Below are 140,413 nucleotides of genomic sequence, written 5' to 3' on the forward strand. Positions count from 1 at the left end.
CGTACCTTACAGCGTTAGATCTAATTCTAAATCTAATATGTAGTACAGTAGTCGGCGGTTATGCTACATCCGCGCGTCGACTAGACATCCCATGCTTCCCGGAAGTTGGTCGGCCAACCTCGTTGGGTCCTTGCGTAGACCCCCGCCCTTTCGGACCGCGAAGGGGGGTTAATCTATCCTGTCGACGGATCGGTTGAGGGACCCCCTCCTTAAGAGTGAACGTCCGCGTTCACTTCGGAGTTGAGGTCCCTCCCCGTGCGTCTTCGAAGACGCAGCGCATATCGAGACACCAATTCTTCGGGAATGTGGGTGCGCGCTGTCCAAGTAGGTTGGTCGTAGTCCGCCCACTTGATGAGGAACTCCGTTGTTCCGTCTTCCATCTCTCGATGCTTGAGTAACTTCTCAACGGCCTACTGTGTTCCTTCCCGGACCTTGTCGGCAAGGTCACGCGGGGTCGTCGTGCTCACCCGTGGCGCGTCCATCGGCGGGGGCGCGTACACACAACGGTCTGCGGACACCAGCTCGGTGACACCATCACGATCGATTGTGATGGTACGACGATCGTTGGCGAGGACGCGGTACGGCCCCACGGCGGGAGAGGCGAGCTTGTTCGACGTCTTGACCCCATCGGTGGGGTTCAGGTAGACGAAGTTACCTGGCTCGAGACGTGTGATGATCGTTCGAACGCGCTTATCGAAGTCGCGTTTGTAACGTGCTTGCGTGCGTCGCAAGCTCCCGTAGGCCTTCTGGATTGTCGCGTCCAGGGTCTTCAGGAACTCTGCACGTTCCGTTCCCCTATCGGCAGGGGGCGCGTCCCCGCAGGTTCGTTGAAGAGAAAACTCCGGCGGGGGCCTGCTGAGCACGAGCTCATACGGAGTCGTTCGTGTGGTTCGGTGTACGTGGGAATTATATGCGTACGTTAACGGTCCCACGAACACGTCCCAATCGTCTTGATGCTCGTTCACGTAGTTGCGGAGCATCAACGCTATCGTTCGGTTATAGCGTTCCACCTGGCCGTTCGTCTGAGGGTGGTACGCCGACGTATAAAGGTTCGTAATTCCAAGCACTCGGCATGTGCTCTGGAAGAACTTTGCGTTGAACTGCGGTCCGTTATCCGACAGTAGCGAGCGTGGGACGCTGTACTTAAAGACCCACGCTTCGCAAAAAGGCACTGCGACGGTGTAGGCGGTTACCGTTCGCAGTGCGACGACCTGCGTTAACTTTGTAAAGCGGTCGGTGATTACCAGGAGGAATCGTTTCCCTGCCTTGGTCTTTGGGAGCGGCCCCAGTATATCGATCGCGAGGCTCTCCAACGGCCGCGTCACCGGAAACAACCTCAATCGGTTTAGGTGTTTCCGAAGCTTGACGCAGTTCATCGCACAGGTTCGACAACCTCGTACGGTCGACGCGACGTCCGCGGCCAAGTGTGGCCAGTAGTACTCGCGACGGAGCGCGTAGTACATGCGGTTCTGCCCCGGATGCCCGGTGATGGCCGGGTTATAGCAGAGCCGCAGCAACCGGGCGCGTAGAGTCCGAGGGACCACCACCTGTACGATATCAGGGTCGAAGGGGTGTCTCCGTTTGAGCACCCCTTGGTGGTCCTCGAAGAACGCAGAGTCCCGGGACTCTGACTGTCATGCCAATACCGTTTGGCAGAAGTCATCCACGCGTTGTTCTTCGGCTATCTCCTCTATCGTAAGAGGGGCCGGCAGGTCGTCCTGCGGAGGGGCGACCTGGGAACCGGACGTATCGGCTTCGAAGTCTTGGGCGCGATCGAGGTCCACGGCGTCGAACTCCTCGTTCTCAGCCAAGAAAGCGTCGGGTTCTTCAAGAGCAGGGGCTTCGTCGTCGCCCCTCGGCTCGTCGCGCGCTCGGGCGCGCAAATTCCTTTGGGAATTCGTTCAGTTCCTTGTCGTCACGAAGACGTGGTCGGCCTCGTGGTCGCAGCTCGTGGTGCATACGTGGTCCGCGGGCTCATCCGAGACATCACGAACGGTCGTGCCAGTGTAGTAGGTGGGGATGTCGTCGTCCACCTCTACAGCCGGGTGAGGGTCGTCGGCGACTCTCGGTGATAAGAGGCGTGACAGGGCGTCGGGGACCTGGTGCACGCGCCCGGGGCGGTACTGAATGGTGAAATCGTATTCAGCCAGACGTAGCCGCCACCGGGTGAGTCTTCCGGAGCTCTCGGTCAGGGACATGAGCCACCTCAGCGCGTCGTGATCTGTTCGGACGGTGAACTTCGTGCCCTCGACGTACCGGCGTAGTGTGCGGACGGCCCACACTACAGCGAAGCACTCGCGTTCCGTGGCGCTGTAGTTGCGCTCGCTGTCGTCTAACGAATAAGACCAATATCCGACGGGGCGCCAGTCGTTGGCTTCGTCGTGTTATTGCAGCAGCGTACACCCGAGTTGGTACGCGCTTGCATCGGTATCGATCATGTACGGCCGGCCGTACCGCGGAAGGGCAAGGATCGGCGGAGCGATCATCCTTGCCTTGAGGTCCTCGAATGCTTGAAGCTGGGCCTCCGTCAGGTCGTCGAAGTCGGGGTCGGCGTCCTTGCCGGTCATGTCGGTTAGCGGTCGAGCTATCTTGGCAAAACCCTTGACGAAACGGCAGTAGACGTTACACGCCCCGAGGAATGAGCGCACCTGCGTCAGCGTCCTCGGGAACGTGAACGTCTTGAAGGCGTGGGCCGCCGTGTCGGCCACGCTGAGCTTACCTGGGGATATCACGTGCCCCAGGTAATACCCCTTCGGACGGAAGAAGCTACACTTCTTGAGCTTGAAGGATATACAGGCGGTCCTCAACAAGCTCAAGAAAGTGTCGGGGTGTTCGGCGTGCTCCTCGTGCGTTCGGGAAAAAACTATGACGTCGTCGAGGTATACGAGACATATCTGCCATCTTACGCCGGACAAGATGATGTCCAATCCACGTTGGAAGGTGGCTGGTGCCCCTTTGAGTCCGAACGGAATACGCAAATGGCGAAACGTACCCATATGCGTGGTGAATGTGGTCTTATCCCGGTCCTCCGGCGCGACCGGGATTTGCAAGTAGCCTGAATTGCAGTCGAGCGTAGTGAAGACGGCTGCATCCCCTAACGAATCGATGCAGTCCTCCATCCGGGGCAGCGGATACGAATCCGCTGCCGTCTTTGCGTTGAGACGTCGGTAGTCAACGCAAAACCGAAGAGAGCCATCTTTCTTCGGGACGAGCACCACTGGCGGAGCCCACTCGGTGCTCGCGGGTTCGATAACTCCGGCGTTCAACATCTTGTTGACTTCTTTAGCGACCATCTCACGCATGGCGGGCCCCTTTCGGTAGGGCATAGAACGACTCGGTTTCGTCCCGACCTCGAGTGATATGCGGTGCTCCGTTGCCCGTTTCGTACCGAGCGCACCGCTCCACAGACTCGAATGCTTACGGAGCATGTCGAGTACCTGTGCGAGGAGCTTGTCATCGTCGATGTATGACAATGTAGTGCAATGTGCCTGTCGGGCGGGAACCAGGGTCCAACGGTCCGGCAACAACACAACCAACAAACAACAACCGACAAGAGTTGCCGACGGCACAGCCCTACGGAGGGTCGGAGTCTCCCTTTCCTTTTAAGTGGGTTTGCGGCCTACAGTAGCTCAAGTCCCTGATAGGGGGGCAAAAAGGAAGATGCCGGGCCCGGGACAAATGGTGGTAGAGTCTTGTACAGGCAGATGCCCGGCGAGTTCGGGGCGGTGATTAAGAATCCGGGCCCGATGGGTCGTAAAGCCAATGCTCGCTGAACGCCTGGCACACCTTATACCCTTGATAAGGTCTTAGACGCGGGCGTCGCAACGCAGCCCGACGGGAATTAGCAACCACGTAGCAGCGCTACACCTCTGTACTGCCCGATGGCAAAGTACCGACACCGGAACGGTCGCAACCTGTATCCGATGGAACCAACACTGTCCTGTATACACAACAGGACCTTCGAGGGAGACGTCGTTGCAACAGCCTCCGTCGGTGGACGTAAACAAGTAGCAGCGCTACACCCACGTGTCGCCCGATGGCTAAGACACCTACACCGGTCCGGTCGCAACCAAAGCCGATAGCACCAACAACAAACAAAAGAACCAACACAAGAGCCCGATGACTCCAGTCGTCACAATGCGGATCGCAATCAGGCACTGTGGAACCACCACAAGATAACGGAATAGAAATAGAGATAGAAATAGAAAAGGATAGGTGAAATAAAGGAAAAGGAAAGGCAACCCCCGAGCGCAAAGGATAACGTAATCTGTGGTAAAAGGGAGCGTCTTGGGAAAGACGGACTTCGACCAAGGCGATATTCAACTCTGGCAACTCGGGTTACCTTTACTGACTTTGTGGTCAGAGGGCTAAGGTACATATCGCCCCGCCGGAGCCACTACAGTAGCTCTCGGCGCAAGATCCTAGATCTAATCTAATGTTAAATAACTAATATGCAACTAATTAAAATTAATGATTAAAATAATAAAGTGAAATAATTTTCACTTGTCACCGCCCAATTTGTCATACCCCTCAATTCCTTTTCTGTTCACCCCCTCACGGTGCAGCCGATTATTGCACTACCGACAAGTCCATTTCTTTTTCCCAATCCTTCGGCGAATTTTCGGGATCCTTATTTGTGGCTCGCGCAGTGCCCTCCCTCGATGATGGGCACTCCGTCGGCCGATCGTTGGTGCCGGCGTGATTTTCCTCGGCGACCTTATTTTCCGGGGAGCTTTGTCGGCCAGCTCCCCCTCTTCCGGCTTGCACGTCCAAGTCGGTGAGATGCAGCGCGTGTGCGATCTCCGCCCCGACTCGGCGCTCGGGCGTCAGTATCGCCAGCGGATTGCGCTTCGCGTACCCGACGACGGTGCGCTTCCGGAGCCGCCTCTGTTGGCGGGAAAAATTCGCGACGATCACTTCGAAGGTCTGGTTCGGTAAGACCTCGGCTACACCATTCGTCAGCTTCACTCCGTGTCGACGTTCGAGTGACGGCTTTGGTTCCAAGAAAACGAGGCCGCTCCCCGCCGTGGTGACGCGTATCCGTGCTTGCGACATCGCGGGGATCGTGACCCATCGTGCGACACGGATCGTCTGCGGAGCTTCTTCGGGAATCTCAGCCCTGCTTGACTGGCGTCCGTGGCGCCGGGTTGAAGGAGACGGGTCCCCCTTCCCATCGACAATGGCGACGGAGCCACCTTGTCGGAGCTCGAGCCTCTGCGCATCAATGTCGATACTTCGAACGTGCGCATCGATGAATGCAGTGCCCAGAAGGACGGGCACCGAGAGCTGGTCGGCGACCGCGAACGGAATGCGGAACGTCGTGTTCCGCAGCCGGACGGCCAGCTGCACGACCGCAGTCAGCTTGAGCGGGTTACTGTTCGCGCCTGCCAACCGTGGCAGGGGTGCGTCGCGTACGACGTAGCGCGTCCAATCGGGAGGAAGGTCGGCCTTCCTCACCAAGTTATACCCCGAGCAGGTATTGACTTTAACGGTATGAGGCTTGAACTCGTTCCCCTCGGTTGCGATCGAACAGAGGACGTTGTATATCTTCGATGTCATCAAGCAGATGACACCGTCGACTACCTTCGGTGACGACGGCTCGGCCAGGTCGTTCCGCTTGGGCCGCCGGCGCCGGTTCCGGCTTCTCTTCCATGGTCTTCTGCGTCGGTCGCGGGGCGTCCGTCGGTCGGTGACGTCCTCGCGTTAAGTGGCGTTCGTACGCGACTTGATTTCTTCTGGCCGTCCCGGACCCCGTTGGGTCGGGCCGCCGGCGCGTTCGAAGCGCTTCTTGTTAGGCACGTGGCTCACGGCGGCCACAGTGCCTTCCTCTAGGCGGGCCGGGATCTCGGTGGCCTCGGCGCCTTTGTCCTCCCCCACCTGACTTACGGAAGTCTCGGTGCGCTCGTGCAGGGTTGAGGGGAATCTTATACGCAAACATTCCCCTCCTCCGCCGGGGTTGAATCGTAACGGGTCTAGGTTGGGGTGACAAGACTGCTCACGCGACCGCGCGAACGTAACTGTCTTTACTGGGTTTTCGAACTACCCGAGCTGTCGGAACTACCCGCCTTGCTATCGTTAGCTAGCGCGATGACGGGTCCCTGGCTGTGGTGGTGCGCGTCGTTCCCCCACCCCGGCCGGGCATCTTCTACGAAGTAATCGGATACTTCCCGACCTCGAATTGCAACGTCCAGCCGTTGCAATATTTGAGGGGCGGCGAGAACCGGCTCTCCTCCGCCTTCTTCCGTGGGCTGGGGGTTCGGATCCCCAACCCAATCTTGGAGGTACGTTCTGTACCCCTTGGGGCAACTGGGGACGGCCCCGGTCGCCTCTTCTATCTCGACGGGGATACCGCGTATCCATCCGACGAGGATCACGCCGATCCCTTTGATCGGTTCCCGGGTGTCGATACCCGCCTTCGCGAGGGGCGAAACGGACGCCCCCATCCGATCGGTTCGGGTTACCTCGCCGTGGGCCTCGGTCTTCCCGCGTAGACTGCTGGATGACATTGCGCATCCCGGGACGCGTCTCCATCTGATAGCGGTAGTTCCGGTACGCCGTGAACTGACGTTGTTCAGGTGACAGGAACGGGCACGCGTACATGGAGTGACCGTACGTCCGGCACAGCCCGCAAACGTACGCCCTGCCATCCGTCGACGCGAATGTCGCTGCGTGTCGTGCCTACTCGTCGGTGAGTCGAGGCACGTAAGGCGGCACGCGATGCCCTTCTCGACGGGAGATATCCAGCTGTGCCATGTTGTGGTTCGGACCACCCGTGGTTTTCGGCGTGCGGGCGAACGCAGTCGCGTAGCTTCCGGTCGATCCCGTGGAAGCTGGCGTTGGAGGTCGGCCTCCTGCGCGATCGAAGCCTTGCGTAATGAGGACAGGGTCGGCGTGCCACTCATCTTCTCTAATGTGGAGGGCGGTCGCCGGCGAACTTGTTCCGTGCGACCTCGGAGTTCGGACTCCCTTCGCTGCCGGCTTCGGATCCGGCAGCGGCAAACCGCGACGAGCGCGGTAGGTTGTTCCCTCAGCCGATGCGATACGGCGAATCGTTGAGAGTTCGGTCTTTTGTTGTCCGGGAAACCTTTGCGTCGTCTCTGCCACTACGGCCCGGGTCGCAGTGGACAACCCGCGCACGAAGTAGTGCGCGAGGGCTTGTTCTGAGAACACGGCCGTGCATCGGAACGCGGCGGATTCCAGCCGGTCCGCGAAAGTGTTCTCGGTTTCGTGAGGAAGCTGTCGCGCGTGCGCGGCAGCATCAAACGCTTCCCCTAACACGTCGTCGGTTAGGTAGCGTTTGATAAATTGGTTTACGAGACCAGGCCAGCTCGTGTCGTCGTGGAGCTGGCCGGCGCGGAGGCCGCGCATGGTGTAACTCGTATACAACCGCTCCGCGTTCCGGCTCGAGGAAGTGAGCGAAGACACGGATTGCCACACCTTCGGTCATGTGTTGGGCGTTGAAGGTTACCCTGATATCCTTCAGGAACGGGAGCAACTGAATCGCATCAGTACCGTCGAAGCTCTTCATCGTGGGTCGGAGCCCACAGCAGCGTTGGACGTACTTGGCGATCCGTCCCGCGTCACCCGAGGTAACGAGCCTCGAGGTGTGTTCCAACCGATAAATCCGGTAGTTCGCGACGGCGCTGAACTCCTGTATCATGGTGTGGACGGGCTCGACCCCAGGTTCGGCGGGACCCAACGTTCCGAACGGAGTGACGGGCAGTGGTCGGACATCGACGGGGCTGGGATGCGCGGTAAGATCCGCCGGCTGGTAGCCGCCCCAGCGAGGATCGAAGGGGAGAATCGGTTCCCCTGATCCGCAGGCGACTCCTCCACGGCCCTGGTCTAGTTCGGTCGGTACCTGTCGTGACTGCCGCATGCTTCCGGGGACATGCGGCAGGGCTTGAGTTTCGGACGCGAAGTTCGTGTCCGCCGTAGGCTTGATTTCCTCCGCCCTCCGGCTGGTGACGGCACCAGCCAGGGCCACTCTTGCGATCCGGACGCGCCCGGAGGGACAGTGGCACCGGGCCCACTCGAGGGGGCTCCGGGCGGCCTCTCGGCCGAGGTCTGTCCATCTTACGGGCACGGCGGCGCGTTGAGTTAAGTTCCGCCGCCATGTGCGCGAACGCTCCCATCTGTTTGGCAGATGGGAAGGGTTGTGGGTCTCCTCGAACCCGGGAGTTTGCACTCGCGGGTCGACCCGCAACCTCTACAGCGGCGGAATCAATGCGCGCGTCCTCGACCAGCAGCACACGGGCGTGTAGCTGGTCGACGAGCGCGCGCAGGTTCTCCAAGGACTGAGTTACGCGCTCGAACCTTCCTTCGCGGAGGGAGCGCAACTATTCTATACAGCGGGCGTAGAAGCTGTCGGAGACGTCGATACGGAGAGATGTCCGGACATCCTCGATGTATTCCGCGATGCGATCGTACATCGCGCGAGCGCGTCCTTCGGAGAAGTCGGGCGACGGTTCGCGGTCCCGAGGACCTGCGTCGCCGTCGCCCACTTAGACGCGTAGCGCGGCCTCTCGCACATCCGCCGGCTCGGATCGGATCGAGGTCGGGTACTCGGCGCTCATCTCAACGCATACGGACGCGGAGGTAAAGGACGACCTTCTCGGCGTGATCTTTAAGGTCTTCTAGGTGGGGAGACCAGTGTCGCATAAACGCCCCACACACGGCAGAGGGTTGTTCGCGATGTTCGGCGGAAGACCCCGGATCGGCGTACCGAGGGTCTTGAACCAACCAACGCCACCGGAAGCGGGCCGGTAGCGGGTGGTAGAGCGTGGTCGGCGGGGACGCGCGCGTAGGAGAGCGGATCGACGCCTCGATGCCCGGGAGCAGTACCGGTTGACGATCCTGTACTGACGGGCGGAGGCGGATCGCAGCTCGCCGCGGTGTCGCGCGCGTCCACTACCCGCTCGGTGGTAACTACTCGCGGAACGGCGCTGTGAGTAGAGTAAGCTGGGTAGTCGACCGTCGGTGGAGGGTTGCCTGTCCTCCGTCCCCTCCGCCGGCGGTCGCTCCCTATATTTATTGTACAGGTTAATCTAGAGGCTACAGTACTGTACGGTCCGTACTGTAGTCAGCTACTGTAGACAGTGCGGGCCGTCCCGCACTGTAACGCTGTCAGCCGCCGGTGCTGGCAGCCCACGTGTAGTACTCGGGTGGTACACGTGTTGGTGCGCGCGCTGTAAGGGATGCGCGCGCGCCCGCTGCAAGGTCCGTAACTTACAGCGTTAGATCCAAATCTAAATCTAATACAACGCCGTCGGTAGTTATGCTACAACGGGAAGCCTCGCCTTCCTCTTCCCCATGGCAGGTGTGTTCATCTTCCGTCTCTTCGACTGAAGGCGTCACCACGGCACCTCCATTGCGATGATGTAAACCATCTTCTTCCTGCCACCCGTCGCGGTCCTTTCGCCAGTACGGATGAAACATTGCGTGGAGTGGAAAATTGCTCACTCCCGACACACCTTCTCCCTGAAAAATTGATGCCACACGAACAGCATGCCTGCAAGGAATTCCGGTGGAATTTGACCAAGAGCATGAGCAAAGACCTCCAACGTAGGGCTTGAGAGGCATGCTGACGGGACACAGCACCCGGTGCACTTGGACTTTCTCGTCACGTGAAGAATCTGAGCGACACACGTAGAACTCAATAAAGCTCCCAAACCTCATATTGTCAACCTGTTGACGACCTCTCAGGCTATATCGAGGCGCATGTTCAACTGACTTTAAAAAAAATGCTCCAGTCCAGTTGGCATTATGCCTTGCACTACACGCCCCCATAACTCGTTATCGTAACCTTACTGCTTCACCAATAGGAGGTATCGCCGATCTTTGAATATTTCACCCTTCCCTTTCAGCTTTCGTTCTAACGACGTGCGTTCGAAGTACCGCTCCATTTCTGTAGGTATGAGAGCCATCCTGATGTCGCGGCGCATCACCACACGCTGGTATGTTGAGTTGGCTGACTCTGAATATCAGGAGCCCTGGAAGAAAAATCGAGGACCACAAGTGGTCCGGTTGAAGCATTTCACAGACAATTCAGGATTGAAGTGGTACAACGTCGAGTACCAGCGGGGAAGTGGGGACTCGGCGAAGTACAATGACTCGAATGCCTCCCGTCGCCCCAAAAACTGCGTTTCGCTATTACTGGACCTTAGTCGGTGAAGATCATGTGTCATTTGCGGCGCAATAGCAGAACTACTCCTACCACTTGTGTATTTCGCAGTATTCCTTTTCTGATTCTGATTCAGATGCCAGTCGTCAAAGAATGACGAGGGCATCTGGTACGACACACTGTATCGCACTAATGAAAGCAAAATCATGATCACATGCCCAAACTCGCGGGGATACACCCATGCACGCAACAAACTGCCGAACAAACCACCCGAAACCTTCTGTATCCTCTGATGGGATAAATCCCATGAAGTAAATGCAAATAGACCGATTATTTGATCGCCCTGATATGTTGACCAACGGGATATTGTAGCGATTCGCCAACGCCTTCGCATCTATAGCAACTCCAGGAACGACGCAGTACCGCATATAGTCCTCCCGTCAGTCTGGAAACGACCAGAAAACTGCGTGAAGTGTGCGGTTTTCTGCCACACGAGTTCTTGCAAACATATCCGGCATCTTGGTCGTCAGCTCGAGAAGATTTTGAATTAGAAAATGGGAGTCTCTTTCGGCCGGGTGATTTTTGCGTAGATGCCATCGTAGTTTTCTGCCCAAAGCTTGACAGTTTATCAGAAATCCGTATTTGTCCTCCAGGTGGCGCACGATATCCTCCGTCGGCACTAATGATTTATGCTTCATATTAATTGCCTCTTTCAGGATTGAAGCTGGTAGAATCCGCATCATTGTGTCCGTGGATGCCGGGTGCGCATGCCAGCCTTCCAGATACCTCGCAGAGTGGTATTTATCAAGATAATCGAGCCCATGAAGCCCTTCCCCTGCCCCTTCGCACTCTGTAGATGTTGTGAACACTGAAAGTTTGAAGCCACACGTCTCTTTCAGGACATGATCGTCGCCAAATGGACACACAAAGTCCACTCTCTGCGGCTGCTTCCGGCCGCTGCTGTCATCATTCTTCTCATACCCGTATGAAAATTTTCTGATTGTCATGCCGTACCCGAAGAACTCTAAAATGTGTTTTAACTCTTTTACGATATCACCGCCTTCCGTTGCTATATTGACGGATTGGAGATACCCTTCAATTATGTCTTTCAGCTGGAGCTTTACGATTTCCTGTAATGACTCTTCCTCGTCCAGATCCAGATTTCCAAGATTCTCAAATACCGGCCAGTCCCTCGAAACAGCGAGGCACAAATTTTCATCGCCAAATTTTTCAGCGAAGTCCGGACAAATTCTAACGGCAGTGCGTTTTACAGGCCTTGAAGGTATTCGCGATGCATACGCATCTTCTTTTCGGCATATGCTCAATCCGAAAGATCCATTTTCACCAGACGTGCCCCGTTCCGTAGCGTTGAAAGAGATGAACTGCTGCTCGATACCAGGGTAGTGCGTGACAATACTCTCCCTTATTCGCATCATACGCTGCAGTCTGTCCCTCTTCGTAAAACAATTACCATCTAGTTTGTGATTGTGCTCGGAGCAAAAACGCATCTCCCACACTTCATCTTGCTTTCGTAATTGAGCAATTAGGCTAGCCTGGCACCTCCGGTAGGGAACGGCGTCCGGCGCAGTTTTTTGGTGCTTTATACCAACGACACCGCAGACGAACGCGAATGAGCCATTCACTATTTACGTACGTTTTCACATAAGGCTGCCCAAGGCAATGCCCTGCGAGGAGTAATTTCTCCACATACGAGAAAAAATTGGATACCTTTTCCACATATTCCACTCTGACAGACTGTACTCTGTTGCTGAAGATTTTTGTTCCTGGAAGTTGCAATAGGGCGCAAGGTGATAGTGCACTATTTGAAACAGCTGGTGCAGTATTCGAGAACTCATCAGTTATCGATATCCAGGCTAAAGTCGACTTTTTTATATTGTCGACAATGCCCAGGTCACATCCATTTGCAAGACTGAATGACTTTGCAAGCAACCATTGGACGGGGTAAATTTCCTTCTGTTGCAGTGGAATACATACCTTGCTGTGTCGGCTGTGGCACTACAGGTTCAAGCTCTTAGACAGTGCTATGTGCTGAGAAAAGCTCACCACACCGTAAGAGATGACCCCTTTGGCGGTGCTGGCTGTACATCTCTATGCCACCGTTTGTGAGTGAAACGCTTCTACGACGTTCTTGATTCATGACCTCCACAACACTTGACACAATACGTGAAGAACTCACATTACATTTCATTATGAAATCAATAAAAGCGTCGAAACAGAATTGCCTATACCCTTCCGTAACTTTTTTCGAGTAGATCGAATACATTGGCAATTTTTCTCCACTTGCGGGCCCCAGCGTGAACGTCGAGCATGCTGCCAAGACGTAAAAACCACAGCTATGTCCATCAAGTTGGTTTTCAAACCCCAGAACCGAGGACATGTAGTTTTTTTCTTCGATTCGAAATTTAGCTTTTCGATAGAGAAGGACGAAAAACGCACGCAGTAGATGTAGGACACTTGTTGGCGACTTCCACCCCAAACTGTCCCCCCAATATATCCTGGCGCGACCGCACTCTGGTTCCGGGACTACAAAACACATTCCCCAATGACTATCAAGATTGATGGGGATTGTGATAGTAGGCATATATTGAAACCCTTCAGTGAGTATTGCAAAAGCCTCATATCCGGACTAGTACAGTTCGAGCTCCACAGTATTTCTCTCTAACGCGAGGGCGTAGTGGCTGGCCTGCGCACGTAATATGAAACCAAGCTGACATGACGCAAGGGCTACCGATGGTTTGGGAGTAAGTGCCAATAAAGCAGCATTTATCATGGTGTTATCACTTTGATCTCCTGCTTCCAAGCATTTCAACCATTCTGCACTGTAGCCTGCCTTCCCTTCATCCGTCAGATGCTCTACAATCTCGGAGTCTTGACCGAACTTCAGTTTCTCCATACTTGGCCATACACTTTGGAGCGAGCTGGCACATTCGCTCGACAATTGTTGAACCGTTGAGTGCAAGATGCATAATGACGTGTTCCGTAGGATCTTGCAAATGAAGTTTGTGGTATTTTTCTGTCCAGGCGCCGGCGCAGACGCCCGCACCATGCACGTATGTGAAGCGGAGACACTTGGAATTAGAGACGTCGTGTTGTGTGAGGTAGGTGCGTACCTATCGCCAGCGCGGTTTGCAGTTGGGCAGGAAAGTAGGTTGGTGGGTCGTGGGGGCGTGGGCAGTGGTGCGAGATGGAGGGGGTAAAGGAGACGGGGTGGGCCGACAGAGCAGTAATTAGGGTGGCCATGGGTACTTGTGGATTGTCGTGGACCGGCGGCGGGCGGCAGGTTACAGTACAGTACAGTATTAGCAAAATTCAGTACTGTAAAGGAATGTGTGAGTTATCATATTATCATCGCTGTGACACTCTTTGCAGTTGGGCCGAAGTTGGGCACCCCCCCAAGATGAGCTGCATTCGATAGTGGGGCCCCTGCCATCTGATTGGCTATCTATCACCAGCAAGGTTGGGCACCCCTCTCTGAATCTTCACGTATCAAACAAAAATTTCATCCATACACCCATTTTACCGCGCCGTAGAATGTCGCCTAGCCGCTGCGGTCGGTGGTGGTCAGTCTGTGACGGACTGACTACGACAGCCTGTCCTATCAGACAGCTGGACAGTAGATAGGCCCCCGGCGGCAAGCACACACACAGTAAAAGGACATCATCCTCGTTCATCACGTTATGGGCTAAACATTTACCACTGCTTTCACCCTCTCTTTCACCACGTCGTCCCCATCAGCACGAAGCCGGCGCCTCCAACAACACCGCGACTTCGCCAAAACCTCCGATATCACAAGGGACCTTCTTCGCCTAGTCCGCCAAGCCACAACCGACACAAGCACATCCAAATCCTGCACCTCTTCCCGACCTGATCACCCCACCGACAACATGACCTCCGAAACCAAATCGGACGTCCCTAAACTGGATCCGTCCAATTACGGCCCATGGCTCCTCGCCCTACTCGCAGCTGCCTACAACTCCGACTCTTTCGATCACCTCACAAGTGACCCTCAGCCACGCGCCGATCCCGCCGCCTTACAACCCTTCCTCAAGAAGCGCAACTACCTTCTTGGTAAAATCGTAGCAACAATCCCCAGCGATATTGCGAACCTCCTCATTGAACCTGACAGTGATCCGACACTTTACGCCCTCGTCAACACAGTCAAGGCCCACCTCAATACCTCAAACGCAAATGATCACCGCTACCTCAAGTCTCTCGCCGAAGCTGCTCATTTTCTCCCGGAGATGACCCTTACCGAGTATGTCACCTCTCACGAGAAGATCCACGCCAAAATGATCGCATCTCGTTACCCCAACATCTCTGACCCAACAACCACAGTTGATTTTATGGTCGACGGACTTAAACACAACCCTGGCACCGTCAACAGCGGTCTTCAGCTACTTGCCATACAACCCTCCGACATGAAAGATTTCACCCACCACTTCAATCAAATTCAGGCCTATCAGGATGTCACAACGGCAATCCCTCAAGCACATGGCCTCCCACGACAACAATCCTTGGAAATCGGAGACCTTCTCCACATCCTCCGCAACACCACTCGCACATCGCGAGACAACCATTCTCGGTCTGATTTCCACAATCCGTGCAAATTCCACCTCAACAAAGGTGTGTCCAACCCCCGTCATACCGACAGCCAATGCCGAGATCCATCCAATCCTCGCAATCGTCAACATCGCGATTCGAGACGCCCGACGTCAGCACGCGTTATACAATCCATGGACTATGAGGCCATTATTGCTCACCTTCAAAACATGACGCCGCCCCCGCCCACAGAGGACAACGGCACGGAAAGTACGTTTATAATCGACTCTGCCCCCGACCCTACCCACCTCCGAAAACCAACCCGAGAGATGATCCCTCTCAAACACCCAATCACAACCCATACTGCTACTAACCACACCTCTCTTTGCACACACCATGGAAAGGCCCCAAATCTGAAGAATAAGGGCAAACTATTCGAGCTCCTGGCCGTCTCAAACCCCTCCATTCAGCACATCCTACTGTCCGTCCACGACTTCACACGCACCTACGGTCCTATTATATTCAATACAAAGCATGAGGCACTCATTGAAGCCCGCTCCCCCTACTGCCCCCAAATCATAGGAATCGCCCCTTGGGACCCATGTGCACGAGCATACAAACTTGTATCTCGTCATACATCCCGTGCTCGTAGCGCCCGCACAATCCTCCACTTACCGCCACGCAGCAGCACCCCCACCTGCACCAAAACTCCCCAACCTGCCATCTAAAACCAAACCCCCCACACTCCCCACCCTATCATTGCCTCGCAGCCTCTCTCCTCAACGCCAATCAAACATTACCACAACAGCCCCAAAGCACCGCAAACCCCTCTACGCCAAAACAAGTGACTTTCATGATTGGCACTTGAAACTCAATCATACACCGCCTCGCGAGCTCCAATCGATGGCCATACACAACATCATACCCAAATTACCTCCAACTCTCCAATCCCACCCCCCTCAATATCCTGCTCCTCCTGCGCCCACGCCAAACAACGCCCCGCACCTCACCAAACCAACACCAAACACTACCCAGTTGGGATCTTATATAAGCTCCGACACATGTGGGCCCCTACCAACGCGGTCACGTCGAGGCAATCTACACTTCCTCACCTTTATTGACGCCGGCAGCCGATTCCTGATCCTTTACTTCCTGAAAGACCGCAAGGAAGTAGGGCTCATTATCCCCGCCCTTTTTGCTCTACTAACCACCCACCGCGGCCACCTTCCCAAAGTATACAGAACGGACAATGCTAAAGAGTCCTGCAGCAAACAAATGAAATCTATTTATTCTCACTACGGCACAGAACACAGAACAACAACGCCCCATCTACCCCAAGAAAATTCCAGAGCAGAGCGCATCAACCAAACCCTTCTCAACGCCGTGCGCGCCGCTCTACATCACGCTGAACTCGACAACACATACTGGGAGGACGCTGTTAGGGATGCTGCCTACAAGTACAATATCATGAGACACAGCGCACACGGTAAATCACCATTCTCATTATGGTACGATCGCCTCCCCCCGCCAGGAGCACATCTTCGCATTTGGGCAACTCGGCAACGTTCCAGTCCATCGCCCAAAAAGGAAACTCCAGCCATGCACACAAGCAGTTCGATACACGTACGGTATCAACGAGGACAACATTTGCGTGCTAGCTCTCAGCAACGGCAGCTACCAACACGTCCGAGTCGCAGACTTCCGCCCCTACGAACCCGGAACCGACCCCTCCCTCCGCTCTACACTTTCCTTCCACACAGCTACAATCACCCCCTCACCCCATGCCACCCACCATCCCCTCACGAACCCGAAGTCCCACGCACAAGCACGCCGCTACAAAGACGCCGCCCAATGGGAGTCTGCTCACAATCTCGAGCTTGACATTCTCGACAGCAACAATACCATCAAATGGATACCTGACGACGAAATCCCCCCCTACACAAAACTCATACCTCTTACCATGACATACCGTTACAAAATAGACCCTCACGACCTGCATCTAATTCACAAAGCACGATGTGCAGTCCGAGGCGACCTTATGCAGCCAGAAGTCCACTATGACCGGGACAAAACAACCACTTACATGGCGGGAAAAACCACTGTGCGGCTCCTCCTGGCGATGGCTGCAGCACAGAACTGGGCCAGTGAACACTTTGATATTTCATCCGCCTACCTCCACGAAAAGTACCCCGCAAACCAATCCCGTATACATCAAGCAACACCCACGCTTCGATGGTTCCCCCAAACACCCCTCCAAATCCGGTATTCTCACCGGCAACCTCTACGGCACAGCTCCTGCATCTCACATCTACTTCGAAGCACTTGTTCGCCACCTCAAACAAGCAGAATATATTCAATGCCAGGCAGACCCCTGCCTCTTCGTGAAACGCTTTCCTCATACAGAGTAAATACTCCTGGTCTGCGTCAGCATGGACGACTTTTTGGCAATCGCCCCCAACCCGCAACATATCTCGGATCTCTTCAACCATCTCTCCTCAAAATACAAAATCAGACGCCTTGGTCCCCCCTAACTGTACCTCAACTGGCACATCACACACGCCCCGAACGGTTCGATTCACATATCCCAACCTCACGCGATCACCGCCATCCTTCAGAAACTCCATATGCTCGACTGCAACCCCAAGACCACCCCTTTACCTGAAAAGCCCGACAATTCCCTTCCAAGCATCCCCACTCCCGTCTCCGTCAACATGGCCACACTATTCCGCCAAACAGTTGGCGACATCCGTTATGTCGCGGATAGTACCCGCCCCGATATTTTCCACGCTGCAAACCGGCTTGCTTCTGTCATGCACAATCCCACCACTACCCACCTGCATCAACTAAAGTGGCTGCTCCGTTATCTTAAGCACACCCGCTTTCACGGCATACTCTTCCAGCCGCAGCCAGCCCCACCGACGCACACACTTCAAACATACTCTGATGCCGACTTCGCAAACTCCCCCGACCGTAAATCATACAGCAGTATCGTCCACGCATACTACGGAGCACGGATCAGTTTGACATCTTCAAAACAGAGCGTCGTTGCCCTGTCTACCTGTGAAGCCGAATACCTCGCGGCATCCACAGCCGCACAACAGACAAGTTGGCTTCGCCGTCTCCTATCCGACTTCGTACCCAACCCAATCACACCGACGCCCGTGTACATTGTCAACACCGCGGCTATCCAAGTTGCCAAGAATACAGCCCCAACAAAACGTCGCAAACTCATCGATATCCGCCACTACCACCTCTACGCCAACCTCTCCAGCGGGAACATCTCCATCCATCACCTACCCTCTCAAGTCAACCCGGCCGACCTCTTCACCAAAGCCCTTGGACGTACTCGCTTCGGAGAACTTGCAACCAAGCTCCAATTATCCCCCCCAACACAAGGTTCCGTCATTGTCACCGGGGACTGACGGACTGACTACGAAGCACAGTACAGACAACGACTCCACCTCATTGACAGACCGACTACGACAGCCTGTCCTATCAGACAGCTGGACAGTAGTGTAGTGCAATGTGCCTGGCAGGCCTCGAACACAGTCCGACGGTCAAACAAAAAGACGAAAAACAACAGCAACAACAACAACTGCCGATGGCACGCGCTACGGAGCGTTCGAGACTCCCTTTCCCCTTGTGTGGGCTTGCGGCCCACGGTAGCTCAACTCCGACGGGGGGGGGTAAGGAAAGATGCCCGGCCCGGGAGGAAAATGGTGGTAGAGACTTGTGAAGACTTGAGCGCTCGGCGAGTGCGGGTTGGGCTTGTCTACGAGAATGTAACCGCGGTTCGCTGGGTTGTAAGGCCAATGCTCGACGAGCGTCTTCAGCACCTTGGGTATAATTCAAGGTCTTCGACAGGGGCTTGCTCAGCACTACCCGACGGGATCGTAATTGTGTAGCAGCGCTACAACCGACGTGTTGCCCGATGGCTAAAAACACCCTCACCAGCGCGATCGCAATCGCGGTAGATGGTACCAACTCTGTCTTATACAGTAAGACCTTCGACGGAGGCGTCGTCGCAACAGCCTTCCGACGGAACTTGAAACAGTAGCAGCGCTACACAACGTGTTGCCCGATGGCTAAAACACCTACACCGGATCGGTCGCAACCAACTCCAGTGGAACCAACACAATTAAGGGAAAAATAGATGTAGAGATAGAAAAGGATAGGGAAATAAAGGAAAGAGAAAAAGGGAACCCCCGAGCGCAAAGGATGCCGTAGGCTTAGGTAAAAGGGAGCGTCTTGGTAGAGACGGACTTCGACCAAGGCGACATTCAACTCTGGCAACTCGGGTTACCTTTACTGACTTGGTCGTTAGAGGGCTAAGGTATATATCGCCCCGCCGGAGCCAGTACAGTAGCTCGCGGCGCTAGACCCTAGATCTAATCTAGTGTCAGCAAAATTAATGCTAAGTAATTAACTAAATAGAATAAAATAATTAAAAAATAGTACTGTGCAATTATTCACATGTGTGTCCCCCAACCCGGACTATTTGTTATATCCAAAATATTTTCCTTTCTTTTCACCCCCCTGTAGAGCCCCATATTTCACTACATATCCCCCTACTGAGCGCCCTTGCGCTACGCAACATCAACTTAAAATTGCCTCGTTCTCCTAACTCGCACATTCCTCGGGCATCATGTCTCCGACCGACGGTCATCTCGTGCCGTCTCTTCTGCTTCGTTCGCTTCCCTTTTCGCGATTCCCTCGCGGTGTGTGTAAGCAAGGGCAAGACGAAAACCCTTTCCGTATATCCTCAATTGACCCTCCTTCCGAACCACGCGTCGAATCCGCCCGATCCGCAAGCGAACAAAGTCCCTGTTCCAAACTCCGACGACGTGTGCTTATCAGGTAAGCCCTATGCGCCCGGGGGCTTCTTTTCGTGCCCCGGCTACCACGCTTTGTCAGCATGTCTGATCCGGCTTTCCATCTGGGCTTCAATCCTCGTTCCCCTATTCGTCGATATCCCTCGCCGGATGAATTCCAAGATAAAACTAAGCGTCAAAACCTTTCCCTCCTCGCTACGGCCAGGTAGCTCTCCTGCGGAGGCTCTCCGTAGTCGACAAATTCGGTTTCCAGGTACCCCTTTCCAACACTGTCCACTCCAGAGTGCCGATCCTCGTGAAGCGGACCTATCCTCTTGGCTTTCCGTTCCTTGCTCCCCTTGCCTTACAGGCAACTCTGTGGCTTCCTCTGTAGGACCTCCGTCTCCTTCCACGCGTCCCGACGAATCGTCAAAGCTCCCAAATCCGTCCATCCACCTGCAGTCGCAACCGACCCCACCATTGCCGTAACCTGTGGCTTCGGCCTGTCCATCTCGTCCTGTGCTCTCCAAGAAGGAACTCTCTTCATCTTCGCGTCTTACAGACAGCCTGGCGACGTCACCTACCGTATTCCAGAATGAATACCCTCTGCATGTTTCTCATTCCCAACTCTTCTACAGCTCCACTCCTCTTTTTTTGACTGCGCCTCCGCCCTCGCGGTCGCGGTCTCCCTCATTCCTTCATTCCTTCTCTTTTTCATGACGTGCATCCCCAATCCCCTTCTCTCTTTTTTTTGAAAGCCCTCCTATTTACTTCGCACAGGATGCCGTTGGATTGGTTTCTCACCTCCTTACTAGCCAGCCATACGGGACCCTCCATGACGTTTCTTGTGAAAGTGTCCCCTGCCAGGAGTGGTTCGGCCCAATTTAGCCTGTGCACGGAGTCCTATGACATCCCACCTCGACGTCTAGTGAGGGGCCGGGAGGATCCTCCGGTCATTCCCTCTCCTCCTTTCTGATAGCAATTCAGCAACTTGCGCTACCTCTTTTGAATCCAGCCGGCGCCGTGCTCCCTGCAGTGAAAACTCAAATATACGCGATCCTCTGACATACTGAGAGCCTTTCGTCCTGAACTCGGAATTGATTTCATCCATCCCCACATTGTCCGTCTCCGTTACTTGATTCTTCTGCCACTGCAGGTCTCTTGCTCTCGAAAATTTTTGAACACAGTAAAATGCAGCACATTCTGTTTCATCGTCGCTTGAACGCTGTATTTCTCGCGAGCTACACATCAGTAGTCGTACAGATAGCAGATTGACGTATCACATTCCCTCTCGGACCTATGATTCTCCTCTTCTCCAGGGAACGATATCTTTCATTTATACCGACCCGCATTTCCCAACGTCTTGATTCAATCTTCCAGGGTTCGCCCTTCCTTCTCACGCACCAGCGGTGTTCATATGGGCTGTTGTATGTAGCTCTGGAAACGCTTCCCTTGTATATTTTGTCGAAAACAATACGGTAGCAAGCCTTGTGTTTCGGCCTAACCAAGACAGTTTCTCCAATTCTTCATCGCGTCTACGTGCGTTGTGTCCCGGATCGGGGACATATGTAGTCAAATAAAAATCGAGCGTAGCGGAGAAACATTTTTCTCTGATCCTCTATCGCGGGGGTGGTCGGTAGCGAGGTGTTCCACCGGTTGAAAATGGTGTAACAGTATAGCTGCGATCGCCACTTAGGCATTTACGGGTTGACGTCATCTCCCCGTGAGGTAGGGAGTGTAACTTCAACGAAGCTTCGATTTCCATTGCCGAGTTGCGTCGTATCTCTTGCTATGCGCAGGATCCCCTCATCGTCGCTTCACTTGGTTCCTGTAAGACAACCGCAAATTATTATGCTTGCAAGTCGGTCGAGCTTGCCCGTTGACCTCGCCGATCTCATAAAAACAAAAAGAAAAGAACGGCTTGTTGTGACCTGGCATCCTGATGTTCTACAATTCCTGCGAACGTCTCATGTCGGCTTCGGGGACGAAGCTGTGCGTGAAGGTTGCACTTTCCAACAACATTATCTGGCATGACACGTTTTCTTAAATTAAATTTCTCGGTGGATTTCGGTGTCCGATTCGGCTGCACACACTTTTCGCTATTCAACGTCAAGAGGTACGCCGCTTCAATGATCTTGCACATCGCGCAAGATTTCCGGGTTAGCGCATCAGCTGTGGTTGTCCAATCCTCATCCAAATTTCGTGCGCTCATCCTGTCGCGGTATTGCTCGTCTGCGACTCGGTTCCTACGTCCTTCGGCGGAGTTGGCGGTGAAAGGGGGGCGGTGAGAACCGCGGTGTCACTGACGAAGTCTTCTGTCCTGTGCGGACCTCGGCTTGCGTCGTCGAAAATTCCCCTCATTCGTAGACCTCTTCACACGCGCGGTGCTACTTCCTAGACTCCCACGGGCCTTTCCCATTTTTTTCTTCGACCACGGCGTGGAGCTCGGTGACACAGCGTCACACGGGTCCCTCTCGGGTTTCATCAAAGGCCATCAACGCTCCAAGGTGCTGGATCGTCCGAAGTATGAAGCCGAATGAAACACAGCTTGATCGGACCGATCATGAGAGAGAGCCTTCCCGCACCGCCGCAAATTACCTCCTGTCCATGGCGCTCCCTCATTACTACTGTACCGTGCGTCGCGATCATGGCGCTTCTAGTTATTGCCACTCTTCCCGTTGTCTGACGACTTCCTCTCTGCCTGGCTCTCGCCGTTTCGTTGAAACTCTCGCCGTACAGTAAGGATTTCCTTCATCCGTCAGCTCCTCCTCAGCCCCGCTTTGAAGTGCGGGAATCCCGCTACGCGTGGTATCATCCGTAGTCTTGCCAAAGGCATGATTGATCTTGAAGGCCATCGTCTCCTCAGTGGCCTCTGCTGAGTCCTCGCACACTTGCTGACCGACCCCCGCTGTGCGGGGACGTTTCCTCGGCTTCCCTTAATTTTGATTAAAATTTCGAAGACTGACCAGTGTTCGATTTTCGATTTTCTCCGCCCGTCCAGCAGCTCTCTGCCGGCATCCCCATTTTTTTGATTAAATCATGCCCCACGAGGGCGTGTCACTGATCCAAGCGTCCCTTCACGTGCGCGCGGCGGCAGCGCGTGATCGCATCCAAGGAGGTGTATTACCTCAGCCTGAGACTACAGTAAATTTTTCATTCCACGGCATGGCTGGGCAGGCCATTTCATTCATGGGCGGGGGTCCCGGGCAAAATCGCTTAAGTTATTTCATTTCCCTTCTCCTCACTCTGAGGGATCTCGTTTCCGGCGACTGTCCTTACTCTCTCCCTCCGCGACGCAGTTCACCGCATCACTTCCAACTTGAGAGCCTCCGGGTGGGGATCATCCCCAATACAATTTCAACATTTCCCTTGCGGTCTTATCGCGTCCCGCATCATTGACTTCCTCTTGATCAGCCTCCCTCGCATGCGCCTCTACATCAACTGCATCTTTTCCCCTTCTTCTCCCTCGACTCGAGGGTAACCCGCTCGTCTGCCTGACACAGCCCGCTATCCCTTAGAGAATACTGTAGTCTGTTCCTCCTTTCCCCGAACGGTAACACGACACACACGCGACTACAGCACGACGCTTTTCCTTCACTTACACCTTTCCAACTGCGTTCCGCGTTCTCTTGCCTTCCGCCGTCTGGTTTCTTCCAGACACTTACTCAATTTGGCACAGTCCGTCGTGCTCAGTTATTCGTAGAATACACTTCTTCCTCGGCCCGACACACAGCGTATTAACTTGCTTACGATCGACGGCTTGCACGGGACTAGGTACGCTCGTCCGAGGGTCGCCGAACGATAGGTGTTGTAAGGCTCATTCACCTTGGTCCGCGGTGCGGGTTCTTTCTCCCTGCGTCCTGTCAAGAGACAACCGAAAGCACACAAAAAGAAAAAACCAAACCAAACAGAGTAGAACAAAAACAAAAACAAAAGTAGTGGGTTACTGTGGTCAGGGGGTAAGTAAGTCCTCGATGAGGACGATGGTCATGTGAAAGTACATGGTACAAAACAAGCGCGCGTCTTGCTCGGTCTTCAATCTTAGCAGATCGACGGCGAACGTCCCCTGTGTGTGCCGTCGGCGGCGGCGACAACAACAAAAAAAAGTAATTATTTTGGATTAACTTGCTCTCCGAGGACGGGACACTGATCTCGATTGTCGTTTCGCGTGCATCCGTTGATGACGGGGGTGCGTCTTCCGGTAGGCTCAATGCCTCGTCCGGGGGCACCGCATCACTTCAAGTCCCTAAAACGCGTCGCTCGTCGTTCCCCTCTCGTAAAGGCGTTCCGCGTTCTCTTGCCTTGCTCCTCTCGCTCCGACTTTCCTTGCTTGCGGACCCCTTCTGCTCCAAATTTCTGACTCCTCCGTGTTCCTTAACCTGCTGATTCTATTGATGATGACTATCCCACTCGCGCGCGCGCGACTTGCGGCGGCAAGGGTAACTTCTTCCTTCCGAAATACGTGACGGCCGCACTGCGGGGTAACTGCTCAATGGGCTCCCACGTCCCGTCCTCGGGCGTATAGCCGTACCATTCCACCTTGAGAATCAAATTACCATTTTGATACTCGTGGTCGGCGACCCGATCGATTACGTATTCCGTATTCTCCGTTTCCTCTCCTTTCTCTGAACTGTTCCCTTCCCCCTCTTGAAGATCTTCCAATTCGTCCTCTTCTCTGGACTTTCCGAAATCGCGTAGGTCCGGAGATGTCTCCGCTGTCGGCGCTTGACTAATTAGATTGTCCTGGTCCCCTGACGTAGGCGCACGGGTGTGAGGACATTCCTCGTCCTCCATTACCTCTCCTTCTTCGTTTAGCTCCGGCGCTCCCAGGAACTGTAGCGCTTGACGTAGGCCAGTTATCGGCGCATAGTCCATCGGGCTTGGGGCTAACTCCACCCTGTCTCGCGATACGCGTTCCTCCTGATCGCCAATGGCAATGACTACCGTATGTTGATCCGATCTTCTGACGTGATAAAGTCCTGTAGCGACTTGTGCCAGCTTGTGTTTCGGTTCGCTAGCCGTGCCCTGCTCCTTCCGAAGGAACACGTAGGACCCCGGTGGGATCTCATATTGCGGATTGCGAAGGCGTGCGTCGAAATTTCGCTTGTACCGGGCTTGTTCCTTCCGCAAACTCTTATCGGCGCCTCGCATTAGGCTCTCCAACCACGACTGCCACTTCATGTAGTATGCTCGTGACGAGCTAAAGTTCTCCAAAGTTGGTTGCACTTGTAACGCAATGCTTCTCGGCGCCCGAGCTAACACCAGCTCGAAGGGCGTAATGTTCGTAGTTCGATGAACTTGTGTGTTGTATGACAACGTCACAGCGTCGCTAAATAAGTCCCAGTCCTTGGGATGCTCTCCAACATATTTTCGCAACGCGGAAGTCAGCGTGCGGTTAAACCCCTCAACTTGGCCGTTGGCTTGCGGGTGGTACGTATTCGTGAACACATTGCGTATGCCAAGAATTCGGCATACATTCTGAAAGAATCGGGCCGTGAACTGTGTTCCATTGTCGGACAGCAGCTTGACCGGCGGTCCGTACAAGAATACCCAATGGTGAACGAAGGCTTGTGCGATGTGTGCAACTGATATCTTCTTCAACGGTACGGTTCGTACCAGTTTCGAGTATCGATCGCTGATCACGAGAATATACCGATTTCCTCGTTTAGTTGTAATTAGCTCGCCGAGGATGTCGATGGCGACAAACTCCAGCGGAGCTTTGGGCGTGAAAAGCTTCATTTCATTCGTGTTTCTTCTTAACTTCACCCTTTCCCGCGCACATGCGGCGCAATTCTTCGCGACTGCATAGCAGTCTAGGGCCATCGTAGGCCAGTAAAAAATCTTCTGATTGTCTTGTAAAGTTTCCTGCCTCCCGGGTGGCCTGCCAATTTTGCGTAATGGCTTAACCCTAGGACGCGGTCCCTTAACGATTGTGGTATTACCACTTGTACAAACTCCGCCGCAGTACGGCATAGAGTTCCTTCGAGTTCCTCGGTCTCCGTGCTGAACGTTCTCACCTTTCCGGCTTCCATTTCTTCCTTGATGCGGTTGCAGAAGGGGTCGACGGCTTGCTTGCGAATGAGCTCCTCCGGAGTGACAGCTTGGAATTGATCGAGGCGATCAGGGGCGGTCCCCCCCTCAAGAGCGATGATGTCGTCTGCCGCGTCAATACTTTCCTCGTCCTCCACTGTACCCTCGGCCGGTTCGGCTATAAAGCATGGAATTTCGTCGTCGATTTCGTCGACGGTTTCTCCTGCGGTCCGTAATCTTGACAGGGCATCGGCTTGGCTGTTCGCCTTGCCCTTCTTGTACTTGATTTCGAAATCAAATTTCGAGAGGCGGAGCCTCCATCGGATTAATCTCCCGCTGGGGTCGGTTACGTTCATCAACCACCTCAATGAGGCATGGTCGGTATGCACAATGAAGTGCTCGCCATATAGATATGGTCTTAAAGTCTGTACGGCCCAAATTACCGCTAGACATTCTTTTTCTGATACAGAATAGTTTCTCTCGGCTGCGGCTAACGTTCTTGAAAAGAACTCGATGGGTTTACGTTGTGCACCCGGGTGTGTCTGAAATAATGCAGCGCCGATTTGATAGTCGCTTGCATCGGTCTCTACCGAGTATGGTAGGTTCTCCTTCGGCAGCACCAACACCGGTGGCGCCAAGATAGCGTCCTTGAGCTTATGAAAAGCTTTTTCGCACGGTTCGTCGAATCCTTCCAACTGGACTGGTTGTCCCTTCTTCAACAGTTGATTGAGCGGATGCGCGATTTTCGCATAATGCGGAACGAATCTGCGGTAGACATTACAAAGTCCCAAAAAGCTCCTGAGCTGGGTCTGCGTTTGAGGGTACCTCACTTGTTCCAATGCGACGGTTCGCGCAGCGTCCACTTCCAATGTACCTGGCCGAACGACATGGCCCAGGTACTTGATCTTTTCGACGAAAAATTCACACTTGCGAAGCTTGAGCTTCACACCTGCCTTCTCCAATACAGAAAGTATTTCATCCACGTGCACGATGTGCTCCTCCCACGACTTGCTAAAAATTATTATGTCGTCCAAATACACCAAACAGCACTTCCAACGGAACGGAGAGAGCAGAATATCCATTGCTCTCTGAAACGTCGCTGGCGCGTTAGTTAGCCCGAAGGGCATTCTTGAGAAGCGATACAGTCCTGAGTGACACGAAAATGCGGTCTTGTCGCGGTCGCGCTCAGGGATAGGCATCTGCCAATATCCCGAGATCGCGTCCAACGCGGAGAAATCCTTGGTGTCACCAAGCGAGTCCAGGCACTCATCCATGCGCGGTAAAGGGTACGTGTCCTTTACTGTCACCGCGTTTAACCGACGATAGTCTACGCAAAAGCGCATCGATCCGTCCGGCTTCGGCACTAATAAAACGGGCGACGCCCATTCTGACTGCGCCGGTTCGATGACTCCTGCTTCTAACATCTTCTGTACTTCTGCGTCCTCGACCTCCCGAGCCTTTGGACCGGCTCGGTAGGGAGCTTGTGCAATTGGCCTTGTATTCGGGGCCAGTTCAATCCGGTGGACCGTGGTATTGATCTCACCGAGGGTCCCATCCCACATGCGGGAATACTTTTTCAACATTCGACGGAATCTTTCGCGCAGCCGGTCCGGCACGTGGCTCAGGTCGAGTTCCTCCACGTCCGGCGGGGGAGGCTCAATCCGCCGCTCCGGCTTCGTAGTTGCCGTCGCGGAGAGCTTTTCCTTCCGTTCTCCTTGCTGTTCCTCGCGGTCTTGATCCGACGGTTCGCATCTTGTCTCGCCCGTAGGCGTCTTGGTGGAATTAGGAAAATTTTCCTTCTTCCTTTCTTGAATTCCGAGAACTTCACCAATGGTGGTTTTGCTCTCGAGCGCGGCTCTCGGGTGCAGTAATAATTCTGCCACCACTTGGCCTTTTTGCACCCTGACAGGGTACGTCCTAAAATTCGCAACGAGTAAACGGAATGGCCGGTCAGGCTCAACCTGAACGACACCATTCGTGCACGTCAACCCGTGCCTTTCGTACAACGACGAGTACGGCTGAACCACAACCAAGCCCGCCCTCTTCGAGGTGCATTCCACAACGCGTTGCGTCCCTGGCTCGATAGTCGTGGCTCTTGCCACTTTACCTTAGGGGAAATTCGCTCCACTTTTCCATCATTCTCGTCCTCGCCCGGGACGAGATTCGTCTTCCCTTTTCTCGTCGAGAACCGTTTAACTATCGGAACCTCCGAGAAATCCGCCAACTCAACCGTTTTCTTATTTGGATAAATGGCTTCCACAAACCGGTCACAGTAGTCCGCGCCTAGAATTAGCGGGACGGCTAGTTTTTCGCCTACAATAAACTCGGCCGCGGCCACAAATTTTCCAAGCCTCACAGGCATTCTAATCGTGCCGAGAGTCCGGAGTGGCCTATTGTTCGCGTCGCCAATGTCTTGAGTCGGTCCGTAGGACACTAGGTATTCCATTCCAGCCGGGAGTTCCGATTTTCGCACAAGGTTTGGTCCGGCGCCGGTGTCTAATACAGACAACACCCGGCTCATCAATCCGATTGTGGGTCCAATGTCCGCGTAAACTTTGTAGTTTTTTCGCGCAAGAACCAAAATCTTCTCGAGACACTCCCTTCGCTTGACCCTGTACCAGGGTCTTCGAACTTCTTCCAGCGGATGATCTCGGGCTCGGCTTAAAAATTTCTTGACTTGAGCTGGCCCTTTGGGCTTATCCACCAATCCAACAACCTCCTCATCGGGGCCTGATTTTTCCCTTAGAGACGGGGAACGGGGCTGAGCCCCGGGCACAGTACGTCGACCCTGTGCCTCTCGCGACTCATGCGAGATTCCCCTCTCTAGTTTTCCTGCCGCTGCGGGATCCTTCTCACATCCGACGGCACGGGCCTCGCGGCGGGCCCTCTGAAGGGTTGGTTCGACCTCGGCGTTGAAGCACTCGGCGCGCTCGCCGTCTGCGAATCGAACCAATTCTTGACCTTCAGGTAACTCGTCGATGGTATCCTTAACCTCTCCATCGGAGACAACGCCTCATAATTTTCCAAGACTCGGTACATTTCCCGGAGGGAAAGAATGCACGTTGGCGCGGCGTGCCCCTTTTCATAGCAATGATAGCACACCAGTCCGTGCGTCTTGACATGATATTGCGGCCTAGGCCCTCCACGGGCCGGCGGCCTTCCTTGAAGTTGCGGCCTTCCCATCCATCTTGGCCTTCGAAACGTTGTACCCTTGTCTTCCATTGGAATGCGCGGCGCCGGCGTGTGGCCGCGCCCCCGAAACATCATCACGGGATCCGTGGGCTCTGAAAACGACTCCGTCGTGTATGCGGGCGTCGGTAAAGTTGACGACCCGCTTGCCCCGTAGTCGTCGTGTCCGTAGCCCTCCGATGGCTCAATGAACTCGCCTTCGGCTACCAACGCGCCCTCGTAATGATTTTCGCTACTTCCGTGCGCACCGCGCTCATCTGACGCGGAAATGGACTCGGCTAAATGGACGGCGGCGTGACTTTTACAACCGGGATAAGAAGCCCTCGGATCTTACCCGCCCTAATTGGTGACGGCGTCTGGATCGTGACCTTCTTGGTCTTCTTGTCCTTAGCGCGGCTCGCCGAGCCATGCGCCTTCGCGTAATTAACTAGTCTCAAAAACGAAACGTCCCGATTGTCTTGCCGGTATTGAAATACCATCGGCTTGATACTCGAATCGAGTCGTTCAATAAACATCGTCATTTGTTCTTCCATCGTATACGTTCCCACATCGATTGCTCGCGTCCGTCAGACGGATATAAAATTCCATCTCGTCTTCAGACGGTCTTTGCTGAACTTCTCGCAATGCGAGCACGGCTTGACGGATCGCCTCGTCGGTTGCGAAACTCCTCAACAACCACTGTACGGCCTCCGGCCAAACAGATACCTTTCCGTGGTGGGACCCGGCCGTCTGAGACACCGAAGTGTACTGCCTCAAGGCGATGCCGCTTAGAAATTCGGGCAACAAGCGGAACGCTTGCCCCTCGTTCATTTCTTGAGTATCAAACTCTTGAACTAATTTTGCCAAAAAATCCAACACAAGGACCCCGTCCTCACCTGTGAACGTGTTGTCCTTCTTCACCTTAGGCGGACTATCTCTCCTGATTTTTCGCACGGCGGTCCGCCGGGAACTTGACAAATATGTCTGCGGGTTCCGCAAGCGGTACGTTCGGTACGAAAGTAATTTCTTGAAGAGGTAGTTGGTCGGATTCAGCTCCTCCAACTCCTCCCATCGCGGCCCGCGCCGCGTTGCGACATCTTCGGGCTCCGCGTCCTTGTCTCTCCGCGAGGCGGACGAAGTGATTCCGCCCCGTCTGGAGGTAATTTTCTTGCCCTGCGATATTCCTTTTCCTTCCTCTGAACGATGTTCGGAATCGCTGGCATGGTTCGACGAACCGTCGTCACCATCTTCGGAAAGGCCATTCGACTCGGCCGTTGAGTCCTGGCCCTCCTGCTCGTCACTACAGTGACTCTTGCTCCGGCGTCGCAGATTCTTCTTCGAAGTCTTCGACTTGGAACTCCGCTGTACAGCGGCCTTGTCGTTCTTCGATCGACAGTCGCCTTCTCGACCCGTGGGGAGCGGCTCTTGCCCGGCGACCTGTTCAAGGTCCTTGAGACGATGAGCGGCGCGGTCAAACCTGTTGTCGATACTGCTCCTAAATTTTCCTAAGGACTCCAAGGCTTGATTCGCGTCGCGCCTCGCGTCCTTGACTGAAATTTTCAACGAAGCTAGGACCTCCGGCTCCAGACCGTCGGTCGCCTCACCTCGCTCCTTCTCGACGAGATCCACTCGAGCCGATAGCTCTCCTAAAACAGTGTGGAACTCGGATGCTTGCAACTCCAGTTGCTTCCGGACGAGGGCTAATTCAGCCTCGAGATTTTTCGTCATCTCTTGGCGAATTTCCTCGCCCATCTTCTCGAACCTGTAGGATAGGTTATCCTTGTCGGCTTCAATTCCCGTCGGGATTTCTTGACCTTCGAGATCCGTGGCCGTATTGGCCTGGCTTCGGGTGCGAGGACCTCGCTGGATCCTCGACGCCCTTGCCGATCCGCTCCTACTCGCCCCGGGACCGACGTCCCCGGGGGCGCTTGTCGACATCGCTCGAGCAAGCGAACCTACACAAAAAAATACAAACAAAAAATAAAAAAGAGACTCCGTTACCCAGACCACTTTCGTAGTACAACTCCAGATCAGGACTTTCGTAGGCAAAATTCTTGATCAGGTCTCCTGTACACCAAACTATTCTAGGTCGGGAGACCACTTTTGTAGTGCGTCTCCAGACCGGGACTGTCGTAGGAAAAGTCTGGATCAGGTCCCCTGTACACCAAAGTTTCTAGGTCGGGAGACCACTTTTGTAGTGCAGTGTGCCTGGCAGGCCGCGAACACAGTCCGACGGTCAAACAAAAAGACGAAAAACAACAGCAACAACAACAACTGACGATGGCACGCGCTACGGAGCGTTCGAGACTCCCTTTCCCCTTGTGTGGGCTTGCGGCCCACGGTAGCTCAACTCCGACGGGGGGGTAAGGAAAGATGCCCGGCCCGGGAGGAAAATGGTGGTAGAGACTTGTGAAGACTTGAGCGCTCGGCAAGTGCGGGTTGGGCTTGTCTACGAGAATGTAACCGCGGTTCGCTGGGTTGTAAGGCCAATGCTCGACGAGCGTCTTCAGCACCTTGGGTATAATTCAAGGGCTTCGACAGGGGCTTGCTCAGCACTACCCGACGGGATCGTAATTGTGTAGCAGCGCTACAACCGACGTGTTGCCCGATGGCTAAAAACACCCTCACCAGCGCGATCGCAATCGCGGTAGATGGTACCAACTCTGTCTTATACAGTAAGACCTTCGACGGAGGCGTCGTCGCAACAGCCTTCCGACGGAACTTGAAACAGTAGCAGCGCTACACAACGTGTTGCCCGATGGCTAAAACACCTACACCGGATCGGTCGCAACCAACTCCAGTGGAACCAACACAATTAAGGGAAAAATAGATGTAGAGATAGAAAAGGATAGGGAAATAAAGGAAAGAGAAAAAGGGAACCCCCGAGCGCAAAGGATGCCGTAGGCTTAGGTAAAAGGGAGCGTCTTGGTAGAGACGGACTTCGACCAAGGCGACATTCAACTCTGGCAACTCGGGTTACCTTTACTGACTTGGTCGTTAGAGGGCTAAGGTATATATCGCCCCGCCGGAGCCAGTACAGTAGCTCGCGGCGCTAGACCCTAGATCTAATCTAGTGTCAGCAAAATTAATGCTATCTAATTAACTAAATGGAATAAAATAATTAAAAAATAGTACTGTGCAATTATTCACATGTGTGTCCCCCAACCCAGACTATTTGTTATATCCAAAATATTTTCCTTTCTTTTCACCCCCCTGTAGAGCCCCATATTGCACTACAAGTAGATAGGCCCCCGGCGGCAAGTACACACACAGTAAAAGGACATCATCGTCGTTCATCAGTCTGCACGGCACACACGTGTCCTGTGCCATCACAGTACTGTACTTTACACGCGTGAAAGGCGCGGGATCTGTGCGAATGGCGTTGCGTCGTGTCTGATGTTTAATAGAATATATCTATAAGTACAGAGTAAAGTCTCGATATAGTGGCGCCTCGACAAACTGAACAGACTCTGTAAAATGAACTGCAAGTCACCAGCAAAGCGCCACCCTACCAAATAGACCTTTCTCGCATATACTCAACAAATGTGCAACAAGGAAGCTATATATAATAATACAGCAGTATCTACGTATACGTGTCACCACCACAGTACATACGGGCCAATTGTTAGAAATATAGACGTTACTGAGCGAGATAATCAAGTTTCAGAGTTACTACGCCATCTCCTGGGGACAAAGTAATTACGAGAAGACCGTACGACTACGGAAATGAGCGGTTACATCGCCAACAGCCAAAAAACTATCGATATCACACATATGGAATCCCAAGATACACATGATTGAGTCAAGTCCAAAGGGTAAGCCCGCAAAGTACTACATAAACGCTTCCCAAACTTTGCCAGCCCACATCCATCCCTGTCCTGCTCCTTCATGCACTTGCATACCCTTTTCTTTTTGCGTACCGTCCCATTCTTGCACACTTGAGTCATCCTGTTCCTCCCTTCTCCCTCTTGAGCTTGCCTCACCCAGCCCCTTTGATTCCCTTCACCATCAAAACCCAAGCAATGGCGACTCTTCGGCGCCCGACTGTCAGCGCCACCAATTCGTCCGAGGCTTTGCGCCTTTTGGCCGAAAATTATTTCGGCAGACAGTGCACGCTTTGGATGGTTGTTTCTAATAAGTTTCACTGGTCTGAAGGAAATTATGATCCTATTTTTCTGTTTACGTTGGCCATGACGAATGCGCACATTCTGAAACATCCTTTACGTGCGGACGACGGCGATCTTTATCGCCAGTTTTTGAACCGAAGAGCTGAGATTGTTGAAGCTACTGTACAGAAAAGAAAGCGTACGCAGGAGCGCTATAGGGACCGTCGCAGAGCAGGCCTAACTCAACGACTGGCCACAAGATCCATAATTGGGAGAAATTTAGGGGCAGGGGTAATGAAGGCTTCAAATTTTGACCATTAGATAGTGTGCAATTGCGCAATATTTGTAGAAATCTGCAGATAGACGTAAATGTGGCGCAACATGCCAATAGGGGCGTTGCTGCGCAGTTACAGAGGTATTGCGCAGCTATCAGTAAACAATCAGGCAGACTGCATGGTTACGCATTGGCAGCTCAGAAAACGGCATTTCCCGTATTACGGAGTTGCTTAGTAACTGCTGTCAAGACCTAATTAGCCCAGATTCCCCATTTTGCCAGGCCTACAGTGAACTGGTCTCAATAAAGAGAACTCACCGTTACAACGTACATTCCAACTGTCCTAAATGCCACAATTCACATTATCGAGACTTGAATCAGGCCCAAAAACCGCGATATCAACGTTTACAAAAAGTATCGATGCGACTTTGCCTTACAGTTTGACGCTGCATTTTTCGCACGGGCGCAATTCTTCGAGGAGCAGCGCCTTTAAATTACACGGAAGCTCTGACCGAACAAGCTGTGGATCTGTCATGACAGACTGAAGTTCCTCCGACAACGCTTGAGGTGCCCCACTGTAACGGCTGAGTGATGGCTTCCTCACAGCCTGCTCTACAGTGGGAATAGTTTCGGAGTCGTCCTCGTCCGTCCCGTCACCACCAGCCTCATCAGCCACGTCTCTAAGAGCATCTCCACCGCGGCAGCAAATTCGATCCAAATATGATATTTACCAAATCAGGGTAAAGTTTGGTCTCTACCGCGACACAAGAACGCAAATTGCATCGTAAATCGAATTCTAAATCGGCGTTTGGAGTTTTTCTCGTGGCAAATCAGGCCGATTTGCAACGAGATATATCCCAAAGCGATGATTGCCACGAGCTCGTCACAAGGTGATTAGGGCGCGCGACCATTAATTCTGATTAAATCTCACAGTAGAAACACCTGGGGTGGCGGGAAGTCAGCTAGCAACTACATGTGCGCGCGAAAAACAGAACGGCTGGTCCTCAAAAGGCATCCGAAATCACCTCCTTCGACGAGGAGGGGTGCACACCGCGGGATCTCACGTAGCGCTTCTGTCCTCAGAAATTGGAGTCATGGTACGCGGTCCGAACTGGTCGCGCAAAGAGCTCGGTCACTTGGCTGAGGCGTGAGTGGCAACAACGGAGAACCTTGTGCTCGGCATTGACCAGACCAGTGATGCCTTCCGCGTAGGGCTTCACAGGAACTTCATTTCTATGGATGGAAACTATAAGAGGCGCGATAAGCAGCCCGTTCGAGCGAAGTTTGGAGATGTATCCAAGGAAGTTTCCAAGTTCAACAAGAGTCTACGAGAGGTACGTGGGTTCAATCCTACAGGTGTGAGCGCAGACAACCTATTTGCAATGGCGGTTGCCCGGCACTTAAAGGAGTTTGTCGTACAACCGTATGGACGCTAAACCGTAAACGGAAAAGGACAGGCTGTACCTAAAAATGAGGGAGCCTGGGGGACCGCTACACTGGAGTGTCAGGTAGAATAATCCGGAACGGTAAGAAGCACCGGACAAGGGAGGTACACCGCACTGGACACGCGCAGTCGTACTGGGGTGTAGAGCAGTACGACCGGTGGCGAGCTGGAAACCTGAGGGACTTACTTAACCGTACGGTAAAAGGACTAGGGTAGGAAGTAAGGGGAGGCGTGCTTGCCTCGGTTTACCTCCATCCCGGTGCCCCCCTATCTTATACCCCCTAGTAGGGCGGTGGCACCGGACGGACTACAGTAGCTGTACATACTGTATCCAGCTTACTGTAGCTTACGGCAACTAAAAATGACTACTGTAATAACCCACCGATCGGTCGCGCACCACGTGTACACCTGCACTAGCTGGTGCCACTAACTACACGTGGACTCCCACGTGGCCACATCTACACGTGCTGGCCACGTATGTACCGTATCGGTTAACATCTTACTACTGTACTCGGCGGAGCCCCTGGTACCCGCCTAGTACAGTAGCGCCACTTGGCAATTGTACCACAGACCCCCCTTCTTAAATGACGGCACATCCTCGTGCCGTCCGTCCCGGAGGCTGCATTTTCACTTCAAGTCTTCCCACCACGGCCATCCTTGGTGCGAACATTCCGTATCGGTACTAGCCGCCGCTTGTCAGCCGACGACCTCACTGCGCGGACCCTCTCCGTCATGGACAAGCGCCGGCGCCCCGGTCGGGCAGCTTGGCGGTCTTTCGTTCGGCCTTGTGAGCCGGGCGCTAATTTCCATGCGGTTGCGATTCCTGCTTCCTGACGCGACTAACCGTATTCTATCCCCACTGACTTCTTGATCGACAGGTCCTAATCACCCTCTCTCACCCGTACAGTACTGATAACGGATCAAAGGACAGGGGGAAACCCGACGGTGCCGGCCACGACAGCGCCGGCAACACGGTCGAGGGCTGAGGCGAGACTGCCTCGCCTTCCTGTGTCGAGATCGCGCCGGGGTATTCCCGTGCAGAGACTCCCGTAGCTCGTCTGAACGGTGGGTAGGTTAAGAGCAGCGACGGTAACGCCAGCTACCCCCAACCCGCTGGAAAGGGCCGACGGCTCGACGGTAATAGAAACCTCGCCGGAGCCGCGTCTCGAGGACCGACAGGGCTTGGAATCTCTGGGAGATCGCCCGTCCAGTATTCCCGAGCCACGAGCTTGTCCACCGTCTGCGGAGGTCGGGGCGTGCAGTAGCTGCCCCGGAGATGCTCCACGGACGGATTTACCAACGGTGACACTGGGGAATAATTATCTTCGACGGTCTAGGGTCTGAGTGGGGCACGGTTGGCCCCACGCCCCCGGAAGATACCGTAAGGACTTTTACGCAGACGTCTGCCCCTGTAGTTAGAGGAGAATCCCCCTTGAGGCGGCCCTGGTGGCGACGGAGATCGAGAAAGACCCAGCGATGGGCCAGTCTCCTGCGAAGGCGGCCATGTCGGTGAGAAGTGTAACCGCAGCGACACGGATGCCGACAACGGGTGGCGAGGGATCGCCTCCTATGGGGACGGCTGTGCCATTCTCCCTGCCATCGAGGCGTTGATTCCACCGCCTTCGCGGGACAGTACCACCCCGCGGTGGTCTCTATCCAGTCGTGGCGCCGAGGCGGCTACCACGGCTTCCCAGGGGACCCCGAGCGAACGCGGCACTCCCTCGTCCGCAGGGCCCCTGCGGTTGGGGGTTAAAGCTGACGCTCCTCCGCGAGGCCGCGGGGTAGGAGAATGGCCTCTTGTGGCGTCCTCATCCTCGTGGAGGAGGGAAGCCAACCATTCGGTACAGTTTGCACCCACCTCGGGCGGGGCGAACCAGATCTCACCCTCACCGCCCGCTGGCTCCGGGGGCCAACAACTTATCCGGAGAGCCTTCGCGGCTCGGAGTAGGGGCGGCCGCCCCTCTGCGTAATTGCGGGGCAGGCGCGGCCCCCATGTCCAGTACCATCTGTCGTTGAGCGAGGGCGGTCCGTCGGTACGGTCCATGCGCGCCTCGTGCGGGGCGGACCGGAATCCCGTGCCGCTACCCGAGGCTGTCAAGCGGTCGTCGGGCGCGAGCATCGCCGGGAGCCCGGCGAAGCACCGTGGTGCGTTAAGTCGCCCAAGTGCGGGAGGTATGAGTACAAACCGCTTTAGGGGTCAATAGACGCAGTGCAAGCTGCCCCGGAGCGATGCTGCTCCGTTTTCCATCTCGGTAAAATCGGCCTTTTTCCCAGTAAAATATGCCTGATTTTCCGTTCGGGGGATCGTTCTGGCCAAAACCGGCGTTTTTCCTAGTAAAACTTGCCTATTTTTCCGTTCGGCAGGTGGCTTTTTCATTTTAACGAGCTCCGATTGGCTGTTCCCTCAAATCGGAGGCGTTCCGAACCGCCTCCCATGCGCCGCCGCGCGCCTTAATTGGCCGCGGCCTCCGGGTACAGTGCTGTATGCACCACACGTACTGTACCCCGTCCATTGCATGTCGGTGATTGAGTTTGAGGACGGCATGGCCTCACGGCGGCTCGTCCGCATCCCCCATCATCCAAGGTCGGCCTCGGGGGTGCTCATGGACCTGAGCGCTCCCCTGGACGTCCCTGGAGGGTACCGTTCGGTTGCGCTCCGCTTTGCAGGGCGCCAGGTACAGACCCAGGCCCCACCCGGAGGGCTACAGCGCCTCCCCATAAGCAGGCGCTCCTCCGGGGTAGTGGTGCCAACGTACCGATGCACGGCACCCCCCTGGAGGGCTGGCCATTTTGCCAACTCGGACGCCCCTCTTTTCCACCGGCGCGTACAGTACGCGAGGGTCTCGGCCCTCGTGGTTGCGAGGAGACCCCTCTGGCCTCGATCGGTCCCTTTCCGTGGCGGTTCGGGGCGTACGAGTGCGCCCACGGCAACTTCGCGGACAGCCCCGATTTGGAAACTGTAAAAAACCACTAGAAACCAATTAAAACTGATCTCGTTTCCAAATCGGTTGACTCCTCGTCATGACCGCTTTTTCGGAGTGGATACCCCCGGGTCCGGCTTGAGGCTGTGAGCACGATGCCGTTCTTGGAAGTGGGCTATGATTTTTAGTGAGCCCGCTAGGGGTCAAAACGTAGCCGAAAGTCGACCGAAATCGGCGGCTGGTCCGCCGGGGTCGATATTGTTCGGACCTTATACCATCCGAAGCAGCTTGACGCGGGGAGTACGATTCCGTTGTCGGCAGTGGGCTACGATTTTTATTGAGCCCGCCAGGGGCTCAAACGTAGCCCGAACTTCGACGTAATTGCAGAACCGAACGGTGTCACCCCTCACAATTTGGTCCGCGGATTTTTGCCGCAGGTCATCGCACCAGGACGGGAATGACACTTGGCTTTTTTGCCACGTGGCGGGGGTCGCCCCGCCGCTGCAGGTATCCGAGACGGTATTTATCTTGGGCACCGCGGGCGTGCCGTAGATTCCCATCGTCGACCATGGTCGACCTCGGCGGACACGTAGTGACCTAGGCGATCCCCTTGAGGTCCCTGGACTTCATCGTTTCGGATTACACGCCCGATAGGCGGCGTATACAATATTTGACACACGGCACCTCCCCGGAGGGCTGGCCAATTTTGTAACTCAAGCCCTTAGTTCGGGGGGTGACGGAGTCGACTGCCAGCCGTAGTTTAGAGGGTACAAAGACCATCGTAGTGCGTGTAGTTCCGAGCGGTATTGACGGTCCCGTAGGCGACTTCCGCCCCCCGCAAGCCTTACATGCCGGTGGTCTCAACCGGTACAGTATCCGGGAGACCCCGCTTCTTAGCTTGCGCCACCGACCGGAATTTCAAGCTCGGTGGGCTCGCCAATACCGATCGATAAAGGCTTGTGGTAGGCCCTCCGCGGGTTCGAATGTATCATCCGCGGGGGTGTAGCCATACCACCGCACTTTGTATTCCAAACCGGTAGGGGTGTCGCGATGCTCTACGAGACGGTCGACGACGAATTCCTCGGGGGTATTAGCATCGTCACCATGGGGAGGATTAATCCGTTCGGAAGGGGCACTTATGCCCCCTGTAGGCATGGTCCGGTCCCCGGGCCCCTCGGCATTCGCGTAACACGGTCAATACTGACTCGTACGGAAAGCCCGTCTTGCTCCACAGTAACGGTCGTGTCCGTGGCTTGGCGGACCCGAAAGGGTCCTTCCGTTTTCGGTAAAAGCTTGACGGACATGTCGTCCGTCCTAAGCCCCTGTCCGTCACGGCCATGTCGTTCAGCCGCTCGGAGGGCTCGGGGAGGGCGATCCACGTAGACTTGGTCGCCCTCCTGTATTACCGGTCGGAATCGGACTTTCTTATCGAAGTTCTCCTTATACCGCTTTTGGGCCGCGGTCATCTTTACCCGCGCACGGTCAAAGACATCCGGTAGCTTGCGAAGAGTCGCCCGCTTGTACTGTACGGGAGTACGTGGGTCGTCATGGGCGACTCCCGCAGCCTGGGGCGCTGTACCCGCGACGGTTAATCCGGACGGTTGTCTTGTCAACACCAGGTCAAACGGAGTAGTCTCCGTTGACCGGTGGACTTGTATGTTATAAACATACGTCAGAGGCTGGAGGAAGTCGTCCCAGTCTCGCTGGTGCTCCTCGACATAATGTCGGAGCCTCTGTACGATGGTCTTATTACACCGTTCGGTTTGCCCGTTAGTTTGCGGATGGTAGGCTGTCGTCAAATAGTGACGTATGCCTAGCAGAACTTCGCTGCAAATTGCGGACCGTTATCGCTAAGGACTTACTGTTGTGCTCCGTAGACGTACACCCAGTTGTCCAGGAATGCGTTAGCCACCACGGCTGCGGTTGTCGTACGAAGCGCGATACTGCGCGTGAGCTTCGAGAACCGGTCGGTTATCACAAGGACGAACTGATTCCCATGTGCAGTCTTCGGCAACGGACCCAGGAGGTCCATTGCGACAAACTCCAAGGTTCCGGCCGCCGGGAATAGTTTCATGTCCTTTTGATGACGTACAATCGTGCCCCGTGTCGCAGAGCACGATTGACAGTTCCGCACGGTGGCGTACACGTCGTTGGACATGTGGGGCCAGTAGTACTCCCTTCTCAGGGTATAGTACATCCTGGTCCCACCGGGGTGTCCGGCCAACCGCGGGTGGTGTGCCAAATACAACACCTTGGCCCTTAACCGTTTCGGGACGACGCGTTGCAGTGTCCCATCAAGAGGGGACCTCCGCACCAAGAAACCGTAACAGTCCACGTCATACTTTGAGTCTGGCTCTCCGACGGTTCGGGCGGCATGGATGCAGAATTCGTCCGCCGCCTGTGCTTGGATAAATTCCTGAACCGACAGGGACGATACGTCCGTTTGTTCGGGAGTTACGGCAAGGGCCTGGGGCCTCTCTCGCGCATTCCCGGGACTCCGTTCGGTAGCTGGGGCCCAGTCAATATCGACGGGCCCCACGTTAAGCTCCTGTCTTGACACTTGAACGACGAAGCACGGGAGTTCGTCGTCTACAGCGGCGGTTTCCCCTTCGTCCGTCCGGAGGCGAGATACCCCATCCGCCAATTTGTGTTTGACACCCGGTCGGTATTGTACGTCGTAGTCGTACTCCGCCAGGCGTAACCGCCAGCGGGCGAGCCGGCCGGAGCTGTCCTCCAAATTGAGGACCCACCGGAGGGCCTCATGGTCCGTTCGGAGATGGAAGGTGGCACCGTACAGGTAAGGGCGTAATGCCAGGATGCTCCAGACGACTGCAAAGCACTCCTTCTCGGTCGTCGTGTAATTCTTCTCGGCATCCGTGAGATTACGGCTCCAGTAGCCAATCGGTAATTTATCTCCGTTAGGTTGGTCTTGCAGCAGGGCACACCCCACTTGGTACGCACATGCGTCCGTGTCGAGTGTGTACTTGTAACCGTGACGGGGTAGAGCCAGGATAGGCGGTGAGACCAGCCTCTTCTTTAGCTCGGCAAAGGCCTCATATTCCGAATCGGATAGGACTCCCAGTTCGAAGGGGTGATCCTTGCTCGTCTTCCTATTGAGGGGAGCGGCAATTTTGGCGAAGTTCGGGACGAACCGCCTGTAGACATTGCACATCCCCAGGAAGGAGCGTAATTCCGTTTGGTTAGAGGGAGGTAGCGCCCGCTCAATAGCGATGACGTTGCGCCTCTCGACCTCTAACCGTCCCGGTCGGATTATGTGCCCCAGGTACGTCACTGAAGTGTCGAAGAATGTACATTTCGATATCTTCAGCGATACCCCGGCGGTGTACAGCAGTTGTAGTACCTCCCGAACGTGGTCGAGGTGTTCCGTAACGGATTTAGAGTACACGATGACGTCATCCAAGTACACCATTGCGATTTCCCATTTATCTCGGGAGAGGATGATGTCCACAGCCCTTTAGAAAGTAGCTGGGGCATTCTTCAGACCGAACGGCATCCGCACAAACCGGTATAGACCGCAGTCCGACGCGATCGTCGTCTTATCGCGGTCCTCCTCGGCGACTTCAACTTGCCAGTATACACTATTGCAATCAAGCGTAGTGAATACTGTAGCGTTGCCGAGTGAGTCGATGCACTCATCCATTCGCGGTATGGAATAGGAATCCCGGATGGTAAGTGCGTTTAGCTTGCGGTAGTCCACACAGAACCGCATGGTACCGTCCTTTTTGGGTACGAAGACCACAGGACTGGCCCATTCTGCCGTGGCCGGCTCGATGACGCCGGCCCGCAGCATGCAGTTCACCTCGGGTTTTTCCTTTTCCCGTGCGGTTGGACCAGCCCGGTACGGAGCTTGGTAGATGGGATTGGCCCCGCCTTGAGGTCGATGCGGTGCTTGGTGGCACCAATCTTCCGGAGGCGGCCATTCCACATCTCCTTGAATTCGGAGAGCATAGGTACTATCTTTTCGCGTAGCTCTCAGTCTTCCTCACCGATGTGGACATCCTCGGTCCACAATCGGGGGGCTTCATCCGTGTCGGTTCTCTCCTGTTCCTCTTCCGTATCGGACTTGTCTTGTCCCGCATCCTGTACGGTACCCAAAGGGGGTACTGTAGGGGGAATATTATTTTTGTTTCCTCCCCCCTCCTTAGCTTCAGCCACTCCTGTGGCTGGCTGAAGGGTTAGGATGTGGGTCGGCGATGGTAGCGCGAGTCCAATAACGGTGTGTTTGGGGAGATGGACCGCATTATGGCTAAAATTGCTCAGTATTACCGAAAACGGAATGTCTGGCTTTATATCCATGACTCCCTGGGCCATAAGCGACAGGTTCTTCTCTGCCGCGCGGGGATGGTTCTGTAAGAAGCAGAGCCCGGCGACCGGCGTCGCCACCCGTACGGTTGCTTGCGTCATGGGGGGAATTGTAATTCCCCGCACCATGCGTAATTTCCGAGACGGTGTGTTGCTCGGAAACCGCTTGGTTCTTGGCGATTTTTCTGTTTCCGTTCGGTGTTCCTTATGGGTAAATTTGGATGGCGTCGTGCCTGTAAGTGCGACTGAGGGGGCATGATGGAAGAGAACCCTCCGTCGCGGTGGTAGAATTGCCTTGATATGTTGGTCTATAAAGGTGGTCCCTAATATACAATCCACAGCCAGGCGGGTGACCACGAGAAACTTGACCCTGGCTGTGAAATCTCCGATGCGGACGTACAGCTGTACACTAGTGTACGCTGTCCAAGTGCGCTCATTGAGCGATGGGAGGCGTTCACCAGCGGTGCGCTCTTTATCGGACGGATGGCCGCGCGCCATGGCTCGGCCACACAGCGTACATGGATGAAGTTGGGCGCTGCCTTCGAGTCTAGGACTGGGGACAGTGCCCGCATATTCGCTTGTTGCAGCCCTACCGTGGCGGAAACCTTATAGTTCTGCCTCTTGAAGAAGCAGATAGGTTCCGCTGCGGTCTGCGCGTCTTCCGTTCGGTTCGGTTCTGCTGCCTGAGTTGAGGGAGAAGGATTCTCCGGGGTGAGGCAGACAGGGAGTTTTGACGACGTCGCCTCTACGCGTCCTCCCTGTCTTCCCCCATGAGTTGGAGATCCTCCTCCTCCTCAGCGACCGGCTTCTCCGCCTTGTCCACCCCCTCGTGCACCAGGTTGACCGGCATGGTTTGAGATGAGGGATTTCCTCGCCACACCGGTCCCTGTGGACGCCTGAATGGAGACCCAGGGCGGAGCCCCTGTCGGATGCGTAACTTTTGATAGTTCGCTTCCCTCGCTGCTAGGAGCTGGGATCGCAGCGAGGCGTCCGCCACAATAGGGCAGCTTTCCTGTCGGTGAGTGGGGTCCAGACAGAACCGGCACGGAGGCGGTCCCCACCTTGCGCGTTGGTCCCCGCTTCCGTAGCGGCGGCCATAACCGGCTACAGTGGACGTTGGAGCTACAGCCCCTCCCACTGACGGTACCGGAGAAGGATGGAAACTTGTTGGCGGCGAGCTCACGGTACTTGCGTGTACTGTGGGGCTCGTCATCGCCAATATTACTTCTGCGTTGGGTGAGGCGTCTGTATAGGCGGCCTCCGACGAGGAATCGACGGATAATACCGGAGTCTTTCTTACCGAGCGGTTAAAGGCAATCTTGCCTGTCGCCTCACGGGACGGGACGTTCGATGGCAATAAGTCCCGCCTTGCCGAACGGTGTGCCTCCCCGATGGCTTGTGCGTACCTAGCGATCGCTTGGTAGTCTACCGTGGCGTGTGTCGCTAGATAATTCCGCACTTGCGCGCACGTCGCTGGGAGCAATCCCTCGACGTACAGCGACTTGAGCCGACGGTCTGAGAAGACAGTACCGCATCGGAGGGCCTTGTCCCACAGCTGATTGCTGTAGGCTTCTTCCGTCATGTTAGAACTCTGACGGAAGGAAACCACTTCGGTGTAGGCCTCGACGCTAGTTTCGTCGGTAGCGTAGGTCCGTGAAAGGAAATTGACTACCTCCTCGTAACTCTCGAGCATGTCGCGTTGCTCGGCGTCCGCCGCCATGGTATTACCCATAAGGCGGGACTGCAGTAGAGCATGCGCCTGTCCGGTAAGTAGAATTGGAAGCACCATACGGCAGCTCCCTGGCTTACCCCAGTATGTTCGCAAACCATCTTAAACCGGGCAAGGAAGCCCAATACCGCTATCGGATCTTGTCCACTGAACGTGTGAGATTTCATCTGCACGTCTAGCTTCTTGGGGATACGGCTGATATGGCGCGAGACCTCGGAATTATACCGCGCGCTGCGACGTTCCAACCGGTAGGTCTTGTAATTATCCGCTTTGGTGAATAAATCATGAAGCGGTTTAATCACATCGACCCTCTTGGTGGGGGCTGACCGTTCGGTAGTCCGACGACTTCTACCCGGTCGGCGCCCCTGGTCGTGCGGCTTGGGGTCTGTACTGTAGCCCTCTGAGCCGGACCACTTGCGTCGGTGGCTACGGTCTCGCCGGCTGCCCGGGTGGCGCCGACCTTCGTCGCTGGTTGAATCAGGCGAGCTTCCGTCGGAAAGAAATTCACCTCCTCGACGACGGGCTCCAGCCCGAGACCTATAGGGGCGGTAATCTTGCCGGACGGCTTTTCTGTCACCGTACGGTTCTTCTTCGGAGTACTCCTCCTCTTCCTCCGGTAATGGCCCGCGCCTTGTGCGTCGGGACTTATGACCGTAACGGTTAGACGAGCGATTTTCTGTCTCGCCATACTTCGTCAGATTTTCTGTCTCATAGCGAGGGTGTCTTCCGTATCGGTCATAGGTCGCGGGGTCCTTGTCTGTCGGACCCCGTGTAACACCCTGAAGTTCGGGCAGGTATATAGGTGGGTCCTCCGGGTGAGGGCCCGCCTCCGGGTGAGGGGCCATATATACCTGTGTCGGTCTTGTATCTCCCGTTCCGGTTCTTATTAATTTGAGAGGTGCCGTAGCGGTCGTAGGAGGTTGAGGTGCCTCAGCTACAGTACTGTTCGGATTGAAGTTGGCGAGGCGAGCCTCGACAGCTATGTTAATAGCTGTCTGGAGGCTCAGCCCCAACGGTGTAAGATGATCTCCAGAGTCGAGTGCCTCTCGGAGCTCCCGCTCTACGAGGGCACCGACGATGTCGTCGATGACGGGCGTGACGACGGCCCGGACTTGTTCGTCAACAAGCGGCGGAACCGTTCGGTTAATCACACCCTCGACGTGGCGAGGAACCTCTTTAACGAGAGCTTCCTCCAGCCACGTCTGCATGCACGGCCAGAGGGTATTTAATGCCCACTGGGAGTGGTGTTCGGTACCCGCTCGACCAGCGAGGGCCGGGACGGCCCCAGGGGCCGTCCCCTCCGTATTGGTTGGGTGCTGCCCTGTAACGGGTGTCACCCGTAGCAGTGAATCTGGGTTTTCGACACGGGGGCGCACGGACCCGGGTGGTCCGCTGCGCGTACTCGCCCGGGCTGAGCCGGAGCGAGTACTACCCCGTCCCGAACCGGAGTCTTCCGCAGGGGTTCCGGTCGGATTCATCCTGACTTCTTGCTTGAACCGGGGGTTGATACGTGTTTTTCAACTTGTCCACGTACCGAATCGGATGTCTTCTTTCCTGAGCTCGACGGTGAGGGTCTAGAAACCCCAGGCGTCCCTCCACAAGAGTACCAAAAGTGTGGTACAACCGTAGGGACGCTAAATCGTAAACGGAAAAGGACAGGCTGTACCTAAAAATGAGGGAGCCTGGGGACCGCTACACTGGAGTGTCAGGTAGAATAATCCGGAACGGTAAGAAGCACCGGACAAGGGAGGTACACCGCACTGGACACGCGCAGTCGTACTGGGGTGTAGAGCAGTACGACCGGTGGCGAGCTGGAAACCTGAGGGACTTACTTAACCGTACGGTAAAAGGACTAGGGTAGGAAGTAAGGGGAGGCGTGCTTGCCTCGGTTTACCTCCATCCCGGTGCCCCCCTATCTTATACCCCCTAGTAGGGCGGTGGCACCGGACGGACTACAGTAGCTGTACATACTGTATCCAGCTTACTGTAGCTTACGGCAACTAAAAATGACTACTGTAATAACCCACCGATCGGTCGCGCACCACGTGTACACCTGCACTAGCTGGTGCCACTAACTACACGTGGACTCCCACGTGGCCACATCTACACGTGCTGGCCACGTATGTACCGTATCGGTTAACATCTTACTACTGTACTCGGCGGAGCCCCTGGTACCCGCCTAGTAAAGTAGCGCCACTTGGCAATTGTACGACAGAGTTTAATCCGTTGTCCACGAATGTAGAGGCACGGAACATGTACAACTTCAAATATTCGACGCTAATCAATGGGTCTACGTCAAAGCATGCAAAGTGCTTCATCAGCACCCAAAGTATACTGTTAATTCCGAGTATAATAATACACCGCACGCTGCTACAGGCAGCGTACAAGATCTTGGCGACGGGCATGTAAATGAAGATAGTGGCTCTATTGGTAGTGGTGGCAGTAACGAGGATCTCGGAAATGCCACACGCAGTGTCATTGGCAGCGAGAGTAACCCTGGTATTCCCGATGAAGACCCGCCGCCCACTACTCCTCGATCACGTCAGGCGCGAGGCGGTATGAAGGGAAGAAGGGCCGCCAAAGCAGATGAAGAGATGGCACTGCGACAGAGGCAGGCAGTTTAACGCTTGGGTGTTATAGGAGAGAGCATAAAGAGAAAGAGTATTGCTATGGAAGACGCCAACGCAATGCTCGCCTTTCGTATTTCTATGCCAGACGAGACATCAGAAGACAAGAAGATGAGAGCACTTTTTCTACGAACAAAACGACAGAAGCTCATCCAATCCCTACTACAGGAAAATAGCTCTCCGACCTCGCGTACAATATCTGCGCGGGCCAGCTGTCATTCTGACCCGGATGTAGTTTCAGCTGCTTCTGTCGATGTATTGGCAATGCCGGCGCCTAGTACACAGCATTAAAGTGGGCGCCTCGCGCCTCCCTGACCTCGCTCTCTTGGGACATACTCGCCCAATTCGCCGCCCTGCTCCCGGAAAAGGACCGCCTCTCGCTCTCCATCACGCACCGCGTCCTCCGCGCCCATCTCGCCGCCACCAACACCCCGCTCTGGTGCAACGTGTACCGCCTCCGCAACGCCGCCCGCCCCCAACCCCGCCGCCGCACCGCCTTCTCGCGCCCTGCCACGCCGCCGTCGCCGTACACGACCTCGCCGACGACTACCACCGGCACGCCACCTCTCCCTTTCGCGCCCTGCACACGGAGGGCCACGCCCAGGCCCAGATCGCCTTATGCGACGCCGCCCTGTACGTCTCCGCCGGCACTGCCTTCTCCATGCACCACTGCCACGCCCGGAGGGACACTTGGACCCGTTTGGCGCCACACGAGACAGACCCTGTTACTGCCATGCACGCATCGAAGCACGAACAGGTCACCGGCTTTGCCAACGACGCCGTGGCTCTGTACGACCCAAGCACACGCGCCTTCGGCCGCGTGATGAATGGGAACCGCGGCGCCGTCAGGGCCGTGGCCCGCGTTGGGGACGTCGACGTGTCCGGGAGCGCGGACAAGACCCTGGGCGTCCGGTTGGCGTCGGGCCGCCGCGGGCTGGCCGTGTTGCGCGGGTGCGACAGACCCGTGCGCTGGGTCCGGCCGGGGACCGGCACCACCGTCCTGAGCCACGGCGGCCCCGACGGGTGTGTCAAGCTGTGGGACCTGCAAAAGGGCGCGTGCATGCCAACGGGGCGAGTGGCCGCGCCGGTCGTGCACGCAGAGGTAGCCGGCCGAGACGCGGAACGCGAGACAGTCTACGTCGCCGGCGGGAGCTGCGTCAACGTCATCGACGCGCGCATGGGGCTGGGCCGCACGTCCGCCGTGCTGTCGCGCTCGCTCGCAGGGAGACGCACGGCCTTTTGGAAAGACGGCCCCCGGTGACAAGACGTGGGGGCACGATGGGTGCGGGCGGTACGGGACCCACGTCGATTTGCCGCACACAGGGGACGGCGGTGGCGCGGTGCCGGCGGGTACTCCAGTACCCTAGACGCGAAACGCAGCGCGCGGTGTGTAGGTAGTCGCGACGAAAAAGAAGTCTGCGCGGTTCGCGGATGAAGGCGGCGTTGTGATCGCCCGTGTACGTACGCGGCTGGGAAAAGTGACATCACTGCAGAACTCTACACAGCGCACTGCGGCGACCGGCAACTGAATTCCTTCCACCGTCATACGTTTTATCCCGCTTCGTGTGCCCCAAGCGCCAGCCTCACCGCGTCTTTCCAACACCAAAGATGTTGCTCTAGATCGTAGCGCAGCTCGAAGTGCGCGACCTCTGATTCTGATTCTGCACGTCGAGCTGCAGCAAGCGCGGCCCATGTTCCGGCAGGAGCTAAATTGCTGACGGACGCCGAGTTTTCCCAGCGGAAGTCGACGTCGGCGTCAGGAGCGAATTAAACTGCGCTGATGAATGGCTCACGAGATGTAGCGCGCGCGTACAGAGAGACATTGTAGTTGTCACGTCGCGCCTCGCGATACATGTTGTGTACTACTACACAGGCGCGCAGTACGTCCATTGCATCGTCCTTGTCCCACATACGACACGGACGTCGTAGCATGTGATACTGCGAGACGAGTACCCCGAAAGCACGCTCAACATCCTTCCTGACCGCCTCCTGATGAGCCGAAAAGCATTTCGCCTTGCGCTCGTTTGAGCCCTTTGCAGTCTTCACAAAGATTGCCCACGACGGATATATTCCATCTGCCAAGTAGTAGGGCAAGGTACGTGCTGTACCGTTGATAGTATAGGGTATGCGCGGGGGGAATTCGCCTGCAAGGCTTCGCTGCATCGCTCGCGAGCTGTCCATGATATTCAAATCATTCATGGACCCAGGATGACTGACAGATAGATGCCATGTCCAGAGTTCGCCATCCGCGATGGACTCCCTCGCTACGGTCGACTTCTTCTCTTTTCCCTTGAACTGACCGGCCCATCCTACCGGGCAGTTCTTCCACTCCCAGTGTTGGCAATCAATGCTTTCCAAACACCCAGGAAACCCGCGCGACTCATTTACTGCAAGTATGCGCATTAGGTCATCTTCATTAGGTTCGAGTAGATACTCCTCCCCAAATTCTTGCACTATAGCTTTGCAGAATAACTTTACGGTCTGAGCCATCACCGATTCCGACACTTCGACAATTTCATCATCAGCATCGTATGCAACACCATATCGCAACACTCGCAAGGCTCCGGTGATACGCTGAAAAGGATGGATTCCTCTCTTTCCAACAGCGTCAGTCTTCTGGACAAACTCTGGTCTTGTCGAAAGCGCGCTGTAGATTTTGTCGAAGCCCTCGCGGTGGATTCCAAACCTTCTCGAAAAAGTACTCTCGTTGACTTGTGGAGGACTGCCACTCAGTCCGAAGTAGAGGGTCTTGATACGCGCCACTGCAGCGTCGTAGTCGCGATCTTGGTTGTGCGCGCGGCCTGCTATGGACCCGCCATGCAATCTCTCGCCGCCGCCAGCATCATCAAACAGAATGTCGAGAATGCCCTCGGTCAGGAAGATGACGACGTCATCCTCGTCATCGTCTGTAAGGAAGTCCTCAATGTCGCACTCGTCATTCTCCTGCGCAGCGGCGCTGCGTTCGACCGCCTCCAGCGGCGCCATCGGTTTTGGGGCGCCAAAGTCGTCCAGAGAGTCCATGTCGTCCTGCGGGTTATCGAGTGCGCGCGATGGAGACGAGCAGCGCATTCGGCATAGCGCATTGCAAACAATTTGGAACATGGGGTGCCCAAAGACAGCGAACAGCTGGAAAACTGACACGCGTCCTAATTGGAATAGATTTAGCTGTAGCGCTGGAGATGCTCTAAAAGGCTCAATTTGCTCCAATCCCACATCTACAGGACTGTACTGTAGTGCTACTGTAGTCAGCGCGGGTCGGCCCGTGCTGACTGTACACGTGTGTTACACGTATTAGCACACGTGTGCGTGCGCGCCCCGTACACGTGTGGGCGCGTGCGGAGGTACTGTAGAGCTCGGGCTCTACAGTAGCCGATCTGATGTATATCTAATTCCGGTAAGGGGGGTTATACTACAGGCCAGAGCACTACGCTCTGTAATAATTTCAGACTGGAAGAGCACTCTCCTTCTCCAACATATTCTGTAGCTCAGCAACGTCAACGTCCCCAACAACTCCAGCTTCCCTTAACTCCACGATGTCCTTAGAAAGCAATTCTCTAAAATCTCCCCCTGTTCTTCCCCGTCTATCGTCTCAATTTCGTTCCCCTCATTTAGCACGCATTCATCCGCATACACGTACAACTGGCCACGGCAGTATGCACTCTCTGCCGCTTTCCTACACACTTCTTGAACGAGACGGGGTGCCAATTTCGCTGGCGCCCGTATAGCAGCTCTGACAGTTTCTTGACGATCCGTGCGCAGCTTGACAATTTCTTCTCTTAGAAATGGAGGGACTATATCTGTCTTTAGCTAAGCATTTAAAATGAGGCTGTCAGGTACTAGATCCCAAGCTTTGGCCATCAATTTGACTCCATCATACACAGTAACAGTCTTACAAATCTTGAATGGCTCGCGTTGCGAAGGAGGCTCGTCTAATTGGGCCTCAATTGAATTGAGAATATGCCGCACTAGCAAACGCCGAAAATGGCACTTAAAAGAGCGTCACACGGCAGCATCGACGGGTTGAAGATGTGATGTTAAATTGGGAGGAAGGAAGGAGCACTTAAAGTTGGTGAATTCTTTGTACGAAATGTTATGAGCCGAACAGTTGTCCACAACATTAATGAATGACTTCCCTTCGAGGCGCGCAATCTTGTCAAATCCACCTACAATTTGGGTCCAAATGTTCTTTGTGATCCAAGCATTCTTTTGTGCCATGTAGTACATATTGAGATCTCGGAGGCCATCAAAATGTCTTGGAAAGCTCCTAGGTCGTCTTGACTTCCCTACAATAGTCAATGGGGCTTTTGATCCGTCTGCGAAGACTGTGAGCACTGCTGTCAGCCTGTCCTTTATGTGCTCATACGCAGTGCCATCCTGGGAAATGGATCGACATGGCAAGGCTCTGTAGACAACTGCCACTTCGTCTGTGTTCATAATACAAGATAGAGGGAAATGAGCTGCATCTTTTCTCATTTCGTGTCGCGAGTTATCCACAAGATCTTTGTCAAAATGTTTTGCGCTTCCAGCGCCTTTTCTGCTTGCAAATCTATTTCTAACTATAACACGCTGATACCAACCATGGCTGGCTACGAATGACTGCAGTTTTCGCGCCTCATCAAGCAACTTATGGACATTGGCATCATTCGCGAGTTTAGCTCTTTCTGTTAAACTAGAATCATTCCGCCTCGAATGCTGAGCGCTCTTTCTCGAACAACGCTTTCACGAAAAGCTGATTCGTGTCGTAGGTACTGTATGAGATCGTTCATGTACGACATGATCGCCTTTTCAAGCTCAGGGTACGACCCAGGCTTGAGCCGTTTTCGCTTGAGAAGTGCTGCAAGGAGGCATTCCGAGGCAAGAATGTTTTTTTGTTTGTGATCCATGCTGTAATAGCACTTTTTGAGACGCCGATATGATTTACCAGGTCCGTTTTTGTCCATGGTTGCCTGGTGGAAGGATTAATTAGTGCTGATCGTCGTGTTCCATCAGCCGCGACGCAGAGCGCTGTAAGCGCGTTTTTGCGATCTTGCAAGCTGACTTGCTTTCTTTTTTTCGTAGCCTGTCGCAGTCACTGCAGCTGCTTTTCGAGCTGCTTCAGCAGCATTCTGAGCGGCTTCTAGAGCCGCAGATGCGGCTCGATGAACAGCGTCTTGGAGGCTATCCATGGGATTGAGTAGTCATGTGGGAGCTTGGCACTCCTGAATCCCGAACAGTCGCCGTCCTGCGCTCCGGCATGTGTAATGCCAGCCCTACCTATGAACGCTACTGTAATGCCAGCCGTATCTATGATCGCTGCTGTGAACAGCTTGTGCAGTGAACTATTGGGCTTCCAATATGTGCCACATTTTGGTTCACTCTATCGAGACTTTACTCCGTATCTCGGTTCCGAATCGTTCCTGCACTGCACAGGTGTCAACAACGTCGTCACTTTGCAGCAACCAATTCATTCGGATACATTTCTATCATTCCCACCCGGCCTTATCGTCAAGACAACATGCAATCCGCAATGGCATTCCTCGCCCCGGTCCCGGTCGCTTCACATTCGCTCTCCATCTATCGAAGCCCTCCCCCGCTGTGCCCATCGATGACTACCGTGAACACCACGTCGCAGGCACACCCAGCGACGATCGCCGTGAGGGCTGCGCCGGCCTCGAGCCCCTCGGTCTTCGGCCGCGTCATCACCGCCATGGTCACGCCGTTCAAGCGCGGCGGTGAGGAAGTCGACTACGCCGTAGCGGAGCAGCTCGCCTCCCATCTCGTCGCAAACGGTTCGGACGCCCTCGTCATTGCCGGCACCACCGGCGAGAGCCCCACACTAACCTGGTCGGAGCAGTACGAGCTCTTCAACGTTGTCCGCAATGCTGTCGGCAATCGCGCCAAGGTCATTGCTGGTGCGGGCTCTAACTCTACTCATGAAGCTGTTGAAGCCACGCGTCGTGCGAAGAAGCTCGGCTTGGATGGAACGCTACAGGTAGTTCCTTATTACAACAAACCTCCTCAGGAGGGCATTTATTGTCATTTTAAGACAATTGCACAGGCTGAGCCAGATCTCCCAGTCATGTTGTACAACGTGCCCAGCAGAACTGGTGTCAACATGTCCCCAGAGATTATTATCAGACTTGCAGATTTGGACAATATCGTCAGCCTCAAGCAAGCCACAAGCGACTTAGACCAGTTCGTTGAAATCAGGAAGAGTACGTCCAGTGATTTTCATATATATGCAGGTGATGATGCTGTCACGCTTCCTTTCTTATCACTAGGCGCCACGGGTGTGGTCTCTGTCGCCAGCCACTTCATCGGGAATCAGCTCCAGGACATGGTCACAAAATACGCTGCAGGAGATGTAACCGGAGCTACCGAAATACATCTCAAATATTCGAAATTGTTTAACGATCTCTTCATCATGACTAACCCCATTCCGACCAAGACGGCCTTGAGATTACAAGGTTGGAGTGTCGGGGGACCACGTCTGCCATTGATAGATGCAACCCCAGATGTAGAGGCCAGGCTAGCCCAATTACTCGAGGAACTGAATCTGCTGTAACTGCTGCGCTCGACTCGGACCGTTTTCTTCCATGCACATTAAAAAGGGACCTGACACCAACATCGGTGGAGGTTTGATAGAGTGCAAGCGGAATGCGCCCCATCCGAACACTGGAGGGATTTTAATGATTGTCACTTGATCGACAACGACCGTATGAGTACAAAGCACAGCGCACGACTGACAAGGATGTAAAGCCTCTAAAACATACCATAATCGTACTGCAAGGAGACACTGTTATCCACAATGAGATAATGTTGCGTTTAGGGGCGCAAAATCTCCCATCCACAATTCCTTCGCGCTCATCTGTCTACTCAGAACCGCTGTCGGAGGCTGTCTCATATTGAATGACGTCTTCATCATCTTCTTCCTCATCCGTCCAATTATCACCGACATTGCTGCGAGCTTTTATTGGCTTCTCGACAGCCTGTCCTTTTGAGGATTCCTCTTCGGTTTCTTCCCCATTGTCACCATTGTCACCATTGTCTTCTATCTCCATCTCTTCCTCTACTTCCATCTCTAAGACGTCGTCATCTTCAGTAGGGACGTCGGCAGCACCTTGACCTTGATCTTCAATTTCTGCCATCTCTGCAGCGCTTTCGACCGTGGACTCGCCGTCACCGTTTTCTCCACCATCCGACATAACGTCCTCGTATTCATCCGCAGACAAATTTGAGCGTCGACTTGCCTTTTTTCTTCGCTGAAAAGCCTTCTCTTCACGAGCAGTTTTGGTTCTTTTATGCCTGTTCTGCTTGTAATACACATCCCGCCCGGAGACATGATCATCCTTGGCTGCTCTTTTCGCCTCCCGCCGCAGCTCTGCATTGATTCCGCTCGAAATATCTCGCACCCTTTTCATGGCAGCTTGATTCGAGGGCCATACAATTGCATCCCCGTCTTCTTCTTTTTGCTTCCTGAAGACCTTTTGATTCGGGTCATTCCATATATTTGACCATTGAGCTACGCCGTGAATTGCGGTTCCACGCATCAGTGCCTTATCATGTATACCGGGTCGCCACCATCTCGGGAAACCTCGAACCGGCTGTTCACTGAGTTTCTTGAACAATGCTTTACCAGCACCGTTGAGAACTTGTCTTGCCGCATCGTGAATGCTAAGTCTGACGCGAAGCTTCTGGGCTGTGACAAGACCAACGAGTTTGTCACTGGATTTGGCACTGCTCTTCACCGCTGCTTCATCCTCTCCATCACTTTCTTCTTCGGGTAGTTCATTCATTGCAGAATTTTCACGCTCTTCTCTCTTCTTCCGTCGAGATTTGCGAGTGTTTTCACACACAACGCAGTCGCACCCGGGCTTGTGCTTGGTCCGCGGGCCCTTAGTTCGTTTTTCCTGCTCTTCTTCTTCTAAAAGGCTATGCACATCGGTCATCATATTAATGTAGTAATTTTCAAGCATCAGATCTGATTTTTTCGACAATCCTGCTATCTTCCGGAATCGAGCCCAATCGTAGTATGCGATGGAACCATCATCATCATACACGGGGTCAACACCCACTGCGAAAAGAGCCCGACCGAAATCTGTGCGTTCTTTCTTGTTCCAGTCATTTCTATATTTCGAGGGAGGTGATTCTAAGTGCCAATTTTCGTCCAACTCCGCTTCTTCTATCTCCTCTTTGTTTTCAGTAGACATGAGGTCCTGCTGAGGTCGCAGTGAAGTGCTGCCAAATAGGCTTCCATGCCCCCGATTGGCTTTTTCGTCCAGCCATGTCTTCTGCTTTGCGTCTTCTTCTTCCTCTTCAGTTACATCGGGATCGTCTTCGTCTGTTCGTCCGTCGTCATCCGATTCGCGAATAGAAGCATTATCCGCCAAACCTGCCCTATTCTTTGCCTTTTGGGATTTCTTCCATCGTTTCTGCGATTTCTGAAGATGCTGGGCATCACCTAACCCGCCGGACGATGTGGAACGGCGGCGCTTCTTCGTCCCGGAGAATCCATCAAGGCGCCCTACATTTAACCTTAGTTTGCTCTTGTCTTGTGCACGCTTCTTTCGTTCGTTATCGTATATCCTGTTCGTATTCAAGCCTTTCTGTTGCACTGTCCTCAAATCGTTCTTCTTTGCATGAAAATACTCTGAGCGGTCATAATCTTCTCCCTGTTGGATAGTTCGAATAGTTCTATCCAGAGCTGTAATACTATTGATTCGCACAACAGGTGAAGTTGCAGCTAAAAAGAAGAAAGCAGCATCTCCAACTTCGATAAGGTCTCGGCTTTTCACAGGGATAGAATCCGACCCCCGAACGACGGGTACCCCATTCACAAGGATGCCGTTTTTATCCGAGAGGCATCGGATGGCCCACTCTTTTTCCTCCTGCTTCCAAAACAACATGGCATGCCTCCTTGAGATATATCGTCCCTCCGATTTGATGGTGCAGTCAGATGTTGAAGCTGAACGGCCTATTGTTATTGATCTCTTGCGAACAATATAATCAACAGCACCCTTCCCGGCACTGGCAAGACGTGCATATCCAAGTTCTGCAGGATCGGCACTCTTGGCATTCAGAATTCTCACGGCTTCGAGTACGACCGGATGACACTCGGACCATGCCTTTGCTTTGGAGCTCTCTCTATCTGTCGAGCGTTGAGACATTTCATCACTGTCCTCAGCTTCCTCAGTGTCATCACCCTCGTCACGTACATCCGAACTTCTTCCGTCAATAACCCTTCCATTTTCATCCGTATAGTGGTAGTTGTCTGCGTCGTTATTGCCTCCTTCTAATTCCCCGCCGCCACGGCCCATGATGGCCATCTCCGCATGAGTCAGCCCCTTTTTACCCCTACCTTCTGTCGGTGAACCCCGAGAGTGGTTGGCAATTCTGTCCATGTCATGCCTCGAACCGTAGTTCGGTCCTCGATCCTCGTCCCTGGATTCTTCCGAGGTAGGGTAACCATCTGCCCCCGGTGATGGAGGGCGTCGCCATGCAGCATTCGCTGCACCCCAGTCTTCCTGATGATCGCTGCGGGTCTTACTGCTTTCCGGACGTCGCCATACCGCATTTGCTGCACGCCAGTCGTCGGAATGAACGCGGTTGTGATTGTTGCCAGTCTCATTGTTTTCAGTTGCACCTAGACGGCTTGAATTTGCTGGGGATGGAGTTTCATGACCCTCACGAGATGAATATTCTGACGAGCTTTGATACTCCTCGGCCGTCGCAAATGCGGGCGACTTCTTGTACGGATTATCCCCCATTTTCGGCAGCAGTTTTCCACACCAACTGAGGGTAGTGTTGCAGAGTGACGGCGATCAGCAAGGTGGAAACGTGAACGGCAGAGTGAATTTCTCACTTTCTCAAGTTGTCGCTGCAAAAGCCCTTGGTAAGCGCTTTGCCAAATATGTCCGTATCTGTCATGGCCGCAAGAGACACTCGCACGATTCACGGGAATGTGTCCGGCACTCCACCGCTGCACGGTCGAGGCTCGTCAGGATTCGATGCTGCGCCAGGTCCAGGAGACGCCACTGCATAAATTTCGAATAGAATTTGCGAACTCACATCAGGCCGGCTGGCCATTTGTACACGTGTACAAGGGAGCAAAGAGGATGTTCTCCATCTCTTTCCTTGGCTCATCAACCTAAAATACAGTCGATGATACTGTAGGGCGAATAAGGCCCAGCATTGATCCTGAGAACCACTCTCAGATACAATTTGACATTTTCTATACGTCGTAACAAAGCTGGAACAAAGCGAAACTTGCCGCAGCGCTTTTCGCTAGGACGGCCAGGGTCTTCAGGAGAGCCTCCAAGCAGCTTTGCGATGAAGGTTGGTGTCTCTTCCCCTTCAGTAGCCTTCTTCTATGTATCAAAAATGCTGCAGATTTGATTTTTTTTCTCTGGTTACTGAGTTCAATCATTTCTTCTATCGATCTACACAAGATAGAGGACGACGGCTTCACGGCTCTACAATCGAGCTCAAAATATGCTATAAATGAATGTTGTGGGGATCAGTCGCAGAAACATAATTGCGAGCGAAAAAGAATAGTATTCTTTTTCTTACAAGATGTTTACGAATGAGATTTAGTGAAATTCAATGCTCCGAGAGCTATTCCGTACTCTCAGAACAGAACCTGTAAACACAGCGGAAGCAAGGAGTATTCGGTTACACATCGAATGATGTTTGACATGTTTGACATATATAAAACTCATGTGAGATCGGAAGAAGCGGCCTTGACCCCGGCATCAACTTCAATGCCACGAAATGTTCCTATGTGGCTGTGAAATTTGAAGGCAGCGCTAGTTTTCAGATTTTATAACCGTCCTAGAGCAAGCCTTAGGACGTGGGCGCAGTGATACCAACTGAAAAATGAGGATATACGTATCTCCTCATCACAAGCACGATGGCAATCACACTGGCTCGGAGGCGAGAACCAGGCTCTCTCTTACCAGAAGCGCTTTGTATCTACTTCTGCACAGTAGCAGTAAAAGTCCGACAAGCATGAAATCAAAGACAGGTATGAGATAACCAACCCAAAACGGAATGATGTTCCCTCCAATTAGCAACATTCCGAGCAGCGCAACCCCATCAAACGTTCCATGAAACAATACAGCCACAAACAGGGCTAGCATCACGTTACTCTTGTCTTTGAAGACATACCACTGAGCTGCTGACACCGCCACAAAGAACTGCGTTCCGATATGTAAGGGATACGCCAGCAGCCCGCGCAGAAGAGTGATCCCGACAAGCCTGAACGAAAATCCCTTGCGAATTGATAATGCGCTTACCAATATATACCCCATATTCTCGCAGGCTGCAAATCCAAGCGCGCCCATACAAGCTATTGCTAAGATGCCCTTGCATCCAATACGCGCTCCTGAGTCGGCGTCGAGCTCCGCATTCTCCTGATCTACTTTTCTGTATCTGCGGGCCAGCATCCACTTGGCCACCTCTTCGATGAAGCCAGCCGTAACAAAAGCAATAAGAAGGAAAAACAGAATCATCTTCCAGAGCGCAACATGTTCGAGCACGTTTGCAAGTAGATCGTGCCTTTTTCCGTCCTCATCCACAGTTGGTGGAGTATCTATGGCGATCTCAACTTCTCGCAGCTCTTTTTCGAAAATGAGGAAGCCAATTCCGAATGTGAGCAACCATTCAGCTATGATTGTGAAGAGTACGAGAGGAATGGCGCCCAGCAACAACTGATTGAGAAGATAGGTCCATCCGATTGACTTATCGTCAAACTTGGTACGAACGAAATGAATGATGGGAAACGCCGGTAGAAGAGATAGCAAAACGAACAGCGAGGTAAAAAACGGACGCGGCGAGAGGGCAACGAAGATCACTAACATGATGGCTATTGTCACAAGCGATATTCTTGAGCCCGATGACATCCTTGAATAGTCCCCAGCCTCAACGTTAGTCCGACTTGGGTCCTCGGGAGGTATATATCCATCGCTGCGCCGCGTAGGCTCGAGTTCGATGGGGATATCGCCCGTACTCGTAGATGGGGCACCTGCCGCTTCATCTTCAAGCTGAGCACCCATGACAATATCGAACTAAGAAGTGCTTCTGAAGATTGCACTTGGCGGGGCTTTCGGGAAGTCGACAGCTGCCCTGCTTGAAAGAAGGGTTGGAGATGCGAAGCGTGCGAAAAGGGGAGGTCAGTCTCCACCAAGGAAAGAGAGTTTCAACGAAATTGACGGTGCAGAGAGAAAGTTCCCTGGTCAGAATCCCAGCCTAAACCTCACGAAGACTAACTGTACCGTACGCCACATGGAGATGATGGAGAGGCGAAAGAGAGACCAAGCAAGGAGAGAGATATTAGGCAAAGATTACAAGAAACGAATACCTTGACAACAAAGGCTCTTCTCAATATGGCATCCGCATACACGTGTACTCTTCCAAAATGTGTATCAAATTTCGATGCAGAGTGTAATTTGGATCAACGACAGCTCTGCATTGAGACGCTTAGTTTTTGTCCACTACGGTCGCAGCGTGGGCTAAGATATCTGTAGAACAGCAAATCACGATGGGTTTCTTGCGATACTCTAGCTGAAGCCACAGTCGCTTTTCAAATGACCAAGTGACAGAAACATTATTCAACTAGGCTTTCGATCCTATGACATTTTAAGACCAAGTGCTTTCCACAGTTATAGGGCATATGTGGGGATGTTGGTAGCTGTCACTACCAAAGCTGTTCGCTCACTTACATGTTCCTGTAGTATTGCACTTCATGATCTAGAGTTATAATTTATCCAGTGCTCATGCGTTGCAGGGCCATAGCCCCAGGCAGTCTTGATCAATTGTTCTCTTGCTTTGTGGAAGTGTATAGGTTGCGTCCTGTCATCGCCCTATGTTTTCGGCTAACAGCAGAGGTATATTGCTGAATAAGACATCTTCTCAATTGTTACTCTTCCATTGCTTTCACAATCAGTGCTCCTCTCTTTCCCCCTCATTCAAATTCATGCTTGGTTCCTGCTCGGCTGTCAGTGAATTCATGTACATTCAACTGTAATGAATTTCACAGCATCGGTTTCTATTTGGGAAATATCACGATTCGTTGGCGAACTCGTGCCATTTGGCTTTATCAGTAGGCTAATTTCGGAAAAGTGGCAGTTTCGGAAAAGTAGCAGTTCAGTAGGAGAATAGGGGAAAAGTGGCTGTTCAGTGGGGGAAGCAGCCATTGCATGCGGAAATTACCCACCGTGACTGAAACAGTAGGGGAAAAGACCAAATGGTAGGGGAACTGCCTGGCTGTGACGAAAGAAGTAGGCGAAAACAAATTAACACATGTAGTAGGCAAAAACGCTACTTCAGTCATCTTTAAACAGCTGACGCAGTTCACATTTGCAAGCCATATGTCCCTTTAGGTGGCACAGAGAGCAGTGGTAGGAGCGTTTTCGAGCCGCAGGCCCGGATTCATACCATGAGCTCATCCGTTTCCCCGCATTTTGGACTGGCCTCCCGCGCGGTGGAGCAAGGGCAACTGGAATGTTGATGGTAGAACCAGACAAAACTTGCTCTTGAGCATCCAGAACCACTCTATCGACGTCTGCTTGCAGCGGCATCCCAAACGTTAGCCCTTCGTACTGTTGTTTCCAAGCGACTGTTAGATTTTTACGTCCAATAAACTTGAACAAATTCATCGTCCCATACTTCTCGCAGAGTACGGCTGTTCCGTGCCAGCAGGGAAACAGAGCTCTGTCGGAGGAATATGGACAACACTCAAGAGTTTTCTGCTGTTCGTTGCTGAGAAATACTCGCCTTGTTCTGGTACCATCCACTTGACTAATCACAGTGGCTTCCATAAGATCTGTTCCGTCTAAAACGTCACATGCGCTTGACAGGGCCTTCGTCGACGAATGAGGGATGCTAAATGCCTTTCTACTGGCGGAGGGACCGGGGCCTTGCAATTTAGATATATATTTTGCCGTTTCAGAAACGACTTTCGCTGCGACTCGAGGACTGTTTTCAGCATTGACTGTGGTTCCACACCTCGGATTTGATTCCTAAGGGAGGCACTCATTTGGCTTTCCGCGCCCTGCGATGAAGTCAGTAGATCCTGCAGTCCAGAATATGCCCTGTAAAGAGCATTATCCGGAAATCGAGACAGATATTGGGCGGTTCTCTGCCCATAAGTCTGTTTCACTGCGTCAATAGCACTCCGTGATGGTGCATGCACAGCTCGTTCGTATTGAGCGATACCGGCTGCCTTTTTCTTACCCAATGCCTTCATCATGTTTTTCTTAAGATGCAAAGGGGGGAGGAACAGTTTGGCATATTCCATGACATTTTCAAAAGAGCAATCAATGGACTTTTCTTGGTCCACAATAGTAACGTGGCCTTGAACATCAAACCCGGACACCCTCTTCAAATTCGTAAACACCATGGTCCACGATTCTTTGCATTCAGTTCCGACGGTGTGGGCAAACAATAGCGGCAATATATTGTGGTTAGCATCGTAGCCAACGACTTCATACGTTGTGCCGTATGACTGCCGTCCGCACCCCTGACAGTGTGCAGCATCAGCGGCTGTTGTTGCTCTCCCATATTTGCAAAAATGGCTGGCAATGTTGGGGACAAACACGAAGCCTAAATAATATTTCCTGCCATCTACAATGTCCGAACAGTCGACAACTTGGTGTTCAAATCTTGCCTCCTCAGGCACGAACCAGCCTTTCTTGAGTTGTCTAAATATGAACCTAGCAGCCTTAACACGAGTTTGCTTCATTTCGTCCGCAGAACATGTAAACATCTCCACAAAATGATCCAGTTCCTGTAACAGTATTGCATATCCCTCCATAGTTGCCATTTCTTCTAGGCGATTGGCCGTCATCATGCATGATATCTCGGTCTTGACTGCGCGGAAGTGAAGTAGACCTGGTTGACGGGTGTATATCTGTTTTGCAGTCACAATTGAGACGATAAATCTAGTTGTCAAGGATGGGTTTTCTTTTAGATCTAGAAGAACCAATCGAGCCACTTGTTTTGCCGTATAGGCAGGGGTGCAATTTCGCCTATTATTTGTGTCACTTCCAATGTCTTGCCCTAGACATGCATGGGCTTGTACTCACGCAACTTCCATCCACCAGTGCTTGGGTCTCGAAGAAACCGTATCTTCGCCTTGCAATGACCATCTCGACAAGTTAGAGAAACTGTCTCAGCCGTTTGATGAATATGTACACCTTTTTGTATGGATAAAAACGCCGTATGTGCACGGCAATACCGCTCACATTTCGACCTCGCGTCCATTTGGAGTCCTTGTTCTGGTTTTATTTCAACTGCTCGTTCCGGACGCCAACTCTCAGACGCCCTTCTCTCCTCTGCAAGTGCTTCCCTCTCCTCATCCCGAACTCTTGTTTTGTTCGCACGCTTGCTTTCACGTACCCTTTGCAATTTTTCTGTATGACGCTGCGATTAGTCCTCAAAGAGGGGTTTTTGGTGAGGTTGTAGCCTCCCGAGGAGCGTGATGTGATTGGTTCCAGTTTTGTCCGTTAAAAAATGGCGCTGTGGATTCTGAGACAAACACAATACTGTCATCGGAACTGCTACTGTCATGATCAGGACTGCGGCTCCGGTATGCAGACCTTTTTCGCATTAATTCTTCTTCTTCGCTGGGAAAGAAACCCTCAAAAAGGTCGTTTAGATCGTCTCTGAATGCATCGGACGGATCTCCCTCTTGAAATGGAACATCTTCATTCGTAGTAAAGCCATTGAAGCAAATATGTCCTGGAATTAGGCAAGAACTTCTTCCTCCATGGCTATCTGCATACTCTTTGGCCAACTCAAAGCATTTTGATATTTTGACGTGCAGCGAGTGGCCTCTTCGATATTACCAATCCCTCCCTTGTCTGGATGGATTCGGAGGCATAGGTTCAAATACGCACGTCGAATGTTGGATAGCGAGATGCTCTCTTCGGTATTACGTGGGATGAATACCTTCAATACGGAAGTATTTTCCTGGATCGCAGTGATTCTCTGTAGCTCGTCCTCAGTACTCATGTTCAGTAAGGGGAAGAGGAGTCAAGAGCAGTAAGGGAATGGGACGGGTTTAGGGTTACCAGAAGACTTCAAGATCAGTGGGGGATTGGGACGATGCGGTCAAGATCAGTATGGTAAACGTAAATCTGTAACAGATATCCCTAGCGTGAGTAATGATCACTACAGTGATCATATAGCCAAATCGTCGTTTTGGATTTGGCCCTTATGATCACTGTAGTGATCATTACAGAGCTTCCGCATCTTATGCTGAAGTACTAACTTTGGCGCGAACTGAGGACTAATTGCGTCACGGACTTCATGATCCGAAACAGTAATGCAAAGAGCAGAAATTTCTCAACTCGTTGGGACTTAGTTGCCTGAAAAAAATGCATTGCTCGATCCCATGCATGCAGTCTTGTGCTCCCCCTAGTACTCCAGCGCAAGAAAGATCAGCCGGAGCTGCAGGCTGTTCTTCACAGGCATGACAACTCTGCTGCCCAGCGCTCCGGAGCATGCATCCATGGCGCCAGGGGTTGGGCGAGGAAGGGGCAATGCGTATAGTGGTAGCAGTGGTCGTGGGGCGGCGGAATTGGAAGTGTTCGCAGTCAAGGTGGGGCTCATGGCAGGGGACGCGGCAGGGGACGCAGCAGGGGACGCAGCAGAGGCCGTGGCCGAGGGCGTGGGGGAACCGCAGGACAAGGAAGAGAGCGTCTTTCCTCAAATGATTCTGATGCCAGGGTTGCGGCAACGGAGGGATGGAAAATCAAACAACGACCCGACGTCCGATTGATGGAAGAGCACACGTTCGCAGGTGAAGTTCTCGGAGAGAGAGCGCGAAAGTTATGGACAGGGGTTCTAGATCGTACGACTGTTGCCTTGGAGGCACGGTATCTGATGCCAAATAGAGCGGGCTTCATCCGCCTATTCAGTGAAGATCTTCGGGTGCAAGTGATGCCATGGACAAACGAGCTTGTTAAGATAAAGAAATTGCCCTTTCAGCCTTTGAAACTGCCGGAAATGTGAAGGTTTTTGTCTACATTTCTCCTCTTCCAGACAACTAGGCTCAGCTTGCATAAAATCCGTGATGTACAAGCCAACGCGGGAGAAAATACTCTCCCAATTCCGCAGATTCGATTTATTGCAAACAACATTGGAGCCTACAAAGCAATGGGTCGCCGTGACCTCGGTGCTGACTTCTGGGATCCTCAGGGCGACGAGACACAACAGCTCGACGAGTTCGAGTCGCTGGCATTCCGCACGTCTCGTGATGTATACCTCGACCCCGTTTTTGGTTTGTTAACACTTGATGATGACCTGTACGGGACTCGGGCGGCAGACAATCAAGTCAAAACACTTTCTAGTCGCAAGGCTGACAAAGAAGGACATGTTGCTGACGCATTGGCAGACGCCCTCTCCCGCTTTTCCGTGGCGTTACGCTTCCGGAGGCGAGGCCAATCGCAACATCAAAGCGTCAGGCAGCTAATTGACTACAAGATCCGCGGCCATGCCTCTCAGGACCTAAGTGGACTTGTCATAACAGCTGACCGAGGGTATGGACAATGGGAGCTTCTCATGGATCTAACCAGTCGAGGAGCTTCTGGTCTATTCATTACGCTAGAGCACTACGTAAAATGCCATCCCTTTGTCGGGAAGTCCTATATTCAGGACACTCGTCCCTGTGAAGAGGAACAAGAGACTGATGCAGAGGAGAGAGCGGTGGAGGAGGCGGAAACTGCGGTTTATAGAGCTAGTGACGGTGGTGATGATTCCACATGTGCTGTCGAAGACTTCGATGATGACACGGGGGCGATGAGTGCGGCAAAGCCTCGTCATCGGAAATCGTTTGTCATCCCTGATTCCGCTGCTGAGCAGCCATCGGCTTTCATGGCCTCCAAGAAGGTCAAGCTATCAGACCAGCCCGCGTTCAAGTGCTACGCAATCGGTGTGCGTGAGCGTGGAACAAAAACGCACGATAAGATTCTTAGATTTCTGCACAACCTTCCAGATGAAATGGCAGAAGCGGCTGAGACTTGGATTGCGACGCCACGTAGTCAGTCGTGCGCAGAATATTTATTCGGATCATGGAAAGATCGCTCTCAGGTGAAAAAATGGCCTGCAGACGAAGATACTGACCTCAAAGCAGTCCTTGCTCGTCATGTTTTGGCCTTATGCAAAGTGCTTTCCATTGGCCAGCGCTGTGGGGACTGATTTATCCTGAGACAGTTCCGGATTACTGGAACTATTGCTGCCAAACTTCTCCTTACTGATGTCCGCTCTTTGGAAGCTTTGGGACGCTTCTCGGATGCCGGTCTCGCGGCCTGTGAGCGCTCTACACTGGAGATGATGTTATCCGACTTGTGTAAGTCGTGGTTCTCCTCTGCGCGGTCCACTGAGGCGATGATGCGTGGAACAGAGAACGAGTCCGCCGTCTTGTCCGCTGTGAGGAGCATGTATTTTGTAAAAGCTGTGTTTGAGGTTGGCATGTTAGGAGACTTGTCTAACCCTTGGCTTGCTGCATCACCAGACGGTGTGGCACTGCTTACCATCTCCGAGCTGAAATATGCTCAGTGTCCAGGAAGCTGCCCAGTAGACTGTTCCTTTCATGATTGTGCATCGTGGAATCTGAGCTCAGCTCATGGAGAAGTGGCGAGTCTAGAGATCAAGACCAGCGTTGCGTCTAGCAGCCTTCAAAGAAATGTTCGCAGAGCATCCGTTGACGTTGTCACGTGTATTGTGGGCGATGACGTGTTTAATAGAATGATCCCGAAGGAGCACGTTGGACAGATGGTTCAGCAAATGTGTGTCCTACAGTGTCACTTTTCTATCTACGTTGGTGCATCTCAGACAGGCCTACTGTACACGGTCACCGCTCGAATCGAGCCTGCAACTTTGGAAACTTGTAGAGACTTCTTGGTGAGGACAGGCTGGCCTCTGGTTTCATGGGCTCATGAGTCAAACGTTGAAGCACCATTATTCGCGTCTAGCGAGACGAAGCGGGTACTGGAATCAAGGCTGGGGTTTTGGCAGCTTGTGAACAATGATGTGAGCTTCAATGGTCCGCTTGCTCCCGTCAAGGTCTTCAAGCACGGCATTCAGAGCTTGTATTCCGAGCAAAAATGGGGTGTTGATGGTAGCGCCCAGTACCGCGCCGTAATGCGGTCATCCACATCCTCATTTCGTTGGGAGCAGAAAATTACGTGGCAAACCTTCAAGACTCTCCAAGTTAATTCTTGCATTGCGTCAGAATGTACTGCTGCAAGGATCTTCTCAAAATGCCAGAGTTGTTCAGAGACATCAACTCTTTCAGGCGAAGTGCGAACGATGTACAGTCTTTGGCAGACTTTGTTTACGATGCCTGCTTTGATGTACTGGCGTAGGCCGATGAGATCGACAGGGGGTCCGGTAATTGTCTGCAATCTGATGAGCTTCTTCAAGCTGGGCACACGATCACGACTGGAGCTGAGATCCAGCAGTTGGCTTGTGCAGCGAAACATCGCAAGCGGCATAGGTTGAGGTTCTTTAACAGCGGGGATGGTGAGAGGCTGCGCCGCTCCGCGGGACATCAAGAGAGGAAGAGGGCAGAAGCAAAATACTGCGCACTTTGTGGGAATAATTCGCGCCAGGCGGAGCTCCGATCGGGTGAGAGTCAGACACCAATGTTTCGTGGGCATCACTCAGTATTTTGCTGTAACTTGTGCCACGTTCATCTATGTAAGAATGTGTACGACAACTACAGAATGAGCTGCTTTGATAAGTGGCACACAGCGAAAACGGTTCAGATCCCGGTCATGAAACAGCCGCGGAGCAAAGCCGTGGTACCCCAGCCTATACGTTCCGTGTCCACCCCGGGTCAAGATCTTGCTCTGCATGGCCTCAACATGCAAACTCGCAGAGTTAATGCTGACCGTTCCCCTCGAGACCCAAGCCTGGCAAGAAACACTCTGGCCGGAGCTCTCAGCTCCGATGATAGGAACGCAGTGGTGCCATGTGCTGTGATCGCGCCTCTTGGAAAAACTGTGCAGACCGAGCGCGGAAGTTCACACAGTGCGCACCGTGATACAATGCCCGTGACCTCCAGGAGATATCACCGCCACTCGTTCGCTGCCCCTTCAGCCGCGTCGAGTGATGCGCAAGGTCGACCTCCGACGCCCTCGACTCGAGCGAAGCGCTCGCAAGACAACGACACGAGGACCACGTCGGCAGCCTCAAAGCGGAGGAGAGCTCATGCAACAGCCTGACCGCTGTGGGATAACTCCTCTCCGCCCTGGGTTGGGTGAGAGGCGGAGGCTTTAGTGAGGGAGCACGCGGCGCGGACGCGACGCGCCAATTGAACCGATCGGACGAGCTCGCGAAAAGGGAGTGGCTCACTGGCCGGTTACGCGCAGTCGCCCCGTGGTGCGTGAACGGGAGCGACCGGTAACGGGTTAGAAGCCAGCGCGCGCGACAGACAACCGAAAACGGACGTACGTGGGCGCAAAAGGGACGGGGGCGAGCTTGCCCCAGTTTACCGGTAGGGACGGGTGTCAGGTCTTAACCCCTCAGAGGGACGCCTCGGACACCTGTCCCAGTACAGTAGTACGGTACTTGCCGCCTAGGGCGTGCCGGGTACTGTACACAATTAAAAAGCTAGCGCCATAATTACTACTACCGCACGGACGCTGCTACTACACGTGTGCACTACTGTACACGCGTGTTGCTTACAGACTACCGCACGGACGACACGTGTGCCAACGCGCACACGTAGCACGCATAGACTACCGCACGGACGACACGTGTGCCAACGCGCACACGTAGCACGCATAGACTACCGCACGGACGACACGTGTGCTACTGTACACGTGCGCCACGGCTACGGCCGGTTGGTCCACGCGCGCGCTCCCTACACGTGGGCACACCCGCCCACGTGTGCACCGTGCACGGCCGCACGGTTAATAACCTCCCCGCGCGCACACCGGTCGTTATACTACAGACCCCCTTCCTTAGCTTTCGCTACGCCCCCGTAGCGACCTCCCATTCGACCACCGGGTTCCTCCCCCGTCTCTCCCCTTCCCTGCGCGCTCGATGCGAAGACCGACGCGCTTGCGCACGGACGGCCGTTTCCCTTGCCTCGTCGCGGAGCTCGCGTTGCATAGGCCAGCTTTCTCGTCCGATTCGGTAAGTGCGTCCGCAAATGTCTCACACGCGAGCGACGCCGATCTTTCCAACTCACTCCTAGCGCTCCCCGAAATTTCCAACTCCTCCACCCGCGACGACGTTTCCGTACAGTATCGCTTCCGAGGGCCGAGAACGGACGGCCATGACGAAGACAGAGCAGCGCGTCCATACGGTCCGCCGTCGAGCCCTGGTCGGGCCCGGCGTTGAACCGATCGGCCCCTGCCGTACAGCCGCGGCGAGGCCTGCGCAGCGAGGCACAACCGGCCACCGCGTTGGCCGAGACCGCGTTCGCGCGGGTCAATTCGTCCGAGGCGGCTCGCGCGCTGCGGCGTACAGTGCGCGCGATATCGTCCTCGCCCCTGCCCTCCGCAGGCCAGGCGAGGGCCGCCGCTGCCGCTCGTGCGGTTCTTCACCGCCTTCCCGCCCCCAAGCGTGGCTGTGCAACGAAGGCAGGAGTTCCGTACGGTCGTTTTGGGGATATGATCCCCCTTCTCGCACTCCTACCCCGGAGGGCTGGCTGATTTTCGTAAATCCACCCTTCTTTTCCGTCGGTTGCGGCCAAAGTAGGCCGTAGGAGGGCGACTTGCAGGTGCGCAACGACCTCCCTCATGCGGACGCCACGTCTCGCGCTCAGAAACCGATCGGTTGCCCCTTTTCTGCGACCTGTCTCCCAAAGCGTCATTTGGAAACTAAAAGAAACCAAAAGAAACCAAAAGAAACGGGACGAAACCGTTTTGGTTTCCAAATACATCCAAAGGCAGTTTTCCGAGTCGACACTCCCGGATGAGGAATGCTCCCCCTAGTGGGATGCTGTCGTCAGAAATGGGCTACGAATTTTTCCCACGGCGCGAGAGGGAAAACCGTAGCCCAAATGGCGATTAAATTGCCGGGAGCCGGTGGTCGTCGTCACAGCATCATCCGAGCGGGTCCATATGCGCGAGATCCGTCCAGTACCGGGTACTTGGCGGCGCGCGGTCGCCCGCGACTAGCCGCATGGGCCGTGTAGCACAGGCGGGGCTCCTCTTGTCCGCGTAGCCCGTTAGGGGCTTCGCCCACAGTAAACAGAGCCGATTAGCGGTGTTCCTTGCCTTTTCCTTTTGGTGCGCGCGGGCGGCAGTTCACGACGCGCACGAGCGAGGTCGTCCTGACGGTTCGGCCATGCGAGGCCGGAAGGAGCGCTACGCGAGCGCGCTTGTCCGTCCTTGGCGCGTACGCCAATAGCGGTCGATGAAAGGTTGTGGGAGCCCCTCGGAGGTGTAGTATAACACCCCCCCAACGGAGAGGGGTGTATACTTAGCTCGACGTAGACCCCGTACGAGGGGGGAGAAGACGGGGAGAATACACAGCTAACGAGACAGGGAAGCGGGCCCTGGTAGCGTGGTAGAGCGGGACGGTCGGGGACGAGCGTACGCGCGGGCCGATCTACGCCTCGACGCCCCCAAGCAGCGCTGGGTACGTACCAGCGCTGACGGGCGGATGTGGATCTAGCCTCGCTCGCGTACGCGGCTGTCCCCTACCCGCTTTGTCCCGGTTAACGCGCGCGAAGGCGGATCGCGCTCGTTAGTTAAGCTGGAAGACGGACGTAGGCGGTAGGTCGTGAACAAGTCCGTGCTTGTCCCCCTCACCGCCGCCGGTCCGCTCCGTTATTTAATATACAATCAATCCTAACATTCTACAGTGCAGTACGGACTGTACTGTAGAGCTACTGTAGTCAGCGCGGGCCGTCCCGTGCTGACAGTACACGTGTGGGTACACGTGTGCTCGTAGGTATACGCGCCTCGTACACGTGTAGTACACGTGTGTGCGTGCCCACTTGCGCGCCCCGTACACGTGTGGGTATACGTGTGCGCGTGTGTGGCTCGTATTGATCTAATCTAAATCTAATCTTGAACCGCCGTTATGCCACAGGAGGGCTCGTAGGTATCGTCGGAAGCGGCGTACCCGTACCAGCGAACCTTGTACTCGATGCCACCGTGGGTCATACGGTGTCCGACGATGCGGTCAACGACGTATTCCGCGCGGGGCGTTGCGGCTTGTGCGTCCGATGCGGATGGAATGGCCGAGGTGACAGTATCCCCCGGCCCGCGCGGCATTTTCGTAACGCGGTCGATGCTCACGCGGTTCTCCACACCGTCCTGCTCGATGAGGACCGTGGTGTCCGTAGCGGAGCGCACGCGAAACGGCCCCTCTGTCTTTGGTAGATGTTTGACAGAGAGCTCGTCCGTTCCGGTCGTACCTTGCGCACGCGTGTGTCGCTCGACGCTTGTCAACGGGCGGGGCGAGCGATCGACGTAGACAAAATCGCCCGCCACAACGACCGGACGGAAGCGGACCTTCTTGTCAAAATTGTCCTTGTACCGCTTTTGCGATGCGGTTAATTTCGTCCGAGCACGGTCGAGCGCGTCGCGAAGCTTGCGCAGCGTAGCGCGCTTGTACTGCACCGGGGTCCGCGGGTCGTCTCGATGGGTCCCCGCGTCCTGCGGTACAGTACCGGGGAGAATTAAACCGGGCGGTGGCCGCGCTAACACCAGGTCGAACGGAGTCGTCTCCGTCGACCGGTGGATCTGCTTATTGTACGCGAAGGTCAGCGGCTGCACGTAGTCGTCCCAATCGCGCTGGTGCTCCTCCACGTAGTTCCGGAGGCGTTGCACCAGCGTGCGATTGAACCGTTCGGTCTGCCCATTCGACTGGGGGTGGTAGGCAGTCGTGAGATAATGCCGCACCCCCAGGAGGGCGCATACCGCGTCGAAGAAATTCGCAGCGAACTGAGGGCCATTGTTGGTTAGTACGTAGCGCGGCGCTCCGTAAACGTAGACCCAGTTGTCCAAAAACCCGTTTGCGACGACCGAAGCGGTTGTGGCCCGGAGCGGGATACTGCGCGTTAGCTTGGAGAACCGGTCGGTAATTACCAACACGTGTTGGTTTCCGTGCGCGGTCTTGGGCAGGGGCCCCAGGAGGTCCATCGCGACAAACTCCAAGGGGCCCGCCGCGGGGAACAGCTTGAGATCCTTTTGGTTCTTGACAAGCGTCCCGCCGGTCGCAGCACACGAGGTGCAATTCCGTACGGTCGAAAACGCGTCGCTGGCCATGTGTGGCCAGTAGTACTCCCTGCGAAGGGTGTAGTACATACGCGTCGCTCCCGGGTGACCTGTCAACCTCGGATGGTGTGCCAGGTACAGTACCCGGGGGCGCAACCGAGTCGGTACCACGCGCTGCAGGGTCCCGTCCAGCGGGGACGTCCTCACGAGAAATCTGTACCGGTCGATGTCGAACTTCGAGTTCGGCGTCCCGACGGTTTCCGCGGCGAAGCGACAGAAGGCGTCCTCAGCTTGTTCGCGTAGAAATTCCTCAACCGAGATGGACGCAGCGTCGCGTTCCTCGGGAGTTATGGCGAGCGCGTGACAACCGTCCGGACGGTCTTGCGGCGGGTCCCAGTGCACCTTGTCCAGGAGGGCCTCGCTGCCCTCATCGTACTCGACCGCGAAGCACGGGACCTCATCATCGACCGGTTCGGTGTCTCCTCCATCGGTACGTAAGCGCGATACGCCGTCCACGAGTTGGTGCTTGACGCCTGGGCGGTACTGTACGTCGTAGTCGTACTCCGCCAAGCGCAGGCGCCAGCGAGCGAGCCGACCGGAACTGTCCGCTAAATTGAGGACCCAGCGTAGGGCCTCGTGATCCGTGCGGAGGTTGAACGCGCTTCCGTATAGGTACGGCCGTAGGGTGAGGATGCTCCACACTACGGCCAAGCATTCCTTTTCGGTAGTCGTATAATTGCGCTCCGCGTCGGTCAACGCGCGGCTCCAATATCCGATCGGTCGAGTACCTCCATCGGGTTGCTCCTGTAGAAGGGCGCAACCCACTTGGTGTCCGCACGCGTCGGTGTCCAGCGTATATTTCCGTCCGTAGCGGGGCAGCGCGAGGATTGGCGGCGACACAAGGCGCCGCTTCAATTCCTCAAACGCCGCGTATTCCGCATCGGTTAATATCTCGAACTCGTAGGGCTGATTCTTGCCGGTCTTCTTATTCAGCGGCGCGGCGATCTTCGCGAATCCTTTCACAAACCGTCGGTAAACGTTGCACATCCCGAGAAAGGATCGCAGTTCCGTTTGGTTCGTAGGCGCGCGCGCTCGATCGCGGTGATGTTGCGTCGCTCCACCTCCAACCGTCCCGGACGAATGACGTGACCGAGATAAGTTACGGAGGTGTCGAAAAACGCGCACTTCGCCAATTTTAGCGACACGCCCGCGGTATGTAGAAGCCGTAGTACCTCGCGCACGTGTGCCATATGTTCCGTAACGGTTCGCTAGTAGACGATGACGTCATCGAGGTAGACCAACGCGGTCTCCCATTTCACGCCGGACAGGATGATGTCGACCGCTCGTTGAAATGTCGCGGGCGCGTTTTTGAGACCGAACGGCATGCGTAGAAAGCGGTAGAGGCCCGAGTGCGACGCGAACGTTGTTTTATCGCGGTCCTCCTCGGCGATCTCCGCCTGCCAATACCCGCTATTACAGTCTAGCGTGGTAAAGACAGTGGCATCGCCGAGCGAGTCGATACATTCGTCCATGCGCGGTAGTGGGTAGGAGTCGCGAACCGTAACGGCGTTTAGCTTGCGATAGTCCACGCAGAACCACATGGTCCCGTCCTTTTTAGGGACGAAGACCACGGGGCTCGCCCACTCGGCCGATGTCAGTTCGATGACTCCCGCGCGCAGCATGCGGTCGATTTCCTTCTTCTCCTTCTCGCGCGCGATGGGTCCGGCTCGGTAGGGTGCTTGGTAGATCGGCTTCGCGCCGGGCTTCAGCTCGATGCGATGCTTCGTAGCATCGATCTAACCCAAGTGGCCGGACCACATGTCCTTGAACTCGGACAGCATGTCCATAATTTCCGACCGGACGGTACTGTCTTCTGCACCAATATGGACGTCTTTTTCCCACGAGCGGGTCTTCTCCGCGTCCGTATCGGCCCGCTCATCCGCGTTAGCGGGATTGCCACTGTGGGCGTCGTCCGTTTCCGGTTCTTCGCGTCGCGCGCCTCCTCCCGTAGCGGTGGTGGAATTAACTCTGCCATCGTCCATAACGGGTCCTTCTCGTCGCGCACATTCCCCCATGGTGGGGAATTAATCCTGCCTTCGTCCGTGGCGGATTCTTTGCGACGCGTGTATCCTTCCGTAGTGGTGGAGGATTGTCTTCTGCCATCGTCCGTAACTGGTTGTTCGCGTCGCGCCTGTTCCTCCGTAGCGGTCGAGGAATTATTTTTGTTCCCTCCCCCTTCCTTAGCGTCGGCCTCTCCGGGGGCCGACACGCCAAGTGTCAGGATGTGTGTGGGGGATGGCAACGCGAGACCGACAACGGTATGCTTGGGGACGTGGACCGCGCGGTTTCCGAAGTTGCTAACGAGCACCGTAAGCGGCTCGCCCGGGAAGAGGTCCATGACCCCTTGGGCCATCAGGCATAAATTCTTATGCGCCGTTTTGGGGTGGTTTTGCAGGAAGCAAAGCCCCCCAACCGGTGTTGGGACGCGTACCATCGCTTGGGTCATCGGGGGTATCGTGACCCCCTTGACCACGCGAATTTTCCGTGACGGTACGTTCGTCGGGAACTGCGCGCGCTTCCGGTCGGCCGAATTTTCCTCCTGCGGGAGCTGCTGCGACGGTCCCCTCGAGGCCATCTTGCGGTCGCGCCTCGAGGGTGTGACTCCCGTCAGCGCTACGGACGGCGCATGATTGAACAGCACCTTCCTCTGCGGTGGCACCATCTCCTTCACGTGGCGATCCAGGAACGTGGTTCCGAGGATACAGTCCACCGCAAGGTTCGTGACGACCAAGAACGGTACGCGCGTGACGAACTCACCAATCTGGACGTACAGCTTGAGCTCGCCGAGGGCCTTCATCGACCTATTCGAAGCGTCGATGAGCGGCGGGCTCCGCGCGGATTGGATGGCAGCGGGCCACGGTTCTGCCACACAGCGTAGGTGTATTAGATTCGGGCCGGCGCCCGAATCTAGAACCGGCGTGATGGCGCGCATCATCGCGAGTCTTTGTCCGACCGTTGCGGTGACCTTATAATTTTGCTTCTTGAAGAAGCAAATTGCCGCTTCGTCCGTTCGGCTCTGCGATTGCGCGCGTACCGAAGCGGACGACGGGGTGCCTTGTTTATTGAGGCTTGGCACGGGGAGGATCGTCGACGCCTCTACGCGTCCTCCCCGGCTTCCCCCGTCAACCCAAGGTCCTCGGGCCCCTCGTCCGTCAGCGGTAGCGCGGGTTCTTCCGATTGGACGGTCTCGCGCGGCTCGACCACATTGATGCCCGTGGGAGCCTGCGCACGCGAATTTCGCCACGCGGTCGGCGGTTGCGGCTCGAACGGCGAACCTGGGCGGAGACCTTGACGGATCCGAAGCTTTTGATAGTTGGCCTCGCGTGCCTGCAAAAGCTTCGAACGCAGCGCGCTATCCGCCACCACAGGACATTGCTCCTGTCGGTGGGTCAGGTCTAGACAGAACCGGCACGGCGGGGGTCCAGGTAATCCTTGGTTGAAGAACCGGACCCGCTGGTTCTGTACTGGCCTTCCGTACGGATGTACGCGCGCGTCACCGTGTTGGGCGGGCGCCATCGGGGCGCCCGCCTGGGACGAGGCAGGTGACGGATGGTAGCTAGTCGGCGGCGAGCTAAGCGAGCTCGGCGTCGCCGACTGATCCGTCACCGCCAGTATCTCCTCCGTTTCGGTTCCGCGCGCTGTCGGGAGTTCAGACAGGGACTCCACCGACAGCACGGGCCTTGTCCGCTCGTTGCGCCGGAATCTTCTCACCGAATCGGACGGTGCTTGAGGCGACGCGAACGAGGTCTCCTGTCTTCGAGCCGAGCGGTGCGTCTCGCCTATCGCTTGCGCGTAGCGTGCCACCGCTTGGTAGTTCACGCCCGGATGCGTCCCGAGATAATTCCGCACCTGCGCGCACGTCGCTGGCAGAAGTCCCTCAACGAAAAGGGACTTCAAGCCCCTGTCCGAAAATACAGTTCCGCAGCGCAACGTCTTGTCCCACAACTGGTTACTGTACACCTCCTCCGTCATATTAGAGCTTTGACGGAAGGAGGTGACATCACCGACCGCTTCGGAAATAACTTCGTCCGTCGCGTACGTGCGTAATAAAAAGTTAACAACTTCCGCGTAGGTTTCGAGCATATCGCGCTGCTCCGCATCGACCGCCATGGTGTTCCCGTGTAGCCTGGACTGGAGCAAGGCGTGAGCCTACCCAGTCAAATAGAACTAGAAACACCAGACGGCCGCGCCTTCGCTGACCCCATTGTGGTCGCAGGCCATCTTGAAGCGCGCGAGAAACCCTAGCACCGCGATTGGATCTTGACCACCGAACGTGTGGGTTTTCAGCTGGACATCCAACTTCTTCCCATAACGGTTAACTCGCCGCGCGGTACTCGCGTCGTAGCGCGCGCTGCGATTTTCCAGCCTATACGTGCGGTAGTCGACGGCCTTGGTGAACAGGTCGTTCAGCGGCCTGATCACCGGCAACCGTTTCGGATCCCGCCTCGGGGCAGACCGGCGGTCTCTGCCGCTGCCATGGCGGTCTCCTTCTCCGCCGGGGCTACTGTAGCCCTCCGGATCGGAGTCTTCTCGCCGGAACCGACGTCGGTCGCGCGCATTGCGGCCTCTGCGGTCGCTTCTGCGCGATCCGTCCGACTCTGTGTCCTCGTCATCGGAGGGGTATCCACCTCCTCCGGCATCGCGGTATCGCGTATGGCGTCCTTCGCGGTTATCATCGGAGGGGTAACCGACCCCTCCGGCATCGCGGTATCGCGCGTAGCGTCCGTCGCGGTTCTTGCGCGTCGCCCTGTGGCGACGTCTTGTGTCTTCTTCCTCGGAGGGGTTTTCTGTACCCTCCGAGGTGTAGCCTTGAGCGCCGGGTGCGCTTCTTCTGCTCGACCGATACGGCTATCGCTTTTCTGTCGCGAAGCGCCCCAGGCGGTTTTCTGTCCCGCGGGGGCCAGCCATATCGGCGAGTACGGGGGGGCCATTTTCTGTGGGCCCTCCCGTAGCACCATAAATTGGTGGGAGGTAAATGGTCTTACCCTCCGGGTGAGGGGCCATTGTACCGATCCAGGGTGCGGCGCCGATCGGGTCAGCGTGCGGTAGCGTAAAATCCGGAGCGGTTGAGTCGCGCTGCGCGTGCGCGTCGACTCCTGCTTCGGCGGGAAAGGTCGTGTCCAGACGATTGGCCACGGCGGAGCTGATCGCTCCCTTTAGAGCCGTACCGGACGGGGATTCTTCATCCACAGTGGTGAGCGCGGTCACCACCTCGCATTGGACTTGAGCGGGTAGAAGTTCGTCCAAAAGCGGTGGTATCGCGCTGCGTACGTGCGCGTCCACGAGCGCGGGCACCGTTCGGTCGAGGCATACGCACGCTACCTGGGGGAGATCCGTAGCGAGGAACTCCTCGACCCAGGCCTGGATGCGCGGCTGAATCGCGTCGAACATCCATCGGACGCGATTCTCAGTGCCTGACGACACGGCCGGCGTAACATCCGATGCGGACGCTCGCGTGCGGCCCGGTCGCGGTGGCGGTCGCAGCAGGGCTTCCGGGTTCTCCACCCGGGGGCGCAGTGCGCCACTGCCACTGCCGGTGCTCAGACGCCCGGAGGCGGAGTCTCCCCCTTGATCCGGTTGGTTCATCGTCGAATACGCTTCGCAATCGACGCGGTGATTTCTCAACCTTTTCCGTCCGTACGGTTCTGCGCTCGATCGAGCGACTACGCGTGCGGCTCAACCTCGAGAGTTATCCCCTCCACAAGAGTACCAAATGTGGGATAACTCCTCTCCGCCCTGGGTTGGGTGAAAGGCGGAGGCTTTAGCGAGGGAGCACGCGGCGCGGACGCGACGCGCCAATTGAAACGATCGGACGAGCTCGCGAAAAGGGAGTGGCTCACTGGCCGGTTACGCGCAGTCGCCCCGTGGTGCGTGAACGGGAGCGACCGGTAACGGGTTAGAAGCCAGCGCGCTTGACAGACAACCGAAAACGGACGTACGTAGGCGCAAAAGGGACGGGGGCGAGCTTGCCCCAGTTTACCTGTAGGGACGGGTGTCAGGTCTTAACCCCTCAGAGGGACGCCTCGGACACCTGTCCCAGTACAGTAGTACGGTACTTGCCGCCTAGGGCGTGCCGGGTACTGTACACAATTAAAAAGCTAGCGCCATAATTACTACTACCGCACGGACGCTGCTACTACACGTGTGCACTACTGTACACGCGTGTTGCTTACAGACTATCGCACACACGGACGATATGTGTGCTAACGCACACACGTAACACGCATAGACTACCGCACGGACGACACGTGTGCTACTGTACACGTGCGCCACGCCACGGCCGGTTGGTCAACGCGCCCGCTCCCTACACGTGGGCACACCCGCCCACGTGTGCACCGTGCACGGCCGCACGGTTAATAACCTCCCCGCGCGCACACCGGTCGTTATACTACAACCGCTAACAACATTCAGTAGGCCCTTGAGCAGTTTGAAATCGACCCACTTGCTCTTCTTCTCTGTGTCCTCCTTTGCGCCTTCCTCCCCCCCATGCTCCTCCCCGATAAAACCACAAACCTTCTCCCTACACACTCCCGTCACCTCGCTCTCTACCTCCTAGCAGGATTACAACTAACAAGCAGTCACAAAGTCGCATCTCCGCGACGTATACGAGCGTGGCAAGTAAGCACTGGCGCGCGGTGAACGTGCGCATCGCGGCCGCGACCGGTAGTCCGGCTGCTGTTGCAAGCTTCGGACGCGCCTCGCAGCGGGCGTCCGCACGGCCGGCGCATCTATAAATGCACGCGCGGACTCCGACCGTCACGGACGCGGTCGGCCATCCAGCGTTGCCATTGCTGCGGTGCGCGTGCTCTGTGCTCCCAGCGACTACTTCACCGCCAAAAGTACAGCTTCAATGGCACGGCTGAGCAGTGCTTGGCTCCGTTGTCCGAAATACGTAGCAAAATCACCTCAAAGGGCCGCTTTTGAGCCCTTGTGATCACTGTAGTGAACATGTGTGTATGATCACTACAGTGGACTTAGCCCAAAATGAGAGGTCCCCAGGTGTCACTTGGGAAGCATCGCGAAACCGTGAGACTTGGCCGATTTCTGCCAATCCTTTTCGAGTCGACTCGTCTGATTAGCCGTTATCGACATGCATTTTGATAGCTCGAAACACTGGGTAAAAAGTGAGCTACAAAGCGTCAAAATTAATGATCACTGTCGTGATCATTAAAAATGAACCCTAGGGATATGGTTGGGTTTTTGAGGAAAACGCCTACCGATTCTGTCATTTTTCGTATTTGGCCAACGGAAAAGTGACTTTGCAACGCATTCTCCTACTAAATCTGTCAAAAAAAACTTTTGCCTACGGAATCAGTTCTTTTTTCCCGTTTCCCCTACTGATCGTGAAATCCACAACTACTAAAATCCGTGTCTGTGTGTCTGTCTGTATGTCCTTGCGCTCCCGCGTTGGCATTGGCGCACGGGGGCGGCGCCGCGGTGACAAGTGGCGGCCACGTGCGGGGCATTGCGGCACTACAGTAGCGTGCCGGTGACAAGTGGCAACACGTGGCAGCGCCCCTGGTGACAAGTGGCGGTGAGGCGAAAGCGCGCACGAATAGAAACGTTTTTTACATAGCGGCACGTCGGCAGCACAGTACTGGCTTTCGAGTTCAACAACCTTCAGCAAATTTTCACCACGTGACGGCTCCCTGGGAGCGTGGTGACCAGAGTCTGGGCAAGGCAGCGATCGTGATTCTATGCCGGCTTAGTAGTGGGTTGAATACGGCATTCCCCGCGAAAAGTTTATCGGATTGCTTGACGGCATCCGGATAGTCCCTAGGTGCTATTGCGCTTTGCTTTTAGTAAAGCGTGGTAGTCTGCCGCTGTTCAGGAAGCCTAATCCGATAGCGCACCATTTCTTGGTGTTGTAGTATCGGGCTCGGAACAACGGCCTCCGCAGAGCAATCTGCGGACGTCGGACTGACGTTGTTTTCAACGTCGACAACGAAGATCAAACGCAGCCTCCGTCAAACTATAGAGGCTGCAAGAAGACCCAGCGTAGGTGCCGTTAGGACTTGGGAAACCTAACCACCGCACTGAGTGAAAAGGGAGCGCGCGTACTTAGCGACCCCGGCGGGAAGAGCCTTGCAAGAGGTTCTTTCTAATACCGGGCTCCCTGGGAGTAGAAATAGACAAGGTGGTCGTACTCTGAGTATTAATACTGTACCCTGTGTATAGTAGGACCATTAGTCTATTTCTATTTCGTTTTTGGTTCTTTTGAATCACGGGATAGTACAAGACAATAACGGCCCTATATTGTTACTCTTTTGCTAAGTGCTCTTGCGGACGACCTAGCTGGCTGACGTTGCGTTTAGACCTTTGAGGACTGCTTGCTACGACTCATAGCGATCTACAACGTACCCCTCGCACTTGCGTCAACCCTAGCTGCACTTGCAGGGATAACACTAGCGCGCCGAGCAAAACATAAATGGCGGGAACAGCGGGCGAAGACGTGGCAGAAGCAAGACGGCAGCAAAGAAACGCGCGTGCAAGGGAAAGAAGAGCGCAAGAGTCTGAATCTGACCCTCAAGCACGTCGTGAGGCACGTCGAGCCCGTGCGAGAATCCGGGCGGGGCAACAAACCGAATCTCAGAGGGAAGCGCGTCGTCAAGCCGACCGTGAACGTACTGCAGCACGAAGAGCAGCAGAGACGTCTAAGCAGCGCGTGGAGCGTCTCCGTCGACTGAGGGAGAGAGCCAGGGCGCGCAGAGCGGGAGAAACCACCCCCCTCCGAAATGCGCGGCGCGAAGCGGATCGCATTGCGACACGAGGCGCTAGAGCGAAGGAATGTACTCCTATTCGTGAGGGGCGGCGAGAATCGGATCTTATTGCAACGCAAAGAGGCCGAGCCGAGGAAAATAATCCACTGAGATCTTCGAGACAGGAGTCGAATCGCTTGGCAATGCGACAAGCGAGAGCTGTGGATATATCCCCCGTCATAGCTGCGCGGCAAAGATCCGACCGCCAGGCTCGAAGTGCCTCTCGACAGCTCTTCCCTCCACTACCGGAGTCCTGTCCTTCGTACTGCGATCTCGGCATGATCCGTGTTGAGTGTTCGCACTGCAAAGCTCTGCATTTCGTCCAAGAACGCATCGGGAGCAGCTCTGCCGCAAGGCCCATTTTTTCCACATGCTGTGGGAAGGGGAAGCTGTCATTGCCGCTTCTCCCAGACTCGCCAGCTCTTCTGCGCTCTCTTCTCATCGATGATACTCCAAGGGCCCGCAGCTTCCGTAAGAACATTAGAGCATACAATGTAGCGCTATGGATGGCATCCGTGGTCGCCAAATGGGTGAACAGAGGTCCCGGTCCTTCTAATTTTAACCCCACAATGACGATGCAGGGCGGGATGTACCATTACATGGGTCCCATGATGCCATCCGAAGGGCGGGCGCCTTCCTATGCTTCCGTTTACATTCATGACACTGACTACGCCACCCAGACGCGCACAAGGCTTGGAAACTCTAGATAACTGGAAGAGGCACTGATGACGCAACTGACACACATGCTGCACGAATGCAACCCCTACGTGCAGACTTTTCTGTGTATGCGAGAATGGGCTCAATCTCCTCACAACAACACTCCTGCCACGTACCAGATGGTCATCCATGCCGACCGCAGGCCAAGTCATGAGCACGTGCGCCGGTACAATGGTCCCGAAGCTTCTGAAGTCTCCGCATCGATCCCTGGAAATGAAGACGGAGAGATTGGGCGAAGAGATATCGTCGTGCGCAGGAGAGGTACTCTGAACAGTAACGGGAACGAAGTGCTGGATCCGATTTCAGTCAGTCATCGCGCATACGATCCATTGAGTTACGTGCTTTTGTTCCCGAACGGTAGAGATGGATCGTATCCAGAGCTTCGATTCTCCAGTGTTCAAGACGGCAGACGTACCAAGATTACTCCGATGATGTACTACGGATGGCATTTGTTGGAAAGAGCAGGCGAGTTCAGCACAATCTTGCACGCAGCACGAATCTTTCCGCAATACTTGGTTGACCAGTTCTGCAAAGTGGAGGCAGAAAGGCTTTCTTATCTCCGCCACAACCAGACACAACTTCGAGCCGCCGACTACACCTCACTGCGCCACAGCCTAGGAGACTCCGGTCGTGCTGAAGATGAAGCCGATTCCGTGCGTGCGGGACGACTGTTCATTCTCCCTTCCACGTACATTGGAGGTGATCGCTATATGAGGCAGCAGATGCACGACATCATTGCTATATCGAACCAAATTGGCCACCCGGACATCTTCCTCACCATGACATGCAATCCAAGCTGGCCGGAGATCACAAGAGCCCTACTGCCGAACCAAACGCCTCAGGACAGACCGGATCTGTGCGCACGTGTGTTTCGTCTGAAACTGAAAGATCTCATGTCCTTGGTCATCAACGAAGAAGTATTCGGAACCGTTGTGCCCATGTACGAGTCATCGAGTTTCAGAAACGCGGTCTTCCCCACGCTCAAGTTGTATTTTTCCTAGATGAAGTCTCCAAGAATGATCTGCGTACTCCCGAAAACGTCGACCGCACCATCTCTGCCGAGATCCCGTCTGCACAAGATCCAGAACTCCAAGAGGTCGTGCTCAAGCATATGATTCACAATCCATGTGGAGAACACAATCCAACAGCCGTGTACATGGGCGAGCGGTACTGCAGGAAAGGGTTTCCAAAATCGTTCAAACACGAAACCAGCCAGTCCGACAGTGAGTACTACATCACGTACCGAAGAAGGGCACCCTCTGCAGGTGGCGTCTCCATCGAGCGACCCTCCCGTATTGGCCGACGACAGCAACCCGTCGTGGTAGACAACTCCTGGGTCGTTCGCCACAGTTCTGTGCTTCTACGTTCATTCGCTTGTCATTTGAATGTTGAACTCTGCGTGTCACGCGTTGGCGGAATCAAGTACCTCTTCAAGTATGCGTGCAAGGGACAAGACCGAGTGACCATGGAAATCAATGCCGAGAACGAGCGCTACGACGAGATCTCCAACTTCCAAGATGCCAGATACGTTTCGGCATCGGAGGCCGCATGGAGGTTATTCTCCTTTGACATTGTAGACCGCAATCCTCCAGTAGTCAGGCTTGCAGTGCATCTGCCCAACGACCACACGGTGTACTTTGAGGAAGGGCGAGAGCAGGAGGCGGCGCTTCGACCAGCAACAGGCACGAAGCTGACCGAGTGGTTTAAAGCCAACGAGATGTACCCAAGCGCGCGGCATATTCGGTACCACAAGTTTCCAAGGTACTTTACGTGGAAGACACACACCAAGTCATGGAGTCCAAGAGCAACCCTGCGAAGACAGAACGCCAGCAGCGAAGAGGAAGCCTACGATTTCAGTGGTACAGGTGTCAACGTAGTCGGTCGAATCTACACTGTCAGTCCGAGGGAGGGTGAGCGCTACTTTCTTCGCCTCCTCCTCACACAAGTGCCAGGTGCAACATCCTTCAAGAACTTGCGAAATATCGACGGCGAGCAGTGCACCAGCTTCCGACAAGCTTGCTTACGACTCGGTTTGCTGGCCGACGATGCCGAGTGGAAGCACGCAATCCGAGATTCATTCCGGTCAAGCTTCGTTCCTCTTTCTCATCTGTTTGCTACGATTCTGGCACACTGCCAGCCTTCGGACCCTCTCTCGCTGTGGAACGACCACCTGGACATGTTTCTCACCGATATTCGCAATCGTGCACGCGAACAACCCATTCGAAGACAGCAGCTTCACGATGATCACCACGCCACATCTTACGTGCTTCGAGAGGTACAGGAGGCCCTGCAGACCGTGCGTTCCGACTGGACGATGGCAAACTTCGGAATCCCACTGCCCGATGACAGACTTCCCGCTTTGGAACAGCAAAACGAGATCGAGACCCCCGAAGCAAGAGCGCAGTAGTGGGAAGAGCGACTACAGACGTCGTTGCCGCTGTTGAACACAAATCATCGCCATGCCTTTGACGAAATAGTGGGCTCCATGCTTCCAGGCGTATCCGTCTCTGCATTGCTTCAAGGATCCTCAAGCGCCGTGGCGGGACCTTCTATGCCGACACGAAGTGGTCGTCTCTTCTTCCTCGATGCTCTTGGCGGAACAGGCAAAACATTCGTTCTCAGCGCCATTCAAGACTTCCTTCGTACGCGCCGTAAGCAAGTCATCGCTGTCGCTACGTCTGCTGTTGCTGCTGTGTTGCTCGACGGTGGACGCACCGCTCATTCCGTGTTTAAGGTTCCCATTCCTGTATCTGCCGAAAGCACGTGCAGCTTCTCCGCAAACTCCGACACTGGCCGTACACTGCAACAAGTCGATCCCATCATATGGGACGAGATCGTCATGTGCCATCGACATTGCATTGAGACTGTCGATCGCTCCCTTCGCGACTTGATGCAAACCGACCGGCCCTTCGGAGGAAAGTTCCTCATGCTCGCTGGAGACTTTAGACAAATCCTTCCCGTCGCTCCGGGCGGGTCCCGAGGTCAAATCGTGAGCGCGTGCGTCAAGGCTTCCCCGCTGTATCTAGAGTGCCGATTCCTGCGCCTTACCGAGAACATGCGCCTTGCTGCTCTCCGAGCGGACCCTGCAGCAGATGTGGAGGCTCTCAACTTTCCAGAGTTCCTCCTCAGCGTCGGGGAAGGCAGACTTAACGGCGAACAGCGCCCGGAATGGATCTCACTACCACAGTCCGTTGCGTTCGAGCATACTATCCGCAATTTATGCCTCAAGGTCTTCCAAGGGATTCGAGACAATCACGCTGACCCTGCCTGGCTCACCAAGCGCGTTATACTCACCACAAAGAACAGGCCGCTCGAGGAAGTCAACGAGGTCATCGGCAACATGATTCCGGGACCGTGTCGAACGTATCTGAGCGCAGACAAGGTCGAGAACGAAGACACCAACGCGCTAATCTATCTCACAGAAATGCTCAACACCTTGACCGCCGGATCTGCTATACCAGACCCCAAGCTCAAGCTCAAGAAAGGCTTCATCGTCATGCTTCTGCGCAATCTCGATCCCTCTACTTGTCACGTCAACGGCGCGCGATATGTCATCGAGAACATGACCAACAACCTGCTCTTTCTACGCGTTACCACCGGGTCACACCAAGGCAACAGACTGTGTCCTCTTCGAATGCCCTGCGGACCAGGAGACGACAACTTTCCCATCCCTGGCTTCACCCGAACGCAGTTCCCCATTCGCACGTGCTTCGCCCTTACAACGAACAAAGCGCAAGGCCAATCCTTCGGTGGCCGCATTCAATGCGACCAAGTTGGTCTCGACTTACGAGATCACTGCTTCTCGCACGGTCAACTCTACGTCGCACTATCAAGGACTACTCACCCAGTGAACGTCACTGTCCTCACTCGAGAGTCCAATGAAACAACGCGAAACATAGTGTACCCCGAGGTCCTTCAGTAGTTACCAAAAAAAAGTAAACGCCATTGTCTTTACATCTTTTCATTGCCACCCTTCCCAAATAGTGTTCCTCCACGCTTTCTTGGCTCGGCGCGCGAAGCGCGCACGGAGCCCACTTGTCTCCCTTTCTATTTTAATAGGGCCTGACATCAGGCCCGAGACCTCGTGCAATCGACACGGGATATGTGCACCTGCCTCCGTGATATCAGAGAGTCGCCTTGGAAGTTTGCACCGGAATGACCACACGTCTTGCAAAAGTCCTCGTTCCTACGTTCATCCCCCCCGCGCAACTGCTCACACGTTCAGCAAGACGTGATTTCCTGGGGGCAAATCGGTCTAGTCTCTGCTCATACCGACCAGCTGGAGCATTTCATCTTAATCCAAAACAGAACCGCGTGCTTTCTAGCATGTCGCATCCGTCCCCGTCATCACCGACAGATGCCACTACGATGGACTCTCCGGCTGAATCCGCCATGCCCAGCCGCTCGGCAATGGAGGAGCCAGCAGTGCAGTACGTCGTCGTGCGCCGCGACCTACTTGCTACATGGCCGACGGGGTCTGTGATCGCGCAAGCCGTGCATGCATCTGTAGCCGCGGTCTGGGCAAGTCGTGGCAGCGAACTGACCAGGCAATACTGCGGGGAGCAAGAACCAGCGCAGATGCACACTGTTGTGCTGGAAGCCAAGAATGAGGCGGGGCTACTCAAACTTGCCGATCGGCTTCGCGACAACGAAGTCGAGTTCGTGCTTTGGAAGGAGCAGCCGGAAGATTTTGTGACGGCGTTGGCGGCATGGCCGTATCCACGGGCGCAAGTAAAGAAACATTTTTCAAAGTTTAAGTTATTTAAATGACGGGACACGTCCGAAAACGAATGCTGGACCTGTGCGAGACCTGCGTAAAGAAATCGTAGAAACAAGTGTTACCGCTCGTTACCGGAGAAGGTGGCGTATTCTCCTGCGATTCCGGCCCATATGCGTGCTCTTTCCTCTATGGCAGCCCACTCTTCACTCTTTAGTGCTTCCTTTGGCAATATTTGTCTACTCGCACCGACGCAGGCGACATTTCGCTGCGCGAAGTATTCTCTCAGTTTCTTTTCATCTACACCACTTGTCGGCAATAAAGGGATGTGTCCTAGCGGCCCTTGCATCGCCTTGACGAAGTCGACGCCACCCAACAAGTTGACCGGGAACACTTTGACCAGCATCGCCCCAGCTGCATACGCATTGTATATCTCCGTGGGTGTCGCAGCACCCGGAACAGCCAGCATCCCAGCATTGTGTATTTCAGAGATGATAGCGGCGTCGGTAACTGGCGAGAGAGCAAACCTTGCTGAGGCCGCGGCAGCAGCAGACACGTCGGCCGGGGTGAGAACTGTACCAGCGCCGATAAGAGCGGAGGGAAAGTTTGTGTTGAGAGTGCGAATGATAGAGGGTGCAGAGGGAGTCGTCAAGGCGATCTCTATGCAGCGAATCCCACCGCGAATTGCGGCTGATGCGGCGGATATGGCAGTGGAGGGAGAATCCATGCGCACACAGAGCATTATTGGAGATGAGCGAAGGATGGCTAGCGTTTCTGAAAGAGGGTTGTGTAGCGGACGGAAATTTGAGCAATTTGCGTCAGGGGAGTGTGGACCCGATGGGATTCTGGGCGGGTTGTGTAACACCATTCTCGTGGGTGTTGGGCGTCGTGGATGGCGATTTGGTTGCGGGGTGTCGGTGATGCAAAAGGGGAGTAGGGGGGCGATGAATCCTAGGTGCATTGTAGGGAGGGGCCTGAGCGGGTGCTCCTGCTGTGGTGGAAATGTCCTGCTGAAGAAGGTGGATGAGCAAGCAAGTAGGGTGAATATTCACGAGTTTGACATCCTTGAGTGCTCTGGCATGGCCAGGGCATGGGTGATCAGTGAATGATTTGCATGTACTGTACGTATTTTGAGATACTCTGTCTGATTGGATGATTGCATATCTCAGGAATGAAACAGTAGAACACGTGTAGAAGGTCGAATGAGACCTAAAGTTACTGTGGACCAAGGTGCCAATCGGCTCTGGGATCTGAAGTGCGGCCTTCGATGGTCTTAAAAGGACGTATATTCAAACGGGACAGTTTCCCTCCAAATTTGAAATTTCAAAGGTGCTGCAGTCATCTCGCTCCGCCTCGTTGCAACACCACGTCCGCTTCCCCACCTCCTTCTTTCGCGAGTCGCACTGTGCCACGCAAGGAAATGCAATCTTCCAAACTCCATTTCTTCCCGCACCTCACCAGCCCCCTTCCCTTCTCAAGCGCTCCATTCAAGAACTCCACCTTTGTAGTGATCGCTGCTCACCACGCGTTCCAGCCAAACCATGTCTAACATTCCCTCACCCGCGGCCACGCGCGGCCGCGTCAATCGTCTGTCAACCACTTCACGTATCCCTGGCCCAGGCAGAGAAAGCGCTATCCCAGGTCCCCGCCGCAACTCCCGTACTCAAAATGAGTCCTCGATCCCCACGCCTCGCCGCACATCCCGAGCCGGCGCAAACGAATCTTCCATTCCCACCCCGCCGCGCCATTCCCGCAGTCGCGCAAATGATTCATCTATTCCTACGCCTCGTCGATCTTCTCGCACATCATCATCAATACCAGCCCCTCGCCGCCTTTCCGGCAACGCAGCCGATTCAGGCCTCCCAACCACCCCTCGTCGCGTTTCTCGCACACTTGGCCAATCAGGCATCCCTACCCCCCCACGCCGCGTTTCTCGCAATGGAGGCGAATCGGGCATTCCCACCCCTCGCCGCACATCTCGTACAGCGGGTGAATCAACAATCCCTACGCCTCAACGCATGTCTCGTCCAGCTGACACTGGAACACGACGTGTTTCAGGCCTGAGGCCAAACCCTTCCCCCGTTGGGCGTCGAGTCTCCAGCACAAGAGAAAACCCCGCCCTTAGAAGAGGTCCTGGAGCAAGTTCGCCGTACGGCCGCCCCACGACAAATGCTGACGCCTCTGGAAGACGTACAACTCGTGAGAGAGCACTTCCGGATAGAACGGCAGGGGGACTGAACGGTCCAGTTTCAGTGTCAAGGAAAATACCAGCCCTAGCTGCTCCAGTGTCTAGGCAGCCACTGAAGCAGAGTCCGTATACGCGCAGGACAAGTACTAGCGGTACAGCCAGGGGCGTTGGCAGCCAGCAAGTTATCCGAAAGCTGAATATGACTGCAGAGGAGGAAACGAAATCTGCTGTACCAGGGATGAGGGGGCTTTCGGGAATATCTCCGGTTGCAAGGCGTCTCAGTAACACGAGAGGCGACACTCCGATAAAGAGGGGAAGTGGTGCGGGCGGTAATGTCAGCATGACAGGGGTGAACAGGAGCACCAGGCGTAACCAGCCATCTTCATCAAGAAATACAAGCCCCAGAAAGGTTTCGCCGGTTGCGGACAGGATGGGGGTCAGGAATCGTGTAACAAAGCGAACCACAAATGCTAATCGCAACATTCTTGGCACGAAAGGCAACACCATTGACCGCGGCTTTCCGTCTGATCGCGTCGAGAAACAAAAGTCGGTGGGTGTCAAGAGGCTGGCTGGTTCGGCACTTGAGAGTTTTCGTGCAGTTCGCAGAGCTAGCCTTGAGAGCGAGAATGCGGACGCGAATGCGCAATTCCACCGTAAGGTTAACATGGCAGAAGAACCTGAAACAAATGATGCTGTCATGGCAGATGTAGCAGATGTTCCCAGCGTACCGGGCATACAAGAGCTTCAGAAAGACGGATTGCCTGATCGACCAGACCCCATTGTTTCCGCCCAGGCTCCAAGCGGTGCTGGACCCGGCAGAACACCGGGGAAGACATTCAGACGAACAAGTTCAAGATTTTCGGATGCAGACGTATGTTTAGACAACGTAGAAAAGCTACGTACCTCATTGGGGCGGAGGAGAAGCCGAACCATGGGTGATGGAGAAGCTCCGGAGACTCCCAAGTTGCGTCGATCAAGTCTAACGAGAAATATTATGAATGCAGCAGCTTGGGAGAATGAAGATGTAGATATGATGGACTGCGAGAATAGTAATACTGGGGTTGACGTTGGAAATGAGACTCGATTTCCAACCAGGGCTCCGTTCCAAGCCATTCAAACAAACCATGGGACTGAGGGAGACAGCGCTGCGGATGGACTGAGGACTGGTATGAACTTCGCAAGCAAACGAATGAGCATTGTCCCGCACTTGGAGGGGGAAGATTGGGAAAATGAGGATGTCGAAGACCTTCTTGCCTAGTCATTCACCAATTGCGGCGTAGTTTATTAGATAATGTAAATGTATATCATGCTCTCTGGACCTTGTCCAAGGCTTCACAATTTCTAAATTTTGGCGATGAGAGGCGAGGCGAAGTAGAGCGTAGCATTTAGCCTTATACAAGACCGTCGCTGCACCTCGTAGTTACTTGGATTCGCAACGGTCTCAGGGAGCAAGAAGCTCTGTCAGATAAGATCCGTCCCCATGCTCAAGACATCCTAATGAATTTCTGCTCCATCAGGAAGCTGGCACGTAATGACACCTGCTGCAGTGCGTAACGGCTTGCTGTCATAACATGCAGTCCCATCCTTGACGCTGAGCCTAGGCACAATTTTATCCCAAGTCTTGCCGGACACGAACTTTCCGTCCTTGACGGTTCTCTCTTCATCAATACCTTCAGCAATCACAATAGACCCGTCTTCTGCAGCCGCTGGAGCTGCAAGAATGACAACTTCTTCTTTCACTCCGTCATCAGACTTAACGCTACCCGCAAGAACCATACCCTCGCTCAGAATACCTCGTAACGGTCGTGGCTTAAGGTTGCAAATCGTCACTACCATACGGTCCTTCAGCTCTTCCTCAGGTATATAGTTGCGAAGACCCGCACATATCGTTCTCAATTCCTCGTCGCTGTAGCGTACCTTCAACACGTACAAAAGTTCTGATTGGGGATGATAGGAAACCTCAGTCACTCGGCCTACTCGCAAGTCACATTGTAGAAACTGCGACCTTACCAGATCAGCCGCCGGGGGCGTTGGCTGTTTCGGCTTCTTTTCCTTCTTCTTCTTTTTCGGCTGCTGTGGTTTTGTCGAAGTATCACTATTAGTCGCCAATAAACGATCTGCCTTTGGAGTTCCTTGTTCGGCCGATTTAGGTGCTAGCGCTTGTTCGACGTCTTTGATGATTTTGTCTAGCATCTCGAGCACCGGCTTCATGACATCCATCTTGACAGTGTGAGCAAGGAATCGTTGTGAATCAGTGGCAAGTGATTTTGCGCTGCACGCAGAAATTTAATTTGCCTCGGCTCTGACAATGAGAAACCGCGTATGGCGTCTCGCTCGGAAACTATTCAACGTAGAGGACAGCGTGAGTTGGTGAGGAATGAATGTCAAGACAGGCTGGTTATCTTGTACCAATGCTTGACGGGGTACCAGGAACACGTGGGACAGTCACCGGGGGCGGCGTGGTAGCTTTCTGCCGTACCATGAGAAGGACTCGCATAGGGCGTCTATTTTCGGTTTCTGCAATTTTAAAGCTTGCAGTGCGGAGTTTGAATGATTACAAATAAACAAATGTGCAGCGATTTTTATGTCCTCGTCAACTATTTTCTATGCAGTCAAGTCCGGCTGCCTTGGTATCGGCATTACGAATGCAGCGGGATCTACCGTGACACTCTTCGTAGTATTGTGCGTCTTATATATCCCGACCAGACGATCGGCAAGCTCGAACATATTGTTGCGAAGAGAAATAATAATAAACTGCGCATTCTTAGTTCGATCTTTCACATAGTTTGCCACTATACTGACATTCTTGTAGTCAAGTGCCGCGTCAATCTCGTCAAGGAAGTACAAAGGTGTTGGTTTGAAATGGTGCAGAGCAAATACCAGAGCAAGAGAGCTCAAGGTCTTTTCACCTCCACTTAGATTGGAGATATTCTTCCAGCTCTTCTTCGGTGGCCTAACAGAGAACACAATTCCTTCCGAAAAGGGGTCGAGAGAGTCCACCAGCTCAAGTTCAGCATCACCGCCAAGCGTGATCATCTGGTAAAGTTCCTTCAACTTCAACGTGATGACACTGAACCCGGCCATGAATTCATCCAACCTCATCTTTCGAAGCGAGTCGCACTGCTTGCGCGCATTATCTCGGTTGGCTGTCAGCGCGTCTAGTTCATTCACTTGCGACTTATACTCCGCATCTTTGCTTTGATATTCCGCGATTGCCCCGATGTTCGGACTCAGCTTTGAAAGCTCACTTTCCAATACTGTGATTTCCATCGACAATTGCTTTTGATCCTGCGCTGACATTTTCAACTCCTCACGTTCTTCAACCTCATCTTCTGCACCCACACCATTTGTTTCCAAATCCATGGGATCGTTGGCGTCTTGCTCCTCATTGCCATCCGTGACCAAATTCTCTTTTTCATTACTCTTTTTTTGTGTCTCTTCGACATCTTTTTCTTCAGCATCTGCGCTGTCGGCTGCTACTTGCATGTCCACAGAGACCAGAGAGAGCTTCCTCAGCCTGGCCTTCATATTTTGCTCCTTCTTCTGCAGGATACGAAGTTCCTGCTTGTCATGCGCTGCTACACGCTTTACATCCTGAAGGGCCTCTGATAGAGATACCTCCTTCCTTCTGACCTGCTTCAATCCATTCTTCACCTCCGAATATTCAGCCTGTATCTTTGCCACTTTCTCCTCCCACTCTTTATGAACCACTTCGGTATCTTGATACTTCCGCAGCACGACTTCAGCGTCGTCAAGCATTTCCTCGCTCTGTCTCCGAGCCTCGGCGATGCTTTCCTGAGTAGACGTGATCGCTTCTTCAGCGGCCGCAGTTGCCTCACGGGCCTTTTCGCTTGCTTTTTTGGCTGCCGCCGCTCTTGACGACGTGCGCGAAGCAACGCTGGTTAAATCGGCAATTTCGGAATGACACTTCTCAACGGCCTCCTTTGCGTTCTGGAGTGACGAACCCCCTGAAGCAACTATTTGCTCTTGAAGCGAAGTTATTTCGGCCTCCAGTCCTTCGCAGGCAGCGAGGGCCTTCTCGAGCAACTTCTCGCTAGACTCAACTGACTTTTCCAACTGTCCTTTTCGTTTAGTGTCTTGACATGTTTTCTTTTTGATTTTCGTTTCCATGTCTTTCAGAAGCTTCTGAAGCCCTGGTATGGTTGTAGAAGTCATGTAGTCTTTTCTTGACGACAGTGAGTCCACCTCAAGTTTTGATCTTGCAACTTGCACTTGAAGTTCATCTAATCGAGAGTTCGCCGCAACAACGCATTTCTTCAAATCATGAATCTGCACTGTCTGCGCTTCGATTTGCTCTTTTGCCGAGTCCATTCTTTGCACAAGATTTTGCAGCTCTCTTTGATCTAGGTGAGAACTGTTCGCGTTTCCTGACCCCAGCCTGTACCGGGAAGGCCCCCTGCCACCCCCAGTCATAGCCCCAGATGACTCGATAAGTTCCCCCTGAAGACTGACGACGCGATTTTGTCTAGTTGGTTTAAACGCCATTCGTCGTGCACTCTCTAAAGAGTCTGCCACGAGTGTGTCCCGAAGCGAATAATACATTGCTGTGCAGTGTTCAGTGTCTGCGATTTGGAGGAAATCGAAGAGACGAGGACCATCAGCTCGGCGAGGAGAAGAACCCCATCCTTGCATCTGTGCACGTAAGTACATGATTTTGTCCAGAATGACAAAGGTCGCCCGTCCCAAGTTCTTCCGACGAAGAAACTGAATGCATGCTTGTGCATTTTCAGCACTCTGAACGACAATGCAATCGAGGTTCGACCCAGCTGCAGCGCCGACGGCAGCTGCATACTTGGGCTCCACGGTCGCAAGATCTCCCAAGCGCCCCACTACTCCCTGTAGCTCACCATTTCGAGACGCGGAAAGAATACCAGCGTGTAATCTAGAGCGCGTCTTGAGATCATCATTTGCTGATCGTGCTTCTTCCACACGCTTTCTCATTGTAGACCAAGATGACGACAAGTCGCCTACAATCGCTTCCTTCTCTATAACAGCATGCTTTTGACCAGGTATAGTTTGCTCGATTTGACCTCTCTCCGTTTCCAGACAGGTTAGAGTTTCCCGTGCGGTATGGTATTCCTCTTCTATGCGCCCAAGCGAGGCGGTTGCTTCTGAAAGGTTTTTGCTTGGAGCCTGTAGCTTTTCGGTCAAGAATTTGAGCTCTGACTGATTTACTTCCAAGTCCTTTCGACACTTATTCACTTCTTCCGAAAATGGCAACAACTCCAGCTGTTTCTCCTCTAGGCGCTGTCGAATAGGCTCGGTTTCCTTTCGAAGCTTGTCACGAACTTTGTCAAATTTCTCCTGGGCACCTTGCAATGTGGCCTGTAGCTCAATAATCTTCTCTTCAGCATCCCGTTTTTCCTGGAGAAAACCTGCAGCCTTTTGCTCACTGTCTTCAGCGCGCTTGCTTTCTCGAACTTTGGCGGCCTTTAGCTTTTTCTCTTTCGCTTTCAAAGCCTTGATGTCTTCGCGCAGCTTGATATCCTTCCTCTCATATGCAGAGTAATTATCTTTGGCCTCATTCATGGTCTTAATGGCAACGTCCGCACTCTTTTGCGTCTCTTTGAAAGTTTTCTCGAGTTCTTTGAGCCCCACTTCTTTCTCTTTCACATCATTTCTGAACGCTTCGTATTTCTCAGTCGCCTCGGCAAGCTTTTCACTGTTCGACTTGAAGGACATGGCCACATCTTGATGCCTTGCACTATTCAGCTTGAGCTTCTTTGTTAAAAGCTGTCTTTCCTTATCTAGGTAGTCCTCTGCTTCAACTTTTGCTTTCTCGAGGGCGTCGCGCTCCTTCTCAGCAGCCTTGACGCGATTCATTTTATGCCCTCGTTCCTCGTTGAGACTTTCCATCTGCCTGGCACTCTCTCCGATGGCTTCAATGTGCCTGTTCGACCCTATTATATCTTCCAAATATTCCAAAAGGCCGTCATCATGCGCAGATACGGCCTTAGGTTTCATCATCGCAATTTGCTCGACCTCACCTTGAAGAATGAGAAAGCGGTTATTGTCAAGGTCGACACCTTTCGACTTGAGCAGCTCAACAACCCTTCCCATTTTCACTTCCTTTCCATTGAGGTAGTACTTCGAGGTATTGTTCCGAAACGCAGTCCTTCCAACTGCAATTTCAGAACCAGAAACGACTTCGTAGTCAAGCTCACCATCGCCCGTATCGATGATTTCATGAAAGTAAACGGTCACAGTCGCGGACTGGACCTTAGGATAGGCGCTCGAATTATGCAACAGTTCAGAAAGCTTTGAGTGACGAAGCTGCTTCGCACGTCGCCCAAAAACGAAAAGCATCGCGTCGATGACGTTGCTCTTACCCGACCCATTTGGACCGACAATAGCTGAGAAGCTCTTGTGGAATGGGCCTACATCAATGCACCCGCCATAGCTCTTGAAGTTTTCAAGACGCAATCGCTGAATCGCGAGCCGTGAGGGAGGGGCCGTAGAGGGTACAACTTCAGGGGCTACCGGAGTTGGCGCTGCCTCCTTGTCCGACTCGATTTCTTCTTCGGCAGTTTCAGCTGCTTGCGAAGCAGAGTTTTCATCCGGCATGATTCAGCCTTATTTCTCAATAGAGAGCACGAAATCAGTCGACTAGGGTGTCGGAGAAGACCAGCTCCTCAATGGCGGCTGGCTAAATCATGCCAGGGCGCTGGTAGGAAGTCTAACACTCTCCCGCCAAAAGAAGAATTTGAAATTTTTGAATTAGGGAGGAACATGGGTGCTCACATTGCTGTCTGGAATGGTTGATATTGCCCCTTCCTCGGTCCTGTAGCCAGAGACCACGGCACCAGGGCCGCAAGCTTTCCCACTGCGCCAGCCTCCAAGCTGCAAAGAAATTACACGTTTGCAATGACGATCACGTGTCCGTCAGAATTGGTGAAGACGGGGTGAACAACACATGTCCACGGACAGCTCGAGCGACTACGTCAACTGTGTCGTATTGGATATGGTTGGGAGCTATTTCTGCACGCACTATTCAGGTACTGGCGATGTCCTTGTGCAGGCCATTTACTTCACAAAGCCAAAATGGGGGAAACGCTTTTGTTGCAAGACGCAGTACCAACGGTACAGTATTATACCTCTCCTACTACAAAAAGTTTACAGAAAAAATACGACCTCGTAAGCATGGCCGCCTTTCCCATCGAAGGCCTGGCTGAAAATAAACCATACAAATATATCAGTTGAAGTCAATTTCTCTTGCAAAAGCGTTGCTGAGCTTCGGTTTCGTTCGCTCTTTTGCTATCGCTATACGGTCCCAGCATAGAGCACATTCTTCAACTGCAAAACAGAGATATTGCGCAGCATGAAGGGGGGGAGGGGGGGGGGGGGGGGGGGGGGGGGGGGGGAGACGGCGGCAGCGGCGTGTTAGTCCCTAAATCTTCATGGTTGAGAGAAAGGACTAGCCTACTTTATAGTCTTGTTTCCTTTTGCATTAAAAGGGCCTCAACGATAATTGAGAAAGAACGTTCATTTTCTTTATCGAGGCGATCTGCCCCATTCGCGAGCCTGAAAATGACTGTACGACTTCTGGGTACTCAGCAGAAGGGCCTTGCGCACTTAGCAGAAGGGTCTTCCGCAAACTTGTATCCAGCAAGCTTTTAGAGTACTACAAATTTAATATGGATCATGCTCACATGTTACGGGCCAGCAAACAAAGAAGCAATTCGCATTGTGCAGTGATGCTTCTTGCAACAATTCTCTACCTATTCAGTTTTCCATATACTCCATCGAAGGTTGAGGTTCCTCGTAGTCCGGGTAATCGACACCAGGAAGTGGCTTAACAAAGTCTGGGTTTAAATCGATATCAAGTGTAGTTGTAGTTACATGATCCCTTTTGCTGTTCAGAGAAATTCTTTGTTCCTCTGTAGACTCTGGAACTGAATCCCGCCACGTGCCTTCCATTTTTGCTTCTGCTATGAGCATCCCTTTCACCAGTCCATACGCAGCAACGAAAACCTTGTCAATACATATGTCAGCACTCACGTCTTCGTTCAGAGGCCTTTCTTGTTTTATCAAAACTGCTTTCAGGATAAATCGCATATGCACGACTTGTTGGAAACCCCTCATTTGTTCCTTTCGTGTGCCAGCTCCATGTGACAGAAGGTCGAAAGCATTGTCGAAGATAAACTCCAAAAATGTCTGAATTGTGGTACATGCATCAGGCTCAGCAAGAATCTCTGCGATTTGGTCATCGTCCTTATTGAATGCCCTTCTAAAAATATCAGCCTGTTGTTCGTATGTGTAGAGCATACGCATAGACTCTTGATAAGGATCCTCCTCTCTTTTCACAGTTAGACTGCGCAGCAACCCAAAGCCGTCATCATTGTGCTCAAGTCCCCCGAGGCTGTCATCATTGTATTCAAGTAGGGCACTGTTGACTGGTTTTCCCCCGAACTCAAGATAGGTTTTCTGTATGGAACCCATATCCACCCTTCGGCCAGATATACGCTCACAGAGGCTAACGAGCAGCAAAAACGCAAGGCATCGAACTGTTGACGAGAACATGCTGTGCAGTTCAAACAATTGAACAGAATTCAAAGACGGATGCTTTTGATGGTCCTGAGGAGCAGTTTTGATGTGGACTACAGAGAGCTCTGTCTGGGTTGTGCCAAGCCATCATGAACGAAAGTGCCGCTACTTATAGACGAAAGTTCAAGGCGTGTGGGAGGAAAAGCTGCACACACGAGTGCTCTCTAGGATTCATTAAGATTTCATCTCGGTTCTGCCATGAAATAATTTTGTCGCCGTAAAAGGGAGACTGAAGCTATTGATGTTAGTCAATCTGTCAGGTCTAGAAGTCGAAGTCATGGGGACGCATCGTAATATTTAAGGAGCAAGCTGAAGAGAGAGGCTCAAAGGAGTAGCGTTGTCCCCGCTGCAAGATCATTTCGACTCAATGAGTGTCGCTGTCGGAGATAGAGTTGCAGTTGCAGCAATGGGACGGACAATGCAAAATGAATACAGGTAGCACTTCAACGAAGTAACTATACAATGATAGAGGAGAATAAAGGCACGACGTCTTATCGTGAACAGTAGTTTATGTAGAAAGCTTTGAGAAAAAATATCTAAGCGACGGGCGTGGTTAGGTCGCAGATGATATCAGCCTGCGAACGAGGTGTTGGATATTTGCGAGTCTCTGCCAGTGGTCGACTGAGCAGAAGTTAGAGTGAGGGTAGAGGCTGAAAAGTGCGACGGACGGTCCAACGTCACATTGGGCTCACCATGAGCTGAGTTCGACGGCAAACCCCGAGTTGAGCGCAGCATGCCCGACAGGGGGACGCTGGTGACGCTTGAGGTCGAGCACGTCATCCACGTTGTCCTTGGCAAAGCGATTGTAGCGCTTGCGAGGTGCCTGTGGTTGCGGCGTAGGGGCCTGTAGAGCTTGTGGCCGACTTGACGAGGACGAAGAGGCGGTGTAAGCGGCGGCCATGCCGGCGACAGGGAGTGACAGTAGAGCGCGGGAGTACATTATTCTTGGTTCTCGGGGACGGGAAATGCAACAGGGTGCGTGGGAGGGGGGGAAGCTGACCAAGCGGATGTGGGGTTGTAGAAAGATGAGGAATTGGATGCTGCGGTCGGCCGTGGATGGTAACAGATGACCTATATAGAGGTTAACAGCGGAGAAATGGCATGAGGAGGAGGCGGCGGACGGGGAGTTTCGTCGGCTGTCGTGGCGCACTTGCCCGGCCGTTGGTAGATACAGGGGGCACATTGCGACGGTGGCCGAGAAATAGAAGGGGAGGACTAAAGCAATATTGAAATGCAGATATTATTTAAGCGAAACAGGTCCTCTCTCTAGCATGTACTTTTTATTAATTTTGTACCATGACAAAACAATGCACGTGGACGGAGCGCAGTAACTGCGGGGGCGAAATTGTTATGTCAGCGTTGAGCATGTTCCTGAGGTAGGCTAAATTATCAAAGAGGCAAAGCTTCGACGATTCACAGCCCTCAGTTTTGCAGCAACGTTTGAGGGTTGTTCCACCGGTTGCCGTTTTCGGAGACCGGGCTCAGATCATAATTTACTCGATGCACGTTTTTCATTCAATTCTGCACGCACCACATCCCCACGAGGCCACGGAGACTCGAAGGGGCTTGTCTCTTGGCAGATTCCGACCGCCATGTCGTCGAATCAAATTCATTAACGCATCCGGAATCTCCATAATTAAAAGCAATTTCATCCGAAATGCATGCCACATATGCACGCATGTGTTCACATAGGCCTCAAGACTCCCCCGTCAAGCGACTGTTAGGCTTGAATCGTCATGCCCTCCTTGCGCAAACGCCAGGTGGGGGCTCCTTAACTTCATGCCCAGGCAAGAAACGACTTCCCCCTACTCTCCCTCTGCCACCCCGCCCCAAGTTTATGGACGGCAGCGATTTTTCATGTGAGGTCAATTTTGTGTCAAAAAATATATATATTGTGACAAAGTCATACCAGTGCCATTCCGTTCTTAACTATTCGTGCCAGTAGGCGGGCTTGGAACCTTAAGAGAGAGCCAAGATCTCCTTTTCCCGGGGCCGCGAAAGGTCAGTCTCTATCGCAACCCATCGCATCGCGAACGGGAAGACGGAGAACAGTGGGACTCTGCCAATAGAGTAAAAGTAAATGTCAAAGTCATATATGCAGCACCAAACTTTATCCTGCCACGGTTGTGGACTCAGTTGGGAATGAAGTGAGTTCATTTTTGTCTGCAAGTTTAGTGGCTGAGGTGCAAAAAGACCATGTTGAAAAATGGCCACATAAAAAAACATTCGTCATCCACACACGGATCCAAATCCCTCACTGTGCCGATATGCCCGAGCTGATATCACTCGCTATACAGAGGTGTCTCGGTATGTGAAACTGACACGCGTTCACGGGGAATGGAGAAAAATATCAGCAGCGCGTTGAAGATGACGGCTAGAATCTATCCGGCCGTTGTCTTCCTATGAGGTCATTTTTCAATTCATTTTTTAAATTGCGCCTCTCAATAAGAACGAGAAAGATATCCTCGTCACTGCACTTAACTTCTGCATTGCGGAAGGATGGATTTTAGTGAGAACCGCATGCCCTTTTCGATCGTTTTTAGATATGCCTGAGAAAGAAGATTATTTGAGCACCCTTGAAGTGTTTTGTGTCGATAACTTCGAAACGAAAGCACTCATTTGAGGACTTCAATTCTATCAGATTATTAGTCTCTCAGCATATTCAAAACTGCTATTCCGATTTTCGGCACGATGTTACGGCCTAGTGTCTATCCGACCAAGCGTTATCATAACATAAAAATATGCAAATCTTATTTCTTTTCAACTTTGATGGCCACGATTTCTATTTTCTTTGGTAGATTGACTAGTTTTAAATTTTTTCTTAAGTTAGAACCGAATGAGATGCAATTAAGCCCATGTTTCTATGCTACTGGAATAAATTTAACATAAAGAGAAAGTTTTCTGTAGGTCAACATTTTCTTTTGTATACCTTTATATGCATCAACACGGTGGTCTTCGCTAGAATTGACAAGCAAACGCTTTACCTGCGGTGATCGCCTTCTGGTTTCGAAAAAACCGAAGTGAAATCGCGAATATTGAAAAATAAGATACATTTTTTCCTCATATATGAGAACTAATGATCCGATATACACTAGATTTAGCGGTGCGCTGGTTAATAACATGAAGAGAGTGACTTATTTTTGTTGAGTCGTTTTGTAAAGCGGTTCTTATGCTGGACACATTGGAGGTTACAGGTTGGGTGTGTAGCAACTTGTGGAAAAACAGCAAAAGGTAAGGTACCTCGCACAGACGGATGTCTCACGTTGTCCGATGCCTTTACTTCTCCGAGGCTGCGTACCGCTCCGAGTCTTTATAGCTTCTGTTACGAAGTACCTGTGCCACAGACACATGCCACTAGCCTTTTTCCAAGCAGAGTTCCCCTGAAAGGTCATGTAGAACCTAGGCTACTCTATTAGTCCGGAGGATGGGGCAATCGAAATCAAATCTTGCAATTATCATTCCACGCAAACGTTGAACGCTCTCAACAAACAGACAGTACTTCCTGCTGTGCCTCTCCTGTACAGTCGAAGTCCATGTACACCGTGGTGAATTACGTGTAACATCTTATGACGTCGACAACTTACTTACAATCCGAAGGGTCACCGATATGTACCGATAACTGTGCAGCATACAGTATCCGCCTCACGATGATTTTTACCGGCGAATGGTTACAGTTCCCCATGGATTAATTCTGGTAAAAAGAAGCAATTCATGTTGTTTGACCTTTCGCCTTTGCTTTGAGTTCTCCCTTCCCTCATGATAAGGGAAAGTCGTGGAGAACGTCTGAGATATCGCTTTGGAGTTGTAACAACGGTTCCCAGGTTTGATCTACCTCATCGGGTAACCCAGCCCGTTGTATTAGTATGCCAATTCCATTGTCATCTCTGATGTCCACCAGTTTTTCGACGTTCTGATATGCTGTCTCAGAACGGGTTGCGTATTCGAAGAGTGCGGGATTGATTTCCTGATTTCTTCGATCTCCACGGTACCACATGAGTCTGCGAGCATGAACCGTTTCCTTCTTCCGTTTGAAAAGATATTATATATCGTATACCCACTGACTGAGCACCCTGAAGATCCTCCACGGACCACTCCAGACAAATCCCAGCTTGCGTCCTTTTCTTTGAGCTCGGCGGACAAGTACCATGTCACCTAAGTGAAACTTTGCTGGCACGACATTAGTCTTAGCGTTTTGATTCAGTATTTGACGAGCTCTGACCGCATCGATACGCCGCTTCACGTCCTTATGCATGTTCGACAAAACCTCCTGCAGTTCTTCAATGTTGTGTATTTGGCGCAATTGTAACTCATCCTCTGACTCAGCATTCTTGTATTTGACTACGGGAAGCGCACACTTGAGGGGACGACACGGCTTAATTCCAGTGAACACTTCCAGTGGTGTTCTGTGTACTCCAGCAGAGCGTGTCCCAAGTCTTTTGAGAGGTGCGTGATTTAGGATAGCTTGAACACAGTATACAATAGCGGGCCAATCCTGCGTGGCAAATTGACACTCCGAAAGCAGTGCCTTACATGACCGAAGTACCTCGCGGCATACTCTCTCTACAGTACCATTCGCCCATGGGCTGCAGGCTGTAGTGAAATGACATCGGACCTTGTACTTGCGGAGCAGCTCCTCGTTCAACTCGTTCATGAAATGCGACCCTTGATCACTAAGCACCCAGTCCATGATACTAAAAGATGCAATCCACTTGTACATGGCTTGCGCAGTGACCTCTGCGTTAGCAGCAGCAGCGAGATGGAGCCAAACAAAAGACGAAATGTCACCCCTAACTACAAGTATGTACTTCATGCCATCAAAGCCATCACCCATGTACAAGAAGTCCATGTGCACTACTTGGTTGGGTTTTGAGCCATGAAGCGCCGAACCAAGCGGCCGTGGAACGTTTTCTCCACTACGCGTCACAATACAGTGGATGCAGAATCGGACAAACTCTTCAATGTCATTCGACATTTCCTTCCAGTAGAAGTTCTCTCTGAGGACACTCTCCGTCGCTGTTTTCCACGGTTTCCTCCCAGACTACAGTGTGAATCGACTTAGACCTTCATCTGCAGCCTTACGTCTAAACTCCGAATCCAGATGCGACCTCCTCTCTTCCAGAGATTGTCTTCGTCACAAATTTCAATGCCTTCCTCAGCTGGAGCAGGACGATTTTTGTTCTGTGAGTTTCTGAAGACGTACATCGAAGGCCAAATGTAGTCCTCCCAAGTAGGCGAGTCAACTATCCCATCAATTCTTGCAAATTTTGGCATCTTCGGAGTGCACGTTTCTCTGATCTGTAGCCCTTGAGCCACCGAGTGAGTATATCTGCGAATACGTTTCTTTCGCCATCCACATGCTCAATGACAGAAGTGAGTCTTGATAGATACAGCGCCCAACGCTGTACCTTACAAACAATGTGCCTTCCTAGAGCCTGCTCGAGAGCCATGGGTGCAAATATGAACAGGAGGTACCGATGATCAGTGAATAGGTGCGTAGGCTGATCGTCATGGAAAAGATAGTCAGAAAGACAAGTTTCTTGACCACTTGGCAAATTTCGAAGACCTCTTGTTCGAATGTGCTCCAAATTATTTCTGCATTTTTGAAATGTGCCCCAAGGAGGGCTAAAGGTTCATGCATCTGTTCTTCCACCGGTTTTCGTAACTCTCCAAGATCCGTCTGGGTTACCACCGCCGATCAGAATTGGTTTGACGCGTCAGTGGAGACACAAATCTTCTTGCCCTTCTTTGGAAAATAAATCAGAACAGCATTTCTAATTTTGTCCTGTAGACTTCGGAAGACTTGTTCCTGTTTGTTTCCCCAGGACAGAGTTTGAAGTGAATTGTTTTGAATCGATCGCTTCGTTCGCCTTCCAGTACGTGCGTACGCTTCTTCGAGGACGTCTGTTAGCGGAGCGGATCGTTCAGCAAATTCGGTTATGGAGTTTGACATACATCTGAGACAGTGCACAAACTGGCACAGTTCCCCCGCGGTACGCGGCATATCAAGTTCCTGCAAGGCTGAAACTCTTGTTGGGTCCGTCTTGATACCGTCTTTCGATATGATTCTGCCACACCATCTGACTGCCTTCGTGAATAACACACTCTTCTTTGCCGAAAGAAACAGTCCATACTTTCGACAAGTCAAGAAAACTGCGCCAGGAGTTGTAACAGCTGATCTTCTCCCTGAGAATGGATGATAAAATCGTCCAGCCAGGCTTTGAGATTTTCTCTCATCTGATGAAATAACGGTTCAACTTTGCTCTGAAAGTTTGCCACTGAGTTTACAGCACCTTTCTGTGTTCCCGTTGGTGAGTGAAGATAGATGGTGGTTTACGGTTGGAGCTCCCGCGCACCCGAGATATCAGCGGTAGCGAGAGTACTCTTGACTATCTATCGAAAAGTAAACAAAGAAAGAACAATATCAGAGAATAGACATGTGAGGGAAGCCCAGGGAAGGGCGTCCTGACGGGGATGGGTGGGCAAACGAGAAATACACATAGCCGACAAGTCACGAGACTCTCACCCGGCCGTCGGCGATATGTAGGACAGTGCACGCTCGTTCGAATGCCAGGTGTCGGCATGTCACTCGCTACTCCCTGGACAGCTTCACCCGCATACACAAGTGTATACAGACGCGGAGCGCAAAGCGGAGCCGAGTGTGCGAGCGATGCGGAGACGGAGGCAGGCTAGACTGCTTGGCCTTGGGGTAGCATATGCGCGAAGATAAGGCGCGACGCGGCGGTGACAGAAATACTACTATCAAAGTAGACCTGTAGCTTCTCCATAGATACCCAATCCAAACGATTCATGATCCAAGCGTCTGTGAATCCAAGTCCTAAAAGCTCATTGTACGCCCCGATTCGCGCGCTGTGTGACGAATAAAAGAACCCCTTTGGCAGAACAGCGCCAACACGCAGCAGCGACAATGACATGGCAGCGTTCAAATTCGCAGTCCCCAAGCGCGTTCCAGCTCGGAGGTTGAAGAAACCAGCATTGGCCGGTCGCTGTGTCTTCCACCTGAGCATCAACAGCCCGGGAGCATCCCATTCGGGATTGCGACGGTAGGAGAGTCGCAGTGGGCGTTGATAAGACTTCGCTTTACGATGCGTCAGGGCCACATCCACGCTAGCATCCGTGACATCAATGTCTTCTGCTGCCACGTGTGCCACGGAAATTGACCTGCATTGAAAAATAAATGCGAAAACAACCATAGCGCAGGAGCCCACTTCCTCAACGACATCGGTGCCCAAGCCAAACTCTGCCACACGCATCGCGATTGCGGCACTAATCCCGATTCGTTTTCGCGCTTCAGGTCGATCGCGATCGGTCTTGTTCATGTACGCAGAAACCATGGCAGACACTAGCGGGGAACGCGTCGGAGAGGGTAGCCCTTGAGTCTCATGGAAACGGGAGACAGCGCTGATATAATTGCGAACCGAGCTTGGACCTACCCTACCCTCCAGGTACATGTAACCCAGGAAAGCGAGCTCGTCCCCTTCGTTTGTAGGCAGCGGATCTCGACCGTCTTGATCACAGAACACCAACCACTTCTTAATCTGACTGCTCCTGTTTGCCCACGTCTGCGCCTTCCACCCATGCGACACCAGCAGCTCCGCCGCTACCTCTGCACCTCCCGTCTCCCCTTCCATCCCCGTCCTTGCCAGCACCGCATCCCGGATCCCCGCCGTCCACAGCTGCGCTACCCTATCCTTGCCAACACTAGTTCCCATGCGGCGTTCAGTGGGCGCGAGATTTTAAGCAACGGGGGGCCGTGGTCGGAAGGGCGAAGCACGATGAGCTCCTCCGCCAGCCCGCGCAAGCGCGCGTACCATGCTTGCGCTGGCCAGTGTGGGGCTATCAACACCCCCTTTCCGCCCTCGGCCTGAATCTTCCTCACCACGAGCGGAAGGAAATCGAATGGCGGATTCCAAAGACGCGCAAGCCCATCCCCCCAATACTCCCCCATCTGCGTCAGAGCGTACTTCTTCCTGGCCACCAGCGTTTCCCCAACCGGGCGATCTTTGCAGACGACCTCGTCCAAGCGGTATTCGTGCTGTATTGACCGCAACAAGCGGTCCGTAGCTCGTGCGTCTCCCGGGTCCCACGTTCGGGAAAGGCCGTCTGCGTAGCGATTCACGGCCGAGGGCAACCAGCGCGCCTCTATTGTCACCCCCAGCACCACGAGCATCTTCTGCAGCCGACGAAGCTCGGCCATCATCGGCTTTGAAGCCGAGACCATGGCGTTCAGCACGTAGACGACTGCTTGGTTGTCCTCGTGTAGCAGCAGCCGCCTCACGCTCGGCTGGGAGACGTAGTCGCCGAAGTGCCTCTGCAATAGAAGCCTCACTGCCCTTAACTCTCTCAGCGTTATACTAGTCGCCCGATCCTCGGCCGTCCAGAAACCGCGATCCTCCCACAAATCCGGTGACCCAGCCTCCTCGTCGTCGCCTAGGGTCCTCCCATATCCCACGTCGGCGGCATCGCTGTGCATCGTTGCATGAGGTTGCAGCCTGTGGAGGTCCCTGCCTTCTCCACGCGCCAATGAACGCCAATGTCGCAGGTCGCGCAGCGACTGCCGACAGAGGCGAACGCGACCCCGGCAACGTGTCTTCCTCTTCTCCCCGACCAGAACGCCGTCCATGGTGTCCGAAACCGTTTCGGGGGCTCCGCCCCCAGACCCCCGGCTCCGCTCTGCGTGGGGGGCTCGCTTCGCTCGCAACAACACCCCCCTTCGTACTTGGCCCTCGCTCCTCCCGCTCCGCCAACGCCATGTCGAAGTAAAGCGAGCGGGTGTAGAAGCGCGGGAGCGGCAATGCCAGCGTAAGGGAGACGGCGACGCCACAGAAGTGCCGCAGCCTTTCCAATGACACCCAACGGCGGTTTCATTGAGCGAGTAGCAGTAGCTCCTGTGCCAATCTTAGAACCTTCAAGCGCCTCGCCTCCGAAATGTAAACCTTCATAGCCACAGTGTCCACATGCACGCCCAAATGGTCTAAACGCTGCGCTCCTTCCCAACAACCTTTCGACGGGTGCCGGACTATGCCCAGCCGCGCAAATAGTGCGTCCAGACGGCGCCGAGCAAGCGCACAGTCCTTCTTCGTAGCGGGCCGCGTTGCGGGCGAGGGCGAGAGCAGGAAGTCGTCGATATACGGGAGCACTCGGTAGCGGTACCTCTCCCGCAAATGCCGCGCGAGCGGCCGAAGCATCTTTCTAAACCACAGCACCGACCTTCCCCATCCGAACGGTAGGGCAACACACCGGTAGAACGAGCCATCGTAGGAGAAAATAAACATATCGCGCATGGATGGATGCAAGTAGAAGTGCCGATATCCACTCTTCACATCCCACGACATCATCATGTCTCCCTTCTGTAATTCCATCGCGAAGGCCGTTACAGTCTCCATCTTCACAGTGCCCCGGGGCCAGTGCTTGCTCTGTTGTGAAGAATTGACGACAAAGCGTCCCTTCTTCTCTGCTCTCTCGCCCTGCCAAACGGTAAATGCGGACGATACCATCTTCCCCCCTTCCACGCATCTCTCCACATAATCCGGATCCAGCCGCTCGTAAATCCCGCTCCGGCAACCAGCCTCCAAGTCTTCTTTCCCAAACCTCCTGTCTTCCTCTGATTGGGGGATATCGGGCAGCACCACACCCTCTGTAAATGGCACAGCAGGAGGGTCCAGGATCCCATACCGAATGGCACGCACCAGATACGCGCTGGCCTCCAGCTCCGTACGCCATGCATCCGCGCGCAGTGCTACCCCTCTCCAAATTGGGAGTCCCCCCACTCCCACTTTGTCCTTTCCGCCAAAAGGCGGGCCCGTCACTCTTCCGTGGCAGCCCCTGGGGAGCTGCCATTCTAGATTGAGGCACGTTGGAGCCTGGCCTTAGCCAACCTTTTTGCGGCCTCTGTTTACATCTTGGACGTGAGTGCAGCCCGGGCCGAACGGTAGGACTCTGAGAGTACAGCGTCATGCCCTTGCTCGACAAGGAAGGACATCTGTCTCGCGATCTCAACTCCTTGCTCCGTAATGTCCCGAAAGTATTGCGCCCGCATAGATAAAACCTCCAGCGTCGCCTTCATAGCATCCTCGGCGAGCACGAGTCTTCTTGTCATATCTTCGATAGTCCCACCATGCGTCCTCGCGACGTCGAGGGCTGTAAGCCCCAACTCCGTCCAGACGCCAGCAGCACTCAAATACTCCCACTCTTTGGCTGATCGCCGGTCCCGGGAGCGGAGCTCGTTGAGGAAGGCATCTTGAGGGGGCTTGAAGTAGCCCATATGCGTTATGGGTACATGTGGGCCCCGATCGAAGATGCCGCCCTCACCAACCAGTCGGGCAGAATTCAGTTCAGTGACAGCAGTCGCGTAGTCGCGGCGCTCGGACTTTGCGATCGCCCAGGCTGCACGCGCCACTGCTCCAGCGTCGTTCGCAGCGGTTGGCGCGCGTGTGACAACCGGCGCGGCGGCCGCCGTGCCGTCTTTGTCGTTGTCAGTCATGCTGCCCGGAGTCCTCTGAGTGGACTCTACTAGAACCTGTCACCGCCTCGCGTCGAGGGGAATTTCTCTTTCTCAAAAGAGAAATAGACATAGCAGAGAAGTCACGAGACTCTCACCCGGCCGTCGGCGATATGTAGGACAGTGCACGCTCGGTCGAATGCCAGGTGTCGGCATGTCACTCGCTACTCCCTGGACAGCTTCACCCGCATACACAAGTGTATACAAACGCATATACCCTTGCGTGTGACCATACTGTGTACGGCCTGGAGAGCACTGAATCCCCCGTCTCATCGCGGTGCAGCACTGTAGCGCACGACGCGTATCCCGCTATCATAAGTACCCTCTATACCACGAGTAACCGTGTATAATTCTCCACCAATACAGTCTAGGTGAATGCTCCATGGAGCCCTGTCGAAGTACTGACAGTTCTACCCACGTGCACCCGTGGCCCACCACCACGTGTCACGGGTGTCGTGCCCCTCTTATTTTAATTAGTATTATTATTATAATTATTTTATCCCGACGTCGACTTCTATATAGTTGACGTCCGACCCTAAGTACAACACCACGAAGCATTGGGTCGAGAACCTTAGCTTTTGGAACGGGGGTTGTAGCCTCGCGCATAGTATTACCCTACAGCTGTACTACGCGAGATATCTACCTCTCCCGATCCCCACCTACCTCTACGCCGCGCGCGCCGAGCGACGTACTGTACCACGCGCGCGAGCTACTCCGGTCACTTCGCCCCTACCGGGCGTCCCATCTCCCTACCTTTCCTTCAATTCCCTATCACGTTACGCGCCCGGACCCGTGCCGGTTACCCCACGGTTGGTCTCCCGACAACCCACCAACGCGCCCCGAACGCGCGCGCTCTGCCAGAGGGGGATCCCACCTCTCCCCCTCAGTGCACGGCACGGCCTGGGAATTTGCCTCTAGGGGCAGCTGCCCGTACCCACTGACAAAGTCAACAGTAGCAAAGCAATCACTGTTGCGAATTCCACAACTTCCGAGTCGATGTGCGCCATTGGCCAGGAAATGGGTACTGTAGCAGCATTTACTTCTCTCAGGTCGACGGTCATGCGGAACTTCGCTTTGGAGTCCTTCGGTACAAGGAGCGGAGCTGCCGCCCACGTAGCTGCATAGTTTTTGCGTACAAACCCTATTTTTCGAGGTCATAAATGTAACTGTTCAGGAAGTTTCGTTGGTCTGCCTTGTAGCGTCTAGTTTTAGCTATAACTGGACGTGCTCCGAGCTTTAGTTTGACCTTCATGGGCTCAACTTTTGCTGGCAGCCACTTTCCCAAACGAACCCGAAATGTCTTGAAACTCAAAAACCATGTGACGCAGTTGCTTTGCTCCTTTCTCAGAAAGACCGTTCCCCTTAGTCTCCTTAATCCTTGGGGCTAGAGTATTATGAAGTTCCTCGTTTGAGTCTTCGCCGAGATCAATGTAGATGTCATCATCGTCAGCGAATCCGTCATCTCCATTTCGGCTGTGGAATATGCCATCATCCCTCGTGATCTTGGCAAGTGTACCACCCTTTAGATCTTTCCCTTTTGGAAGGATGTCTGGTACATTTACGATACCATTGTCTTTGTCTGATGCTGCTTCTAGGCTTTTCTTGGTGTCTAGACCGAGACCTTCCAGAACGGGACGTCCAATAAGAACATGTTCGGCTTGTTGATCACTAACCGCCCACTCCACATTTCGGAGCAGTAAAGAAGCCCCATGTCGGATGCGCAACTCCACGTCTGCTTTTACAGTCTTCCCGCATATGACCTTGGCTGTCCCGGTACTAGCTTGGGCCTCTACGGCAAGCGCGTACACGATTTTCTTGTCAAGTTGAGTCATAACTAGGTGCGGGTTGCTAGATTTAAGTTTGGCGAAGATATCCGGTAGCATCAAGTTGTCTTCAGAGCAATTGTCTGCGAGTATTAACGCATGTATAGTTTCATTGAACTTGGCGCTAGACAAAGTTGAACGATTGTCAATATCCCATTCAGCCATTCGTTTCATGAACTTTGGCTTCTTCCTCTTCCCGAAATTCTGTTTGCGCCATGCATCAATCAACTTCTGCTTGAGGACGTCATTATCTTTGCATAGCGGGCAATCTTTGCAGTAGTGCTCCTCGCCACACTCAGGATGCAGACACTTTGGCAGGGGTTTGCGTTTACCTTTGTTGTATTGTGACGGACTGCCAGACTCACGCGTGCTTTTGGCAGGGTCTCCGTCGTTTTTCCTGATGGGCCCTTGTGCTTCTGACCTTTCCCCTTCAGCTTCCTGTCTCGTTCGTTAGACTGGTTTTGCCAAGTGCTTGTGTTTTCGACAACATCAGCCAAGCGAACAACTTCCGAAATGAAATAGCGAAATTTATTACTACGTAGGCGTTCGGGATCCTGCTTTTCAAGTTCATCCTCAATCAAGTCTTTCAGCAATTGTGGCTTGAGACGATCAAAAATATGACGGATGACCAGCTTTGGGCACTCTTGAGCGAAGTTTGAACATCCTGCAGCCTCGACTGATCGCTTGTAGTCCAGAAGGAGAGTGTCAATACGTGCTTCCGCACCGGAATACCCATTTTGATGTGACAACTCTTGATACCTCTTTCGACATCAACAGCTCAATTTCCCCCGTCGGACGCTCACACTTCGAATTTGCACAATTCACTAGTTCATCCTCCGTAATTTCCCTGACCGTAGGCGTATCAATATAACCACGGTCTACGAAAAGCTCGGGTATATTGTGGTCCACAGTGGTCAGGAAGGAAGATACTTGTATATCAACACCGGGTTCACGATTTTCTCCGCAACTTCTCGTTCGTAGTTATCACGTGCCTTATTACACTTGATGAAGTCAAGAAACGTGACGCCTGTGAGTCTTGGGGCTTTACTGGTGTCAACAATCGTCTGATTCTTCACGGGTCCAGCTACCGGACACAGGTCATCTTCCGACGGCTTTGCGCCGTCTATGGATTTGTCAGTCATGGCACCCTTCCTTCTGCGATACCTCCATAAATCTTCTTTCGCAAAAAGATATATCTGTAGCAACTTGTGGAAAAAACAGCAAAAGGTAAAGCACCTCGCACAGACGGATGTCTGACGTTGTCCGATGCCTTTAATTCTCTGAGGCTGCGTACCGCTCCGAGTCTTTATAGCTTCTGTTACGAAGTACCTGTGCCACGGACCCATGCCACTAGCCTTTTTCCAAGCAGAGTTCCCCTGAAAGGTCATGTAGAACCTGGGCTATTCTATTAACCCGGAGGATGGCGCAATCGAAATCAAATCTTGCAATTATCATTCCACACAAACGTTGAACGGTATCAGCAAACGGACAGTACTTCCTGCTGTGCCTCTCCTGTACATTCGTAGTCCATGTACACCGTGGTGAGTTACGTGTAACATCTTATGGAGTTCACGACTTAAATACACTCGGAAGGGTCACCGATATGTATCGATATTTGGGCAGCATACAGTATCCGCTTCACGATGATTTTTACCGGCGAATGGTTACAGGTGGCTCTCAGGGTTCGTGAGCGGCCGTGCCTGCTCCCTTTTGCTTTCCCCGTCCGAACCCCGCACTTTTTATATAATCGTAGCAGAAACGTAGAACAATACAGTACATGCTAAAAATCAATAAACCATCCTTTCAGTCTATATCTAATCTCCATGCAATGACTTATTTCTTTGCTTTCAATCTTTCCGGACATCCCCTTTAATACTGCAGGGTACTGTACTACTCCTTCGAAAATTCATTCTAGGATGGCATAGAACTGTAGTGTAGTTCTATACCAACCTTGCAAACAATGGAAGAGTCAGTCCGTTCTAGAATGACATGCACAGCATGTTTATACAAAGTATAAATCGAAAAACATTCATATTGCGTGTGTCCTTCCTACCTTACAACTGTGTAGTGCACTGGCACGGCTCTTTTGTTTCCGGGACACCTGTCCCCCCTACCAGGACACCTGTCCACGTGAACTCAATCCCGGCAAGAGTAACGCCACCTCCACGGGCACACGTGTACCAACCGCCACTTGTACCCGGGCCTCTCTGCCCCTGTGTCCAGGTGTCACTCCCCACGTATAATGGTTGTCATACCTCCCCACGAGGAGTTTCTCTGGCCATCGCTGCCGTCGTTTTAATTTAGTATTTTTAGTTTAATTAATTATACCTCCGACGTCGGCTAGTATATGGCCGACGTCCGACCCGAAGTAAATCCTTACGAAGCGTTGGGTCTAGAATTCGGGTTTCTGGAGCGGAGTCGTAGCCTCGCGTCGGTCCCCGTCCTACGATGGTACCCTGCGAGCCATCTGCGTCCCGATTTCCACCTATCTCTACCGCGCACGACGTCCCGCTACACACTGCCCTCCGCGCGACAGCTGTCCCTACCGCTCCGCCCCTCCTGGGCTCTACTTCCCCCTTTTCCCTTAATTTCCCTACTGCGTTAGACGCCTGGACCCCGTGCCGGTTACCCCACGGGTGGTCTCCCGAATCAACCCCTGCGCCCCGAACGCGCGGTGCTCTGCCTGAGGGGAGCCTTACTGTCTTCCCCCTCAGTGCACGCCAAACTCCTCTCCATTCAAAATATTTATTGGTCCTCGAATTAGCTTGGTGACGTATAGTATGTGATGAAGTCGAGTTGTCGTTGAATAGAAGGCTTCTGGCTTGAAAGGTCTTGTTCATCAATCCATTTCTCTTGAAGTATAGTTCCTGAGTTTTGTTATACTAAGAATTGGATAGAGTCTTGAGTGTTGCGGTGGAATATGATTGCAATCGTAGGCGGCGATTGGTCTTCGGTCTGAAATGTAGACTCGAGACCGATGGTTCATCTATGTTGATCCTGGTAGTATGGTTTCGGAAGAGATATGTGGAAAGTAGGATGACTACTTTGATATCTCACTTGTAGTTGTAACTTGTATGCGTGTCAAGACGCTAGAATGTAGATGACTTCGAATGGTCCAATGTACTTCGGTGATAGCTTTTTGCTTCTTCCGGTCTTGAGTGTTAAGCTTATCGACGAGAGCATTACTTACTCTCCTAGGTTCCATGAGTTGTCCCGTCTATGTTTGTTGACTTGTTGGGCGTTTCGTTCGTTCGAAGCTGTAATGGGCAGCTTTGCCATGTCACTGGCTCTTCTTGTGTTCTCCAAAACCCCTTTGTGTGGTCATAGTAGGAGTTTCTGACCCATCAAAGTGCAGGACGTCAGAAACAGAGAGTGGGTGTTGACCATACTCTAGGAAAAATGGAGTTTTGGATATTTGTGTCACTTATGTGATTGTTGTACGCCAACTCGAGTCCTGATAGGTGTTTACTCCAGTCTCCTTGCGTGTGGCTTAAAAAGCAACGTAGAATTTCTTGTAATGACTTAAATACCCTTTCTGATTGTCCATCAGCTGGAGGATCGAATGCTGTAGATGTGTTTAACTCGACTTGAAGTAACTTCGTGAATTCCTTCCATAAAGTAATTGTGAATGTTGTGTCACGATCCGATATTATCTTTCTTGGAAGACCGTGATGTTTGTATCTTTCGTTATAGAAAACGTCTTCAGTGTCTTTCGCAGTATGGTTTGATTCAATTGGAATAAAATGTGCGTGTTTCGAGAGTTTGTCCACAACAACAAGTTTAGGAGTTTTTGTTAGTACTCGTCCACGGGACATCGAATATGAATTCCATAGATACCTTTTCCCATTTCTTTAGTGGCGGAGGAATTGGTCTGAGTTTCCGAGTTTATTCTGGGTTATGCTTTTGGCTTCTTGACACTTCGGGCATGTCTTGACGTATTCATGTAGTTCTTAGTTCATACTAGGCCCATATAAATGTCTCCTGACATATTCTAAGGTCTTTTTGAATTTGAATATCTTATCTATCCTTTGGGAATGAGATAGTTTGTGTATCTGGAACTGCTGAGCTGCCTCTTCTGTACTCCGTCTGTATTTCTGATTTTCTAAAATTTCCTATGCAGAGACCATGCAAGCCCATGCTCACAATTGGAGCGGTTATCATAACTTTTGCATGGGGATTTGCTTAGGCCTGGTCCTATGCAATACCAAACATGTTCCATGGAACCGTCCATGCACCAGTCTATGTCTGCATGGGGCAATGGTGGCCAAACCAATTCAGATATGTTCAATGCGAGCTCATGCAGGCATTGGTGTGCATGGGTGTTCATGGGCTCCGCATGGCGGATTCAATCCAAGTTTTAGTTTTGCCAAACATGTTCCATAGAACCGTCCATGCACCAGTCTATGTCTGCATGGGGCAATGGTGGCCAAACCAATTCAGATATGTTCAATGCGAGCTCATGCAGGCATTGGTGTGCATGGGTGTTCATGGGCTCCGCATGGCGGATTCAATCCAAGTTTTAGTTTTGGCCCGAAAGTGCGATACAATCCGTTTTATCGATATCTGATCTGATGCTGCGCCGCAACCCTCAGTGCAGTCAGTATCTACAACCGCTATCCCAGCACCCTTGCCGTACATGGAGTACTCGTCGGTCCCCCGTTGACAGTTCTTTAGAAGTCCCGTCGAAGAGTCATCATGACATGAAATTACTCAACATGATGTTGAGTAATTTCTGAGGACTACAGTAGTGAATGGTAATTTTGTTTAAACCCAGGCGCGTTTTGAGAGTGTTTGGAGTTCGTGCGGGATGAACCAACCCAGAATTTCCGTTTTGTCGTGAAAAGGGGGTAGTCTACAGTACGAAGGAAGTCTCAGCTTGCGCACCGTTTCGAGAAGACTTGGTTGACGCACCTTTCGCAGCCGCATTGTCCGCAGACTTGTAAAATCGATCGTTGGGTCTTGAGCTGCTCCGCTCACTGCTAAGTCCGTTTTCTTGATCCGTGTACTGCCCGAAGAACGTCTCAACGTTCGAATCTTCATGAGATTGGGCAGCGGGACACTGCCAAAAATTAAAATTGTGTAAATCTACAAATTATGTATTAATCTAAACATTATTTAAAATTCAACAAATTATTTATTTATTATCAGTATTCATGCAGAATTGAACTCGCGACCAAAAGAAAAGGGTAGCAGGGGAGTGGTACCGAAGCACACCACCCCTGCTGAAACCCCTTCTCCATCGCCCCGCCTTTGCGTGCGCACGACTACCGACCTTTCTGGCGGTGCCAGAAGTAAATTTCCAACCAATTTATATCCGACGATTACGTGCTACAGTATCGGCCCCCCTGTGCATCGGCCCCCCCTTTATTAGTGAAAATAAAGACAGAGTATAAATAATGTTAGAGAAATAAATGAACTTTTCTGTATCGGCCCACCGCCCACCCTTGCAATTCAATAAAATTCCTCCCCTGCGCAATTTTACACGTGGCTGCAGTCGAGGCATTGCCCGCCCCAGCATTTAATATCCGACGCTCCTCTGCCAACAGGGGGCGCTGCAACTCCTGCAGCCCAGCCTCCTCCCTCTTCGTAACCTCCTGTTCCGCTTTCCACCACTTCCGGACGTCAGCTCGCGCTGCAGAAGCGTCTCCACCCGCACGGCGACAGCTGCGCCCAAGACTCCGTCGTCCGCGCAGACGTGCCACACGCCCGCGGTGCGCCTGCCCCACACGCGCGCCGCTGCCGTCGCGCCGGCAAAGTTGATCGCGGAGAAGAGGCTGGCTCGTGCACAAAGTGCAGGGGAGCTGATAGGACAGCCGATCTGCACCGCCAGATCGCGCGCTCATCCCTCACGTCGTCATCGAGACGCACGCCCGGTTGGTGGCGCGCAACGCCGTCGACCTCTTGTCTCCGCCGACCCTCCCGCGCTCCATGAGCCCTTCGTACAGCTGCCTCTCGTCCAGCTCGCCCTCCATCCCGTCCCTGCTCTTCGCCGACACGTTCTCCCTCCGCAAGTACCTCCCGATCCAGCGCATTAGCTCCCCAGCGTCATACAGGTTGATCACCTCGTCGTACCGCCGATAAATCCCCCGCATCCTCTCAGTGTCACTCTGCCCTGTTCCCGTCGTAAAATTGGTGCAGGTTGCACCTGAGCAACTTTCCCACGAACGTCCGATAGCTCTACCGATAATTCACCCCGAAATGCTTCCCCTTCAACATCCGATTGAAAAGAAACATGCTTCCCCACCGCATCGCGTAGCCCACCTCGCCAGTTGCGTAACAGAAATTTTAACATTGCCACCCCCACAATATTATCAATCTTATCCTCGAAAACAGGCATCCGTCAGTAGTGAGACTCAAAATCTTATTCCAGCAGCTCAGTCAAAGTGCTGGTAACCGTAAAAGCAACGGCGTCAACTCTGGGACGCATGATATTTCGGACATCGGTCTCGTCCAAGTCGAGCACGTCGTGAATAATCTGAGACTCGTAATTCTCCATACCGCCTGAGCCACCAGCGCCCGCAACAACGCAGAGCCACTCTGTTGTTCCGTCTTTTTCAATCGCCATGGTATACAGCCATGCCGCCTGCTCTATGTTACGGCCCACCCCGTCCGCCCCGTGCTGCATCAGCGTGCCAAGATGCATCATACCGTCTTCCTCAATCGCATCCTCAAGCAGCTTCGCAGCCCGCGCAGCGTTCTGCAACCCCATCTCCTCCATCCGTCAGGAGGAGAGCCAGATTCAACTTAGTGTTACCGCTGCGCACGCTCGTACAGCTCCAGAGCGCGGACCTCGTCCATTTCCACTCCTTCCGTGCCGTGGTGTAGCAGCAGACCAAGATTGTCCCATGCATGCACATCGTCCCTCCTGTCAATCGCAAGCTCGTACAGCTCTGAGGCGCGAACCCCGTTCTTCACGACCCCCCGCGCCGTCCTGCAGTAGGAGGCCGAGATGCACCATCTCCCATTCGTACAGCGTTAACCGCGTTCGTCTCGACTCCCTCAGTGCCCTTGTGAAGGAAGAGACCGAGATTGACCATCGAAGCGACATCATTACCCTTCTCGATCGCACGCTCGAACTTGTCTATGCCGTGTTTCTCTCGAATCCCTCCACATCATATACCAGCAGCGTGCCGAAATTGAATATAGAATGGACATGATCTTGTTCCTCAATCGCCCTCCTCTATAGTTTGACAGCCCGCGCTCCATCCTTCCCAACTCCGTCGTTCCCATCCCTCATTACGTTGCCAAGCTTGTATATCGCGTCGACACACAGGTCTACTTCGATCGCACGTTCGTACAACTACACGGCGCAAGCCGCGTTCCTATCGACCCCCTCTGCGCTCTTCTACAACAGCAAGCCGAGAGCGACCATCGCGCTGACGTCATTCTTGTCGATCGCGTTTTCGTACAACTATGCAGCACGGACTGCATTCATGTCGACCCCGTCTGCCCCCTTCTCCAGTGGTGTGCCGAGGCTCACCATCGCGGCGATAGGACCGTGATCCCCAATCGCACGTAGGTCCTCAGTTCGATCCCTCTCTCCATCTACTTTTTGATGCGTACTTATCTCTCTGCTTAACCGCAGTGTTGGAACACCTCCCGTCGACTTCCCCAATGAAATTGAACTCAAGAACCTCCTGAAGTTGGCTTGACCATTTTCTTCCGACTGCTGTGAAGTTTGATAAGAAGATCTTCTCTGTAGCTCGTGCCACGTTTGATCATCTTAACGTAGTATTTCATTCGTTCACGGAACTGAACGTTTTCATCGTGCTTCTTCTTTGGTCAACGTAGTCAAGTTCTATGGCTGTACGACGATGAGCTGCCAGAAAAGGCTCGAATCGATCATTCTTGGAAGTACCTTGACACTTGTGTGTGCTGAGTAGCTGTGGCAATGGAAGGCGTGTCGGCATCAGGGAACATCGGAGCGTCGAGCATGGTGATATATGAGCAGTGGCGAGCTCGGGTGTGGGAAACGAAAGAGGTGTCCGACCCCGACTACCTGCCAACCGAAAACGTCAACCTGTTTTTCGATATAGGTTACAAACAATTACGATATGCTGGATTTTTTGAAATCATCCGCCTGCACTGTTGCACAATCGTGCCTGTAGCCGCTAGCATTCCCACGCACAGAGAGCGACCTTCAACAATACTTTGAGCTTCGGTGGCGATTTTTTTACGATTCGCGATGTGGGCAATCTGGGCACCATGCTCATCTGCGTCGTCCAGGTCATGCTGTGCGGCTTCGACGTCGTCTAAGGTATGAGAAGACACCGTCACTGCCCTCGTCTGCTGTTCGTTCTTAGAGTGCGGGATGTGGGGCGCGGCGCAATTTACGTTGAACATGCTAGCGCAAGAAATGCTTGGTTGTTCGGGGGAGGCACAGACGGACGGATCGCCGGGAATTCATTGTTGTGTACTATTCGAACCTTTTTGGTATAGCACTAGTATTTACGTTCTATTACAAGCCTCCAGGTTTGAGTACTACCCCTCGCCGTCGAAACGTATCGGATCAAACTGGGAAGACGTGAGCTCGCTAACGCCCACAAAGCCATCGCACACATCTCCGATCCAATCGCAGACATATTTCTTGAATGCTGAAGGTCTGAGAACGACGCGGTCGCAGTCCTTGCCCTCCTTTATCGAATACGGGCAGACGTACGAAAAGGTTATCTCCCTCGTATCGTTTGCATGCTCAAAAGTCTCCCCGCTGGCATCAGAGATCAGAGTCTTCTCCAGCTCTTCTGGAGCAACCCTCTCAACTATTTCGCGCAACGTTTCGTGAATACCCAGCGTTGCTTTCGGTAACAAATGTGAAAGCACGTCAGTGAACATGGCGTGCGAAACTCCACCTTTGCTCAGAACCTTCAGCAACGCCGAGTGTATATCGCTCTCCTCTGCACCATCGTCGGATAATTTTGTCGCAATGCCCAGCGCTGTCCTCGCCAGTGCCACCTGCATTACGCAGCGCGTCGCGATCCAGGCATCGAGGCGGGCGAGCGTCAAAATTGATGCTACGCCAGCCCTGAGGCGCTCTTTTCCCAATCGTAGTCCAGCCCACTCCTTGTAAATATCCCGAGCGGTGTCAAAAACGAAAAAGATGTCAACGCCACTCTCTCCAATATTATCGCTCTCTGAATGCCCAGGCGGCACCACTGTACGCCAGTGGTCTAGGCTACCAGAGGTAATACAGTCAATACATGCTCGCATAATTTTGTCGATCCCGCCGCTGTCATCATCTGCAAACGCAATTCCCATATTTTTCACGTCTTCGCCAGCAGCATTGTTCAGAGCATGAATGATGTAGTCGACTGAGGCACTCTTCAGCTTGTTTTGAACCGGAATACAACTGACGTCCCACACCTTGGCCACCCTGGTCCAAACCGTTCGCTTGAGGCTGGACATATATGACGACGCCTTGTCAGCCACCTCCGCAGAGAGCTTAGATGCCCCTTGAATGCCATTGAAGATGCATGCGCCCGAAATCTCCTCCTTGGATGCTGCTCTCAGAGCACTGGTAAGCGATCCGCTTTCGAGAGCCATCTTGTATGCAGTGCGAGCCAGAATGGTAGGAGACAATTGCGGCGGTAGAAGTGCGCCGTTTGTAATGCCTAGCTTCGCCACATCGAGTGGTGGTACCGCCGCTCGAGTGCCGCCTCCCAGCGGTCCGATCCCATCGCCTTCAGCGATCTTCAGAGGCGAGGGAACCCATCGATAGTCTGCAATTCTTGGCGACTGCTCCATCGGAGTAAAGTTGCGCATGCAACGACGCGCAATGTCATCAGAGGCATATTTCATCACCACGACAAGGTCGCGTTGAAGCGGGGTGATTGTGTCAAGGAATGCCTCGTCCTTTTGACGCTTCTTCTTGGTCGCAATGACTGCGCGCTTGGCAGCGGCGGCAGCCTGGCGTCCTCCACGAGATGAACCTGCAACCAGGACCTCCAGCGCAGCCTTGGCATGCGAGAGCTCCATCACCTGCGCATTCAGCCGAGCAACCTCGATCATTAACGAATTGTTCTTATCACCTTGTAGCTTTTTCACTTCTTGCATTGTCTGCATATAAATGTGTTGCTCATCAGCCCTCGCTCTCTCACGGTTGAGCAGTGATGCGATCTGCCGCTGCCGTACAGCTGCGTCGACACCCGCGGCCGTGTCGACAGTCGACGCTCCGGCGAAAACAGCGGGGGGCGAAGAACTTCGGTCCGGGGGAAGGACATCTGTAGCGCGACTGAGGTTGGGGACCGTAGAATGCGAGTGTAGTGCCACGTTGGTGGCCAGAGGCCCGATTTCACTGTCTAGCCGCGTCGGGATCGCCGCGCTCAAGTCGAGAGCGCTACCATCTTCCTCCCTGCTCTCGGGCTCATGGCTTGAGATTCCGTGGCTTCCGCGGTTGGCTCTTTTCCTTTTACGAGTCACTGAGGGAAGTCCGCAATCAGCCACGGTTCTGGTCTCGGAAGCGAGGCCACGCCGCAATCGCTTGCTTCTCCGGACCGGTGACTCCGGTTTCTCATCCAGCCTCCCCCACCGGTGGCCCACAGTCATCAGGCAGGCCGAAACAGTGGTGCGCCGACGGACCTGAGGTTCAGACCTCAGGAGAATTGGTGAAGCTGCGTACGTACTCGTCCTCGCCAGACTACTCCACCGCAGAAAATTGCGCCTGCCTGAGGCACTAACTCAAGCTTTACGCCGGCAGTAAATTTTTGCTGGAGTAAATTGCTCATGACCGTTACAGAATTATGTAGCGATAGTTTAATTGCGAAACATTATAGTCAAATTTACGCTAGTAAAGTTGAAAGTTTTATTTGAAGCCCTTCTGTAGTCGACGACCATTGCTGCACGCGACGAGCGCGTCGGCACGTCAGAGGAAGGCGAGACAAGCCTACAAAGAGCTGCGCGACGGCGCTGAGTGAATGCGATCCAAGTTCGCCCGGTTCACATGCGGGATAGAGACAACAACTTTTTCAGCCCTTCCAATTTTTCCTGCGAGTCTATCGGGTGGCGTCCAGGCGCGACGTGTGGGTCGAGAAAGACGGGAGAAATACATGCGGCGCCGATCTAGAAGAATTTAGGGCGTGTGTATACTGGTAGCATTTCGCATCTGGCACGAATGATAGTACTGTACCAAGCAACAGTAGGATGAGTGTGGAACGGGGGGGTTTCGGGGTTTGTCGCTGCGATTGGGGAGACCAGACATGGTGCGTTTCAGGAGGGGGAGAGAGAGGAGGGGTGCGCGGGGGCCATGGTTTGCTGGCGCTGAGTAAGACCAAAGAAGGAGGGAGGCGATGCGGGAATCGGGAATGGTTTGTTGAGGCTTCTGTGGATGTGCCGCGGAGCGATGTTGACCGAGCTTCTACAAGTGGTACAGTTGTTATTGCGTAGAACGTCACAGCGAGAAAGGCAATGCGATAGGGAATGGGATTGTGTGTGCAGCTTGAGGACAGTTGGGCAAATGTTTATGGCTGCTCACGTGTACGCAGGTGCATGTGTGTATGATTTTTGCAACTGCCAGGCATTTTGCTTTCTGAAGAATCTTGCATCCTGATTACATCAGCTCTCTTGAGCGGGGAGGCATGAAAACACTTTATCACGATCGACATTGTGGGACGCTCTTTGTCTCGATTGACTCAGTCAGTGTCTTTTCAAGATTTTGACGAGCGGTCCGTATTCTCAGAGTTGTCCCAGCGGTTCCCATTGCAGTGCTAAGGCTGCGATTAAGTAGAAGGAGCATTACGGGTCGTGAGGTCTGTGATCATGCTGGTCTGCAGTGGAGTACCTCATCTTACGCATTGGCTGCCTAAATCGGTTGATGTAGAATCGATGCGTCTCCCATCCACTGCGGATGAGGGATGGTTGCGACCTCGTGCCTCCCAACTCATCATCGCAACGAACGACGTGAAGCAAGCCGCGGATTGAGCCGACATATTGCACATCAATGTAAGCGAGATTTGTCATTTCCGTAGACGTTTCAGCTTCGCACGCAGGTGCTCCTGGAGAAACAGTTTCATCTTCTCCCCTCACAGCCCAACGAAGTTTCACGCAGTTCAAGGCGCGGTCAACGGCATCGATTTCGTCCCCGTGAACACGATCGTAGTACCGAATGAAACAAATCTCGATGTCATCTCTCTTCACAGATGCCTCAGCCAGGAGGTGACCCCGTCGCGGGATTTTGATAGCGATAAAAGCCAGTACTTTCGCAATGTAGACCTTTCGAGGCACAATTCCGCCAGTGCCTCCCGGCGGATCGTCGCCACTCTCCTCAATCATGACATTATCCTGTCTCGCTACTTTGCTGCTGTAGTAGCTGTGTGACGAGACGGCACACTGCATCTCTCTGTCTCCATTGTCCATAGTTAAAATCTCAAAGTCGCCAGCGCCGCTCTCAGGCGCCTCACAGCCCTTTAACGTTGGGCACGGGAGGCCAGCAACAGATGCAGTAGAGGGTCTTCGCACAACAGAGTCAGCCAGTGGCCTGTGCTGCTCATGGATTGAATCAATATACCACTGCAAACGTCCGGGACCTCCGACATCTTCGCAAAGTTCTTGCACCGCAATGTTGGGTCCTAGCTCGCCTGAGTGCTGGAGAAGGCTGCCGCATGAACCTGCATGTGCATGAATCTCTGCCCACATCATTGTGTCGCCCCCACCAGACAAGCCTGCAGCGTCCTCACGCACCATCTCCTGTTTGATCTTTGTGAGTGATTCCGTCCTTCTGCGCTTACCCATTAGCTTGGCGATGACGTCCTCCCTGAGCGGAAGCATCGGGGTGCTCATCGACCTCGCACTGGCCTCTTGAGCTCCTTGAGCAAGCACCAAGCGCCGCATTGCCTCTTCCTGCCTGGTGTCTTTGCGTTTCGAAGTCTTGTCATATGCTGTCTTAAACAGTTTGTGGCTTGCCTCGTACGAGTCCGCGCTTTAGTTTGATAAGCTCCCACACATCTTGATGTCTGAGACAAGGTGTCGAAGAGCATGGAATTTCGGAAATGCCATACCACTTGCCTGGTACTTGCCAAACACCTCGATTGCTTTGTCCTGGAAATTTGAGATCTGGTCGGCGAGCGCGTCGAGCTCAACTGCGGTGAAGCCAGGCTCCGAGAAGCGGGAGGTAGCTGTAGCCACCAGTTCTTGGTAAAGGACGCAAACAGTCGTCAAAGGAGACTTATTAATAGTGCCACAAAGCCTGTCCAACAGAGCAAAGACGAATGGCATGACTTGATCAATGCCGGCGAGGTCTTTGGCCTCAAGCATGGCAACTACCCCTGTTGATGTGAAGAACCCAGAGAGCTCATCGTTTGTCCCGGACTTCGTGAAATCAAACTTAAGCCCCACGCAGGGCGATTCTGCCTGAATACGCTTTAGAAACGCGTTACATCTTTTCAATACCTCGACTCTAGCCGACTTGAGCTTTCTTGGACCTCCTTTGGAATTCAGCAGCTCTGTCGTGCTTAGCAATGGATCTTTCAACATTTCGCTCGCACAGACCTTAAGAGTCCGTGATAAACCCAGGAAAAAATTATGCAATGTTTCAAAACGCAGCAGTCTCGGCAGTGCCAGTTCTTCGGTTAGATCCATGAACGGCCACTTCAAAAGGGCAGGGCGAACCGTCGTCACGCCCACCAGTCTCATGTTTTCTTGTAGAGACTTCTTTCTCGCCGTATCACAAGCCTGCTCAGCGACTTCGAATTTATTCAATCGCTGCACAGTGTCCAAGATATTACGTGGAATGCAAGGCTCTTCCGAGGCAAGATCGAGCTTCGCAGTGTACCCCCGAGGGCAGTGCCCACCGTGCCCCCCACGTCCAATGCTTCGGGCATATCCGCAACATATGAGGTTAGAACAGGGTGGCATTTTCGGACACTTCCCTCTCCATCTGCTACGATTATTCCAGTGCGCGATACATCCCAAAGCGGAAGCAAGGCCTCCTTGATTGATGCCTGAAATACACGGCTCTTCGATAATCGCCGCTCTTGGACTGAAACTCTTTCTGGCATTACAAAAGTCTGTTCCTCTTCCTGGCGGCACCAATATTCCTTGTCATCGCCGGTAGAGTTGGCAACATTAATTGCAGCCCGCACGAATTCAACTGGAAAGTACGCAACGATAGTGTCGCCGTTGGAGATGAGCTCCTGTCGGATCGTCTGAGTCATGTTCAGAGAGCAGATATGGAAAGGCAGGAAGGAGTGAGATCCGACTTTCAAAGTCTGGCACGATTTGTCTGAGTAAGCTTGAATCGCTCCGACGAAGCCGTAATTATCAATCCAGAATCCACCGCCATCGCCACTGATGATGAAGTCCTTTATCAGAGGAACCACGTTTTCTATAAGAGCGCAGCCCATCGTGTGATTGTAAACTCTTACATTGGCGCGGTTCGTTTCTATGAATGGATCGAAGAAGAGCTGGTGTGACTGAGCTTTTGCAAATTGGCGCTTGAGAGAATCGACTGGCGAGCGGAACCAGCCAACTCCATACACGTTGCAGTTCTTGGGGTCGTAGATGGTCTGCTGCTTGAAGTTCAGATCCGCGAGCCAGCATTTAGCGTCCTATTCTGCTTTCTGGCGCATTTCCTGAATAGATTCGAAGCCGATCCTGAGTAAGCTTGCATCAAATGACTGATGTTGGAGGAGATTGATGATTGTGTTCGCCTGTCGATCACCACCTTTGTCGCCGATCTGCAGCACCACATTTCGCAGTGCGTGAACCACCTCTTCCTTCGTCGCATCCTCAGCTTGCGACTCCTCTACACCTGACGTATCAGCTGCGGTTGCCTCTGCCTGTCGTTCATCCTGCCCTGTTGCATCCAGTGCGAAATGGGGCGAAAAAGTTTTGTTAAGGCCGGCGGCTGGCAGGATAACATTCGAATCTTGCGCTGCCAGTCGGATCCTATCCTCATACCGCTCTTGCAAGGCACGACCGGTGAGTTGGAAGCTCCCACGCAAACGACGAGACTTCACGGGTGGCGGTGAGTCAGAAGCGTCAGCCTCTTGTGCCTCAGCTTCATCTACTGCTGCCTGCTTGCATTTTTTCTTGTGGGCTCCTAGGTAGGCCTGCCTTGGGAAACTGTCTCTGCAGTACGGGCAACAAACAGAAACGTGGTGCATGGCGCAGGCACAAGCTTCGTGAAGAAGCTGGCCCTGCTGTTGATGCTCTTCCACATGGGCTTGCCGGTGAGTGGCAAAAAAACTGAGCAAGAGCATCATGATCTGCTTGAGGTCCAAAACGTGGGAGGGGTGCCTTTTGATTGGCCCAGTAATCTGCCAAAATGATTTCATTCAAGGGTATTATTGAAATCGCCCGGCGGCTGGTCGCCATCCCACGCGAGCTTTGCGTTGCACGGCCGACAGCGCTAGTGCCAGCGCGATCGGTTTACGCTTTTGGCTTGTGAGGATGACGCATGGGCCCCTGAAGCGACTTCGCCAAGCATACAGAGACGAACAGGTACTCGGACGTCAGTGTTCGTACGATACGAACAAACCGTCCGTGAGGCACTACCAAGCCCAATAAGGCTGCATGGGATGCAGTCTCTTTCGCGCCTCTACGCTACACGCTCAGCTGTGCAATAGACAGCCGTGTACGTGGCGTAGAGGCGCACAACAAAACATATCAAGTTAGTATGTATCAAGCTGTGCAATCCTGCGACGCTCCGTCGACTGGCCACTGCAAGTGGAATCAGCTATCCAGCGCCCCCGGACGTTGAGGCATTTGATTATGCCATGGACTTGGAGTTAGAATATCTACAAATGGTTCGAGCTGCTACAATCTAGATGACTCGAAGCGGACTCTCCCGTACTCTCGCAGCATTCATTTCAAAATTGCTTTAGCGATCAAGTGCTTTCATTATGCTGACTACATATGATTCCTTGCTAACGGTCAATGCTAAAGTGTGAGACTCTCGAAGTTTGGTGTTTCGTTCTCAGAATGCATAGCCAGTTGTTACAACTCACGGTACGTACAAATCGATCTTTCCACTACGACAGAGTCTTTGTTCAACTTACGGCGTCGGCCCAGGTCCTTGCTGACAGACTGCCAGTGTGTGAACACAATCTCATTTAGTCATGCACTGCTTGCAACCGTCACGGTGAGGAAGACACGATTGTGTGTCTGCTGGACTGCGTACTGGATGAAAGGTAAGTGAGGTCTCCATCTGGCGGACTCTTTGCACGTCTCACAAGTGTACCCTACTCTTTACTGACTCTTTTAGTACGCCTATCGACAACCACAAGGAAGTTCTATGTTCGTCGAAATTTTCGCGATTTGACGTTTCCTTTGCATTTCGCGTAGCCCCCTGCTGCTACAACTGTGCACAGTTGTCGGCCACGAAGACACTCCATGGAGTGTCTTCGTGGCCGACGCAGAGAGTCATGGAAGGCACGAACAAAGTTTCTCCGACTCAATAGTTCAATTCGACTTGACTTGACGCAACAAAGGCTTTGCTGGTGCGCCACTAGCATTTCAGCATTGGAACGATCTTGGGATGCGCCGTGCACCATTATAGTGCATGATGCCGCCGACAGCTGTCCGGCCCCGCTCCGGCCGGCCACTCTTAGCGCTTTGCGAGAGACCGCGAACGGCGCTCCATAGCCAGAAGCACACGACACCGCCTGCCAAAAAAGTGTACTAGCGGAGCGGGCGGCGGGCTCCACTCGCGACCGCCACCATCCCCAGCAGCTGCAAGCGCGAAAAGATTTGCCTCGACGTTCGGGTCTTGTATTGTAGTGTCGTAAACTATGCAAGTCTCCTCCTTTAGTTTATGCTCGTAGCATAAACTAAAGCAGGAAACCTGTACGGCTAGAGCGAAAGAAAACCGCCCAGTAGACCCATGCAAGCCTATGCAAAGGTCAATGCAAGCCCATGCAAATAGCCAAATCAAGTACATGCAGAAAGCCCATGCAAGGCCATGTATATGGCCAATGCAAGCCTATATGCAGATGGCCACGCAAACCCGTGCAAAAATCCCTTCCAAGCCCATGCAGATTCCCAATGCGATCCCATGCAAAATCCCATGCAAGCCCATACAGGTGTCCAATGCAAGCCCATGGAAAATCCCATGCAAGCCCATGCAGATTCCCAATGCAATCCCATGCACATGGCCAATGCAAACCCATGAAAGCCCATGCAAATTACCAATGCAAGCCCATGAACCAGGCCATGCACGTCCACGCAATCATGGCGCATTTCTCCGCATAGGAAACACTTGGGAAATTTCTGCTCGTGCAAGTATGGGTAAATCGCCATGCATGCATTGGCTTAGCATGGGCTTCGTATGGGAAAGTTTAGACTATCAGAAAAACAGACGTCATGGAACCCAGACGCAAGGGCGAGTACTCAGAATAAATGTCATTGCCGCCTGCCGTGAAGTACTTCATCAGAAGATCATCGATCGCGGCGTTTGTAACTGTCAAAACCAAGGCCCTTCCAGTTAGGAGATCAGAAACACTAGAATGCCGATTCCTATCATCTCTAGAACCAGGAATTAACAAAGAACCGAGAGATTTTCGAGTTGTGGCCCAGACAAGAATCGTGACGACGTGAGACTTGCCAGTACCGGGCGGGCCTTGGCAGAAAAACATCGATGATGAAAAGTTCACGTCTCCCTTTCTCCCTGGACCAGTCGAGTTGCCAATATCGCACCACCACCTTTGTGCGCTCTGGGAAACAAGATGGTATGCTGTGACATGAGAACACCACGACACAAGAAACTGGAGCTGACTGTCGTTGACTGTGGTTTTCATAGCCCGGAGGACTTTAAAAATCGACTCACGGGCATACCGGAGAACTGTTTTGGCAACAGCACAGGGGTCGACTGACAAAACGGGTCGATGTTGAACGCTGGTTTGATGTAATGCTTTCCGTATGGTTAAGCAATGCTTATTTGCATTTTCCTGCACGAAGCGCCATTGAAAATTCGAAACCATGTCCCAGAATCTCTGCGTATACGAGCGAACGAGAGAAGACGGGTCCGACAATCCAAGAATCTTGAAGCGATCCAATTTGAAAAAACCCTTCCATATTGCAATGAACGATTTCGAGTATTGACGGATGCTTTCAGTTCCAAGTGTTTGGATGAAAAGCCTGTTTTCCATGTCCCTATTCTTCGAGAACGAGAGTAAATTATGGAAAACCCCGAATTGCAAACCACCTTCTTCGTTGTTTAGGATGGCAACTTGAACCATTCGAGTTTCTGCGTTTTGCTGAACATGTGTGGGGTTTTCCAAAAGTATCCCGAAACGCGTTTCGGTTGCATCCTTGTCAAGATGCGAAAGAGCCACGAAGTCTAGTTCCATGAAGTCAAAAGTACGTCCTCTGGAATCTTTAGGACTCGCTTTCCACTAGGGCTCCATACCAATTTGTACGACACCTCCACTTCTATCAGGTTCGAAGTTGAAAGCTTGCCATCCCTTCCGTCAGTTGGAAAGCATATCTCCCCGATTGCAAGTGAAGAAGAAGTTTTCCAGGTTGGGTACGAGTACGATTGTGGGCTTTTACGGATGTCCAGCACGTTCCCAGCCCAGCGGACTGCTCTCCCAGAATTGTCCGTAACTGTCTGGCCGATGGAACTGTACTGAAACGGAAACGTTGCATCCTTTCTTCTTTTCGGAATATTCACCACCTCAATACACGCGACATTAGGAATAGACGCAATTCTCATACTCCCAAGAACAATTGCATCTCGCAAACGTTCGAGTCTGAAAACGTCTGATTTCGACATGTTTGAGGTCATCCAACCGTGCTGTTTCCACTGCAAGAAGGAATTAAAGGCTCCCGTGAAAACTAGGTGGTTCCTTCTTGAACACGCCGTTTTGCACCTTCTTGCTTCTGGGTGGCGGAAATGCAGCACACTGAACAGGAGTTCAAAGACGCATGGTACATATATCACATCATTTGGTGAAAACGTTTCATGGTGCCTCACCATAGTGTGAGCAGAGTCACTAATCGTCACCGACAGTTCCGGACTGAACGATTTCGATGATGCCAGGCCTTCATTCGATTTCTCCGGAACTTGAGTTCTTCTGTCTTCAGTCGTCTTCTTCCGAGCTTGAGTTTGGAGGTCTTCTTTAAGATCAATTTCGATTCTCTTCAATGCTTCATCTTTGTTTGGCGTTTCTAGAACAATGGCCTCTTCCTGTTCGGGCTCATGATCAAGATCCTTTAAAGAGGCCAATTTAATCTCCGCAGGGAGCGCTAATCCGTGAGATGCAGCAAAGCATTGATTGGAGAAAGAAAAAAGCTTCTGTACGCCTTTCAGAGTGGCACTACCAACTGCACAACCAAGAACAGACTGCATTCGGTCTTCGATAGCAGAAAGCGTTTCGGCAAATACCCCATGCGGTATTTCTCGAAGAAGGAAGGGTGAGGGCACGACGGTGCTTTTTGACGTTTGCACAGCCCTTGCGGTATCTTTCTTGTATCCTTGAGCCACACGCGAGGCCGAAGCGTTCATGATTCTTACGCCGAGTTCCAATGAAGATCTCATTCGCATGAATGTGGTCTTCCCGAATGTTTCTTCTGATACAAATTCGGAGTTTTGAACAAAACGGCCTGAATTACGATGCGGCGCATGCTCTAATTCGACGAAGCCGATGTTTTCGAACTGGATGGCCAGTGCTTTGTCTTTTTCGGAAGCAGACATAGACGAATCGGAGACGACAAGGTCCACGCATTGCAAAGTGTATTCCACAATGGCGACGACGTGGACGCTTATCTCTTGCATGATGACTCGACTTCGTGAGCTGAACTTCTTCGAAATATGCTTGGAAGACTTCCTACTTCCTTGAAAAATGTAGAAGAGCTGACGAACATATTTTTGAAGCGGCGATGCTTTCGAAGAATCTCCCTCCTCGCCGATAGTGATCTTCGAACAAGAACCGGCGTTGAAAAGAAGGTCACATGCTCTACACCAAACTTTCGACTGTGGATAGGTTCGCATGGCAATGAATATGTGCTCCGATGCATCTCCTCCCGGCAGAGCATAACAGCAATCCACGGCTTGCAGTATTGCCCCCATGCTTAACGACAATACAGTTCTACTGAGCCCTGGGCGAATCTTGGGGCCTTTTTTGACCTTATCGGCATAAAGAACCTTGAACTTGGTTTTCAACAATACTTTTTCAGATTCTTCGCGCATCGGAATTTTCTCCCTGTCTTTCCCGCATGCGTTCCAAAGGCAACTATTAATCCAATGGTTGCATATCTGAAGAAGGTCCGCGGGAGACTTTGATTCTATAACAGAGTCGAGCTCGATGCGATAGTAGTTTTCATCGAGCTCGTCTGTTATGGAATCTAACGAGCATTTCCGTGTGCGCTTCCCAGCAGTCGGACTGCGCTGTGGCGTTGAGACACCCTTGCGTATGAGGAAGGAATCGTATTTCAACGCCACTTCGTGCTGAAGGTTGTGTAGCATGTCCAGCAGCAGTTCTCTCCTCTCCTCCTTGTTTGATTGCAAGGGAATGTTGTGCAGATGTTGCCAGAAGTATAGTGCGACAATTGGTCCACAAGTCACATGGCCGGACGGCTGATCCTTCTTTTTGTGATGCGATATGTCGAAATGTGCGCTTCGATATTCGACTCGGAAGAATTGAGTCCAATTGAAAGAAGACAATCTTGAACCAGCCTTGACACAGCTTTCTTCACAACGCCTATTTTATGTGTTGTGTAGAGAGCAAGGCTGTCATAATGACAAGCCTTGATAGCTTTCAGAGGCGAGCATTCAGAGGCCTCCCTCTCGACGCATGACAAAAATTGAGAAAGACCCTCGATGACGACTAGGGAGAAGTGCTCTCGAAAGTGAAGTGGCACGTAGACAACGACATCCTTTTTGAGAACTGCTTCTGCCGTCTTCCGACTCATAGAGTAGCCTAGGGGCATGGAAGGTCCATCTTGGCCGCAAATGTATGCACTTGAGCGATGGATGATATCGAATAAATAATGCTTGGCCGGATCGTACTTGCTGAGCCCCACCGAAGACATGAACCACAAAAGAGCATCCGAAGAGATGAAAGCATGGGGTTGCTTCAATATCTCTTCGCAGTCAGTTTTTGTTAGAAACTGACTGTGTCCATTGAGAGTTTTGAACGAGAGGACAGAACTGCTACTCGAATTATCTCTTTGGGGGGGCCTCGAATCGCCGCTGGCGGGAGTGATGGACTTGTCGTTCCCGTCTATCACCTCAACCGAAGAGCCCGAAGAAATCATGTCTATCTCTTCTTCGGAGGTTTTTATGGCGGTATTCTTCGTATTTGTCTTCTTTCCTTGGGTCTTCTTTCCTTGGGTCTTCTCTCCTTGGGTCTTCTTTCCTTGGGTCTTCTTTCCTTGAGTCTTCTTTCCTTGATTCTTCTTTTTTATCACATCCATGTAGTCCTTGCTCGACTTGTCAATGTTGATTCGAATTGACTTCAAAGGAGGTAGCGGGATTTCGACTGCTTCTTCACTTGATGTGTTCCCATCGGTTTCCGTTCTTTCTCCGATTTCTTCTGCAAAGTCCAATCTCCTGCGCATTTTTGTGTGTTGAGGTGGCCTCACCGCGGACATCATCACAATGCTCTTATTCGGGTGAGGAGATTTGGATATTGGTGGCTTAGGTGACCTCGGCGACCTACGGATCCTTTTCTTCCCCTCCGCATCGCCTGTCGGAGGAGAAGAGCTGCGCTTCTTCAATTTTCGGGGGGACGTGTCGGAAATTGCGAACAGCGGCCGCAGTGTGCGACAATCCTAGCTGAAGATCGAAGATGCCAATTAGGCTATGGAAGAAATTTGACGGAGAGGGAGAGAACCGAGAAAGTGTGGATGTATTAGGAAACAAGGTAGAGGACGCTTGATCGCAGAGATGTAAAGGAATCCCAAGTCGAAACAATGGAATTGCCAAAGGTCGCAAACTCGAAGGATTTCTAAAATTGAGTTCAAACTGAGACGGTATCAGCACCAGAATCCAATATCCAAGCTGCTCTCCACTCGGGACGTCGCTCTGCAATAGGTCTTACGCGCTACAGAAAGGTTGTGAAGGGTGCAAAATTCCGGTAAATCCGGAATTATATTCAGGCTCTGGCGCGAAGAACTGCACAGAACGCTCATTTTCCGATCCAACCCTTGAAAAAAGTGAGTGAAAATCATTCGAAACTCATTTTGAGTTTCGGGTCCCTTTTTCAGGTGTTCGAAACTCATTATGAGTTTCGAGCCCCTTTTTTTGGTACTCAAAACTCATTATGAGTTTCGAATCCCTTTTTTTGGTACTCGAAACTCAAATGAGTTTCGAACCCCTTTTTTGGTACTCGAAACTCATAATGAAGATACCGTACGCGTCAACAATTGCAGGCGATTCAGACATAGATAGTTGACAACGACGGCGTAGCAGATAGAAAGAAGAAGATCGTACGAGTGAGTCAGCATTAATTTCTGGGTCCTTTATCACTTTTTTCTCTCCCTAATTCTAGTTATGCATTCTTAAATAGACGCTTCTTCACTTGAATGCCTGCACTGCTCTTCCGCTATGTCCTGCTAACTCCATCGCTGCAGGCGCCGCATTCGCAAGTATTCGGATTATCTGTCACCCTCGCAATCGCATGCGTGCGCGTTCGTTTATGTAACCCTCCGTTTGCTCCTAATTTGGCGCCCAGCTAAGGGAAACGTTTTCACACCATGACGAAAGTGTTCGGGCGAACAGTCGAGATTTGCTGGTCATGGTTCCATGTACAGATGTTTATAATTAGGTGTTATTTTTTGTTAAAATTACAGATGTTTATAATTAGCTGGTCATGGTTCGCGAACCATGACCAGCTAATTATAAACATCTGTACATGGAACCATGACCAGCAAATCTCGACTGTTCGCCCGAACACTTTCGTCATGGTGTGAAAACGTTTCCCTTAGCTGGGCGCCAAATTAGGAGCAAACGGAGGGTTACATAAACGAACGCGCACGCATGCGATTGCGAGGGTGACAGATAATCCGAATACTTGCGAATGCGGCGCCTGCAGCGATGGAGTTAGCAGGACATAGCGGAAGAGCAGTGCAGGCATTCAAGTGAAGAAGCGTCTATTTAAGAAATGGTTCGCGAACCATGACCAGCAAAATGTGGACTGTTAATATTTTGTTAAAATTACTGACATTTGTAATTTGCTGGTCATGGTTCGCGAACCATGACCAGCAAATCCCGACTGTTCGCCCGAACAGTGCTTTGGCTAAATTTACTTGATTACACTTGTTGCTGTCCACGTCGATCAGGAACACCACCACGACATCTACGACAATGACCATCCCATTATTGCAACTGACCCGGATGACGAACATGATTCTCTATTCCAACCTTCCTCCCTTCCTCCCAAAGACGACTTTCCGCATCCTACCAACAACACAAAACAAGGAACAACAAAACAAGTAACCTCCTGACATCTGCAGCATAGCATTAAGGGCATCGATTTGCTCAGGGGTGAAGGCAGTTGGCGGAAGGATTTTATTGAACTGTTAAGCAAGAATCACCATCGCTTGCATCGCTTTTGGTCTGGAAATCGTCGTCGTCATCATCAGCACTGGCATTCCATTCGCTGTCTTCATCAATCTCAGCATTGGCATTTCTTTCGCCGCGGCTTCTATCCACATCATTTCCGTCCTTATCATTGTGCTCTCCCGCCAATGGCCCAATTCTGGCAGCGGTCCTTTCTATCCTATTCTCACCTTCTGTCCCCTTTTCGCACAGCTCCTTCTCGATTATTTCCAAAACATCGTCCCCTTCGAACCTCACCGAATCCCCGAAGGCAAATACTGCTGATTCAGGGAGAGATACGTCTTCTGGAATGAAATAGAGGTGGTAGCGAGTGGTGAGCTTATCTGATAGGCGACTTTCATAACCTGCGCCAGCATGCGTTGCATAACCATGACCGACAAATACGGAGAAGGGGGGAACGGTGAGTTTGCGTATTGTCAAACCTCTTGACAGGTGTCCCAGCTCAACCACGGACTTGAATACAAACTTATGAGAGTACTCACAGAACCAGATAGGGAAGGGGACATTACCGTCCACCATGAGGAAGTACCCCGAGCACTTATCTTGCTCATTCCGACTTCGCACCTGAAAATAGTTGTGCGGTACTTGGCGAGGGCAATTCTTGCCAGTTAAAAGCAGGCGTCCGCCTGTCACCGGCGTGCGCATCTTTCCAAACACTCCATCTGTGAGCCCAATCAGTACAGCCAACTGCCCCAACCATGCATCAAGCATAGCTCAACGAACAGAGGCCCACACATTTTCTGGGTTTTCTTCGGTTTCTTCCATGAGCGACATCCTGGTGCTGGAATAACGGGCCTTGCCTTCGTTCCGGGATTTCTTATCACCTTCTGACTCCCCCAAGTTGACCATCGGGTTCCAAAGAGTGCGATTCTTCTCCTTTTTCAGCGCATTCTCTCCTGGAAACGTTGAAAGATAGTGGTCGAATAGCTCCTGAATACCAGTGTCCGTGTTCACAATGCTAAGAGGGGGTTGCCGGGCCTGTATCACTTCTTTGGCCAGCGAGTGTGGTTCTGCAAAACCTTCCAGTATGCAGAACCCACGCTCCTGCAGTAGCATTCCTTTCCTCATAAAGTATGCCCCACCTTCGCCTTTCTCAAAGGACGACGTTACCGTATCCCAATCTAGCTCACTTTCTGAGTCACCCAAAACGGGGTTTGCCTGCCTCACTGATTCGAGGTGCTGCTTTTGAGCAGCCACGAGCCAGGCCACTCGATGCATATAGGTCAAATCTTCAACGTCCACAAAATTGTGAGCTCTATGACCTAAGGGAATATGCAAAGCTTCTAGCAATGGAGTGTGGTGCAATTCGCCTCCGTCGGCTTGCACTTTATTGGCAATAGAGACGACTTCGGAGGGAGTCCTCAGCAGGGCATCTTTCCACCAAGGGTCAACCTCACCAGGGTAAACGGGTGCATCTCTGTAACCGACAGGGAGCAGAGGAGGCAAGAAGTCATCGAAAGGCACTTCAGATTTGCGTAGGAGGGGCTCACGAGACCCGTCCGTATCAACAATTTCGATCGGAGGTCGGACAGGTTGGACAGAAAGCGGTGTGTTCGTGGCAGTCTGCTTGGCCCAAGTGGCCTTCTTCTTCGCCTTCTTCTTCGCCTTTGGACGGGATTCAGTCGTGGTGAAGGCTTTAATAGGAGGTGAAGGAGGAGGTGAAGCTTTCCGCTTACGACCACTGCGACGAGATGGGGCTGGTTCGGGAGATGATGTGATGGGCGTCCTCGAGCCTGTTTTCGCGGGTGACAGCACGAGTGTCTTCGCACCGCCAGAGCCACTTGACTTGACGACGACGGAAGATGGCACTGCCGCTGTAGAAGTCGATGCACCTGCCGCTGGCGCTGCCTTGGGCTTATTCCCGGCTTGTTTCGGCTCGAAATGGGAGAAAATCCTTGAACCAAAACGTGAGGATCTCTGCGAGTTCTTATCTTCATCTACCTTCTTGCTGGAAAACAATCTCATACTGTTCACGGAAAGATCACCAATGGAACTTGTCTTGTTTTTTGGTTGCTTCACTTATACTTCTAGGAACTCCGAAAAGGACAGTCGTCCTGGAATGCCATATAGGTTGAACTTACGGCGACAAATCTGGTAAAGTTCCATAGCCGTTCCAAAGAAGGGAGTTGCGTCAAATGCCCCTGAAGATGCAGGGTTGCGGACATATGCATGTATGCTATCCAGGAAGAGCATAACACCGCACTCATCGACCTCGTAAACTTGCTGTGGTCAAGATGCACAGCCCCAATCTTCGGTCGCTCATCGGGTTTGAAGGACAACAGCCTATCAAATGCACGGGGATATTTCGCGAAAATCTTGGCAATCCTTGCGTAGCGGCGATACGTGGGCTTCTTCATGTTCGGAATAATCTCCGATGTGCACATCTCTGCGGCAACATTCGACGGCCTTACTTCATCGACGGTGAGGCCAGTTTCTAATGCGAAAGACTTGAGATAGGACAGGACACCGTGAATATGTTCTTCCAAGCTCTCGAAAAGACGCACTGTCGATGCTACCTGATTCCGATGGGAGCCAAGGTGAAGCATCTCGGTGCTGTTCATTTCCTTCCCATCACGGCGAAGAATAAGCACCATACGGAGCGGTTCATGTAGCCATTTCAGCCTGGGTTCGTCACCTCGAGTATGCAATATATTCTTCATACTCTGTCGACGATGAAGACCATCGACAACAACCGCACGTATATCACCCTTCAAATACCTTGAGACGACCTCACTACCGTGCCCATCATCGGCCAACCAATTTTCCATGACGAGGCCACCAAGGTCCACATCACCCACATTCGGGTTCTCAACACGACGAATAGTTATTGTCATCAACCCGCTTCCGTAGTCGTAGCCGTAGGTTATGAAGCCCTCCTCAAGCCGTTTGACATACTTGGTTGCAGTATTCCGAAGTGTACAAGGTGGCTGGAGAACTTGGGACAGCATAACGCTCACTTCCACTCTCACGTAGGCAGACATGTCGTAGCAGCGGATATTGACATCTTTTCCATGCTCAGCGAGCTCGATCGTATCGCCTAGATCCTCATCTTCTGGTGCGGCAGGAACCATTTTGTCAACGTCAATCACTGGCGCAGGCATAGCAGGGGTAACTTCAATGGCTTCGTCACCTTCTGGCGCACCCGGATATGGCTGCGGCACAGGCGTCGCAGCGGTATCAAATGGCATTTTTCCTGCTTCTTCGGGTTTCGGTCTTTGGTCAGCTGGCCTCGGTGCGGGTGGTAATTCACACGAACTTTTCAGACCGGAAGGATTGTTCTCTTCTTCGGCCTGAGCTTCTACTGGAATCATCATCCTCGTATCCCAGGCGTAGAGGCCAGCAGTGTGCAAATCACATAATTTTTCAGGTGGTCCCTCACCTCCTTTGAATTTGTAGGGATAGGGATGATTACTTGCATTCGTCGTGAGCGATGCACCCGTTACGACCACGAGGTCTTGTTTCGCGGTTTGGGGAAGTTTATGCAAGTGTAGTCTGCGTTGCACAATTTCACTCTCGTCCCCAGCTGTAGACAGTTTCGCAGTCCCCACTTCCATAACTGCATCTCTCACAACTGCGAACAGCTTGACATGGACGCCCTTCTTGATGCCACAAGTTTCTAAACCCTTGCCATAGTCACGTCCGAGGACTTTGCGGACAAGGGCTTCGTTAAGGGCACTCCCTGTTGCACCACTGCTTCCGGTACGGGCACCGCTACGTCCACGGTGTCGAGATCTTCGACCACGCGTAGTTGCATTTGGCATGGTTTTCACAAGGGTGTACTTAACGCGGAAGACTGGCTTTCCTTGCGAGGGATAGGTAGATCAGCGGGGAAGACAAATGTGATAGAGACGCAAAGAGATGGATGAATGGGGGGTCCCGAATGAAAGCTGTCCGTCGCGCCAGGCCGTTAGGAAGAGATGAGGTGCGACTGGCTAAGGGCCTGGCTTTTTTACCCGATTCTACGGATTTTTACGGATTTTTACCACCTGGGATGGTGGTACTTCGCAGGCTTCGTCCCACTTTGAAAAAGTGTTCGGGCGAACAGTCGGGATTTGCTGGTCATGGTTCGCGAACCATGACCAGCAAATTATAAACGCCTATAATTTTATCAAAAAAGTAACAGTCCATATTTTGCTGGTCATGGTTCGCGAACCATGACCAGCCCAGTATAAACATCTGTAATTTTAACAAAAAATAACAGTCCAGATTTGCTAGTCATGGTTCGCGAACCATGACCAGCAAATCTCGACTGTTCGCCCGAACACTTTCGTCATGATGTGAAAAACGTTTCCCTTAGCTGGGCTCACAAAGAAACGGCTACACTTAACCAAGAACCACAAAACGTAACGTCACAGGTGAGTACATGAACTGTCTATTCTACGGTCAAGAGTTCAGACTCAGAATGAGAATTCTCTCAAAGCAAATGCATACTGCGCATGCTTCGAGATCATCATCATTCCCCTGAGCCGCCTCTTAGGGGCGCCTTAGGGTCGGAGAAGGTACTGTACTGTGCCTACGTATGTATTCTCATTTTGAGTTTCGAGTACCAAAAAAATGGGACTCGAAACTCATTATGAGATTCGAACCCCCAAAAAAAGGGACTCGAAACTCAAAATGAGAACTGCTGCGAGGCATGACCAGGGGGCGCTTCAGGGGCGGAGCAGGTACTGCACTGCGCATACGTACAGTATTCTCATTTTGAGTTTCGAGTACCAATTGCATCCGCTCATCCCGGCGCCTCGCTCTATGTCATACTTCGCCTGTGCCTGTGCCACCGCAGGTGCCTAGCACGAGGTCTTCAGACAAAGCCTGCGACTCCCAGTTGCACGTCAGAAAGGGGTCCCGGATAATCGGTATTCCTCCCGACACGCCGAGATAAGGTACGACTTCCCCTCAGATAGTTTTCGTAGCTAGGGGCCTGGCTTTTTTACCCGATTTTACGGATTTTACGTATTTTTACCACCTGGGATGGTGGTACTTTGCAGGCTTCGTCCCGCTTTGAAAAAGTGTTCGGGCGAACAGTCGGGATTTGCTGGTCATGGTTCGCGAACCATGACCAGCAAATTATAAACGGCTATAATTTTATCAAAAAAGTAACAGTCCATATTTTGCTGGTCATGGTTCGCGAACCAAGACCAGCTAATTATAAACATCTGTAATTTTAACAAAAAATAGCAGTCCAGATTTGCTAGTCATGGGTCGCGAACCATGACCAGCAAATCCCGACTGTTCGCCCGAACATTTTTCCGAAGCATACCCTTTTCTTCACTACGCCGTCTCTAACAGCCCATCCAGTCCTTACTTTTCCAGACTTCACGGAACGGAAACGCCGGAACAAGATTTCGAGTCCGTTTCGGATAAGCTATACCTGCGGAAATCTTCTGGGCTTCGCCTTTCAACTCATTGTAAAGGCGTGGACATCCTTGGCGAAGAAGATAGGCCTCGACAGCTGCGAGTCAATGATTTCCCGGTACGTTCTCTTCAAGGAATCAAGTGGAACCTTTATGGTTCTCGGTGAGAGCGACAGCGGCTTTGCGCCTACGTCACAGAGCAATACATTCCGGGGACACCGAAACGCCGCGATGGATTTGAAGCTTGCGGATCGTACTGCTTGGAAGAGGACCAAGGAGCAAGATTACGCGTTTAGGGAACTCACTGCTATGCTATTTCACCACTTGAAAGGTTTCTACGCATTAGTACCTATACGAATGTGCGGAAGACACGGACTGGGAATTTGTCAAGAAGTACAAGTGCGAGAAGAAAGACACCGTTGCTCCCGTTTTCGCTTCCTTATCTGCACCTACAAAAGCAGCGATAGGGTATGTTGACAATGGTGTCACAGCTATTGACGTCGATTCTATGGGCAATACTGAAAACACCTTTGATATAGGCGCAATGGAAGCATCGCAGGACGAAGATGAAGAAGGAGTTATCAAGGAAGAAGGTAATAGGGTCCCTATGGATCCTCAGGATACCAGACCAGAAAAGCGTCATAAAACGTCTGGAACAAGGGGTGAAGAGCGGTATCAGTTCGCCTACGACAGGGTCATGAAGACGATGAGTGCTTTCTGTCGCATTCACGACGTCCCAATGACCGATGCCCTTGAGACAGATGCCGAAGAGAGTGGTTTCTACCTAGATGGAAAGGTGCAGCTCATCTTGACAGACCCTCTCTATAACACGCGCAGGGAGGTGGAATCTCCCAACTCCAGCCATGACAAGCTTTCCGGATCTGACATGTTGGAGTGTGTTGCTATCTTCGACCGTGTTCTCAAACCGGGTGGACACGGGATTGTCTTCTGCTCAGCCCTCCAGTTCGCAGAGTGGTATTTCATGCTTAAGAATCATAAGCGCCTCAAGAACGGTATTGATGAAGATGATGCCTCACAGCCTTTGAGACAAGTCTACGAGAAGGTATTCAAAGTTGAAAGAATTCCCCTCAACTTCGTACGGGCACCGGGTCACTACTTCCAGAAACGCCACCGGAAGGGATGCAGCCACATGTCAATTGTGCAGACGGCGATTCATTTCTGGAAACGAGGCTTGGAGTTTAAGGATGAACTCGAGCAAATCAATTACATACCTCATGGGTATGTTCCATCTCGACACGCGGCATGGACAAATTGCGTTGACGGGATACATCGCATTGAGGGTGATGAGCGTGTAATGTTCCCAGAAGCTGGGAATAGCTCTATGTCAAAGGGAGGGAGTGCTCACATTTCAGTGGATGAGAATGTCCGAATGTTCCTTCGACCCGAGCAGAATAGCATCAGACTGATGATGGAGATGGTTTCAAGGTTCTCCCAACCTGGTGATATTGTGTTCGACCCATACGGAGGGACTTTCGCAACAGCGAAGGCGGGCCTCACTCTACTGATGCATCGAAAGTTTGTTGGTTGCGATTTCGATGAGAGATGAGTCGAGATCGCGGTTGTAAGAGTCCTTCAAACCTTTGCGAAACAGCTCACCTCGCCAGTATCGGATATCACTGCTTCTGTCGAGGAGATTGACTTTGCTATTGAATTCTTGGCTCACCCCAACTTGGAAGCTAGGGAAGCCGCACAGCATGCATCATTGTGGGACGCACCTCCCGGCCTACCGATTTATCAGAGGCTCCCTATACATGTTCACCGTTATCTATCGTGCATGAATGGTAATGTGGACCTGGCACTCAAGTACAAGAATACTCCTCTGGACTTGTGGCCGAGCAATTACAGAGCATTTCTCGATACAGTGGACGCAGAGGCTCTCATGAGCCTGGAGGCTGCCGCGAAAGGTTTCGTTGTTTGCGAGTCCACGATAAGGCATACTTCTGCTGGGAGGGGCGTTTTTGCTATGCATTCTTTCAAAAAGGGAGAAGATATTCTCACCTACTACGGGACAGTGGTATACAAGAACTTGAGTGGTCAAAATGCAACCACCAAGGTTTACGAGAGTGGTATTCTAGGGGTTCGAAAAAAGCGATTCGCTGAAAAGGCCGTCCAACTGCGCAGTAATGCAGTTGACGCCGAAGATAACGAGCATCCCATATTCATCGTCCCGGCACCGTTTTGCGTCGCAGGCTACATCAATGATCCGCGGTATCTTCCGGATGACAGGGATGTAGAAGAGCGTCATGCCAAGAACTCCCGTACAGGAAATGTCCAGTTTGTGGAATCGGTGGCTTCTCCAAGCAAACATAAGCTTCGCTCGAACAGGCTTGTCATCATTGAGACCATACAGGAAATCAGCACTGGCGAGGAGTTGTTCCTAGACTACGGGAAGTCTTTCGCCCATTAGGGCTCGGCTCCACCCTAAGCGCGTACGGAAAACAATAATATCTGTTACAGTATCCGAAGAGAGTGATAAGACCGTGACGTTATTTGTTTGGATCTGGGTGGTGTTTCTCTGCGAGGACGGTTTCAGGGGCATGTCAAAGAATAGACAAATTTCGTCAGCGAGGCTTAATTTATTGATTTAGTAGGCCAGGAAGAACCCCAGACGGGAAGAGATATTGACGCTAGCTGTAGAGACCGAACCTTCTTTCTAACTAAACACACATATGACATATCGAGACATATCTTGCGTTTCAAAGCAAAAAAACATGGGTTCCCAACGCATATTTAATGTACTATTTTACGGGGCCCCGCACACTCCCAAGCACACACTACTGGCATTCCCACCAAGAGACCCACTTTTTTGAGGCTGTGAAACGCAATATAAACGTACAGCACACGTTAAAATCGCACATATTGCTGCGCCCTTGAAGCGACCCTGCGCATACTTCGAGACAATTCTTATTTTAAGTTTTGAGGACCTTTTTTCGGGGGTTCGAAACTCATTATGAGTTTCGAGTCCCTTTTTTTGGTACTCGAAACTCAAAATGAGTTTCCAACCCCTTTTTTTGGTACTCAAAACTCAAAATGAGGATACCGTACATGCGCACAGTACAGTACCTGCCCCGTCCCTGAAGCCCCCTGGCCCCCCTGTACATACTTCGAGACAATTCTCATTTTGAGTTTTGAGTACCTTTTTTTCGGGGGTTCGAAACTCATTATGAGTTTTGAGTCCCTTTTCTTTTGTACTCGAAACTCAAAATGAGTTTCGAACCCCTTTTTTTTGGTACTCCAAACTCAAAATAAGCTTCGAGCCCCTTTTTTTGGTACTCGAAACTCAAAATGGCGATACTGTTCACCTCGAATCATGCGCAGGGGCGCTTCAGCCGAAGCGCCCCTGTGCATGATTCGAGGCCATTCTCATTTTGAGTTTCGAGTCCTTTTTTTAGGGGGTTCGAAACTCATTATGAGTTTCGAACCCCTTTTTATTGGCACTCGAAACTCATGGTGAGAGTACAGTATTTATTGCGCCCCGCTCAAGCGTTCTTGCCTGGTAAGGAAGTGTGTTATCATTATTTGTGTGCACTACGACCTTTGCGTTCTGCGCCGATAATATGTGCAGAACCCTACATTGCTGATATTTCAGAGAAGTTCCATGTGCTTTTTCGCTTCAGCAGAAGCAGACAGGGAGCGTAGAAATATATATGTCATTGCTTACGGTTATGTCTGATGGATGTAAGATGTTTGAGCCCGTGTACCGGGAAGGGCGATCACTTCCAGGGAACCTCCCGTCATATGACTTCTACATTATCAGTGAACAAATTGAAGAACAACCGATTTTTACTTCATTGGTCACACACTACTTTCATTAGTGAGTAACTTCAATTCATGCCATTTGCGCAGCATACTCGGTGGCAGCATCACGAACGGAAGAGAATTGGTCTGTGCAGATCAAACTCATGAAAAAAAAGTTGAAACAACA

At 52.9% G+C, this 140,413-nt stretch overlaps 15 protein-coding genes; 6 read left to right on the forward strand and 9 right to left on the reverse strand.

Moving 5' to 3' along the window:
* Positions 1–23,895: 23,895 nt before the first annotated feature.
* Positions 23,896–26,651, reverse strand: CHC_T00006233001 (hypothetical protein). The gene is made up of 3 exons (XM_005718348.1): positions 26,565–26,651; positions 25,667–26,423; positions 23,896–25,511 (listed from the first exon to the last, which is right to left on the reverse strand). Exons 1-3 carry the CDS (start codon positions 26,649–26,651, stop codon positions 23,896–23,898), a joined length of 2,460 nt encoding a protein of 819 aa, XP_005718405.1.
* Positions 26,652–51,450: 24,799 nt separating this feature from the next.
* CHC_T00006234001 (hypothetical protein) lies at positions 51,451–51,831 on the forward strand. Its single transcript, XM_005718349.1, has one exon. The coding sequence runs from the start codon at positions 51,451–51,453 to the stop codon at positions 51,829–51,831; it is 381 nt and encodes a 126-aa protein (XP_005718406.1).
* Positions 51,832–52,174: 343 nt separating this feature from the next.
* Positions 52,175–52,747, forward strand: CHC_T00006235001 (hypothetical protein). XM_005718350.1 is given in 2 exon segments: positions 52,175–52,660; positions 52,661–52,747. 1 exon segment carries the CDS (start codon positions 52,175–52,177, stop codon positions 52,658–52,660), a length of 486 nt encoding a protein of 161 aa, XP_005718407.1. The 3' UTR covers positions 52,661–52,747.
* Positions 52,748–52,755: 8 nt separating this feature from the next.
* CHC_T00006236001 (hypothetical protein) lies at positions 52,756–55,862 on the reverse strand. XM_005718351.1 is given in 2 exon segments: positions 52,756–52,967; positions 52,968–55,862. The coding sequence occupies 1 exon segment, from the start codon at positions 55,860–55,862 to the stop codon at positions 52,968–52,970; it is 2,895 nt and encodes a 964-aa protein (XP_005718408.1). The 3' UTR covers positions 52,756–52,967.
* A 738-nt stretch (positions 55,863–56,600) lies between these two features.
* Positions 56,601–58,148, reverse strand: CHC_T00006237001 (hypothetical protein). XM_005718352.1 is given in 2 exon segments: positions 56,601–57,011; positions 57,012–58,148. The coding sequence occupies 1 exon segment, from the start codon at positions 58,146–58,148 to the stop codon at positions 57,012–57,014; it is 1,137 nt and encodes a 378-aa protein (XP_005718409.1). The 3' UTR covers positions 56,601–57,011.
* Positions 58,149–78,765: 20,617 nt separating this feature from the next.
* Positions 78,766–83,735, forward strand: CHC_T00009223001 (ATP dependant DNA helicase). Its single transcript, XM_005718353.1, has 8 exons — positions 78,766–79,626; positions 79,816–80,781; positions 80,877–81,105; positions 81,139–81,609; positions 81,760–82,109; positions 82,221–82,380; positions 82,447–82,547; positions 82,647–83,735. Exons 1-8 carry the CDS (start codon positions 78,766–78,768, stop codon positions 83,733–83,735), a joined length of 4,227 nt encoding a protein of 1,408 aa, XP_005718410.1.
* Positions 83,736–83,968: 233 nt separating this feature from the next.
* Positions 83,969–84,583, forward strand: CHC_T00006238001 (hypothetical protein). The gene has a single exon (XM_005718354.1). The coding sequence runs from the start codon at positions 83,969–83,971 to the stop codon at positions 84,581–84,583; it is 615 nt and encodes a 204-aa protein (XP_005718411.1).
* A 120-nt stretch (positions 84,584–84,703) lies between these two features.
* On the forward strand, positions 84,704–85,639 carry CHC_T00006239001 (hypothetical protein). Its single transcript, XM_005718355.1, has one exon. It carries the CDS (start codon positions 84,704–84,706, stop codon positions 85,637–85,639), a length of 936 nt encoding a protein of 311 aa, XP_005718412.1.
* Positions 85,640–87,462: 1,823 nt separating this feature from the next.
* CHC_T00006240001 (hypothetical protein) lies at positions 87,463–87,831 on the reverse strand. The gene has a single exon (XM_005718356.1). It carries the CDS (start codon positions 87,829–87,831, stop codon positions 87,463–87,465), a length of 369 nt encoding a protein of 122 aa, XP_005718413.1.
* Positions 87,832–87,950: 119 nt separating this feature from the next.
* CHC_T00006241001 (hypothetical protein) lies at positions 87,951–88,911 on the reverse strand. XM_005718357.1 is given in 2 exon segments: positions 87,951–88,212; positions 88,213–88,911. The coding sequence occupies 1 exon segment, from the start codon at positions 88,909–88,911 to the stop codon at positions 88,213–88,215; it is 699 nt and encodes a 232-aa protein (XP_005718414.1). The 3' UTR covers positions 87,951–88,212.
* Positions 88,912–88,925: 14 nt separating this feature from the next.
* CHC_T00006242001 (hypothetical protein) lies at positions 88,926–93,303 on the reverse strand. The gene is made up of 5 exons (XM_005718358.1): positions 92,161–93,303; positions 91,015–92,007; positions 90,121–90,828; positions 89,362–90,042; positions 88,926–89,051 (listed from the first exon to the last, which is right to left on the reverse strand). Exons 1-5 carry the CDS (start codon positions 93,301–93,303, stop codon positions 88,926–88,928), a joined length of 3,651 nt encoding a protein of 1,216 aa, XP_005718415.1.
* Positions 93,304–95,971: 2,668 nt separating this feature from the next.
* CHC_T00006243001 (hypothetical protein) lies at positions 95,972–96,466 on the reverse strand. Its single transcript, XM_005718359.1, has one exon. It carries the CDS (start codon positions 96,464–96,466, stop codon positions 95,972–95,974), a length of 495 nt encoding a protein of 164 aa, XP_005718416.1.
* Positions 96,467–99,322: 2,856 nt separating this feature from the next.
* Positions 99,323–100,093, reverse strand: CHC_T00006244001 (hypothetical protein). The gene has a single exon (XM_005718360.1). It carries the CDS (start codon positions 100,091–100,093, stop codon positions 99,323–99,325), a length of 771 nt encoding a protein of 256 aa, XP_005718417.1.
* Positions 100,094–100,790: 697 nt separating this feature from the next.
* CHC_T00006245001 (hypothetical protein) lies at positions 100,791–101,039 on the forward strand. Its single transcript, XM_005718361.1, has one exon. The coding sequence runs from the start codon at positions 100,791–100,793 to the stop codon at positions 101,037–101,039; it is 249 nt and encodes an 82-aa protein (XP_005718418.1).
* Positions 101,040–116,106: 15,067 nt separating this feature from the next.
* CHC_T00006246001 (hypothetical protein) lies at positions 116,107–117,165 on the reverse strand. The gene has a single exon (XM_005718362.1). It carries the CDS (start codon positions 117,163–117,165, stop codon positions 116,107–116,109), a length of 1,059 nt encoding a protein of 352 aa, XP_005718419.1.
* Between the last annotated feature and the right edge of the window lie 23,248 nt (positions 117,166–140,413).

The sequence above is a fragment of the Chondrus crispus genome, genomic scaffold, assembly GCF_000350225.1.
Source record: "Chondrus crispus Stackhouse genomic scaffold, scaffold_39, whole genome shotgun sequence".
NCBI lineage: Eukaryota > Rhodophyta > Florideophyceae > Gigartinales > Gigartinaceae > Chondrus > Chondrus crispus.

Bases quoted from the DNA above. Each gene is read 5' to 3' on its own strand.
- CHC_T00006242001 (XM_005718358.1), bottom strand. From the start codon at position 93,303: ATGCCGGATGAAAACTCTGCTTCGCAAGCAGCTGAAACTGCCGAAGAA. The intron at 92,008-92,160 runs GTTCGAGAAAGC...AAGCTTCGAAAG, and splicing joins AAAAGCTAAAGGCCGCCAAA to GAAACCGAGCCTATTCGACA. The intron at 90,829-91,014 runs GTGCAGATTCAT...AAAATCAAAAAG, and splicing joins AGCAAATCGAAGCGCAGACA to AAAACATGTCAAGACACTAA.
- CHC_T00009223001 (XM_005718353.1), top strand. From the start codon at position 78,766: ATGGCGGGAACAGCGGGCGAAGACGTGGCAGAAGCAAGACGGCAGCAA. The intron at 82,110-82,220 runs GTGCGTTCCGAC...AGAGCGCAGTAG, and splicing joins TACAGGAGGCCCTGCAGACC to TGGGAAGAGCGACTACAGAC. The intron at 82,548-82,646 runs GTTCCCATTCCT...ATATGGGACGAG, and splicing joins CCGCTCATTCCGTGTTTAAG to ATCGTCATGTGCCATCGACA.
- CHC_T00006234001 (XM_005718349.1), top strand. From the start codon at position 51,451: ATGTGCCACATTTTGGTTCACTCTATCGAGACTTTACTCCGTATCTCG.
- CHC_T00006245001 (XM_005718361.1), top strand. From the start codon at position 100,791: ATGGAAAAGATAGTCAGAAAGACAAGTTTCTTGACCACTTGGCAAATT.
- CHC_T00006243001 (XM_005718359.1), bottom strand. From the start codon at position 96,466: ATGTGCCCCCTGTATCTACCAACGGCCGGGCAAGTGCGCCACGACAGC.
- CHC_T00006241001 (XM_005718357.1), bottom strand. From the start codon at position 88,911: ATGCTAGACAAAATCATCAAAGACGTCGAACAAGCGCTAGCACCTAAA.
- CHC_T00006240001 (XM_005718356.1), bottom strand. From the start codon at position 87,831: ATGGCTTGGAACGGAGCCCTGGTTGGAAATCGAGTCTCATTTCCAACG.
- CHC_T00006246001 (XM_005718362.1), bottom strand. From the start codon at position 117,165: ATGGCTCTCGAAAGCGGATCGCTTACCAGTGCTCTGAGAGCAGCATCC.
- CHC_T00006244001 (XM_005718360.1), bottom strand. From the start codon at position 100,093: ATGAAGTACATACTTGTAGTTAGGGGTGACATTTCGTCTTTTGTTTGG.
- CHC_T00006233001 (XM_005718348.1), bottom strand. From the start codon at position 26,651: ATGCCCTTCGGGCTAACTAACGCGCCAGCGACGTTTCAGAGAGCAATG. The intron at 26,424-26,564 runs GTGTATTTGGAC...GAAAAGATCAAG, and splicing joins TCCGTTGGAAGTGCTGTTTG to TACCTGGGCCATGTCGTTCG. The intron at 25,512-25,666 runs GTATTGACGCGG...GAAGCCGGAAAG, and splicing joins TACAGTGGAGGACGAGGAAA to GTGAGAACGTTCAGCACGGA.
- CHC_T00006239001 (XM_005718355.1), top strand. From the start codon at position 84,704: ATGCGTGCTCTTTCCTCTATGGCAGCCCACTCTTCACTCTTTAGTGCT.
- CHC_T00006238001 (XM_005718354.1), top strand. From the start codon at position 83,969: ATGACCACACGTCTTGCAAAAGTCCTCGTTCCTACGTTCATCCCCCCC.
- CHC_T00006235001 (XM_005718350.1), top strand. From the start codon at position 52,175: ATGTTGTACAACGTGCCCAGCAGAACTGGTGTCAACATGTCCCCAGAG.
- CHC_T00006236001 (XM_005718351.1), bottom strand. From the start codon at position 55,862: ATGGGGGATAATCCGTACAAGAAGTCGCCCGCATTTGCGACGGCCGAG.
- CHC_T00006237001 (XM_005718352.1), bottom strand. From the start codon at position 58,148: ATGGGTGCTCAGCTTGAAGATGAAGCGGCAGGTGCCCCATCTACGAGT.